The sequence below is a fragment of the Papio anubis genome, chromosome 12 (assembly GCF_008728515.1).
Source record: "Papio anubis isolate 15944 chromosome 12, Panubis1.0, whole genome shotgun sequence".
NCBI lineage: Eukaryota > Metazoa > Chordata > Mammalia > Primates > Cercopithecidae > Papio > Papio anubis.
This window is the reverse complement of record NC_044987.1, coordinates 104,136,523-104,280,701: the sequence shown is the minus strand read 5'-3', so window position 1 is coordinate 104,280,701 and position 144,179 is coordinate 104,136,523. Positions and strand designations below refer to the sequence as shown.

At 46.0% G+C, this 144,179-nt stretch overlaps 2 protein-coding genes and 2 long non-coding RNA genes across 7 annotated transcripts in view; 3 read left to right on the top strand and 1 right to left on the bottom strand.

The window, feature by feature from the left end:
• Positions 1–6,401, bottom strand: part of SYT13 (synaptotagmin 13) — a 45,974-nt gene extending 39,573 nt beyond the window's left edge. Inside the window, exon 1 of one of the 2 annotated variants that reach the window (XM_009186238.4) lies at positions 5,993–6,401. Coding sequence is in view for 1 of the 2 variants with exons in the window: in XM_003909988.4 (XP_003910037.1) it covers positions 4,870–5,052 (183 nt within the window). In the remaining variant the exon portion in view is untranslated. Of the gene's footprint in view, positions 1–4,869; positions 5,174–5,992 lie in introns of those variants that run through there. The other variant, XM_003909988.4, reaches the window with a different exon arrangement.
• Positions 6,402–64,826: 58,425 nt separating this feature from the next.
• Positions 64,827–77,541, top strand: LOC110741197. The gene is made up of 2 exons (XR_002517002.2): positions 64,827–65,213; positions 76,833–77,541. It is a non-coding gene; the product is annotated as an uncharacterized LOC110741197 (long non-coding RNA).
• Positions 77,542–80,380: 2,839 nt separating this feature from the next.
• LOC101014585 (putative uncharacterized protein FLJ41423) lies at positions 80,381–82,301 on the top strand. The gene is given in 2 exon segments (XM_009186237.4): positions 80,381–81,600; positions 81,603–82,301. Coding segments are annotated over 2 exon segments (498 nt in total). The 5' UTR covers positions 80,381–81,374; the 3' UTR covers positions 81,875–82,301.
• A 13,400-nt stretch (positions 82,302–95,701) lies between these two features.
• Positions 95,702–115,036, top strand: LOC103877507. 3 transcript variants are annotated; one of them, XR_004177540.1, is made up of 5 exons: positions 95,702–95,972; positions 98,445–98,589; positions 110,954–111,076; positions 111,267–111,404; positions 114,949–115,027. It is a non-coding gene; the product is annotated as an uncharacterized LOC103877507 (long non-coding RNA). The 3 variants fall into 3 exon arrangements; XR_004177541.1 differs by lacking the exon at positions 111,267–111,404 and having other exon boundaries at positions 95,707–95,972; positions 114,949–115,026; XR_004177539.1 differs by lacking the exons at positions 110,954–111,076; positions 111,267–111,404 and having other exon boundaries at positions 95,715–95,972; positions 114,949–115,036.
• Positions 115,037–144,179: the final 29,143 nt, after the last annotated feature.

The following is a 144,179-nucleotide window of genomic DNA, read 5'->3' as shown; positions in this document are numbered from 1 at the left end:
ACTCTGTCTCAAAAAGAAAAAAAGAAAAGAAAAGAAAAGAAAGAAAAAGGAAAGAAAGAAAGAAAGTCAACACTTATTTATATTATTTTGTAAAACCTTAGAACTAATCTACTAGGGTTCCACTGAAAGCCACTTCAGTGATCCTGACTCTGCTGGAAAGAGGATGGAATTGTAGAGTTTGGTCACATGTGACAGTGGGTGACTGGGGACATGGATAGAAGGGACCTGGGGACCAGACGCAGTGGCTTACACCTGTAACCCCAGCACTTTGGGAGGCCGAGGTGGGCAGATTACATGAGCTCAGGAATTCGAGACCAGCCTAACCAATATGGCAAAGCCTCGCCTCTGCTAAAAATACAAAAAATTTGCCAGGCATTGTGGCGCACACCTATAATCTCAGCTGCTCAGGAGGCTGAGGCAGGAGAATCGCTTGAGCCCAGGAGGTAAAGGTTGCAGTGAGCTGAGATCATGCCACTGTACTCCAGCCTGGGCGACAGAGTGAGACTCCATCTCAAAAAAAAAAAAAAAAAAGGTGTGGGAACTCCTGCTGAGGGCCAAGCAATTTCAATAAAGCCTTTGGCCACGTGTTAGCTTCAAAGGGACAGCACTGGGGTCACCCAGGGGACCTCTCTGGCATTTGAAAAGATTCACTTAAGTGCACAGCAAGGTAGGCATCATGTTGGGAGAAAACTAGGCCACAAAAAGGAAGGCTTCCCGAAAACAGGACGCGTGTGCCTGCCAAGTGGTAGGGGTACAGGACTGAGCCATGGGGCAAGGGGAAAAGAGCAGTTCTCCTTGCTTGCTCCCAAGTTCTTTAGGTTGGGTGAAAGGAGGACTTCCTATGAAAGGACCCAGAAGTGGGCTGAGTGGCAGCCTGTGTGGACAAGGGTGATGAGGAAATTCAGAGGCAGGAACCCATGGGTCTGGCCACTGCTCACTAATAGATTCAGAAGTAATGGTGAAGGAGAAACCAATATTCTCGCTTTGCCCCCTGGCTCTGTCTCCTTGCTCAAGCTGCCAGGTCACTGCCTAATGATCAAGCCTCTAGAGCTAGGCTGATGACAGAGAGGTCCCAGGTGACCTGCCAGGCCAGGAGTGGGTGGCATAGTAAAACTGAATTCCTTGCATGCCCGGAAGGGTAGCACATGAGTGAGAGTGAGGCACTGTCTAAGAAGGCAGGATAAAGGATCCAGAGTGTGTATTTCAGAAAAGCAAAGAACTGTGACTTGAAACCAGCTGGAAGCATGAGAGGATATGCATGGCCGAGGGCTGCCTAGGGACACTTCCTCTGAATTGCTGGAAAAAGCAGAAAATAAAAGACACAGGGCTGCAAAGGACTGCCTAATAAAACCAAATTGTGAAGTAGCTATATGTTTGCTTCTTTATTAATTCATTAAATAACAGAGTCTAGGAGGAGATTTAATAAATACCATAATTTAGAATGAGAGATGAGCGTAAATCTAATGTGAACCATCTGCAACAGCTGTAATGTACAACCAAGGTATCTGTGATTTCCCTTGGGGACAAAGTCACAGGTATGGATGATACACTATGGTTCTCACTGCTATTTCTACTTACAGAAAATACTGTTTCAGTTAGAGGTAAGTGAAAATAATGATGTCATTTTTTTTCCTATCCAAGACCATGAACCTTTTAACGCTATCTACAGACATAGGTTTGTGGACCCAGAATAAGAACCCCTGGGGGCCAAGCACAGTGCTTCATGCCTGTAATCCTAATAGTTTGAGAGGCTGAGGCAGGCAAATTGCTTGAACCCAGGAGTTTGAGACCAGCCTAGGCAACATGGTGAGACCTTGTCTCTACAAAACATACAAAGAAATTAGCCAGGCATGGTGGCACGTGCCTGTATTCCCAGCTACATGGGAGGCTGAGGTGGGAGGATCACCTGAGCCCAGAAAGTTGAGACTTCAGTGAGCCTTGATCACACCACTGCACTCCAGCCTGGGTGATGGAGTCAGACCCCATGTAAAAAATAAACAAAACCCCTGGGAAAACTCCAAATTTCTTTTCAAAATCACTACAAACTTTCAACTTCATCCAGCCATTCAGGGTCAGAAATCAGATTTCTAGGAATGGCCTCCAAATCCAAAGAATTTTTCCAGCAGCCACAACTTACAAGTTACAGAGACACTGGCTATTAGACCTTGGACACCTCTGTTGGGATTACAGTAATCTAGACCCCTATTTTCCAGCCCCCATATCTTCTTTCCTCAAGGAACATCCTCAGAGAGCTTCCCTGGCTCTTGCCCTCCTCGTCAACAGGTGCCAAGTACATCACCCTCCTGTAATCTGCCACCCCTAACGCCACCTTCTTTACTTGCTTTGAAATGTCAATTGGTTGTCTTTTCTCAATTTACTGCATCTGGGCCAGTGGCTGAATGAATCTGAGAAGAATGGCAACCAAGTCATTGTGAGATCTCAGGTTCAACACATTCACACCCATAAATTCAGCCCCAAGTTGCCCACATCTTTGTCACTGAGGGAACCAGATAAGGGGATGTGGATGGGCAGGTATCATGTATCAACAAATATTTACTGTGCCCCTACTAGCTCACACTTGGTTACAAAGACATGGTGACTGCATCCATATTTGAAGATGAGAATCCCCACTGGATGGTCTGTGAGGTGACTTTATTCATTCACAATTTCTTATTGGACACCTACTAGTTTCCAGGCACTGAGTGGGTGCTGGGAATAAATATTACATCAATAAGTGAATATGAAAGATTGCATCCTAGTGTAAAGAATGCCATAGAAGGATTTGGAAAGAACAGTATAGGAGAGGATAACAGGAAGGGGGTGTTTTGTTTCATGTGTCAGTGGGCAAAATCCTCCCTAAGACTTTAAATGGAAAAAGACCTGAAGAATGAGAAGGAGTCATTTATATGAAAGGGCAGAGAAAAATGAAGGGGCAGAAAAGGACTTGGTGTTTTAAAAGAATAATCATAAATCCAGGGAGGCCCAGACTGCTGATGAAGAAAGAAACTGGCCTGAGCTTGGCTGGAGAGGCGGGCACCTTCCATGTCAAAGCAGGTGAGTGGGTGGAGAGGAGTGGCTAATAGCGTGGCCTCCAGAATCAGACAAGCTCAGCTAGAGTCTGGCTCTAAAACTTCTCTAGTTGTGCAGTTCTAGGCAAGTCGGTTACCTTCTCTAAGCCTCAGTTTCCTCATCTTTAAGTTAGGATAATTCTATGGCTCCCTCACTGGGTCAAGAAACGCACTAATTAGTGTAAAGCACTCTGAACAGTGCGCCTGGCACAGAGTGTATGCTATGTCATGGTTTGCTATGACCTCTTCCAAGCTCAGTGAGAACTTGTGGAGGATTTGAAGCAGGGGAGAGACACAGCCTGGTTTGTCTTTAACAGATGATCAGCTGTTCTGTGGGCTACTGGTCATCAATAAGACAAAGCACTGGAAGAGACCCTAGAGGTCATTTACACCAACTACTTTCCCAGTGGTTCTCTCTGGGAAGGGGAGGGGACGGTGCCTGGAGAGACGTCACTGAAAGGCAGAAGAGTGGCAGTTCCTCAAGTGTGTTGGGCAGGAAAGAAGGTTGAGAGGCGGCCGGCCACGACTTCTGGAGAAGGGCTCCCAACCCCTGGCCAGTGGAAAGCCCAATATTCCCATTTCCAGATTGCCCCAAGTCCCACATTCTGCTGTGCAGCCGGCTCCTATTTAGCCACTGTCAATGTCACTATTCTTGGATTATAAGTGCCTCAAGGACAGCAGCCATTTCCTTTCCACTCTCACTGTACAGTGACTGACACAGGCCCCACACAACTGGGTCCTCTGAGCTTTTGAATTATTGATTGGAAAAAGGAAGATGGAGTCACAGCATTTTAATGCCACTCCCGGAACCTAGAGGGATCTAGAGGGTCTTTAGGAGGTCCTTCAAGTCATGCCCCTGCCCCAGGCCCATCCTTCAAATCACTCTAGCAAGACTCTTTGCCTCCTGGTTCTCCAGAGAACATTCTGCACTCTGCACTTTGGAAATGCATCCTGGAGGTCACAGCCTATGCAGGGAAATCCTTCCAAACCGCTTCCCCAGACCCCTTCTGTTGCTCTTTACAATGGGAGCACGGGCTATTTCCTGCACGAAGGAGCTCTGGCCATAAGCAAAAGCATGGGATAAAAGCCCTCCTGTCTCCAGGGACATCTGCAGAGACATCTGCAGAGACATTTTGGGGGAGGCCACAGCAACCCCCTCTGACTGACCGGAGCTCAGAGCTGCTAGGGGGTGGGGAAGAGTCCTTCAGGCTCCTCGGGGATTCAGCTCTCCAGACCGCTCTAGCTCCTCAGCTCCTGCGGGACCGCAGCCACCTCCCGTCTGGCTTTCCAGGCATTACCTCTTCTCAGCTCTGGCAGGGCTTGCCCTACCCTGGCTCCACGACCACCATCCCCCTCCCTCTCACAGACCCCAGTCTTCGTCCCCATTCTGCAAGTTCCTCATTCTCCGGTTCCATTCAGGGTCTTCCCTAACCCTGGCGATTCCCCTCCCAGCCTCCCTCTCTTCTTACCCTTCCCAGCCCTAATTCTTATCCAGGTCCCTTTTCCTGTCCCCTCCCTTTAGCGCTCGCTGCTGGCCCCCATTCTTCTCTCAGTCCCCACAAGCCCCCCTACCCCCCCTCCGCTTCCTAATTCTCCTTCACCTCTCCCCCATCCCCCAGCCTCCCCTATCTCCCTGCCTTTTTGACTCCTTTACCTGTCCTCCAGCGCGTTTGCTGTCCCCCCTCCCCGCCAAGCTTTGTCGCGCAAAGATCCATGACCGTCCCCCACCCCATTTCCCCCTCTGCAGCTGCCCGGCGACCCCACCTCTCCTCTGGAGGGCCCGCGCGCCGCCCCCGCTCACCTGTTGTGCAGACCCGAGCAAGCTGGGCTTCGCCTTCTCCGGGTCGGGGTCCTGGTCCCGCGGCAGCAGCCCCTTCTTGGGGTGCATGTGCCGACACAAGCAGGTGACCCCGCACAGCGCGAGGATGCTGGTGGCCGTGCCCAGCGTGGCGCCCAGCGCGATCACAGGCACCGACAGCACCATGGTGCCCGCTCCCCCAGCTGGGCTGGGTCCCGCCGCCGTGCACCTTCCCCGGGCCGGGCCCGCCTCCAGGCAGCTCCCGGGATCCGGGCGAGCCAGCAGCTCTCCCGCCGCCAGAGGGGCGGGGACGGAGGGAGGGAGGATGGCTGCGAGGACGTCAGAGGAGGCTGGACCCGGAGCCACGTCAACCGGCACCCCCCTTCTCGCCAACACGTGACCGGACCCCCACCCCAACAGGAGCCGGAGCCTTCCAGGTGGAAGGAGCCTTGGGGTTGTTTCAGGCCATTCTTAATGCTTTGTGTACAACGGGACAACTGGGCCCAAGATGTGTTGGAGCCTGTGGAGGTCACACTGTGTTAGTGGACAAACCTGGGCTCCAACCATATCTGCCACTCTAGGAGTCACTTTCCCAGACTACTAGCTCCTTGCTCACCCTTCTACCCGAGCGGCTGGCCAAGCTGGCTGTAAAATTGGGTCCTCCCAGAGTTTTTTCAAACACAAAGCTGGATATTTCCCAGCTCCCCAACCTGGGAGATGGTTCTTACAGGGAAAAGGAACAGGCCACAGATAGAGGGAACCAATGGGATGTCTGGGTTGAGGCTGTACCTGTGACCTGCTGAAGATGGATAATACAGCTGCATCCCCTTAGGGCTGCCCAAGAGTTCACCTTTATTACCTAATTTAATCAGCAGGTATTCTCATCTTTATATATAGATGAGGAAGCTGAGGCTCAGAAGAGAGGTGCACAGGTAGAAAAATCATCACCCTGAACCCAGGTTTATGCTTGCAGATTCCAAGTCTAAACTCAAAAGGACTTGTCTTAGGAGGATAAAGAAGATAAAATGCAGCAGCTTGGAGCACACACTTGATTCAGAGAGGGTGAGCATAAAAGTATGCTTAGAACAAGGGGAAATTAGAATTCCAGGCTTAAGGACTGTCTTACCTCAAGAAAACAGTGACTTTTTAGTGCTTTTCATTATATGCAGTGTTGAATTTAATTCAGCAGGTATCTGCTGTGGGTTGGCTGTGCTCTAGGCGTGCTGGGCATGTGTGAAAAGGGTTGTAGGTGATTTCATCCACAATAGAGCTTTCACATTCTATGAGCCAATGTCTCCTAAATCTATAGCCTCTCCAGCCAGACCTTTTCTTCTGAGCTGTAGCTGTGACCACCACCTGGAACCCACCCATCCTCCAGTTTTTCAGCTATCTACACTTGCGTAAAAACCCACTTATGACTTATTGGCTTAGACCAGTTATTTTGTTACTTGTCATGATTTCGTGGGTTGGCTGGGCTCAGTTGGGTGGTTTTCCTGCTCAACATGTTGTCTTCTGGGACTGCAGTCATCTAGGGGTTCAGTTGGACTGGAACATCAGCTCTCCAGACACCATTGCAGATAGTGCAATGGTGAACTCCCAGGGTGAGCAGTAGGTGCTGGCTGCCACTGGGATCACAATGGGGCTGTCAACTGGTGCATTTTGATTCTCCTCTATGTCACCTCTCCATGGTGCTGCAGCTGCTCACAGCATGCTAGCTGGGTTCTAAGAGGAATGAAACAGAAGCTGCCAGTTGTCTTAAGGCCTGGGTTCAGAAGTTCTAGAACACTCACTATTTGATCAAAACAATAGTCTCCCTCTAGTTCTTGCCTTCAGTGACATCAAAAGGGAGGTGTCCAAAATACAAAGCTGATCATGTCACTCACACGAGTAACAGCTCTCAAAGGTTCTCCAAGAATAAATCCAAGAGACTCAACCTTTATCCAAATCCCTTTGTGATGTGGTCCCTGCTAAGCCCTCCAGACTCCTCTCTACACGCTTCCCAATGTGCCCCTGAGCCTCAGCCACCCCACAGACTTGGGATTCCTTCAACAAGCTAACATCTTTAGAGTCTCCATGTCATCACCCATGGGTGCATACAGCAGGCACTTAGTAGCTGTGGAATAATTCATATGATCATCTTATGCAGAATTTCCAGTGATTTGAAGGAATCCCGTTTGTGATATGAGCTCCATTTTAGTAAATTGACTTTTCCACAAGTATTTATTGTGTGCCTGCTGTATGCCAGGCACATTGTCCTACTGATCCCTATTTGCTGCAAACTGTAGAGCTGAGGCACTGCAGTCCCTGGTGACAGCCTTAGCAATCTCTCACATAAGAGCTGCCCTGGGAGGTTTTCTTGGCTCTGGGGCCTGGCAATGCAAAATGTTTTGTGGAAATAGAGGTTTAATTAATGCTGTCAGCTCCAGGTCTCCCATGCTCAAACAGCTGCCACTACTCATAACAGGATCTGGGGTGGGGTTAAAGGGGAAGAATGAAGAATACTTAATATCAGAAAATGTCTGATGGGGATCAGACACCTGTCACGTGATGCATTGTTACTATGGTTACTGGGATGACAGCAGCTGCAGTGGCCTTCATTTATAACAGGAAGAGGGACCCCAGCCCAAGAAGAAGAGCTTGCCTTGTGCCTCTTTCACACACAATGAACCTATGGCAGAGCTAGGAATAGACCCTAGGGGATTTGAAGCCCAGTTGAGTCATCAGGACTCTGGGCTACCTTTGCTACCCAACCAGTCACCCTCATACATCTCATCAAAGATATGACGTTTGCTTCTTGGTTAATGATATGCAGACAGTGGCTTTTAATGACAACCCACTAAAACAGGCCTCACTAGGTTCCTTTGAAAAATGAGAGTATGCATATGCAGTTAACAGAGTCAGCTGAGTGGATCAGTCTGAGGCTGGGACTCGCAAATAATTGGAAGTGCTGAGGCCACATTTCTAACAGCAGACAGCAAGATGCTTAGGAGGTATCTACGAGGCTGAGGGATCGATCTCTGAAGGCTCCCCAGCCTCTGGATGAAATGTCCCCATTGTTATTTTGATCAATACCGTACATGTTAGATGTTTAAATATTCTGAGTAATTACTCTGAATTTCTAAGGTACTAAAATGCTTTTATCTGGAGAAAAGGATTTCAAACATAGGAGGTTCTCTTATTTAGCAAACATCTGTGGTGTCTATATATGGTGCTATGCAGGAGGGAGGAAAATATACCAGCGGAATAACTGAATTTTAACATTGCAAGTCTTTCAGATATAACCTGTGGAATCATTTTATTTTACCAATAAGGAAACTGAGATTCAGAGACATTGTGACTTGCCCAAAGGGTGGGAGTTAATGACAACCAGGATGGTGTTTTAGGTCAGGGTAAACTAGATTCTGCTGCAGTAACAAATAACTCAAAATCTCAGAGATTAACTCAATAAAAGTATACATCTCCCTCTTTTCTCGATTGAATGAGGGTCAGATGACTCATTTGGGTAGTTCTTCTCCAATTGGTGACTTGGGAATCCAGGCTGCTTCTATCTTGTGACTCCTTCACTTCCAGCCATGCAGGGAAGAGAAAGAGCCTTGAGGACTACTTGTGGCATTCTAGAGGACATGCCTGGAAATGGACGACACAGAGCACCCCATTCCACCAGCCAGAATTTGGTAACAGGACAAACGTAACAGCAAGAGAGGCTGGGAAATGCAGAGGAGAATGTGGAGATGTGTGATCAAAAGTACTCCTGCCACAGAAGCCAGAGCCTTGTCTAGTACTTATTTCTCTAATTTATTCACGCATTCAGCAGATGTTGTGAGTTTCTATGACCAGGTACTGTGCTGGGTGATACAGCAAAGAGAGTGAGTAAAACCAGGCCTGGTCTCTCTTGCCATGGAGAGTTTACATTCCCATGGGGAAGACGGATGCTCATCATTCATCACACTTGTCAAATTACAAATGTGATACAGGCTAAGAAGAAAAGGTGAAGGGTAGAGACTTGACTTGTTCAGAAATATCACAGAAGGCTTCCTGGAAGAAGTAAGAATTGAACTGAGGTGTCAAAGAATAGAGTTAACTCAACAAAGGAGGAGAGAGCATGTCAGGCAGAACAACAGCATGTTCAGCGGTCCTGTGATGGAACAGCACAGTGGGGACGGAGCAGCGGTAGCGGTGGACTGACCAATCGGCTCTCCAGAAAAAAAAAAAAAAAAAAAAGGATTTTTAGCATTTGTTGATTTTTCTGGTGTAAAGTAACCCCACCGTGGTCGATTTCCAGCTACCAACAAATTCCTGAATATTTCTCATTGGTTCTTGTGAGCTTGGAGGAGCCAGTTTCAGCACACAACTAGGAGAGTGTGACTGAGCCTGAGGGAAGAAATAGGGGCCAGACAACAGGGCTCAGAGGCCACAGTGGAAAGCCATAGCATGTTTTTAGGCAGAGGAGCATGACATAATCAGATTTGTGTTTTTAAAAGGTTCCTAGCCAGGTGTAGTGGCTCATGTCTATAATCCCAGCACTTTGGGAGGCTGAGGCGGGCAGATTGCTTGAGTCCAGGAGTTCAGTACCAACCTGGGTAACATGGGGAAACCCTGTCTCTAAAAAAAAAGAAAGAAAGAAAGAAAGAAAATTCCTCTGGCTAAAGTGTTGAAGGGAATGGGGAGGAACAAAGTGACAAAGTGGGTGCTGGTGGACTAAAGAGGAAGGCATAGTAGGCACCCAGGGAGAGAGGCCGTGCTTCCCTTCAGAAATGAAAAGTTCATGGCAGGCTGAAGTTGTTGACACCACAGGGAGAGGGCAGGTACATGTGGGCAAGTCACTTTTCCTCTCTGGCCCCCAGTTTTCAGCTCTGTGCTGCTAGCTCTCTCATTTGGTGACTTTGCAGGTTCTCCAAGCTGGACCATGACTGACTGGGTGTTCCCCAAGCCCAAGTCCCTTGCCAAAGGTGAGATGTGCAGGAGGAAGTTGCCTGGGATAAGGGTGGAAATTCTGAGCCCCACAGCAGGGTCTTGCAGAGCCCAGGAGAACTGAGACACTAATAGTGAGGACAGTAAGTAGCACAGCTCAGTCCAGACCCAGCTGCGAGGTCCACTCCCAGGACTCCTGTTGCTGACTCTGAGCAATTCTGGGCTGTATCTTAAGGCACAAAGGAGAAAGGGGAGAAAGAGACTGGGGGTTCTGATCCAGAAATCCAAGTCTTTGAATAGTAAGAAACTCTTCTGGTGTTGGAGCAAATTACAGTGTTACCGTATTAACCACTAGGTAAACAGCTGCCCTGACATGGCCTTTTCAACAATGTAGGATTCTTTCAAATCCTAATTCCATCTCAGCACAAGATAAAGCCACACATTCTAGTGGTCATGGGCATGGCTCCTTGATTCCCTTCCATTTATTCTGAAGCTAATCTAAAGGCTCCAGTTGGTTTTAGGGTTCTGGAGTGTACAACAATTACAAGACATCATCTGAAGGATTTTGCCTGCCATATCAGAAGCAAGGTTCCAGCCGGGCGTGGTGGCTCAAGCCTGTAATCCCAGCACTTTGGGAGGCCGAGACGGGCGGATCACAAGGTCAGGAGATCGAGACCATCCTGGCTAACACGGGGAAACCCCGTCTTTACTGAAAAATACAAAAAACTAGCCGGGCGAGGTGGTGGGCGCCTGTAGTCCCAGCTACTTGGGAGGCTGAGGCAGGAGAATGGCATAAACCCGGGAGGCAGAGCTTGCAGTGAGCTGAGATCCGGCCACTGCACTCCAGCCTGGGCGGCAGAGTGGGACTCCGTCTCAAAAAAAAAAAAAAAAAAAAAAAAGAAGCAAGGTTCCCATTTTTTTCAGAAACGAGGTGCTTAACCTTTTGGGGTTCATGTGAGTATAATAAAAGCAATTTTCTTTTCCAGAAAAATGTCTGAATGTAATATATATATATATATAAAATTTGGTTTGGTATGTAACTCTAAATTGTTCAAGGATCATATAATGCCTTGAACCCCGCAGATTAGGAGTCTCTAGTGTGGTTGAAAGAAGAGTGGACTTGAAATAAGAAGAAATGGGTTCAAATCCTTTGTCTTCATGTGCACTAAGCTGTGTGATTCATTGGCAAGTAATCTTGATATTTTGAAGCCTTAGTTTTCTTATTGGTAAAATAGGGGCAATCATCTCTACAGGGATGTTGTGAGGATGGCCTAAAGCATAGTGCTGTACAAATATCACAGGATTCTTGATTAATGTTAATTTTAAAATTCAAATGATCTCATTTGTTCTTGACCCTCTAATTTCTTAATAAAGCATCTTGGCTTAGTGAAAATAGTGGATACTGAAGTCCCACAGGTATGTGTTATTCTAGCTCTATTGCTTATTAGCTGGGAGTCCCGGGATGGACAAATTAGCTTAAACTGATTAAACTTTCATTTCTTTATTTGCAGAAAGTGGGTGATAAATGATTTGGAAATGTGGTTGCAATTATTCCCTTTCCTGTGTCCATACCCTTTTGCAATGTGACTTTGCAAAGAGGTTGAGTCTATTGATCCACTTCTTAATCTGGGCTGGCCTTGTGATTTGTTTTGGCTAATTGACTGTGGTGGAAGTTACACTGTGCCAAATTCTAAGCCTAGGTCTTGAGAGATCCTGGAAGATTCCATTCTCCATCATAGAATCCTGCCCAGCCACCATGTGAAGAAGCCCAGTCTATCTTGTAGAAGGGTGAGAGATTAAGTGAGCTTGTTATTCCCATGATCCCAACGCAAGCCAATTACCAGAATCAGAGCTCATGACTGAATCCAGATAAAACTAGAAAAGCCACTCCACTGAGCCCAGCCAAAGAGCTAACCCACAGAATAATGAGCTAAATTAAAATTATAAGTCATTTTAACCACTAAATTTGAGAGCGTTATGTGTCAAGAGTTGATACAAATGGGGAGATGATAGTCTCCTCAACAGGATTGCTGTGAAAATATGTAATGCTCATTTTTGTATGCATAGGACCTGGCACATGGAAGCTGCACAACAAATGGCTTGGATTATCATTCCTGGTTCCCAAAGGCAGTGTTACCAAGCACTTCCAGCAACACCTGATAGATACACCAGCTCATTAACAATTGTACAAGAATCAATCTTATAGACTCCAACACTTGAGAAGGGTACAATATTAGGTCTCTGAACCAACCTCCACTCAACCAACTTTCTAGATTGACCCAAGCTATTCGCCACTCCTTCTGGAGAATGCTGCCTGATGCCCACAGCCTGTTCTCTCATTGCTCTTTTTCCCCCTCCAATGGAGTCATCTACTCACTCACAGTTAGTTCTGTTTGTCTCAGAATCTTTTTATGCCAGTTGATCTCATTATTCATTTAAAACTGTAATTAACTGACATGTAAACTAATTACATAGAAGTATACAGGAAAGTTAGTTCTGTGAGAACTAAGGTGAGTGCTTTGCAAAGACCCATTAGGGTAAGTTGCTTTTAGAACTGCTGTTAAAATATATATGAGCAAGTTATCTGTAAAAGGTTGGGACAACTCACAAAATTCTCGAAGGACTCTGCCATCAGATCGCCGGGAAAGTGTCTCCAAGTTCTTCCTCCACTGCAGAGAATGCAGGACTGGAAATTATAAACGAGGCATGGTGGGTATGCACAGGAGGTAACAGTGCTAACATTTATTAAGTGCTTCCTCAGGCTTGGCGCTGAGCATTTTGTCTGTAGTAATGTATTTAGAAATTTAAAACGTTTTGGCACAGAGTTTAATCATCAAAATTTGGGAAAATTAATGCAAACTATGATTTAGATTAAAATACAATGTTTAAAATGTGTGTCATTTTGAACTTATAGAAGTATAAACTACAGATGAAAAGTACATAGGTCATAAGCACAGCATGGTGGATTTTCACAGTGCGAACTCATCTGTTTATCCAGCGCCTAGATAAAAAAATACAATACTCATATCCCCCAAACTCTCCATGTTTTGTTTCTAGGATTCCCCCATTTTAAACGGCATTTTTAGATGGACTGAACAAGAATACTCTATGGCTGGGAAGAGGAACCACCAGCACTGCCCTACGAATTGGAAGATGCTGCCACCTGGAGGATGTTGGGGGAAATGAACCCTCCCCTAGGTCTTGACTCCCAATCCTTTTTTTTTTTTTTTTTTTTGAGATGGAGTGTGGCTGTATTGCCTAGGCTGGAGTGGCACAATCTCGGCTCACTGCAACCTCCACCTCCCAGGTTCAAGCAAACCTCCTGCCTCAGCCTCCCAAGTAGCTAGGATTACAGGTGCCCGCCACCACCTCCAGCTACTTTTGTATTTTTAGTAGAGACAGGGTTTCACCATATTGGCCAGGTTGACCTTGAACTCCTGACCTCAGGTGATCCACCCACCTTGGCCTCCCAAACTGCTGGGATTACAGGCATGAGCCACCATGACTGGCCGACTCCCAGACCTTTACCTCTCCCTATGTGTCCTTTGCCTTTTATGTAAAATTACCAGCTCTCCACCCACTGTCCCATCACTCCCCATTCCCCATCGCCTTACTTTTTCAAAACCTTAGCACTTGTCATTATTTAATATTCCTTCTAATTCTCCTTACCTGTCTAATTTATCTTGCTGATGGTCTGAGTTCCTCTTCTGGAATAGAGGCCCTAGGAAGGCAGGTGTAGGGTCTGAGTTGTCCAGCGGTGTGTCTCCAGCCCTGGCACATCACAGCACTTCAATATGTATGTGAAGTGGACAGACAGGAGCCCTGTCCCTGACCCACAGCCCTGCCCTGTGGGCCTTAACCCAAGCCCTGAGGCTTCACTGCACCTTCACGCACAGCCCCTTTGCAAGCTAACACCACTGCTCCCTTTCTCCCCATACCTTGTGGGGAGAGCCAAAAGGAGAGTCCAGAAATGCCTGGCACTGTGTAAACTGCTCCAGGGCTGAAATAGGAGGATCCATGGCCAGAGCCCCTGACCACTCTAGCTTGTGTCATAGCCTGTGCTAGTGGCAGGCAAGCTGGAAAGTCTCCCTGTGTCATGGTTAAGCCAGACCAGTCTACTCTCCAGTGAACTCGAGTTCCACAAAGGAACCAGCTGGGTGGCCTCTCACAACGCACTTTATCTTGGTGAGGCTCAGTTTTGCTATCTATTAAATGGAGAGAATGAAGTGATACAATGGGCACCATGTGCTTCACCCAGTGCCTGGCATGTGGTTAGCACTCGACTGTTGGAAATGATTACCACTATTTTGAAGGGTTAGGACTGAAAGGAAGCCTCAAGGTCCTATGGTCCAGGAGAAGCACTTTTCATTGTTATTTGAAAATTCCGCCATAGTTTTATGTGGGAATTCAGAATAAAAGACAAGGTGCCGTGGTGGAAAGAAGGTGGGATAAAGAATCCTCTGGGATCACTACATCCCTCAGTCCTCCTCCCCACTGTACACACCGTCCACCTCTAGGGACAGTCAGAGCCACCCCGAAAGCACTCTGAGACCACCGACGGTGATCTCCAGCCTTGTTTTACAGATGGGAACACCAAGGTCAAGAGAGGAGATTGCTGGGCTGGCTCCCAGGCCTCCTGACTCTCTGTCTAGGCTTCATTTCAGGCTCTCTGCTACTTCCTAAGCCATTCACGGTTTTATTTCTTAGCTGGTTAGTGAAGGCCCCAAGGGGAAAGTGAGGTCTTTTTACCTTCCTCAGATCAGGGTGGGCTTCCAGATGGAGCAGGAGGAATTTGGGAGACTTTTGACAAAGACTTAATAGCATGTTGGAGAAGGAATCTCGCAGCCAAAATCAAATTGGTGAATTTGCCGAACTTTTAGGCAAAGCCAGGGCCAATGTGGTGTCATGGAGCAGACGCCAGAGGGAGTTGGGGAATTATTGTGAAAACAGAATCAAATAATCAGTGAAAAGTACTTTGAAGATTGCTGAAGTGCTAGATAAATGACAAGATGTTTATTGTAATCCATATAATCATTATGCTTTATGTTAATCAACAGGCCTGGAAGTAATTCTAATTAAGAGGAGATTCAACACTATGAATAAAAATTATCTGGTGTAGTCTGCAAAATGCTGATTTCTGGGCCCCACCTCAAGAGATGCTGGTTCAGGGATCACCCATGGGCCTAGTGTTGAAAAGTAATAAAATCTGAACCTTCATCCTTTGCTCCAGTTCTGTCATAAAACTGAATTATTTATTTATTGCTTATAACACTAACTACATTTCAAGTCTTGGCCTCAAACTTTCAAGTGTTCATAATTAACATAAGCGTCTCAGGAATGAACAAAGGCAACATTCCCTCTCTTTGACAGCTGCAGTGAGAGTAAGGTCTTTTCATTTTTTATTTTTGCAAACAATCTGATTAGATGCAGTATAAAACTGAGCTCATTTGTGAGAACATTCATCTCAGTTTCTGTGCGAGATACAGACATGTGGGATGTGGCTGATTGTCTTCAGGGATGACCGTGAATTCCTTCACTCCCTTTACATGGAGAGGTGGATTCCAATTTCCCTCACCTTCAGTGTCAACTGGCCTTGGTGATTTGCTTGGCCAACAGAGTGTGGTGGAAGTGACATTCTGAAACTTTCTAAACTAGTTCATAGGAAGCCTGTCAGCTTCTGCCTGCCTGACTCCACTGGCACCCTCACTCCGGGTGTTCATTCTCAGAATTCAGCTTCTTTTTCTAAATTTTTATTTTTATTTTTTGTGGGTAAATATTAGGTATATATATTTGTGGGGTAAATAAGATGTTTTGGTATAATGCAAGCATGCAGTATGAAATAAGAACATCATGGAGAATGGGGTATTCATCCCATCAAGCCTTATCCTTTGAGTTACAAACAATCCAATTATGTTCCATAAGTTATTATGTACTATTAAGTTGTTATTCACTGTACTCACCCTATTGTGCTATCAAATAGTAGGTCTTATTCATTCTTTCTACTGTTTATGTACCCATTAACCATCCCCATCTCCTCCTCAATCCCCTACTACCCTTCCCAGCCTCTGGTAACCATCCTTCTACTCTATCTCCATCAGTTCAATTGTTTACAAATAAGTGAAAACATGCCATGATTGTCTTTCTGTGCCTGGCTTATTTCCCTTAACCATAATGATCTCCAGTTCCATTCATGTTGTTGTCAACGACAGGATCTCATCTTTTTTATGGCTGAATAGTACTGCATTGTGTATATGTACCACATTTTCTTTATCCATTCACCTGTTGGTGGATCCTTAGGTTGCTTCCAAATCTTAGTGTTGTGAACAGTGCTGCAACAAACATAGGAGTGCAGATCTTTCTTCCATATACTCATTTTCTTTCTTTTGGACATATACCCAGCAGTGGGATTGCTGGATCATATGGTAGCTCAATTTTTAGTTTTTTGAGAAGCCTCCAAACTGTTCTCCATAGTGGTTGTGCTAATTTACATCCCCATCAACAGTGTAGAAGTGTTCCCTTTCTCTGTATCCTCACCAGCATTTGTTATTGCCTGTGTTTTGGATATAAGCCATTGTAACTGGGGTGAGATGATGTCCCATTGTAGTTTTGATTTGCATTTCTCTGATGATCAGTGATGTTGAGTGCCTTTTCATATACCTATATGCCATTTGTATGCCTTCTTTTGAAAAATGTCTAAAATGTCTATTCAAATTTTTGTCCATTATTTGATCAGAGTATTAGGCTTTTTTTTTTTTTTTTTTCCTACAGAGTTGTTTGAGCTCCTTATATATTCTGGTTATTAACCCATTGTCAGATGTGTAGTTTGCAAATATCTTCTCCCATTCTGTGTGTTGTCTCTTCATTTTGTTGATTGCAGGAACTCAGCTTCTATGTTCTGAGAAGGCCAAGCACACGGTTAGGTCATGTATAGAAGCTTCAGATGACAGCCTCAGCCGAACTTCTAGCCAACAGCCCCCACTAACTGCCTTATGAATGAGCCATCTGGTAGATACAGCCCACTCTAGCCTTCGGATGACACCAACCCCTGACACTATTTGAATACAACTGTCTGAGAGACTCCAAATGCAAACTGCCTGGATGAGCCCAGTCAGTCCTCAAAATCATGAGGTAATTATACATTATTGTTGTAAACCACTAAGTTTTGAGACAATCAACACATCAATCAATTACCAAAATGTGTCAATATTTATGTCCCTTTTGCCAGTTTAGTCTGTCTTCTGTTGATATAAATCTATCTGCAGGAAAATAATCTAAATGAAAGGGTCTTGTAAAATTCCTAAGACTTTAGAGATTATTGCCATGTCCTGTGAAAATACCCCTCAAAGAAAAACCTGCAATTCTGACCAGCCATTTCCCTGGCAATAATGCTACGAAGGACATCTTGGTATTCTTAAAAAGTATAAATATTGGATGGGCATGGTGGCTCACATCCGTAACCCCAGCACTTTGGGAGGCTGAGGTGGGTGGATCACCTGAGGTCAGGAGTTCAAGACCAGTCTGGCCAATGTGGTGAAACCCAGTCTCTACTAAAAATGCAAAAATTAGTCTGGCATGGTGGCAGGCACCTGTACTCCCAGCTACTCAGGAGGCTGAGTCAGGAGAATCACTTGAACCCGGGAGGCAGGAGGTTGCAGTGAGCTGAGATTGTGCCATTGCACTCCAGCCCAGACTACAAGAGCAAAACTCCATCTCATAAAAAAAATATATATATATATATATATCTACATATATATATCTCTCTACATATATATATATAAAGATGCTCTGTCAGATCAGGACAGGACTATTGGACTCTCTTCTTTCACATACATGATCAGGGAGAAAAGTCTTTGGCTCTGTTAGACTTCTTATTTTAATAAATAAATGAAAAGATTTGTTTGTTTTGTCTTTAAATTAAGATGGGAGATGGATGTTTTTCAGCAAACTCCCCACGTGCTGCTGGTGTGGATGGGCCGTGGAGCACTGTTTGAGAAGCATCAGTACTTTGGCTGTGCCTCAGGAGGAGAGTAGGGCCTTGAGTACTCTTTTTGTTTCCCCCTAAACCAACTTTCTAGCAACACATACCTGCCCTGCAAAAACTCCCCCCACTGAACTCTGTGGCTATGTGGTGTGCAGGTGAGTCTGAACCAGCCCTGGCTCTGCAAACAAACCTCCCACGGGACCTCAGCAAAGTTATTTCCCCTGTAGGGACCCCTAATTGCCTTAATTAACCCCACACGGCTTTTGTAAGGATTGAGTTAACACAGGCAAAGTGCTTAGAACAGCAGCCATTGCACGTGAAAGGGCCTATGAATACTCGTTGTTATTGTTGTTAATCAGAGTTTTTCCGCCTTTCCCACCATATCCAGTAAGGGCCTGAGGGCATGAAGTGATAGTGGTGAACATGCACTTTCTCGCAGGTCTCTATAGTTTTAGCATTTTAACAAAATGAGTCTGATTTTGTATTCTACTCCACCATAGATTTTTTTTCTTCTTTTTATGGAACAGAGTCTCCCTCTGTCGCCAGGCTGGAGTGTAGTGGCTCGATCTCGGCTCACTGCAACCTCTGCCTTCCAGGTTCAAGCAAACCTCCTGCTTCAGCCTCCTGAGTAGCTGGGATTACAGGTGCCCGCCACCACCCCCAGCTAATTTTGTATTTTTAGTAGAGACAGGTTTTCACCATATTGGCCAGGTTGCCCTTGAACTCCTGTCCTCAGGTGATCCACCCACCTTGGCCTCCCAAACTGCTGGGATTACAGGCATGAGCCACCATGGCTGGCTGACTCCCAGACCTCCCTATGAGGCCTTCTTTGCCCTTTATGTAAAATTGCCAGCTCTCCATCCATTGTCCCATCACTCCCTATTCCCCATCACCTTACTTTTTCAAACCCTTAGCACTTGTCATTATTTAATATTCCTTCTAATTCTAATTTTTGTATTTTTAATAGAGACGGGGTTTCACCATGTTGGCCAGGATGGTCTTGATCTCTTGACTTCGTGATCCACCCCCCTCAGCCTCCCAAAGTGCTGGGATTACAGGCGTGAGCCACTGCGTCCCGCCTCTACCATAGATTTTATCAGCCCTGAAATAAAGTGTTTTAAGTCACACAAGGAGGAAAAACAAAAATTGGTCCTAGGTTTGTTTCTAAGGTTCCTATTGCAGGCCCAGCACCCCTGTTTGAGATGCTCAGCTGTAAACTGCATATCTCTCTAGATAGCTCCCCGTGCTTCCAGATCAAGCATCTCATTTCAGCTTCTTGATTGGCAGTCTGGAGGCACAGGAGAAGCAAACACACCTACAGAGTTATAGCACACATTGCTGCTAATAGGGCTGACTCTGGCTTCAGACTGCCTGGGTTCTAATGCCAGCCACTCCACTTAATAGCCGTGGCACATTGCTGGATTTCTTTTAAGTCTCAGTTTCCTCATCTATACTATGGGAGGGGGGCAGAAGGGAATAGCTATGTTATAAGGAATAAGTTAGGTCATCTAACTTGCCTGGCAACCAAATAATATTAGCCCTAGTTAAGTGGGGTCCTGATGGCAAACACAGGAGCCCAGAGCTTGTCCAAGGCACTCCCTTTGGTGAGCTCCCTGTTAACTGCATGTTAAGGGGTGTGTGCATGCATGTGTGTGTCTCCCAGTTCAGAGGTTCTCACCTAAGGATAATGTTGCTTCCCAGGGGACATTTGGCAACATCTGGAAACAATTTTGATTGCCACAACTAAGAGAGGGAGAGTTATCACTGGCATCTAGTTGGCAAAGGACAGAGACGCTGCTAAACATTCTACAGTGCACAGGACAGCGTCTTCAAAGCAGCAAAGAATCATTCAGCCCCACATGTCAATAGTGCCAAGGTTAAGACAGTCTACCCTGGTTAGAAAAGAAGCTCCATGAGAGCAGTGTCCGCTTTTCTTCTGTTCATTGCTGTATCCCCAGACCACAGCAGAGTGCTTGGTCCTCAAGAAATACTTGCTGAGTGATTGACATGAATGAGTGATAATTAAGATTCTCCGAAGGTAGACACCTCTGTGGAGCTGGGTGAGCACAGGGTTTGGCTGCGGATCTGATTCCCTCCCTGAAGAATCACTGAAGCTTGGAGAGAGGGTCCCAAGGCTGGGTGAGATCCAGGATGCAGGGCCTCTCTGGGGGCTGGATGGTGGATTGCAGGATCATGCAGTACACACCAGTCGTACCATTCCAGGAAAGCAATCAGAAAACTCGGCCAGCAGCCGTCAAGAGTGGATACTCCCCTCAAAGTCACTTGGAGGCAGAGACCATGGGAGCCCTCTGGACCACAGGTGTCTGGGAGTCCTCAGCCAAGAGAGTTTGTCATCAGCAATTTTGAGTCGTTTTGGTGGGGGCTGCAAAGCACTTAGAGTAAATTCTTTGAGAGTCTGTTGACAACAAAATAATTGTTATTTCAGGGCCAATAATGCAATTCCCTAGCATCTCATTTTTTAAGATGATCATCCCCTGCCCTGGAAAATGCTATGTCCCAGTCCCAGCATTTCTGCAATTTTGAGAAAGGGAAGGTCCCCATCAGCAAATTCCAGCAACTCTCTGACTCTGGCCGCACATCCATTGGCGTCCCTGGTTCTGAGGCCTTTGGACTTGGACAGAACCACCCTACTCCCTTCCCTGGTTCTCCAGCTTGCAAGTGGCCTGTCGTGGGTCTTCTCAGTCTCCAGAATCATATGAGCCAATTCCCCTAATAAATCCCTTCCCATATACGTATAAAATTTAAGCAATGGATAATGTAATAATCCATTCTTTTATTTAACCCCTTTAGTGGGGCATAGCTTTCCTCGTCTTTTTTTCCTGAGCAAAAGAATCACTAAATCCTCGTTTCCTTGGAAAGCAAAAACTAACAAAACCAAATGAACCTAACTTAGGCCTTGCCACTCCCGCCATTAGGAAGGGACTTAGGTCAGAGCGTGTGATGGAGGCACATCTCTGGGAGGCAGGTGAAATGGATGACTTTCTTACCTAGTATTTGTTTAGTGCTTTGGGCCTATGGAGGGCAGTGGAGTCTCTAACTGAGCTTAATTGCTATTTATGTTTAGTCAGCCATAAAACCCCAATTTCCTGCCTGCACCCCCATCCATAAAATAACCATTTGCAACAGCCTATAAACACCCCCTGGTCACCAGGCTCCATTCATAGCACCTGTGGAGCTGGTTAATGAGCATGAAGCCAAGGCCTCCTGGACAGTTCTTGCCTCCCCTCCTTTCCACCTCACTAGCTCCTCTGGCTTGCTCCCCACCTGGGGCCTCCAAAGGCCTGGCTTTGCCACTGAGCAATGGCTGGAGCAGCAGCCCTGTACCCCAGGAAAGGCCAAGGGTCTGGGCTGGGAGCCAGTGGTCTCAAAGGCCTGATGTTCCTGGCCCCGAAAGTGGAGCATCAATCTTCTCCTCTGAGCACACGAAGCTCAAGGGGCCCATCTCAGGGCAAGGGGAGAGCAGGAACCCCGACCCCAGTAAACACCTCCTCCCAATGGACTAAGCCGTGCCGAGGCTGCAGCTGATGGCCTCAGTCTAGGAGGGCCCATTGCCATTACGGTGAAAGGGCTCAGAAGCTGGGCCTCCACTTTCGGGCTCAACATAGAGGCTCAAGAGCCCCATTACAAAATGTCCTGGGGTTTAAATACCCTTTAGAGCTTTACAATTGGCCACTTGGTGTACACCCTATGTAAATGAACTAGTGGCCCACAATCAGTCCAATTAGTTGGCCTGCAACCAGTCAGAGGCTGAAGTGTAGTTACAAAGGTTACACTCTATACCAGCGTCTGATTGGTTGTGGGAAGCAACCAATCAGAGGCTAAAGTGAAATTACAACGTTGCACTTTCATGAAAAGAAAGACTTGGCCCACAATCAGTGTGATTGGCTGAGGAAAGCAATGAATTAGAGGTTCTTTCAATTTTCTGCAACGCAGAAAAGGTTAGGGGGTGGTTTGCAAAGAGAGCAGCTTCCAGTCCTTTTGTTACTTGGGTGTGGAAAGTTGGGGTTTTCCCTTTGATTTAGTTCTAGGAAGGTGTGAATCAGCCTTAGGTTCCCTGCCTCCAGACCCTATCTTCTTGCCTCGCTAGAGGCCTGACTTAGGTTCCCGTGGTTTACCTGTCTCCTGCTGCTGGATGGAGGGCACCTTACAGTTTGTCATGTTCGTCCCTGCACCTCTGTGTACCTCGCACAGGGCCAGGCCTGGACCAGGGGCCCCATGCCTTTCTGGGGAAGAAACAGATGGAGAAAGGACAAAAGACAAAGGAGGAAGAGAAGCAGGGAAGAATCTGAGCTGGAACAGAACCCACCAGGTTTCTGAAATACTGTTTATTCCTGGAATATTAATTTTTTTTCAGGGAAACAATAAAAAGAAAGTGTGTACAGTGGAGGGCAATCTGGGCAAGGAGTCAGGAGTCTCAGACAGGCCATTCTCTCTTTAGAAACTCAGTTTCTCTACCTGCTAATGGTGTTGGAGAGTTTGTCTCTATAGTCTTCTATGTCTCAGATTCCGAGAATGAATGGAGGGTGGGCAATGAGGCTAGTCTTTATTTGTTAACACTTTGAGCCAATAATAGTTTATGAAGCATCTTTAATTCCAGCAACTCAGATCTGGCTATCTTAATTCCAGCGCCATCATCTGGCTAGGGTAGATATTCAGCATGCCTTTGCAATTCACTCCCTTTCACAGATGGGAGAACCCAGGGCCCTGGAAGGGGATGGAGGTGGCCCTCATTCCATCACTGCCCACAGTCCAGTGGAGCAGTTTGGAGCACTTTGGCTTTGGAGTCAGGCAGACCTGGATTAAGTCCAGCTCCACCCCTTACCAGCTATGGGACCCTAGCAAGAAGCTTCTCTTTGAGCATCAGTTTCCTTATCTGTAGAATGGAATAATATCTATTTCACAAAATTGTTGTCAGGATCAAAGGAGAAAATGTATGAAAAACTCTTAGCACACGAGGTATCCTGTGGTTAGCACTCAAACGGTAGTAGCCAGTAATACTAGTGGTAGAGATAACTAGACAATGTAGGGGAATGGGGCAGTAGATGTGTGATAGGCCTATAGAGTCTCCTACCTGGGCAGCTGGGATGAGCAAAATCATCTTTGAATTTGTGCAGACCCTCAGAGACCTGCCACCAATGTCTTTTTGCACATGTAGAACCAGCCAGTGTCTTGACAGTAATGAGAAGGCAGGCAGTGGAAGCCAGAGGACATGAGGAATATCGAGAATTAGGCTTGCAGAGCGGGAAGAAGAGGAAACTGGGGGCCTAGTGGTCCAGACAGTCGGAGCGACATGGACCTTCAGGGTCCCTGTGTCCACCGCAATGCTCCTGCAGCTGTCTGTGTCAGCCTTTCCCCAAGGTGAGAGATAGGTAAGATTTTCTCCATTTTCCTCCAGAGGGGTTGGGAGGAAGCCATGAGGGAGGCCGATTCTGCCTCATTCAGCCTGAGGAAATTTCCCACAATCTGAGCAGCCATCTAACAGGATACTGGCTACCTGTGGGCAGTGAGTTCCCTGTTGTTTTACGAGACAAGGGACAGAAACCCAACTTAACCTAGTTTAAGCAATCCAAGAAAATTGTTAGCACGCCTACCCAAACCAAAGAAAGGTGAGGGCCGGATGATCCCAAGGTCCGCTGGATGCAGGACTCAACCTTGGCCAAGTTCCTTTCTGTCTGTCTCTGTATGTTTCATCTTGACCTCCCGTTCCTTCAGTATCCTCCGGCAGCTCCTGGGGCCTATCCTTAAGCTTATGGTTTAACTAGAAAGAAAGTTCTTCTCTTTTCCAGCATTCATAAATATAAAATTCTGTGGGGGTGCCCGATTGGCCCAGCTTGGGTGGCACATCTGCCCCTTGGACTGATCACAGGGGCCTGAGGGAGGCAGTGGTGCAGCTGGCTTCATGAAAGACATGCGGGCTAGTGGCAGAACCAAACTCACGTTTTTTGCCTTCACTAGACAGAAGGGACAAGGGGTAGCGAGCAGACGGGAGCAGCAGATATGACCATAAGCACCTGTGAGGAAGCTGTGCCAGGGTTTCTTCCAGGAGAGAGGTTGGCCTTGACAGGCTTAAGCCCCTTTCATCACTTGCAGAGTCTAGAACTGCTTGCAGAGTCAGGTCTCCCGACTTTACATGTGGGACTCAGGTGCGGGCACAACTGCCGTGCATCTGCCCCATCACCCCAAGGACTAAGGGCACCTCGGTGTTCTGTGGATAAATGGATGGCCAGACAGCTGTGCTTGTGTCATAGCCAGAGGGGAGGCAGGAAGCCCAAGGGACTGGTGGGGCAGCTCCACCTGAAACCCTAGGGGTCTTCACAGCAGTGAGACATGAAGTCCGCAGAGGTCAGTGTGTGCCCGCCCCGGGTTGTATGCCCAGTCCAGAGGAGCCAGGAGCTCTGCAGAAGCACAGGTGCCCGCAGGTGCAGGGCCCCAACATTGCTCCAAGGGCACCACCCACATCACGGGGTATGAAAGGAGCTGTGCCTGAAGTTCAGAGCTTGCCCCCACCACACGCAATAGCCCTGCTCTGTAGAACCCCAGCTTTTGGTTTCATTCTCAAAGCCAGTCAAGGTGACTCCTGTGGGGCCCCAGGGGCCTCTCTTATGTTCTAGAGCCAACAACGGCAAAATCAGTGGACTCATTCTCTTTCACTCTCTTTCTTGGACCCTCATGCTGGCAAGTGGATGGGCTTTTTACAAGGCCGATGTGTTCGATGGATAATTTGCATCTACAGACAAGCAGGTGGCCATGCCAGGACACATTCTCTCATCTTTGTCATGCACCCAGCCTCTCAAGCTGCATTTGTGAGTCTTGTGAACTGGTATGCGACTCTTCACGCTACCTGGTTGTAATGCCTGTTGAGTGTATCTCATGGCATCTCACTGAGGTTCCCAGATAGCCTTTTCCCAACAAGAGAGCAAGTTGCTCAGGGCAGGCTTTCTTTGCACACATATTCTCTCACCAAGCATAGGTCCCAAGGTGGTTCTGGGAAGACCCTAAATTGAACCAGCAGCCCCTGCAGGTCTGGTAGCCAGCAGTGAGAAATGCTGGGGTGTCTTTAGGTATCCCCATGAGACCCACAGCCTCAGCTCTTGCTAACCTCCCCGATTTCCAACACTTCCTTTAACTCAGACACCTGAGACTATTCCTCTCTTGCTCTCAAGTTCAGTTCTGCACTCCTCAGAGATGGGAAGAGGACGTCTTTATCTAGCCCTCTAAGTGTTTGACGTGGGAGCAGAGTTCCAAATGGGAATTCAGGCTACCGTATTGACCAGAGCTGTCTCTAATCACTTCTCCATGCGCAGCCAAAGTAATTTTTAAAAATTTGTTTCTTTTTTTAAATTGAGACATGATTCATATCCAGTAAAATTCACACTTTGGGGCATGCAGTTCTGTAAGTTTCAATAAATGCATATTACCAGGTAGCTCCTACCAAGGTCAAGATAGAAAACAGCTCCAAAATATTCCCCAGCACCCCTTTGTAATCAGCTCTTTCCCACAGTCTCAGTCCCTGGCAACCACTGGTCTGTTTTCTGCCTTTTCTACAATGTCACACGAATGGAATCATACAGAAGGAAGCCCTGCACATCCCCTTTCTTTCATCTAGCAAAATGTATGAGATATATTCATGTTGTTGCCCATATCAGGAAACTGCTCTTTTTATTGTGTTTTATTTGCTCTATGTGTATGTACCCAGATTGCTTATCTATTGACCCATCCAAGGACATCTGGATTGCTTCCAGTGCTTAGTGATTATGAACAAAACAATAACGTGCAGGATTTTGTGTGAACATAAACTTTCACTTCTGCTGGGTCATATGCATGTTTAACTTTATAAGAAACTGTCAAGCTATTTTCCAGAGTGGCTATACCGTTTTGCATTCCCACCATCAATGGAGGAGTGTTCTAGGTGCTCTGCAGCCTGGTCAGTGCTTGGTGTTGTCAACAGAATGAACTTCTAAAGATGCAATCTGCTTATGTCAGAATGATTAAATGCCCTTTTATTGCTCCTGGACTGAGGCTCTTTGGGTGTGCCAGGAGCCCGGCACAGTCTTGCTATGCTCCTTTGTGACTATGCCCTAGCCCCATCAACCCAATCTCAGGACCCCCAGGATCCTGGGTGAAAGTGCAAGCTTTCTCCTCCCCTCTGACTCTGCTCTTTGCTGGGTAGCCCCCTTCTCAACCTTCAAACTTCAATGCTTCTCCCTCCACCAACTTTCCTGATTCCAAACTCCACCTGAGTGACTTGCATGTTCCCTCAGCACCCCGTGGTTTTCCTTCACAGCACTTGTCACAACCTGGAGACATACTTCTCTCTGTGATCATGAGATTAAGGCCCATCTCCCCCTCCAGCTTGTCATCTTCATGATGGCAGGAACCAAGTCCATTTCATTCACTGTTTTTTCTCTAGTTTCTTTAGCACTTAGTGAGTAGTCAATAAATACTTGTCATAATCTTGAATAAATGACTGATGGAGATTCTCTGTAGCTGGGATGGTCCAGGGAAGACTTCAGGCTTTCCGTGATCTCTGGCAGGTGTCTGAACTATAGTGTAGGACAAGTTTTCCACAGTCCCCAAGACTCTTGCCAGCCATTGTCACACCCATCAAACACCCACATCAGATAAAGGGTGTGTGCTCAACTCCCCTTCCTGGAGCCCCCATGCTGCTTGAGGTGGGGCAGCCATCCAGGAGCACCCTCTCCATTTCCTTCCTGGTGGGCCCCGTCTCTGGTATTTACAAGTAACTTTGATTGTTTTCTATCTTGCTTTGTATTTTATTTTATGTTCCTCCTTTTTAAATTATGAAATATTTTGACATAGTAAAAAAACAGTAGAGAGGATAATATTTAATACAATGGGCATCTGGGCTCCCACCACCCAGGATAAGAGAGAAACCATTATAGATATAGCTTAAAGCCCCTCCTCTCTGCCATATTTTCTTCTCTCTAGAGGTAACCTGCTTATCTGCAGGTTATTTACTTTCATGAGTGTTTTGTGTTTTAAACACATATGTGTGTTTTTATATACTGTGTTTTTCATATTTTTTAATTCTATAGAAATATTTTATTGTATGCATTCTTTATTGTATGCAGTCTTTCCAATTTTATGTTGGTGGGATTTATCCATGTCATACCTATAGCTCTAGTTCACTCACTCCCAGTGGTGTATATTATGTTATCAATATTATTCAGATATACCATAAGTAGTTATTTGTTCTCCTAGTGATGGGTAATAAAGTTGTTTCCAATTTTTACTATCATAAACAATGTTGAATTGAGTATTCTTATATGTCCTCTTTCTGCGCCAGAGTTTGCTCTAGAATGTACCCAGGAGTGGATGGCAGGGTTGTAAGAGATGCACACCTTAAGTTATTATAAACCAAGCTGCACCCTCTACCATTGAAGGAAAGAGTTTTCACTGTTCCTTATCTTTACTATTACTTGATGTTATCTGACTTTTAACTTTTGCCAATAATGGGGGTAAAATCTCATAATGAGATTAATTTGTATTTCCCTAATTATGAAGGATACTGATCATTTTTTCATAGATACCTTTCATACTGCTGCTTCTGAGAAGTGTCTTTTTATGGTTTTTGCCAAATTTTACTGTTGTCTTTTTCTTATTGCTTCGTAGAAATTCTTTATATAACACTGATCCTAGTTCTTTGTCATTTATATGGAAGATTTCCTCTCCCAATTAGTGACTCATCTCCTCGCATTCTTTACGATGACTTTTGCTACACCAACACTTTTAATGTGAAGACAATCAAATGTATCCATTTTTTATTTCATAGCTGTGCTTTTTGTGTTTTAAACAATTCTTCCCTACTTTGAAATAATAAAAATATTCTATATTTTATTCTGAAAGTTCTAAACTTTTGTTTTTCACATTAAGTCATTAATCTGCGTGGGAATTTTTTCTGTGTTCAGTTGAAGGTAAGGAATTTTACGTTTTCCATAAAGATAATCAATCATCTGTACATGGTTGATTGACTAGTCCATCCTTTTCACATTGACTTGCAATGCCATCTTTGGTGAGTGTAAAGTTTCCTTATTCATGCGGGAATATAATGTTTTCATCTGTGTTTCTGGACTCCCTATTCTGTTCTGTTAATCCATATGTCCTTCCTTGTTCTCGATCACGCTGGATTTCTATTAAAATCCTAATACCCGCCAAGACAAGCTTCACTAACTGCAAAATTGTCTTGGCTATTCTTGCTTTTTCTTATCTATATATATTTAGAATCCATTTGTCAGGTTCAATAAAAAGCCTCTTGGGGATTTGGATTGGAATTGAATTTAGAAATTGATCTGGGGGGAATTGACATATTTATGTGGTCAAATCTTCCCAACTATGAGCATAGCTTATCTCTTCATTACTGTGGCCTTCTTGAATGTCTTTCAATTAAGTTTTATTGTTTGCTACATAAAGATCTTGTATGTCTTTTGTTAGATGTAGTCTTTAATTATTTTATTGTTATATTTAAATGAAATATTTAAAAAAATATCTTTACTAGCTCTGTGATGCTAGAATGTAAAAAGTGAATTTTATCTTTATTTATCTTTTTTTTTTTTTTTTTTTTTTGAGATGGAATCTCACTCTGTCACCTAGGCTGGAGTGCAGTGGCACAATCTCGGCTCACTGCAGCCTCTGCCTCCCAGGTTCAAGCAATTCTCCCTGCCTCAGCCTCACCACGTACAGCTAATTTTTGTATTTTTAGTAGAGACGGCTGGTCTTGAACTCCTGACCTCAAGTGTTCCACCCACATCGGCCTTCCAAAGTATTGGGATTACAAGCATGAGCCACCTCGCCAGCCTAATCTTTGCTTATTTATTTTATATGCAGCAACCTTGCAAACTCTCTTAGTTAAAATTTGTCTGTAGATACTCTTGGGTCTTCCATGTGGATAATTTTTTCTTTCTGTTCCATCCTTATTCATTTCTTTTTCTTTTATTACTGTGTGACTAGGAGCTCCAAATCAATATTGAATAAAAGCAGAGATAGCAGATATTCTCCATGGAGTCAATGTTTTTTAAAGGAGAAGTCTATTCAGATTTTGTATTTCTTTTTCTCTTCTTTCTTTATATTTTATTTTACAAATTTTCTCTAATTGGTGTGCATTACTTTTATTTTCCCTTTTATTTTCTTTAGAAAAAAATTTAAGCTCCTAGAAAAAGTAGAAAGTGTACCTCCTCACCTATATTCACCAACCTTTAATATTTTGCCACATTGGTTCTGTCTCTCTCTTTTTAAATACACACACTTTCCTCTCATCAAATCATTCAAAATAATCTACAATTATCATGATATTCACTCCTAAACACTTCAGTGTGCATCTCCTATGAATGGAGACATTTCCCCACACAAACTCATTATGATTACTATATCTAGGCCAATAATTCAATTACTTTATCCAACATATGGTCCATTTACAAATTTCCTCAGTTATCTTCCAAACATATGCTCTTATGTGTCTTTGATCTCCTCCAATCTAGAACAGTTTTCCCCGTCTTCCTCTGTGTTTGATTTAGCTTCTTTCAAATGAACATTATATTAAGAATTTCATCCTTACTATTGTATGTAACAAGAGTTCATTTATTCTCATTGCAGTATAATATTTTATGGTGTGTGAACCCATACAATTTATTTGCTTGTTCTACTGTTGGTGAGCAGTTGGGTAATCTCTAGTATTTTGTTGTTATTAATAGCGCTGAATATAATATTCAAGAATAATATTCTTGTATACATCTCTTGGTGAACACATGTATTTACCCAAATGGGGCATCATCACTGGGTTATTGGATGGGGACATGTTCAGCTTTATTAGAGACAGAGCTTTTCAAAGTAGTTCTACTGATGTATGCTCCCACTAGCAATATATAAATGTTCTGGTTGCTCCAATGGGTATTGAATCTTTAAAATTCCGTTCATTCTGGTAGGTTATTTATAGTTTCTTATTGTGCTTTTATTTTGCATTCCCTAATAATGAATGAAAGTCAAATATCTGGCCTGGCACAATGGCTCACGCCTATAATCCCAGTACTTTGGGAGGCCAAAGTGGGTGGATTGCTTGAGCCCAGGAGTTCAAGACCAGCCTGAGCAACACAGCAAAATCCCGACTCTACAAAATATACCAAAAAATAGCTGGGCGTGGTGGCGCATGCCTGTAGTTCCAGCTACTTGGGAGGCTGAGGTGGGACAATCGCTTGAGCCGGGGAGGCAGATGTTGTAATGAGCCAAGATCACACACCACTGCACTCCAGCCAGGATTACAGAGCAAGAAACTGTCTCAAAAAACAAAACAAAACAAAACAAAAAAACAGTTAAACACCATTTCACATGTCTATGGATCAAGTTGGGAAAAGTTTACATCTTTGCAATATTTAGGTCTTCTTTAATCTATTCCAATAATTTTTTATATTTTTCAGTGATGAGGTCTTGCCCAACTTTCATTAAGTTTATCCTTAGATGTTTGATGGTCTGTGGTACAGTAAAAGGTTTCACTTTAAAATTTTTGTTTTCTATGTATTGTTGCTGGAACATAGAAATACAATTAAGTTTTTATGTTAGCTTTGAATCTAGTGGCCTTGCTAAACTTGCTTAGAAATTCCAATAGTTTCTCTGTAGATTCTTTGGAATTCTCTACATATACAGTCACATCTTTTACAAATAATGGCAGTTTTATTTCTTTCCTCGTACTAACACTATTTCATTTACTTGCCTTATGCCATTGGCTAGAACCTTCAATATGATGTTAATAAGTGTCATTATCGTAGCCATCCTTGTCTTATTCCCAATCTCAGAGGGAAAAGCTTTTAACAATTCAGCATTAAGTATAATGTTTGCTGTAGGGTTTTTTGGTAGCTATTGTCAAATTTAGGCAGTTCTCTTCCATTCCTAGCTTGCTAAGAGTTTTCTTTTTTATTATAATTGGGTATCAATTTTTATCAAATGAATTTTAACGTGTCAAAGTAATCATATGATTTGTTCTTTCATCTATCAATGTGGTGATCTACATTGATTAACTTTTTGTGTTGTGATGTGATATTCCTTTATATATTGCTGTACTTGATCTTCTACTACTTGAAGATTTTTGTATAAATATTTACAAAAAGAATTATCTATAATTTTTTCCCTATAATGTTCTTTTCAAGTTCTGATATCCAAGCTATACTGGTCTCATCAAATGGGTTGGGAAGTATCCTCTCTTTTTCCAGTCTATGGAAGAATTTATGCAAAATTGGTATTATTTCTTCCTCAAATGTATGGAAGAATTATCCAGTGAAGCCATTTGAGCCCAAAGTTTTCTTTGTGGAAATATTTTTATAAACAGATTCAATTTACTTAACAGGTATAAGAAAATTTAGATTTTCTATACTTTCCTTCATCATTTGCCAAGTCTATTTCTTTTTTTAAAAAAGTTGTCCATTTTATCAAAATTTTTTAATTTTTTAAAAATAAAATTGTTTATAATGTCTTCTTCTTGTATATTTCTAAGATCTGTAGTGACATCCTTCTTGTATTAATAATTTGAGTTTTCTCCTGACAAAAACAAGAAATGGGGAAAGGATTCCCTATTTAATAAATGGTGCTGGGAAAACTGGCTAGCCATAAGTAGAAAGCTGAAACTGGATCCCTTCCTTACTCCTTATACAAGAATTAATTCAAGATGGATTAGAGACTTAAATGTTAGACCTAAAACCATAAAAACCCTAGAATAAAACCTAGGCAATACCATTCAGGACATAGGCATGGGCAAGGACTTCATGTCTAAAACACCAAAAGCAATGGCAACAAAAGTCAAAATTGACAAATGGGATCTAATTAAACTAAAGAGCTTCTGCACGGCAAAAAGAAACTACCATCAGAGTGAACAGGCAACCTACAGAATGGGAGAAAATTTTTGCAATATACTCATCTGACAAAGGGCTAATGTCCAGGGCCTACAAAGAACTCAAATGTACAAGAAACAAACAAACAACCCCATCAAAAAGTGGGCAAAGGATATGAACAGACACTTCTAAAAGAAGACATCTATGCAGCCAACAGATACATGAAAAAATGCTCATCATCACTGGTCATCAGAGAAATGCAAATCAAAACCACAATGAGATACCATCTCACACCAGTTAGAATGACGATCATTAAAAAGTCAGGAAACAACAGGTGCTGGAGAGGATGTGGAGAAATAGGAACACTTTTACACTGTTGGTGGGACTGTAAACTAGTTCAACCATTGTGGAAGACAGTGTGGAATCAGTTCTAGATTCCTCAAGGATCTAGAACTAGAAATACCATTTGACCCAGCCATCCCATTACTGGGTGTACACCCAAAGGATTATAAATCATGCTGCTATAAAGACACATGCACATGTATGTTTATTGCAATAAACATACAATAAACATGTATGTTTATTGTGGCACTATTCACAATAGCAAAGACTTGGAACCAACCCTAATGTCCATCAATGACAGACTGGATTAAGAAAATGTGGCACATATACATCATGGAATACCATGCAGCCGTAAAAAAGGATAAGTTCGTGTCTTTTGTAGGGACATGGATGAAGCTGGAAACTATAATTCTCAGCAAACTATCGCAAGAACAGAAAACCAAACACCACATGTTCTCACTCATAGGTGGGAAATGAACAATGAGATCACTTGGACACAGGAAGGAGAACATCACACACCAGGGCCTGTTGTGGGGTGGGGGGAAGGGGGAGGGATAGCATTAGGAGATATACCTAATGTAAATGATGAGTTAATGGGTGCAGCACACCAACATGGCACATGTATACATATGTAATAAACCTGCACGTTGTGCTCATATACCCTAGAACATAAATTATAATTTAAAAAATAAATAAATAATTTGAGTCTTCTCTCTTTGTTCTTGGTCAGTTTTGATAGAGGTTTATTTTACTAATCTTTTCAAACAACCAACTTTAGGCTTCATTGATTTGTCTCTACTGCATGCTTTCTATTGCATTGATTTCTGATTTTATCTTTATTATTTTCCTCTTTCTACTTTAATTGGATTTAATTAGCTTGGGTTTTTTTGGTCTTATTGAGATAGGAGTTTAAATTATTGACTTCTTTTTTTTATTTCTGGTATATGTACCGAACGCTGTAAGTTTTTCTCTAAGCACTACTTTGGCTTTATCCCACGTATTTTATATGTCTTATCTTTATTGTCATTCATTTCAAATTGTTTTCTACTTTCTGTTGTAATTTTTTTTTGACATATGGATTTTTAAATATACATTGTTTAACTTCCAGGCAGTTGGTAATCTTCTAGTTGTTTTTTTGATATTAATTGCTAGCTTAATTCTAGTTATCAGAGAATATACTCTGAATGCTTCTAATCTGCTGATTTCTTTTTTGAGACTTTTAAAAATAGACTAGCATGTGGTAAATTTGGTAAACATGCCATGTGCACTTGAAAAATGTGTGGATTTTGTCACTGTGATACTGTGATTTACAATAAGGAATATCTATTTCAGTCTTTGTCCCTGGTTCTTGGCACAGAACTCCTAAAACCCTTGTAATTTCCTGATCAATAGGGGTGCCAGGAGCCTCTTTTGCTCTACTATTTGGTCTTTTACCCTGGTTCCTGACACACAGCTTTTAATTCCCTGGAATTTGGTGGGTCTTTTGCATCTTTTGCTCTAATGAGGTGTCTCTTGCTGGTTCCTGAATGGGAGCTGGTCACCAGAGATAGAAGCCATGATTAGAAGCTTGGAGCTTCCAGCCCCACATCACATCCTCTGGGAAGGGGAGAGGGGCTGGAGATTGAGTTAATAACCCATCATGCCCAAGTGATGAAGCCTCCATCACAATCTCTGCACTCTGGGGTTTGGAGAGCTTCTAAATAAGCTCATCCATGTGGTGGCAAGAGAGTGGTGCACGCCAGCTCCCTGGGGACAGAGGCTCCTGCACTTGAGATCCTTCCAGATTTCATCCTTTGTATCCCTTCAACCGTTTGTTCATTAGAAATCTTTATCATATCCATTAATAGTATAATAAACCTGCAAATGTGTTTCTATGACTTCTGTGAGTTGGTTTTGAAAATTAATTGAACCTGAGGAGGGGGTCTGGGAAACCTCCAATTTGTAGCCAAGTTGGACAGAAGTTGTGGATAACCTACCACTTGGAGGTGATATCTGAAGTGAGGGGCAGTCTTGTGAAATTGAGCCCTTCACATGTGGGATCTGCCTGTAACTCCAGGTAGATAGTGTCAGAATCTAGTTACATTGTAGGACACCCTGTTGGTGTCCACTGGACTACGGTTAGTGTGTGGGGAAAACCCCAAGCACATTTTGGTGACCAGAAGTGCTCTGTGCTGTGTTAAAAGTAGAAACAAAAGTTTAGTTTTTTTCTATCTCATACACAGCTGTCAGTTCCAGTGGTGCTTTTTTGTTTTGTTTTGTTTTTGAGCCAGGACCTCCAGTGCCACGGCTGGAGTGCAGTGGCATGATCTCAGCTCACGACAATTTCCACCTCCCAGGCTCAAGCAATCCTTCCTCCTCAGTCTCCCGAGTAACTGGGACTATAGGTGAGTGCCACCATGCCTGGCTAATTTTTTTTTTTTTTTTTTTTTTTTTTTTTTGTAGAGATGGGTTATCTCACTGTGTTGTCCAGGCTGGTCTACAGCTCCTGAGCTCAAGTGATCCTCCCACTTCGGCTTCCTGAAGTGCTGGGATTATAGGCATGAACCACCACACCTGGCCATTTGCAGTGTTTGTGTGTGTGTGTGTGTGTGTGTGTGTGAATATACATTAATTGGATCAAGTTTAAGGGTTTTTTTGCATATCTATATTCTTCATGTTTTTTGTCTGATTGGTCAGCAATTAAATAAGTCACATTAAAGTCTCCTGCTATGATTGAGGATTTGTGTCTTTCTTTTATTTTTTATGTCTCACCAGTTTGTGCTTTAAATATTTTCACATTGTGACACTGGGGGCATGCAGATTTAGAACTGTGGTATCTTTCTGGTGCATTTACACCCCTGCTTCCTTATTTATTTCCCCTCTCTCTAGTAATGCTTCTTTCTGCAAAGTACACTTTGTCTGACATGTAGTCTTAGATGTATGGTAACCTCAGTGTTTACTTGGTTTGTGTTTGTATTTGCATAATGTATATTTTCAATTCATTTAAAGTTTCTTCTTATGTTTAAAGTATATCCTAGATCACAAACTCCCTTTTGAAATTCTGGCTTCACATGAGCATCTCTAGGGTGACCTCCCTACTGCCCGGGTCCCAGGCTCTATGTCCTGTCCTTGACACTTCCTGCGCTGTTAAAACCCGACTGGCCACCAGGGAGGAAAACATGTCTTTAGAGCAAACATCAACTCCAGCAATTTCTTGCCCTTCTAGTCAGCATCTCTTGTCATTTCTGCCCTGTGATTGTTTCCCTGACTTTCGTGCCAGCTCAATCGGGCTTTTGAAAAATATTTTACTTCTACTCTCTCAAGCATTTTTAGATCTTTCTGTATGGAGAAGAGTTTCATGGAAAACTCATTCCAAAATATTTCTGAAAATGGTAGTCTCTTCTTTGTCTGTTCCCAAACTGGGCTGTTTGTCATAGTCTCATCAATGTATATTGATAAGATCTCTTTCTATTAGGGATATTACCCATTTACTCATTGTTTGTTTTATACTATGTCCTCCTCGAATAGAGTTTGTGTTTTGACTTTGTGTGTGGCGTCATTTTTAGAGAGAAAATGTTAAAACTTATGAAATTAAATCTGTCCATTTTTTTCTTTATGGCTTGTGTGTATCATACCTTACCTAATCAGGTATTTCCCACCTCTACATTTTATCTTTTAGAGTTTTAGTTGTTATATGAAGTCTTCAATCCATCTGAAAATTGTTAATGTACACACTATATAGAAAAGACCTAACTTTATTCAGTCAGGATGCAGAGTCGATTTAATAAACAGCTCAACCCACTGAGCTGAAACGTCACCTTTGTTATGATTACATTCTCGCATATTTTAGGTCTATTTTTGGACTCTCTTTCTTGGGCCAAAGATATATTTGTGTATTTTGGTGCCAAAATTAGACTTATTTTTCTTCTAATACTTTTAGACCAAAGTTTTAATTATTTTCTGGGGCAAGTTTTTCCTCACTGCTACTTTTCAAAATTTTTCTTGGCAATTCTTGAATATTTATTCTTCCATCTGAATTTTAAAATTATTTTTCCTATTCCAAGGAGAATTATATCATTACATTTTTGCATTATACTTTATGTTAATTTAAGAAGGATTTTTCTTTTCATCTTCTCTTTTAAAAATATTTTTTCTTTTTGAGACAGAGTCTCACTCTTGTCGCCCAGGCTGGAGAGCAGTGGCAAGATCTCGGCTCACTGCAACCTACACCTCCTGGGTTCAAGTGATTTGCCTGCCTCAGCCTCTTGAGTAGCTGGGGTTACAGGTACTCTGACCAGCTATTTTTTTTTTTTTTCATATTTTTAGTAGAGACAGGGTTTCACCATGTTGGCCAGACTGGTCTCAAACTCCTGACCTCAGGTGTTCCACCTGCCTTGGCCTGCCAAAATGCTGGAATTACAGATATGAGCCACTGCGCCTGGCCTAAAACTATTTTTTCTATGCACATGTAGTTGAAATTGAAAAATGAATATGCTTCTGTGCAAGCAATATGCTAAGTCCTCCGTACATGATTTTATTTAATTCTCACAACAAGATCTAGGAAGGGATTATTGATATCTTCATTGTCGGTTAAGAAAGAGAAGTACGGCAAAATGAAATAATGTGCCCAAGATCACAAATTCAGAGCAGCCAGCCGTTTTATCCCTGGTCTTCCCTGTGCCATGCCTGTAAGGTCATGTGGGCCTCTGGGAACCCATTTCCTATTATTTTGGATCCCTTCTCAGCCCCACTTTTTTTTTTTTTTTTTTTTGAGTCTTTGAGACAACTGTTAAATAAGTAATAGTCAAATCTTCACTCTGCTTAAAATAGAAAGATTTGCTTTGACACCTCTTGGAACATGGATTTCATCTCAAAGCCCAGCCCACCTGTCTGCTAGGGCCTGGTCATTCATTCATTCTTTCACTCAGCCAGCAGGTATGTGTGGGGTGTCCAGTGTTGGCCTTCATATGTCATTGTGGAGCCACTGTCAGAGATCAAAGAAGAACCAGGCTTTGCTCCAATGAGCTTACAATATATTTGTGGAGCTATAAATGCACATAGAGAGGGAAGGACTAAAGAACAGCCTATAACATCCAACTCTAGGCTAGTCTCTCTGGTTCCTGTTCAGGCCTCAGTCCCAATGCCTGGCAGATATAGCATCTGCTTGTAGAAGGAAGAAATAAATAGAATCAACAACACCGGAGGCTATGGGACAAATGGGATGACAGAAGTTTATTTTACACATCCATGTAGAATAGCTATCTCCATTGGAAAAAGAAATGCAAATAAGTACACACCCAACTGAGGTGCTTTCTGTAAAATCACCCTTGAAATAAAGGAGGGGTCTTTTATAACAATGGTCTTGTGATGATGAAAGGAGGTCACATTCTGGGGCACTGGGCAGAAATGAAAGCAGCTCTTTCTCTCGTTCTCATTTGCCTTGTCCAGATCATGCTTGAGATGAGGACACTCTTTATATTTAGAGTCCAGAGTGAGCTTCAGTCTCTCACCTTGGCTAACATTCAATACCTGCAATGGCACTGGCTGGAGAAGCAGCTGGAAAGTTTGTGAGGTTCACCCTCTGTGGTCTCAAGAGTTCAGCAAACCTGTAGCCCTCCAGCTAAGATGGATTGTTACAACATCCATCTTTCAGACGGAAACATTAACACGAGGTGATTGTTACAATGTCCATCTTTCAGATGGGAACATTAAAACAGTAGCTCTTTGAAGGAGGGAGTGTTCACCATTGCTGCCCTGAGCCAGCCCTGAGCCTGGCTGAGGTAGCTCAGGGAGGTGTGGTCATGCATCCAAGATCATGCAGCCTGCCAGCATGAGGCCAGGGACTCAAGGGTTTTCTAATGCCAAAGCCTGTGTTTTCCCTCTGCTGAACAAACGCTGACCTCTGTTATCTCTGGACTATATGAGAAAATGGGTGGAGGGCAGAGAGACACTGTGAGGCCTAGAGAGAATGTTGGTGGCAGCTTTGAGACTGGGGTGGGGGGTGGTATGCCTTGATGGCTGGAAGGGTTTGGACAGGTGAAGGAAACAGGACAGAAGAGGAAACTGAGACCCAGCATGGTGCTGCCAGGGTCTAGAGGCAGGAGGGAGGCTGGGAACCAGGGCTAAGGAAGGAAACCCAGATCTGTTCTTCATTCTCCTCCTCCTGAAGCTCTCCATGTACCCTAAGCCCCAGCCCCCAGTGATAACACCACAGGCCTGTGCGCTAATGGCAGGCCATGCATCAAAAGTCAGAAGACAGTGGGGTGGCCATGCTACTGCATGCAATTTGATACATTTCTCAGGAGCCCTGGAATGTCGGCTCAGTTTCGGGAGTCACCATCTGACTTCTCTAATCTTCAAGGCAGTATTCAGGAGTGGGAAGTGGCCTTCCTCTCCTTCTCATGAGTCTGTGTGGATGGTCAGAGAGCCGTATGTTCTCGCACACACTGTTTTCGAAAGGAGACAATCCTTGACTTGAGTTTTAGGAATTCTCTTCCCAGCCTTTAGTCATTGATTTCTAGAAAAAAACTTTTCCTCTTTGTTGTTTAACTTCTGCCCTCACTCCTGCCACCCATGCTCAAGAGTTGACAGTGAAGGATGCTTTCCTCAAAGGCAAGAGGAGGAGAGGGTTATGGAAAGTGTCCTGGCCACGAGACGAGATCTCAGGGGTTTAGTATTAGCTTTGCCTTTAATTGGAATAGTGAGGATGAGTTTGGGTGCTGGAGTCAGACAGGTGCATGTTCAAGTCCCAGCTAGACCACTTCCAGGCTGCATAGCCTTGGCCAAGTGGCTCAACCCTTCTGAGGCTGTAAAATGGGAGTAATTGTGTTTGCAAAGCAGAGATTTGTGGGGAGGATGCATGAGCGAATGCACCAACTCCATAGAGCTCAGTACACAGTGAAGCTTCAGTACTGATGATTATCATGACATTAAGTCTCTCACACCCCCTTCCTTCCCTGACTCAACCAAGCCACGCTGCTGGTCTGCCAGGCTCTAGCACAAGCCTAGAAGTCTCCCTCTTGTGGTTCCTTATTCCTGGAATTCTTGGCTCCCAGCTCCTTGAAAACCTGGCTGCTCTTCATCTTCAGGCTGGGGGGAAATGCCACCTCCACACAGATCTTCCTCCTGTCTGTCCTTCTCTTAACCCCCTCCCCACAATTGCTGATAAGTGTGTTGATCTGATGACTTCTCATTGTCCCTGTGCTCTACTCGCCTGCATGCTTGGTGTGGGAAGGGGCCACGTCTCTCCTGCCACTCTTGTGTCTCCATCACCCATGAGTGATTGTGCAGTAATGTGGGTTGACTCAATGAACATTCAATTAACATTTGTTGATTTAATGAGTCGCGATGTCTGACCCTGGGTAAACAACACGACGCTTGTGGGATTCCGTTTTTCCCATCAGAAAAATGAGGAGGTTGGACAAAAGGGCTGAAACATGTTCTTTCCCCTAAGTTTCCCATGGACCTGTGAATGAATTCAATGGAGCCGGGGAGTTAAGGTGCAGAACTGCTACAGAAACATGGCCAATTGCTGCCCTCTAGTGGACGAGATGGTGAATGGCACTTTATCATCCCCGCCGCCCCGCCTCCGCCCCCACACTGTTTCTAATATATTAGCTCTGCCAAGAACCACTTCAGAAAGGAAAATACGCAGTGGCCAGAGAAAAGGGGCCATGTCTTCTTCATTACGGTACACCCAGAGTCGAGCAGTGAAGCGTGGGAGACAGCTAGATTCAGCAGGAAGGCCACTGGTGGGACTGGGGCCACCACCTTCTCCCTGGGTGAAGTTGGGTTCTGTCCTCTTGGAGTCTCTATTTCCCCATCTGTGCAGTGAGCATAATAACATCTACCTCACAACTGTTGTAGGATTAAGTAATGTAAAGTGTCTGGCATGTGGTAGGTAAGTCCTTAATCAAGGTTGGTAGCCTCTTATCTCTCAATACATTTTGTATGAATGAAACGCAGTCACAGACATAAAGGAAAATGTTACAACCTAGAAGAAAAAAGAAATGTGTGTAAATGAGTAGGAAACAGGTTTGTATACCGGGGAAACATCCTCGACTTGATGTTAGGAGTTTTGGGAATCAGATTTATGAGCTCCGACACTAACAAGCCGTGTGACCCTGGGAACGTTCTGTCGCCTCTCTGGACCTCAGCGTTATCATCTGGGAAACAGAAGGTTAAATGACAGCATCATCCAGAAGGCACTCAGCTTCAGGAAACAGAAACACAACTGACAGTGGCTAGATCCAGGGTCGCAAACGACAACCCACTTGCCAAACCTGTTTTTGTGCTGCCTGTGGGCTAAGAATGACTTTTACAGTTTAAATTGTTGAAAACAATCAAAAGAACAAATAATATTTTGTGACACATGAACATTGTATGAAATTCAAATTTCAGTGTCTATAAATAAAGTTCTGTTGGAATCCAGCCACACTCATTTGTTTATGTACTTATCTAGGGCTGTTTTCCTGTGACAATGTCAGAGTTGAGTGGTTGCGGCTTGGAAAGCTGAAAATGTTTACTATGTGGCCATTTATAGAACAAGTTTGCTGACCTCTGACTTCACTAATAAAGATATTTAGTTGTCTCATGTAACCATAACATCCCCGCTGTTCTCTTGGTCTTCTTTCCTGATCACAAGATGGCAGCCTCAATTCCATGAGTCACATCTACACACAGCCTACATTTAAGACAGGAAGTTAGGAGCAGGTAGACAGAAAAGACTTTCTCCCGCCGTGACTCCTGTGCCCAGAAAGATGTTTCCCTGAAGCCCTGCAGGAGGCTTCTCCTATCTCATTGGCCGGAATGAGGTCACATGGTGGACCCTGGACCAATCATTGGGAGGGGGTGGCCCTCACTGCCTTTGTCCAGTGTATCTGCAAAGGACCTACCCTTCCTAAGATGAAGGGATCTGGCCTTTTACAGAAACAAAAACCAGGGCTCTGTTAGCATGAAAGAAAGGGGACAGGGGGCATATGCCAGCCAAAATCATTAAGACCCCTTGCATAATAGCATCTCCAGGTTCCAGTTGCATGAGCTATTTCAGAACTTAAATTTGAAAGCTTTTTGTTGACATATTTTCTCCACTTCAATCCTCTCTCTGGAACTCAGGATGTATTTCTGAGTGATTTTCTTCATTTAGAATTTTTTTTGATTTGCGCTTCCTTATTTATATTTATTTATTTGTTCATTTTTTTGAGACAGAGTCTTGCTCTTTTGCCCAGGCTGGAGTGTAGTGGTACGATCTCGGCCCACTGCAACCCCCACCCCCGGGTTCAAATGATTCTCCTGCCTCAGCCTCCCGAGTAGCTGGGATTACAGGCATCCACCACCGCGCCTGGCTAATTTTTGTATTTTTACTAGAGATGGGGTTTCACCATGTTGGCCAGGCTGGTCTTGAACTCCTGACCTCAGGTGATCCGCCCACCTTGGCCTCCCAAAGTGCTGGGATTTCAGGCGTGAGCCACTGCGCCTGGCCCCTTCCTTCTTTAAGTTGCTTGATTTGAGATGTTGCTGTTTATGGTGTTTCTCTATGCCAGTCCTTAATTTTGACCTCACTTCTGCCTCCATGTGTGAGAAGTTTGAGTAGGAGGCAGGAGATGGTATAACTTTGCAGGGCTTCATCACAGCTGGGCCTGCTCCTGGCAGCAGCAAAACAGATGAGGCGTTCACCAGGACGGTTGTTAGACTGAAGTCCTGTTTGGTCACTGAGAGCTGAAGAGGCAACCTCGTGGACTGTTTTTCAGTTTTGTACCACTCTGAAAGGCATGGGAGGAAACGTAGAAATGCATCCAGCAATGTAGCTACTTTTCACTTGACTTAATAGAAGAGGGAGCAGAGCTTCAAGTGCCAATGGAAATATTTGCCAATGGAAATATTTTGTAGATGACTTGAAAAGAAATTTAATAAGGACTTAAATCCAAAATCGTAGCCTCCTTGTTCTTAGAAAGAGAGGGAGTTGCAGTTACAGACACAAAGGAAAACAGCACAAAGATAGAAGGAAAGTCAAAAGGGGCCACGCAGAAAATTTAACACGGGATCAGAGGGGCCAAGACAGAAGCAAGATCCTAATACACATCCTCTATCCGGGAAGCAGATGGCAGCTTACAAGGAAAATGCAGAAAGAGATGGCAGGCCACAGTGTTTCTGGAAAGGAGGACTGTCCTTGAATTATGACCTCTTCTTAATTTGGGGGTGGATTTCCTGATGGAGGGTGCTTTTTGAACATTCTGTACCTGAGGTTTTTTTGTGTGCTAAGGAAAAATAGGGAAATGAATTCGAGTTCCCCTAAACCAGAGTGGGGTGGCTCATTCCTAACAATCAAGATTCAAAGAGAATGGAAAGACGCAATCCCTCTGCACCTTAGTTTCTGCATCTGTAAAAGAGGAATCAGTGCCTGTGTGACTCAGTTGGGCACCCAATCCAGTTCCCTTCTAGACTGCCTTCCTGCACTCTAGAAACTGCAAAACTGAAAACCAAATTTCAGACTCCTTTGCAGCTAGAGTGCAGGCACATGGCCTGGTTTCCACCAACCAGTTACACTCATTCAGGACTTGAATGTGGAAGTGGGCAGTGCAAGAAGCCTGGGAGCCTGAATCTGCTGGAAGGCACAGAGGCAGGGGTGCTAGGTGTTCTGGGATATTGGGAGGAGTTTTGACTTCAGTCGCAAACGTCATGGGTGTCAGTTAACACGTGGAAGCAGCAGAGGGCTCTCTGGGAACAGCCCTGCAGAGAGTGGGGGCATTTTAAGGACTTGGCTGCCTACGTTGTCCAGGTCTGTCCTGGTCTGAGTACCACTTAAGCTTGATTCTTTGGCCCCCCAAGAAAGTCCATTAAGTATTTAATAAATACACTTTAATAGATCTCTGTCAGCATGAACTTGCTAATGTGGACTCTGTTGCCTGCAACCAAGGACCTTGGCCTCAACCACACATAAAGTGTTCGATCAGTTCCTGGCATGTGGCAAATCCTCACTATACATTAGCTACCATTCTGTATTATTTGAATGCTCTACAAAGAGATGGTACATCTGTTCTTGTTTAGCAAGCATAGGTATTAGAGTTCATCAATTTCACTTTTTTTTTTTTTTTTTTTTTTTTTTTTTGAGATGGAGCCTTGCTCTGTCGCCCAGGCTGGAGTGCAGTGGCCAGATCTCAGCTCACTGCAAGCTCCACTTCCCAGGTTTACGCCATTCTCCTGCCTCAGCCTCCCGAGTAGTTGGGACTACAGGCGCCCACCACCACACCCGGCTAGTTTTTTGTATTTTTTTTTTTAGTAGAGACGGGGTTTCACCACGTTAGCCAGGATGGTCTTGAACTCCTGACCTAGTGATCCGCCCGTCTCGGCCATCGATTTCTTTAGAAAGGAAGTGAATGCTCACATTACTCTCCCCTGGGAGTGTAAAACTCAATCCTGCCAACTCAAGGTAAACTGTCACTGTCAGGTGCTCTCAAGCTCTGTCAATTAAGGCTACTTCCCCTCTGTCCTCTCCAGGTATCGGTGGTGTGAGGGACACTCCCTTCCCCTCATCTAGTTCCCTCCTATGGGGTGTTCGAGGCTGATGTAATTTACCTGGCCTGTGTGTTGATGTCTGACATCATCTGCATTCACTGCTGTCACAGCCACTGCCACTCTGTCTTCCCTCATCAGGTCCCCAAGCCTCTACACCCCCACCCCCCGTTGCTAGGCCTCTCCAGGTTCACCTGCCAGCTCTCTGCCATTGCTATCCCTCCTTGAGGGTTTGGGGATGCGAGTGTTTGAGGCCCTGTCAGGGGCAGGTCCATCACAGGGGTGCTCACCTGGCACAGTGTCCACCACAGCTTTGCCTGGGCAGACAGGCACCGATCTCCTCTGTTTCAGTGTCTCCCACCCACCCTCATCCCAGGCTTTGTCACAGGTCCCTGGCACCTGTGGGTTCTAGATCCAACCCTTCGATCCTGCTTCTTCCACTTCCCAAAACTGAACTTTCATCTCCTTTCGAGTAGGAACTTTATTTGTTGACTATTGAATATTCTTTCCTACTCTATGGTGTGGTTTAAAATCTGTGCTCTCAGTCCCCCAGACTAACTTTTTGTACCTTAAAAAAATGTTTTCTTCTCAAGAATAAAGGCCTGGCTTTTTCTAAATGTATTCAAGAATTTCTTCACCAAATATTGTTGGAACACTTGCTGGGGGCAGGCATTTTCTAAGTTGTATGGACAGACAGACAGTAGATGGACGACAATCACATGCAAAAGTCAATTGCCTAATTTTTTTTTTTTTTTTTTTTTTTTTTTGGTAGAGATAGGGTTTCACCGTGTTAGCCAGGATGGCCTTTGTCTCCTGATCTCCTGATTCACCTGCCTCGGCCTCCCAAAGTGCTGGGATTACAGCCGGCCTTCAATTGCCTAATTCTTTTCTTTCTTTCTCTCTTTCTCTCTTTCTCTCTCTCTCTCTCCCTCTCTCTCCTTTCTTTCTTTCTTTTTTTGAAACAGGGTCTTACTCCTTCACCCAGTCTGGAGTACAGGGAGTGGCATCATCATATAGTTCACTCGTAGCCTTGAACTCCTGGGCTCAAGCCATCCTCCCCCCTCAGCCTCCCAATCAGCTAGGACTACAGGTATGTGCCACTACACTTGGATAACTTATTTTATTTTATTTTGTGTAGAGATGGAGTCTTGCTCTTTTGCCCAGGCTGGTCTCAAACTCCTAGCCTCAAGTGATTCTTTTGCCTTGACCTCCCAAAGTGCTGGAATTAAACGTGTGAGCCATGGTGCCCATCCACCTATTTATTTTCAATAGGGCTAATGCTTTGCTGGAGTATTAAGTATATAAAGTATACTTTATATTCAATATTCCAACAAACTATTTTATATTGAGTATAAAATGCTGAGTATCAACTTTATACTGAGTATAAAAAGGGGTAAAGAGACAGAGTGCTGGGCAGCGGGGAGGAGTAGTCATGAAACAGACTCACTGTGCGCTAGTTACCACTTCACTCCCACTCTATCTTGAGTTGCACTTTCACTACTTGCCCAAGTTCTGTGAGACAGAACACTGAAATACACAAGTTACATGAAGACAGTCAGCAAGGGACAACAGCAGCCTAGAATTCATGAGTATTGGTCCCCAAGCCTCAGGAAAGCTGCCCAGGGCAGTCGGAGTCTTGTCTGCACATGCTGCACCCGCACCACAGCTGCAGAGCCCTGAAGGCAGCCAGCCCTGGGTTTTAGACCCTGGGGTACAGGACTTGCTGGGTGAAAGCATTGAAGGACATCTTGTTTCTAATAGTGACGAAACAGAGCCTGGGCTGCTCGGACCAGTCCTGCCCTACTCCAGATGTTGCATTTCCAGCACATTCCACAGCAATCCTTGGGAACTGTGAGAGAAAAGAGGGAGAACTGGGTCGGTCCACAGCCATGCAGAGAATGGTCCTGCAGTAGTGCTACATGGAGTCAGATATCCAGGAAGGCCTGGCAGGCATTGGAACCCCGATCTAAGTGTCAAGAAGAATCCCCCAGAGAAGGATCGGGTCAATGCTTCCAAAGGGAACAGCAAGAGCAAAAGCCCCAAGGCAGAAATGAGCTTGGCCTTGGTCACAGATAAGAAAGAAGGCCAGCAGGTTTATTGAATGGTGAAAAGAGAGAGAGCAAAGATGACCTCAACAGGTCACTGGGCCAGATTTCGCAGGACACTTTTAGCATGCATGGAAGCTGTGGATTGTTTTGTTAAACCCTAGAAGATTGAAGCACAGAAGTTATTTGCATTTTAAGAAAATCATCTTAATTATAGAAAAATGGTTGATTATAAGAGGGCAAAAAAGCATGGGTGAGCAGGGAAAAGGTAACTCTAGGAGTCCACATGGGTGATGAGGGTAGCCTGAACTTGGAGGGTACAGATGGCAAGATGTGGACCATTCTGGTTACATTCTAGGGAAAGGATTGAAGGGATTGCTGCTGGGCTGATTAGGTGGTGGTGAGATGTAGAGGCAGGAGAGGCTGAGGAAGTTTAAACCCTTGCATACCCCCTGGAATGACTGAGCCAGTTCTACAGAGGTGGCAACACTTAGATATTAGTCCAAATGCACTTCCTATATAAAATCCCTGTGTGTGCTTCCTGTGTGCTGTGTGTGTGCTCTTCGAGTGTGTGTGTGTTTCAGCTAGCAGATTCATCTACTCTCATCCTCTCTCACTAGAATGTTCTAGTGCCCAGCAGGTTGAGCAGAGAGCAGAGGGGTGGGGTAGTACTCATCTCTGGCCAAATTGGCACAGGCTCACCCATTACACTGTTTACTAACATCTACACTTACAGGGTCCTTGCCGTGTGCCACATGCTGTTCAAAGTGGCCTACACGTAATCCTCAGAACAGTCCTAGGAAATAAATGCTATTATGAGTCCTCATTTTACAAGTAGTGAAACTGAGATTCCAAAAGATGAGGTGTCAGGCCAGAGGTCACACAGCTCATAGGCAGCAGAGACAGGATTTGAACCCAGGCTATATGATGTCAGAGGCCAGGCTTATCAACTACCTATTCCAGGGATGGTAAGGGAATACAGACAGGAAAGAAAACCATCTAGCATGTCTTCATTTCAATGCCTCTAAATGTGAAAGCACTTAGCAAAGTGCTGGAACATAGTAAGTGCTCAATGCATAACAATAATACATTGTATTAATATCCAGGGACCAGGCAGGTTATGTCCCTCCTATGCTCCCATGCCCTGCGGGAGGCAGAAGATGCAATTTGGAAAAAAAATTGATCCACATCAGATGCCAAGCCGTCAAAAATAATTGGCAGGAGAGGAGAGACCAGGCAAAGCATGTATCTGATTCCCTTCGCTTGTTGTCACACTGTTAGAGTTAAAGAGTGAACACTTCACAAGAAAAACAGCATACGTCTGCCCACGGGTTTCTAGATTTACATTCTTTTCACTTATTGGAAAGAGAAAAAAAATAGGACCAAATGTTAAAAGCATGAAAAAAAAATTAAAAAGCAAGAAATTTGAGGGGGAGGGGAACCAGACGGGCAGCTCCGTGGGAACCGAAACGTGCAAACGACGTGTAGCTTGTTTTAACGATCTGACACCCCCGAACTGGAATTGATTACTGCTGTTGGGAAGAGAAAATGGGATGTGAGGAATCGGCAAAGTGTGATCATGAAAACTTCAAAGGGAAATTCAATCCCAAACACCGAAGTGAGGGAAGGGCTGGGAGATGCCCTCGTGGGAGAGAAAGCCGGCCACGCCCTCTAGTTTCAGCCTCTCGTTGATGGCCCTGTAATGACAACACTCGCCTCCAGGGGGCGACCAACGCCTTGCACCAGGAAGACGTGGCTGCAGGGAGGGGCGTGGGAAAAGGAGAGGCACAGGGCTGGTCCCACTCAGAGGACGCAGAAGAGAAATCCAGCCACATCGCAGGGGCAGCTCCGGACCCGCTCAGGCTGCCCGAAGCGGCGCTCCCTTCACTCTGCAGAACTTGAGCAAGGCCAGCTGGAGTGGACTTGGAAGACGAACCGTAAAAAAAGAATCTTGCTGGGCCAGAATTAGACACTTCAACTCAGCGACCCCAGAAGGGAGTTTTTGATCAGTAATTGTTGCCCATGAGAATTGGTTTTCTGGGAATGACAGGCTTATTAAGGAGGGAATAGAGACGATGTCCTAAATCAAGGGTCGGCAAACTTATCTGTAAAGGGACAGCTAGCACATATTTTATGCTTTGCAGGTTCTCAGGCCCTGTTGAAACTCTGCTGATATAGCGTGCAATTAGCCACAGACGAGCTGTAAATGAATAAGCATGTCTGTGTTCCAATAAAAGTTTATTTATGGACAATAAAATTTGAATTTCACTGTTAAAAGAATGAAAAGACAAGCCACAGACTGGGGCAAAAAAATAGTGGCAAAGCACACATGATAAAGAATTGGTATCTAAAATATACAAAGAAGCCTTAAAACTCAACGATAAGAAAACAAACAACCCAATTAAAACTGAGCAAAAGATCTGGACAGACACCTCACCAAAGAAGATATATAGATGGGAATTAACTGTGTGAAAAGATGCTCAACATTGTATGTCATTGCAAATCAATTGCAAATTAAAAGCAACAATAAGAAACATTTGCTACTACCCCTGTAGCAGAATGGCTGAAATCCCAAACACTGACAAAACCAAATGCTAGTGAGGATGTGGAGCAACAGGAACTTTCATGTATTGCTGATGGGAATGCAAAGTGGTACCACTACTTTAGAAGACAGTTTGGTGGTTTCTTAAACATATCCCTACCATATGATTCAGCAATCTCCCTCCTTGTATTTATCCAAAGGAGTTAAAAACTTGTCCACACAAAGCCTGCGTGCAATTATTTATAGCAGCTTTATTCATAATGATCAAAACATGGAAACAATTGATGTCCTTCAATGAGTAAATGGGTAAATAAACTGTGATACATTCAGACAACGGAATATTATTCAGTGCTAAAAAGACATGGAGGAACTTTAAATGCATATTACTGAGTGAAAGAAGCCAGTCTGAAATGGCTACATACTGTATGATTCCAACTATATGACATTCTGGAAAAGGCAACACTATAGAAACAGCAAAAAGATTCATGGCTGCCAGGGGTTAGAGGGAGAACTGAATAGATGCAAGCAACTGGGCAGGGCTGTCGCTTTTGGGGCAGGACACCTGGCAGTTATGGTGAGGGCCTTGGCATGTCACAGTCTGGGTTTACATTCTGGCTCTGCCATTTCCTAGCTAGTGTGACCTTGGGCAAGTTAGATAACCTTGCTGTGCCTCCATTTTCTCACCTGAAAATGGAATCATAAGGAACCAACTTCAAAGAGTAGGGAGGATTACATGAGGAAAGACCTGTTAAGTGCTTGTAATAGTGATTCATACACAGAAAGAAGTTGATACGTGCTAGCAATTTTTATTACCAGGATGGGAAAGAGGGTGCCACTGGAGGGAAGGCCTGCCAGGACAATGGTGAACACGACCCCGTGCATAGTTTTTTTGTTGTTGTTGAGACAGAGTTTTGCTCTTGTTGTCTAGGCTGGAGTGCAGCGGCACAAGCTTGGCTCACTGCAACCTCCGCCTCCCAGGTTCAGGTGATTCTCCTGCCTCAGCCTCCTGAGTAGCTGGGATTATAGGCATCTGCCACCACACCTGGCTAATTTTTTGTATTATTATTATTTTTTTTAGTAGAGACAGGGTTTCGCCATGGTGGGCAGGCTTGTCTCATATTCCTGACCTCAGGTGATCCACCCACCTCAGCCTCCCAAAGTGCTGGGATTACAGGCGTGAGCCACTGCGCCCTGCCCTCCTGCACATTAAGGAGCTGGAAGAGGAGTTGCGCTGCAGGTGAGAGAACCGTGACTTTATATTCCAGAGTTGTTGATGCTGTCTGTGTCCCCGTGTCCTCTGAGTTTCTAGGACTCAGGGGCTGCCTTTCATCTTGGATCCTGCTTAGCTGAGGTTTCACCCTAAGACCAAGTCCAGGAAGCTAGAATCAGATACGAGGTTCTGGAATTCTTGTTGCAAGGGGAAAAACAAACCCAGATTTGTTTGAGCCCATGTTGAGCTGGTTCTTCTGTTATTTGCACTGAGCAGGAGGGAAGGATGGCTTTCTGAAGCCAGGAAATAAAGCCACAGCCAAGGCAGGAAGGGTCCAGATGAGGGAGGTCAGAGGGTCACAGCAAGGTAAGCACAGGCAGGGCTCCTGGAGCTGACCCCATGAACACTGACTGTGCACTGGGCTCTGTTCTTCTTGCACAGCCTGCTGCCCTATAGTGGTCCAGGGACAGCCTCTCTAGTTTATTTTTCATTAAAAATGACTTTTATATAATGTTTTTCTTTCAAAAGCAGTATCTGGTCTCTGGAGAAAAATTAGAAAATGTAGACAAGCAAAGCAAAGAGAAGAAAATAAAAATGCATCCACTATCCTAATCCCAAGCAATAACTACTCTTTTTTATTTTTATTTTTTATTTTTGGAGATGGAGTGTCTCTTTCTGTCTCTCAGCCTGGAGTGCAGTGGCATGATCTAGGCTCACTGCAACCTCTGCCTCCCGGGTTCAAGCGATTCTCCTGCCTCAGCCTCCCGAGTAGCTAGGACTACAGGTGCACGCCACCATAGCCGGCTAATTTTTTGTATTTTAGTAGAGATGGGGTTTCACCATGTTTTCCAGGCTGGTCTCAAACTCCTGACCTCAGGCAATCCACTTTCCTTGACATCCCGAAGTGCTAGGATTATAGGCATGAGCCACCACACCCAGCCAGTAACTTCTCTTTATACTTGTTCAATATCCAGCTGGCTTTTTCCTAGGAGCGCAATATATTTATACCTTCATTTAATAAAATTAAATCTCATACCACATACCCACTATAACCTTTTAAAAATTCACTTGGCATTATACCATTAATATGTTTTCATGTCAATACTCTACAGTCTGGGTTTTAATGATTATGTAATATTCCATTGCATGGGCATGCAAGTACTTTAATTTACCAATCCCTTACTATTGGACATTTAAGCTGTTTTCCAATTTTCACTACTCTAAACAACTGTGACGAACGTCCTTTTGCATAAATATTTATCTACATTCTCATTTACTTACCTGCGTTACATTTCCAAAGGCAGAATTACCTCATCAAAGGATATGCACGTTTTTAAGGCTTTGATGCACATTGCTTCACTAACCTCAGGAAAAGTAGTCATAAATTATACCCCAGGGAAGGTTATTGTCCCCAGGGACAATGCTGATCTTTATACACAGGGTCTAGAACAAAGCATTGCATATAATAGGAGCTGATTAAATATGCATAGATTGTAATTTGAGCATAATAAATCCAGACTCTTTCATGCACACTATCTGCAGTTCTTCTGTTTTCTGTTAGCCCTCCAAGAGACAGAGCAAAGAATTGTTCATAAAAATGAGAGAAAGGTAAGGAATGATGAAAAGAAAGCGGGAACAATATCTCAGGGGAGTGTGCCATTTAATAATACCCTAGGTCATTACACAGCACTTTCATTGAAAGATAGGTGTTAATGGCCCACTTATGAACATTTCTACTCCAACATAAATTAGAGTCTAAATTATTTAAACCATCCCAATGTAACCATACTAGGCAAAAGTCGTGTACATAGAAGTACCGTGGCATAGAGGTAAAAGACCATGGAAAAAATAACTACCATAATATCCAACCTTCCAATAAACATGATGGAATTGCCACTCGGGAATCCACACCCTCCCTTCAACATCCAGCGTAACCAGCTTAGGGAAAGCACTTCACAGAAGTGTGGGTGAAGATAAAGGAACACTTAGATACAATCTGAGCTCACCCTGTAGGCTTTGATTTCTGACTATTCCTAGGACTTATTTCTTTCAAATCCTCAGAGTAGAGGGCTTGGTTCATTTTGACAGAGAAAGATAATCATTGAAAAACAGAAGGAGGTTTGGTTTAGCCTTACAATGGTTTCTATGTTAAGCCTCACAAATGAAAGTCATATTAAACTGGATTTATTCATCCCTGACATCAAAGAAAGGAGAATGAAAGGGAAAAAAAGGAATTAAAACTTGCAAAAAATAATCTTTCTATAAAACCTGACATTTATGAACATAACTCAGAGAAACAACTAAAAATCTGTGGATTACACCAATTTAAAATGTATGGGAAGAATACAAGTGGGAAGAGGGGAAAAACAAACAAAGTGAAATATACTGACTTTCTGAAGTCTCTTTTCATTTAACAACAAATATTTTCAAAGAACACAAGGCTCTCTCAGTTATTAACAATTCATTTTATAAGCTACATTCAATTTTAATCATCCACAATATATGAAAAATCCCCTCAGGATTACCTGCACAAAATTGCAAAAGAAAAAAAACCACATTATAAGATTATATGACAGTTTCAAAGCTGAATTACAAATGTGTGCACCCAGCAGCAGATAAAAATGAAGGAGAATACGGGGAATGATTAAGTTTTCAATTTCCCTACAATGACTTGATGTTAATTTCAATTCACTTACAAGTCTCTTTATAAAGGATTAATAAAGAAAACAAATAACCTGATGGTTTGATAACATGAAGGGAGTGGGAAATTATTTCCCTGAGATATTGCCATTTAGAAGCTGGATAAGTTTCTGATTCACTTACGGCCTCAGTTTCTCATCTGTAAACTGGGAAATGGGAAATCATGATGATTCCTCAGTAGGATTCATGTGAGGATTTCATGAGATGATGGAATTCAAATGTTGGACTCACTTAAAAATAGCCATTTTTATTGACATGGGCATGGCAAAAATTTAAAGTGCCTGTGATAAAGATCATCAGTGAGTCTCACACAATAGACTTTTCTAAACTTTGCCCTTCCTTCTCTTTAATTCTTTGATATCTACAGTATAACCAGTAATACATTCTGCTTTGAGTACCTTAAGATGGAAAACATCCACAACAATACTTTGCATTGAGCACTTACTGCATGCCAGGTGCTTTGTGTTATCTCAAACAGCCCTCACAACAAACCTATTGGGTAGGCACTATTCATCTTAGTTTGCCAATAACAAAATTGAGACCTAAAGAAGTTAAGGAGTTTTCCAAATGGCTGGAGGCAGCAGAGAGGTTAAAAGCATGAGCTCTGGAGTCAAGCTGCCTCAGTTTCCCTATTGAGGGAAATTGGGATGGGTAGTGTATTTGGCAGGGTTCTCTAGAGAAATAGAACTGATAGGATGTGGGTGTGGGGAGTGCCAAGGGGAGGCAGAGTGGGAGAGAGAGAGCCTTTGTGTTAGGGAATTGGTTCATGCAATTGTGGGGGCTGGAAAATGCAAACTTTGCAGTGGTGACAAGCAGTCTGGAAATTCCAGCAGAAGTCGATTGTTGCAGTTTTGAGCCCAAAGGCAGTCTAGAGAAAGAGTTCCGTCCTCCTTGCAGGACCTCAGTCTTTTTTCTTAAGGCCTTCAACTGATTGGAGGAGACCTACTCACATTAAAGAGGGTCATGTACTTTACTCAAAGTCTACTGATTCAAATGTTAATCACCTAAAATCACCTAAAAAATACCTTCCCAGCAACATCTGGACTGGTGCTTGACCTAGCAACTGGGTGTTGCAACCTACCAAGTTGACACATAGAATTAACCACCACTGGGGGTAAGAATATCACCTACCTCACATGGTTTGGAAGGATTAAATAATATAAATCATGCACAGTACTTGGTATGCCTGAGGCCCTCAGTATCTTTATTTTCTTATGGACAGAGCCTGCTAAGGAGGAAGCAGTCCATAGGTGTTAGCTATTGTTATAAAGGGACACAGCCATATTAGAACCCAGGTCATTTGCCCCCAGAGCTAATTGTCAACCTTTAAAGCTGTACTGTCCAATATAGTAACAATCAGAGAGATGTGACTAGTAACCACTTGTACGTGGCTAGTGTGACTAACATTTAAATCTCATTTCAAAACCAAAGCAGGGTAATTTGTTTATTTTGAAACTAGGCCTCACAAAACCTAAAAAGTTAGCACCAGGTGGCCCTAGATAGGGTCCCACCCTGCCTAGATAGGGTCCCACCCTGATAGGGTCCCACCCTGCCAATTCTGGGAAACAACCTCATGAGGTCCCACCCTGCCAATTCCAGGGGTCTCACCCTGCCTCGAAGTTCCCGGAATCAACAACTCCAGGAAAGAACCTCATAAGGTCCTGCTCTAACCAATTAAACCAAGACCCCTTGCTCAGGCTATAGCTAGACCCAATCATTTTACGCCTTAAGCTTTGTTTGAATTTGGCAGCCATAAGTTGTGTTTTATTGGCTTGTGTTTGCCCTTCTATAAACAGCCTGCCAACAACAGTCTGGAGTCCCCGGTGGCACCCAACGGGACCCTGGCCAGCATGTGTAATAATAGCTCTCTGCTCAATGAACCTCGTGTCGGTGATCGCCATGACCTGCCCAGGAGAGATAGAGTTCAGTTCAACAATTTGTGAGCGATCTCCCTCATATCCTACCAGGCTGGAAACAGTGAGTAGATCTTGGCTCACTGCCTTCTTATCTCATGCTCCAGGTTCAAGCCCCCCTCCCCTGCCTCAGCCTTCTGAGTATCGGTGACTACAGGCTCGCACCACCATGCCCGGTTAATTTTTTGTATTTTCAGTAGAGATAGGGTTTCACCGTGTTGGCCAGGATGGTCTTGATCTCCTGACCTCGTGATCCTCCTGCCTCAGCCTCCCAAAGAGCAGGGTAAATTTTTAAGCACTGAAACGGCCCGAGTATTAGATACATTTAGTTAAATAAAATATACTATCAAAATTAATTTCATCTGTTACTTTTTGCTTTTCATAAATGTGGCTACTAGAAAAATCTAAATAACACACACGGCTTGCATCATATATTTCTTGTACAGTGTTACTCTACCCCGTGGTGCCTTCCCAGGGGTACACAGGCCTGGTGTGTGAACACAAGCCCTCCACAGGACAGGCTAAGCAAAGAAAACACTGCATCAATGCGTCTTAATGTCAGTGAGGCTGCCCAACTTCTTAAAAAAAAAAAAAAAAATCTTAACAGTAGCACCACCCACAAAGGAAATAAGTAAATTGTACTTTATTAAAATTAGCTCTTTTGTCTATCAAAAGACACTACTAATAGGATAAAACAGCACACTACAGATTTGGAAAAGGTATTTGCAATTTATATAGCCAAACAGTGGACTTATATTTAGGATATATAAGAAATTCTTGTGAATCAATTTTTTTAAAAAAGGAATAAAACTCAATAGAAAAATACATGAAAGATTTGAACAGGTATTTTAGAAAACAAGGTGTCCAAATGGCCAGTAAACACATTACATGCAAATTAAAATATAATGGCTGAAATGAAAATGATGGAAAAATAACAAATGCTGACAAAGATGAAACAACTGAAATTCTTACATCCCGCTAGTATGTTATCAATTGGTATGACCATGTTGGAGGATTTTTTTTTCCTGCCAAGTACAAGCATGCTTCGTCCCACCAACACCCCCCTCGATGCAGGAAAATTAATCTCTAACTTAAAAAGCCAGCGTTTCAAAATGTATAAAATAATGAGGCAGAGAGAAGGCCTTGGGCCTTGCCACACTGGAAGGTATCATCAGCAGTTAATTGAGCCGCAGGGAGGCTGAGAGCAGGATTGCAAACATGGTAAGCTTCACAAATGACAAAATATAGTGCCTGACCTTTTTAAAGCAGATCCCGTGGGCTCCTCACAAACTGCAGGGCATTCTTTGAGGTCAGGAACCAGAGGGGCCCTGCAAGGGGCTTTGGTGAGGCAGGCGAGAGTCCGCTGGGGGAGTTGCTTTCACATTAAGCCATAAAACAATTTTTTTGGAAAAAAATGTGTCTGTAACAAATGCCCCGCAGAATTATACCACATCACTGAAAACTGAACATTTGCAAAGCTTTGCTCAGGACTTTGATATCATGCTCTGCCCTAAATCTAAGAGTGAAGAGTTATTCTTGTCAGGTGTCTGCTTTTGAAGTTCCTGGCTAAGTCAAATAGTGCATGAGGCTCCACAGCAGCTCTTAATCAGGAAAATGGAGAGATGATTGTCGTTAACATAAAACACGGAGCCCTGGGACCAGCTTTCTGTCTGCACCCAAAACCAGCTGCTTCCAAGCCCCTCTAATTCTTGGTTCTCTGGGAAGGTGCTAGTCCAGTGACTTTTATCCAGGGGTCCACGGACCCCTAACATGTTTGTGAAGGGAATTCAGGGGGTCTGTGAACTTGAATGAGGAAAAATATATCTATGTTTGCTAACTTCTAACCGAAATGTAGCACTTTGGTTTGGAAAGCAGGCAACAAACCAATTAATGTTATCAGTCCTCATTGTCATCAGTAGAAATCACCGACATTTTCATATATTATAGTTGTTACAGATATATTGAAATCAAGGTCAGGTTCATCTGTACAGCAAAATTGGTTATTAGATCCACTCTTAGACCTTATAACATAAAAGCATAAATAAAGAAGCATATATCAGCCGGATGTGGTGGTTCACACTTGTAATCCCAGCATTTTGGGATGCTGAAGTGGGCGGATCACTTGAGGTCAGGAGTTCGAGACCAGTCTAGTCAACATGGTGAAACCCTGTCTCTACTAAAAATACAAAAATTAGCCAGGCATGGTGATGGGAACCTGTAATCACAGCTACTCAGGAGGCTAAAGCAGGAGAATCGCTTGAACCCAGGAGGCAGAGGTTGCAGTGAGCCGAGATCGCACCACTGCACTCCAGCTTGGGTGACAGAGGGAGACTCCATCTCAAAAGAAAAAAAAAGGAGCATATATATTATTCAATCATAATTTTAAAATATTTTGTATTTCAGTATAGCTGTAATCATATGTGTCTTCAACATTTAAAAAGTTTTATTCCAAGGTGCCCCTAGGCTTCCCTGCCAAAGGTATCCCTGACATGAAAGAGGTTAAGAAGCTCTATCTAGACACAAAAAGGCAGGCCTTAGTTAGGCCAGGGAGAAGTATTAATAGAAGGAGCAAGGCAGGGCAAAGGTACTATGCTTTGATCCTGGCAAAGGATAGCTGGATATGGCAAGGCAATGCCTGACCCAACCTGAATGCCAGGTAGCCAGACAAACCAGGGCAGTCTAGAAGAGCAAATTGCCTGGAAGGGTGCTGCTCACGACAATCCCAGGAAGCACAAACAAGGGAGCCCTTGAGGCAAATCTCCCCCAAAGTACCTGTGGTCACTGTTTAAAGCTCTGGCTTTGACCCACTCAGACCTGGCTCAACCCTGGCTTCATCACTCACCTTTGGCAAGAAATGGTTCACCTAATCAGGGTGAACCTCAGTTTCTCCATCTGTAAAATGGTAATAATACCTGCCTCAATTTTTGTTAAAATTATATAATTTATTCATAAATATGTTGAACAAAGAAAGCAAATTACAGAATGATAGATACTTCATTTATGCAAAATATTAAGTAATACAAAACTATGTTATATAATGTTTATAAAGACTTCTATAGTAATATAGAAAATTATGCATGGGAATCATGAGCACCAAATTCAATTTCCTAGTGCTTATAGATAGGAAATGGGGGGAAATAGATTTGGGATAAATGATGTGTGTTTGCAAGGGGGGAATCTGAAATAAATACACATGGCAAAGGTTAAGATTTGATAAAGATTTCTTTTAACCTTTATTTAAGTGACCTACAATAAGCTGAACATTTTAAAACATACAATCTAATAAGTTTTGACATGTGTATACACTCGTGAAACCATTACCATAATCCAGATAACGAACGTATCCATCATTCCCAAATGTTACCTCATTACAACATGTCATGTTGTAATTTCTCCATCCTGCCCTTCCCTATTTCCCATTCCTAGGTGATCACTGATCTGATTTCTGTCACTGTGGATTAGTCTGAGTTTTGCAGAATTGTAGATGACTGGAATCATACAGGGTACACTCTTGTTTTCATGTGGTTTCTTGCACTCAGCATAATTATTTGGAGATCCATTCATGTTGGTGGGCACATCAACAGTTCATTCCTTTTTACCACTGAGTAGTATTCCAGGGTATGGATATGCCACAGTTGGCTTATCCATTCCCCTCTATAATACACTCAACAGGGCCAAGGTTGATCTTACGTCACACTTATTTTGGGAGCAGAGATTTTTTTTCACATGTCCTCAGTTCCAGCTTCCTGAAAAATTAATGGTAAAATGATAATGACAACAGCTAACACTTATAGTCAGGAGCTCTTTTAAGTGCTTTAAATGTATTCACCAATTTATTTCTCAAAATTACCCCAAAGATATTATTTTAAAAGTTATTATTAAAATCCCCATTTTATTTATGTATTTGTTTTTAATTCTTTTTAAATTTTTTATGTTCCAAGGTACCTGTGCAGGATGTGCAGGTGTGTTACACAGGTAAATGTGTGCCATGGTGGGTTGCTGCACATATCAACCCATCACCTAGGTATTAAGCCCAGAACGCATTAGCTATTTTTCCTAATGCTTTCCCTGCAGCTCCACCCTCCCCCAACAGGCCCCAGTGTGTGGTGTTCCCCTCCCTGTGTCCATGTGTTATCATTGCTCAGCTCCCACTTATAAGTGAGAACATGGAGTATTTGGTTTTCTGTTCCTGTGTTAGTTTGCTGAGGATGATGGCTTCCAGCTTCATCCATGTCACAGTAAAGGACATGATCTAACTCCTTTTTATGGCTGCATAGTATTCCATGGTGCATTATGTGGCACATTTTCTTTATCCAGTCTACCATCAGTGGGCATTTGGGTTGATTCCATGTCTTTGCTATTGTGACGAGATAGATGAGATAACTAAAGCTCACTCTGGTGAGCACAAGAGCCAGGATTTTAAGCAGGCAGCCTGACTTGAGAGTGTGTGCCTTCATTCTCCTTAAGAGGGTCAACTGTATTCCTTTATTATCTTGCTTATTCTGGAGAACCTGTAGTAATATCCTTGTTTCATTCCTAATACTGGTGATATTAGAATATTACCTAATAGTCTTCTTTTTTGTCTGTCTTGCTAGAGTTTCATCCTTTAAAAAATATTTTCAAAATACCAGCTCTTATTTTTAGTTGCTTTAATAGTTTTATTGCTTTCTATTTCATTGACTTTGTTCTTTATTATTTCTTTCTTTCAGCTTGTTATGGGTTTACTTTGCTCTTTTTCTAGGTTCTTTAGTTGGGAACTAAGATTGTTGATGAGAGTTTTCCTTTTTTCTAATGTATGCTATGCATTTAGTGCTATAAATTTCCTTCAGCATTGCTTAGCTCTCTTCTACAAATTTTGATACATTTATTTTCATTTTCATCTAGTACAGCATATTCTTTTGTTTCCCTTGAGACTTCCACTTTGACCCATGCAATATTTAGAAATGTGTTGCTTAGTTTCCACATGTTTGGGGGAATTTACTGTCATCTTTCTGTTGCCGTTCTCCAATTTGATTCCATTGTGGTCAGAGAACACACTTGGTATGATTTTAACTCTTTCAAATGTGTTAAGGTCTGTTTCATAGCTCAGAATGTGGTCTATTTTTGGAGTATGTTCCTAAATAAGGGCACTTAAAAAGAATGTACCTTCTGTTGTCAGGTGGAGCATTCTATGAATGCTGATTAGATCATTTTGATTGATAGTGTTGCTGAATTTTTCTATATCTTTGCTGATTTTCTGTCTAGTTGTCCCGTTAATTATTGAGAGAGGGGTGTGTATTTGTCCAGTCTCATTTTAACGTATCCATTTTTTGCTTCACATGTTTTACAGCTGTTATTTGGTGTGTACACATTTAGGATTGCTATTTCTTCTTGATGGATTGACACTTTTATCATTTTGTCACATTGCTCTCTATCTCTGGTAATTTTCTGTGCCCTGAAATTTACTTTATCTGATGCTAATATAACTACTCCCACTTTGATTGTTTGCATGAAATATTTTTTCCATCCTTTCACTTTCAATCTGCCTATATAGTTAAATTTGAAGTGAAAATTTCTTACAGGTGGCATGTAACTAGGTCATCTTTTTCATCTACTCTGCCAATCTATGTGTTTTAATTGGTGTATTTAAACCATTTACATTTAGTGTAATTATTGATACGTTGAGATTTAAGTCTACCATTTTGTATTTTCTATTCTCGTTTCTGTTTTCTTTTTCTTACCTTCCTGTGAGTTATTTTAACTTTTTTTTGAATCTCATTTTTATTTATCTACAGTGGTTTTTAGTGTCTCTCTGTATATTCTTTTTAGTGGTTGCTCTAGGTATTTCACTTAATATATACATAATATCACATTCTACTGGGGTCATCATTTTACCAATTTGAATGCAGTGGAGAAATTTTTACCATTCTGTATATCCCTTTACCTTCTCCCACTTATAACTGTCTTAAATATTTCCTCTACAAACATTTAGATAGATATCAGCAGATATAGGGGGAGCACATTTTTGTTTGTTTTGTTGGTGGTCTTTGGCTGGAGTCAAGCAGTTATTGTCCAAAAGCCTTCTGTCTTGCTAAGTTGCCCCATTTTTGTCCTTTATCTTAAGAAAAGTGGCTTTGTTGGGACTTTTTTTTTTTGTCTGATGCCCTTAGCATTTCTGGGTCACAGGCTTCCTCAGCTCTAGGTTTGGAATATGTGCGGCGAAAGGAAAACCCAGAAAATTTGCCAGCATGATGCTCCTTAGATCATAAGGTTCCTAGTCATTCCACCTTTCAAAGTCTTCTTATGTTTGTTTTATATATAATGCCCAGGGGTTTTAGTTGCACTTTGTGGGAGGAAGAAGGGAAAGTACATTTACTCCATTTTCCTGGAAGCAGAGGCTCTGATGCATTTTTAAAGCTGGCCTCTGGTTCCACTTTCACAAAAGACATTTCCCTATGAAATAGGGTTAACATCCCACTGCTCTTCAAAATGGAAAGCAAGTTTGCAGTAAGAGACAAGATGATCAGCAAGGTTTAAATCATCTCAATCTGCCTGCCAAGACACTAAAAATAGAGGGGCAAAAAGCTAGCTCCGTTTTCTAGAAATGCCTCAAGAAAATGAGATAATGTGAACATTGATGATTTCGTTGATTCCCTATACAGACTTCAGGGGTATCATTTCTCAGTGATTTGAGCTAGTGAGGACTTTACCTCTGGGGATGCATCTGTCTCAATCCATTATATATCACTGCCAGTCTACACCAATCATTTCCAAATTTTATAGTGCAACCAAAGTACCTGGAGAATGCTTATTAAAATACAGCTTCTGCAGTGGCATCTCTGGGGAAGGCAGAGCGGTGCTGGGCCTGTATATAGCCATTTGGGAACCCCAGTGTATGCCTAGACCAAGGCAAGTCCTGCTGAAACTGCCTCTTTAAACATACAACATTGTTTTGGTTATTGAGATTGTCATAAGTACTTGGTTCATAGAAAAGTCACTTCTTATAAAATAATAATGGCAGCATTTTGCACCGCCACAAAATGCAGATTCTAGGCCTCAATCTGTAGGTCTTAGGTGGGCCAAGAAACCACTTAGCCTCTTGGTCTTGAGTAAGCTCAGCTGTGTACTGTTCAACACTAGAATTCACTGAGAGATCTGTAAAACTACAAGGAATGAAAATGTATATTAAGATAGAACTTACCAGATTCTCAATGACAAAAAGACATTTTAAAGTAGGATAAGTAGGGTAATAACAGGACATGGAAAACTGAGAGCTGAGTGTGGGTACCAAAACCAATACACGGCACTGGCTGCAGTCTCTGGTCATCTGCTGTCTCCTGACTCCTACTGTAAAGGAGGCTGGGCTGGGCGCGGTGGCTCACGCCTGTAATCCCAACACTTTGGGAGGCCGAGGTGGGTGGATCACTTGAGGTCAGGAGTTTGAGACCAGCCTGGCCAACACGGCAAAACCCCGTTTCTCTACTAAAAATAAAAAAATTAGCTGGGTGTGGTGGCACATGCCTGTAATCCCAGACACTTTGGAGGATGAGGCATGAGAATCGCTTGAACCCTGGAGGCAGAGGTTGCAGTGAGCTGAGATGGTGCCACTGCACTCCACCCTGGGCAACAGAGCAAGACTCTGTCAAAAAAAAAAAAAAAAAGAAGGCTATTTTCCTATTTCAGACATTTTAAGGTTACTGTAGAGTCACTGTCTAGGGATCTACATGGCTAAAATCTGCTTGCTCTGCCATCCCTGCAATCCCTACAACTACGCACACCTCCTCCACAGATCTCAAACCTCTCAGGCACTTCATCCCCTTCCTTCAATGATCTCACCTCCCTTTCCCAGGCAGAATATACACTGCAAGACAGGACATACTTCACCTTCCAGCACCAAACTTTCATCCATGGCTGCTCTGGCCATGTTGTGTGAATTAGAAAGAGGCACTCTTTCCTCAACGGTCTTTACTATCATTTGCCAGTGTGGGGAAAAGAAAGAGAGGTCAGCCTGTTACTGTGTCTATATAGAAAGAAGTAGACATAAGAGACTCCATTTTGTCCTGTATTTGAGATGCTGTTCATCTGTGACCCTACCCCCAACCTTGTCCTTGCAAGAGACATGTGCTGCGGTGACTCAAGGTTTAATGGATTTTGGGCTGTGCAGGATGTGTCTTTGTTAAACAAGTGCCTGAAGGCAGCATGCTGGTTAAAAGTCATCACCATTCTCTTAATTTCAACTACCCAGGGACACGAACACGGCCAAAGGTCGCAGGGACCTCTGCCTAGGAAAGCTAGGTTATTGTCCAAGGTTTCTCCCCATGTGATAGGCTGAAATAATGCTAAAAGGTTTATGGAGATGTTTGCATATGCATCTCAAGGGACAGCCTTTTCCTTTAAACTTATTCATGTCACAGAGGTTTTTGTTCATATGTCTTACTGCCGATTTCCTCCCTACAATGATCCTATTGTCCTGCCACTCCCTTATCTTTAAGATGGTAAAGATAATTATCAATAAATACTAAGGGAACTCAGAGACCGGTGCCGGCGTGGGTCCTCTGTAAGCTGAGCGCCGGTCCCCTGGGCCCCCGCTTTTCTTTCTCTGTACTTTGTCTCTGTGTCTTATTTCTTTTCTCAAGTCTCTCGTTCCACCTAACGAGAAACACCCTCAGGTGTGGAGGGGCAGGCCACCCCTTCATGCCAGGAAACAGTCAAGGCCACTATTCAATTTGTCCATGGACTGATCAATGTAAAAGATCCCTGGCTCCTTCCCATCAATATTTAAACAAGCTTTGGCTGGGTGTGGTGGTTCACGCCTGTAATCCCAGCACTTTGGGAGGCCGAGGTGGGAGCAACTGAGGTCAGGAGTTCGAGACCAGCCTGGCGAACATGGTGAAACCCCATCTCTACTAAAAATACAAAAATTAGCCGAGCATGGTGGTGTGTGCCTGTAATCCCAGCTACTCAGGAGGCTGAAGCAGGAGAACCATTTGAACCCCAGCAGCGGAGGTTGCAGTGAGCCAGGATTACACCAGTGCACTCCAGCCTGGGCAACAGAGTGAGACTCCATCTCAATAAAACAAAGCAAAAACCCAAAAACACAAGCTTATGTTTCTCCAATCTTAAAAAATAATAATTAAAAATCATCATTTTCCTTTCAGAATCATTCTCATTTCTTCACAGACAACTTCTTGGAAGATTTGCCTATGTTCATTTCTCTCCATTTTCTCACCATCACCCTCACTTATTCCTCAACTCACCATAAGCTGACCTTCTCCAGCCATTCCAAGCAGTCAGCTCCAGGTAACAACAAAGTCTGTTCAGTCATCTCACTAATTTCTCATCAAAACTGACCTAATTAACTACTCTTCCTGAAGTGCTCTTCCCTTGCTCCCTGCAATGCCATATTTCCCTGGTTCCTCTTCTAGGGCTGCCTACTCGTCTTCTCTTTCTTTAGTGGAAGAGCTCTTGACACTCTGTCCTAGGCCTCTTTCCCAAAGGGTATTCTCTCCACCAGGCAATCTCTTCTAAGCTCCTGCTCTAGCCCCATTGACATACAAGAATCTAAGGTACAGATTTCTAGCTCAGGCCTGTCATCTAAAAAACCAAAACAGGCACATCCATTGGCCTGTTGAGTTTCTCCACTAGAAGACGCCCAAGCCTTAATATATCTAAAACCAAACTTCCCACACATCAGCTGCTTCTCCTGTGGTTCCCTTTTAGTATGTGGTGCCCCAACATTCACCCAGCTATCAGTCCAGAAGCCTGGCAGTCACCCCAACTCTGCAAATTTCACACACTCAATCTACCACCACCACTGCCACCTACTTCCCAATGATTTCTCTCTCTCCCTCCCTCCTTCCCTCCCGTATTCTTCAGCTGTGGCCTGAGTCCAAGTAACCAAAGACAAGAAAAGCGGGCCCATGTACTCTGTGCTCACCAGCCTGGTGCTTGAAACCCTCAACTATCGTTAAGTGGTTACGTTACTGAAAAGGGGTCCCCATCCAGACCCCAAGAGAGGATTCTTGGACCTCAAGCAAGAAAGAATTTGGGGCAAGTCTACAGAGTAAAGTGAAAGCAAGTTTATTAAGACAGTTAAGGAATAAAAGAATGGCTACACAATAGGCAGGACAGCGGCATGGGCTGCTCAACTGAGTACTGCCTGGTTGTTATTGACTATGCCAACATATAAATGAGGGGTGGATTAGTCAAGAGTGTTCTGGGGAAAGGAGTGGCAATTCCCAGTACTGAGAGTTCCACCCTCGCCTTTAGATCATATAGGGTAACTATATACTAACATGTAAAATGCAGCATTTGTAAACTTCCTCTCGTTACTGGTGGGAGAGTCTTTCAGCAAGCTAATGTATTATAATTAACATATGATGAGCAGTGGGGATGACCAGAGTTCACTTTCATTGCCAATCTTGTTGGATTCTTTTTAAGGACGTGATCTTGCTCTGGCCGCCCAAACTGAGTGGTGGCTGTAATCCTGGCTCACTACAGCTCCGCCTCCCGGGTTTAGCCATTCTCTGCCCCAGCCTCCCGATAGCTGGGACTACAGGCGCTCCGCCACCTGCTTGACTCATTTTTGTATTTTTAGTGAGACGAGAAAAGAGTTTCACCGTGGTCTCATCTCTCCTGATTGTGATTAAATACTGCCTCGGCCTCCCAAAGTGCTACTGATTTGAAGCGTGAGCCACCAGCCTTGAGAAGCGGTTTTGGTCAGATTCAGCTGTGAGCTTCTTTAAGTATCCTGTTTTACCAGCAGGGTCTTTGTGACCTGTATCTTGTGCTGACCTCCCTGTCTCATCCTGTGACTTAGAATGCCTAACCTCCTGGGAATGCAGCCCAGCAGGTCTCAGCCTTCTTTTATGCAGCCCCTATTCAAGATAGAGTCCCTCTGGTTCAAAGGCCTCTTGACAGTTCATCCTTCAGTGTTTCCGGCTAGGAAATTTAAATGTTTGTCCATCCTATTCACTGGATTCTGAAGCACAGAACACAGCAAGGTCCCAATAAATACTCATTTAGTAAATGGCAGAAAGGAGAAGGAGAGGGTGATGGGAGGAGGGATGGAGCGGATGAGGGAGAGGAGGGGGAGATGGTTAATCTATTCTCTCTACGGGGCCTCTCTGCTGGGACTCAGATACTGAGCGCTGAAATTCTCATCCGCCACACACAACATGGCGGCTTCCTGGACCCGTGCCCAATTTTCGCTTCCGGGATGGAAGCTTACGTCATTTCCCCCTCTGTTACCCCAGCGCCCCTTGGAAGCCAAGAATGTGAGGGAGTCTTCTTCCTTCGCGCCTTCCTCTTCCTTCTTCTTGTTTCCGCTCCAGGGCAGCCTGACAGAGCCGCTCCAAGGTTCTGCTGGCCGTGGCTAGTCGGTGAGGAGGGCGGGGGGAGGGGCCGTCCCGCGTGTTGGGGGGTCTTCAGGCGACCAACGAGAGGGAGGGCCGGAGCGGCGAGATGGCTCGGAGGCATGTCCAGTAAACTGGGGATGAAAATCCTCCCAGGAACCCGGTTACTAATGTTTTGAGGGAAGTGGCAGGTGCAGTGGTTACACAGAGACAATGATGCTTAGTAGCCAGGACTTCATGGCCACAAAATGTGTGTGTAGAGAGGGCCACCGAAGCCTGAAAACCTTTTCGTCCCCTTTTAGGTTTACCCATTCCACTGGGGCCAGCCACCACCTACTCCTGCCGTCTGGTAAACTTTCCTCCTGTTTCTGAGGCCATGTCTGGCATGAAGAGTCTTTACTGAATAGTTTTCATTGATCACAGTCCCCGTTCTTCCCCTCTTCTCACCCCCTTATTGAAATGGCAGTGAAAATCTAAGTGAGAAAGCACTGCTACAGGGACTGAAAAGGCTACAGGAGAGCAGAGCCATTGACTTTTATTTTTAAAATGAAGATCTCTTTTACTTGAAGGAACTTAAGAATTTTGGCATTCAAATAGGGGCTGGAAGACTTGAAAGCAGTAGAAATTTCACCCCAGAAGATAGGAAAGGATGGTCATGAAATGAATATCTCCTGACCTGCACACCTAGTGAGCAGAGCCAGGGCCTCCTTCACCTTAGCATTTGGAACAGGCTGCAAAGTTCATTCTTCCTCTTAGCAGCCCCTGCATTCAGTTTGGTTTAGTTGTTTTATGTAGTTTCTAGCCTGATTTTTTTTTTCAGGGTGCAGCAGAAGTCCCAGGTAGCTGAGAAGTTCATGGAATCTTCTTATTTGGTACAGCTTTCTCTATTGCTTGTGATACAGTGCAGGGTTGGGATGTGCAGACGTTTCTCAAATGCACTGTGTACCTACACAGCGTGCTGCAATTTGGCTACTGAAGTCAAGAGAAACTGGTTTGAACAACTACTGTTGTGTAACATAGGAAGTGCATTTCATTTGATAACAGGAGCATAGCTTTTGTGCTAATAAAATAAAAATTAGTGTGTGGTCTTTAGTAATTAGCGTATACATTTTATTTATTTATTTATTTATTTTTATTTTTTATTTTTTGAGAGGGAGTCTCGCTCTGTTGCCCAGGCTGGAGTGCTGTGGCCGGATCTCAGCTCACTGCAAGCTCCGCCTCCCGGGTTCCCGCCATTCTCCTGTCTCAGCCTCCCGAGTAGCTGGGACTACAGGCGCCCGCCACCTCGCCCGGCTAGTTTTTTGTATTTTTTAGTAGAGACGGGGTTTCACCGTGTTAGCCAGGGTGGTCTCGATCTCCTGACCTCGTGATCCGCCCATCTCGGCCTCCCAAAGTGCTGGGATTACAGGCTTGAGCCACCGCGCCCGGCCTTAGCGTATACATTTTAGTTATCCATTGGTTCATAACAAACGGACTCAATAGGTACCCCACTCAGTCATTTATCTAAATGAAAAGTTTGGTTAAATTGTGTTGTGGGCATTGATCAAAGCTAATGGGAAAAAGAGATTAAGATGAAAATCGTGGGATTAAATTTTTAATTAGTTTGCCCCTTGGACCGTTGCTTGGTATGACACCGTGATTGATTGGCTACTTATGCCTGCCTGGGAAGATATGGCTCTACTACCAAACCTCTGAACGTAAAAGTGTTTTGCAAAAAAACTGAATATTTTATTCAGTTATCTTTCACTTTATTCCTGCTTAACAAGGAATTGAAAAGGAAGGCAAGGTCTTGGATCTCATAGTTCTTGGTATAGTAATAGATATAAAGTATGAGATGGGGGCTACAGGTTCATTAATAAATATCTCAAATTAACATGTTTGTCAAACTCTTCCTTTCCTGCTCCCAATCTCCTCCTCTCCCAGGGCTCCTTATGTCAACTAATGGTGCCATCATCAGTGCGCTCAAGGCAAAAACCTGGGAACGATCTTGATTCCCTCTTTCATTCCCCACAGGTCACCCATCAACAAATTATATCTGCTTTTCTTCTAAAATATATCCTAAATCCATTCACTGTTCTTATCTCTACCACCCTAACCCAGGCGTCATCATCCTTTACCTGGTTAACTGCAATATCCTTTTCATTTAACCTCCTTGCTTCTAATCTTCTGACCCATTTTCACCATCCCAGTCCATTCATTCATATATCGAGTTCTTCTTATCCATGAGTTCATTATTTCTTAATAAAAGATAACATTTTTTTTTAGTGTCTACCATGTTCCACCACACAGTAGCAGCCAAAATATTTGTTTAAAATATAAGTTAGATTCTATCACTTTTGTGTCTAGAATTATTGTCTTCCCCCACTAATTACTGTGCCCTACATGATCTGGATTCAATCTGGTACCACTCTCTATCCCTTCACTTACTATAATCCGGACATACTATCTTTCTCTCTTCAACCTGCCGAGTTTTATCCTGCCTTAGGGTCCTTGCACTAACTGTTCCCTTTGCTGGAACTCTCTTCACCCAGGTATTGCAGAGCTGGCCCTCTCTTGTTTAGGGCTGAACTTAAATGTGACCTCTTCAAATAAGCCCTCCCTTGACCACCCAAACTCATGCACCCTCCTGTTACTCCCTGTCACATCATCCTGAATTCAGTTTCACCACAACACTCATCATTACTGCTATTTTCTTGTATCTTCCTTTGTTTATTGACTGTCTCCTCCCATTAATATGTAAGCTCCATGAAAATAAACATCTTGTCTATATTGTATGACTGTATCTCCAGAACCTCAAATAGTCTCTGACATATGAATGAATGAATGAATGAATGAATGAATGAATGAATGGATTCTGCTTCCCCAAAGCTGCTGCCTGTCATCTCAGGTACATTGAAACAGGAAAGCTGGTAAAGGCCAGGAGGTCAAATGCTACATAGAGTGGAGCCTGAAGCACAAGATGTGGGCAAAGACACAGTGGACAGGGGCAAGAAAAGCATTTGGGGTGGAGGGCAGAGAACCCAGGGAGGAACATGGAAATGACATAGAACAACTCTACAGACACGTCCTAGACATCTTAAGATTTGTACAGGCACGTGTGTGCCCGCACATACACACATACCAGCTTGAAGAATCTTGTCTCAGCACATGCTCTGTACTTGAGTCTTAGAGAACACTGTTCCTGGTAGAGATGTTTAGGCTTCAGCGTTAAGGAGTCTGATTCAGAGGTCTAGGTGGGGCCCATGTGGCTGTTGCTGCGTAATAGTTGTAAACTGGTCTCATTCTTGGTCAGGACAATAAGGCTGCAGTAAATCATAGCAGCTGGGAGAAAGCAGTGTGGTATTCTGCAGTGGTTCTGTTCACCACCACATGGACTGAGCCTAAGCAACTTTCCCTTCCTGGGCCCTCATTCTGCTCAGATACAAAGTGAAGGCTTACTTGGGCTCCTGTGCAACTTTAAAAGTGAAACTTAACTGAAATTGGGCAGGTGGGCTGCGCTCCTTCTAAAGAGCACGAGGCCCACTTTTTAGAAAATATTAAACCTTGGGTTACACCTCAATTTGGCAGTTACACTTACGTGACACATTATTTCTAAAGAGCCATCTAATTTTATGCCATCTGATGTTTATATTGATAACTGGTGAAAATACGGGAACTTATTATGCCACTGTGAAATTACGATGAAGTGGCTCAAATTTATTCTCTCACTCTAGGTTGGATTTTAAGGGATAAGGATAAGAGAGAGAGAATACTATCAGTACTCAGGTTAAAAAAGGAAAAAGAAAAAAAAATGGAGCTTAGACTTTAATCTTTTCATAAATCTTCCTCATCCCCAATTGTTCAGCCGAATTCAGAAGGATTAGCTTTCTGTCTTCCATGAACCTTTTGGTTGGAACTTTTGTCAGTCTTTTTCCCCATTGAGGCTACCCTCGATGTTTAACCAAAAAAAAAAAAAAAAAAAAAAGAACTACAAATTTTATTCAGATCCAGTTCAGGGTTCCACATAGCATTTAGTTTTTATGTCTTCTCCAATCTGTGATGGTTCCTCATTATTTCCTTGTCTTTCGTGACCTTAACACTTTTTAAGAGTACTGCTCAGTTATTTTTTAGACTGTTACTCAGTTTGGATTTGTCCAGTGTTTTCTCATGATTAGACTGGGGTTTTGAAGTTTCTCCATGCATCATATTGGAGTACATAATGTCAATATGTCTTATTACTGGTGCTGTTAATAAGACAATTGCTGTCGATGACATCTGATCACTGATTAAGGTGGCATCTGTCTGGTTTTTCCACTGCAAAGAGGATAATTCCATTTGTGTTAATATACATTTGGAGAGAGATGCTGTGAGATTACCTTGGCCTTATTTGTAGCCAGATTTTCTTTACATGTGTGTTGGGATGGAGGGGTGATGGGAGGTGGGATGGGGTGGACCGTGTGATCTGTTCAGTCTGTACATCCCAAGTACAAATCAGAGCTTGCTATGATTATGCCACACAAAGAGGGGAAGAAACCTTTGCACTATAACAAATAGCTGGGGCTACATCTTGATATGCATAAAGGAAAATGTGATATGGCATGTTTTTATTGTGTGTGTGGAGATGTGTGTTGTTCGTTGAATTGAGTTCTTCTTATCCATGAGTTGATTATTTCTTAATAAAGGGTAACATTTTTTGAGTGTCTACAATGTTCCAGGCACTATATTAGGCTCTGCATCTCTTATCTCAGTTCATACAACACTGCAAAGTAGACATCATTAGCTGTTTTACAGATAAGGATACCAAGGCTTATGGAAGTAAGTTACTCAAAGGCAAGTGGCAGAACTGAACCTTGAACTAAGGCTTGTCTGACTCAGAAGTGTGTGCCATTTCCGAAGCACCAAGCTTGCTTTCCTACTGTGTGCCAGGCCCTGCAATTAGTGCTAGAGATGCAGAAGTATGAGACAGATGTTCAAGAAGCTCACATCTACCGCACAGGGACATTAGGAAGAGGCACCAAGGGCCTGGGAAGGAACCTTTATTATGGGCATCATCCTTGTTTTCTTGGTGACGATCCCTTGTCTTGAAAATCACTGAAATAGTTTTTCTCAGGCCTTTAATGAGTCAGGGTGGATTTGCCAGGTTGCCCTCAGCTACAAATGGCTGAACAGAGGAGGGAATTAATAGTGATGCAATGCCTGCTCTGCTTGTCACTGACTGTTATTCATCTCAGCCCTGCCATGGGTGAGTATATTATTTTCTCCACTAAGTACATGAGGCATCCAAGACCCAAAGAAGCTAAATAATATCATCCCCAAAGTCACCAGCTAGTAAATGGCTAGCCAGGAGTTTGATCCCAGATCTAACTGATTCCACAGCCAGTGTCCGATCTCAGTGCCCCTTGATATGCCAGGAGTACAGATTCCAGCATCCTTGCTGCAACGTGGCTATGCATCCGCTACCTTCTCATATGTAGAAGAGGTGGTCATGTTTACATAGTGCCTGATGGACATTGACAACGGTTCATTTGTACCAAGCTTTTTTTTTGCTTAAGCCAAAGGATCTTTGGGCAGCTTTTGCTTTTTTTTTTTTTTTTTTTTCATCTCCTCCCCACAACAGTCAGTCCATATCAACAGGGCAAATGGAAAGTGATGATTCTGAGTCATTTGTGACATATAAAATGCTACTGTGTAAACAAATGTGCTTCCCTAAGAGAGATGGCATATGGCAAGTCAGGTCTCTTTGCCCCTGGCTTTTGATGAGAGGGTTTAGTTCCTCATAGAGGCAGTGCTTAATAAATAGCATTTCATGTGGCTGCTAATAGTTTGTGGTCTTCCTGTCTCCAGGCATTTGCTGAACTGTGTAGTGAAGAAGGGGACAGAAAAAAATCCTTCATTCCCCTGCCTGTCCCATTTGGCAGCTCCCTAGATTCTCTCAGATCAGTGTCCTTTCTATTTGCTATTTTTGAAAATGTGAAAGCAAAGTGAGGTCACTGCATTGGAGTAGTTGGAAAAGAAAAGGAGACTGATGATTAGCAATCCCAGGGATTAGGATGGGGAGAGCAGGTGGCAATCTGGTTTATTAAAATTACTCCGTTTGGTTCCTACCATATAGAACCGAGGTTCACTGATTATCTTGATTCTGCTGCTATTGTCCTGCTAGAGGCAGTGAGAATGAATGACCAAAAGGTGAGATTAGCAGTAGATGGAAAGAAAAAAAAGGAATTGGAAGTTGTTTTTGATTTCCCTATCTTAGTTTGGATTCTCCCAGACCATATCCAGAGGCAAGGATTCAAGCATAAGCAATTTATTTGGGAGGTTCAGGAACCATTGGCAGAGAATTGAGAACAAGCTGGGAAGGGAGAAAGGCCAATCAAGGATTGCTACTCCTGTGGAAGACTGGAGCTCAATTCCACTGGTGAACCCTGGGAATGGTGGTGTAGAGCACATATGTCAGAATGATCTGTCTTCCCACTCCCACTCAGGGAAGGGAGCTGAGGTATTTATACACCAACTTCTGAGTGTCGGTGATTAACAGCTGCTCCCTTGTGGTGTGCTGGGCACACAGGCAGAGTGGTTCTCTGCAGTTTAGGAGAAAACCCTCAGGCAAAGAGATGCAAATGCTGCAGTTGAAAGTCAACCAGTGTGCACTGATGTGGTAAAGCCAGAGGGATATGGGCTGGGTATCAACAGCATCTGCTATGTTCCCTTAAAACAAAACAAAACACCCATTCCTCCCCCAGTATTTCTGTACCACTAAATAGCACCAACATTTACTCAGGTTCTTATGCCAGAAGACCTTGGAATCTTCCCTGATGCTTTTTGCTCTTACCTTATGTTCAGTCATGAACTCCATCTTAAAAATACACCTTGAATTGTCCCCACCATCATCTTTGATTGGGTTTCTGCGACAGTATCTTAGCTCAAATTCATATTTACACTCATTCCCCTGACGTGGTAGCCAGAGTGATTTTTTAAAACCTGAATGAGATCATTTTACCCTACCCCACCAGCTCAAAACTATGCAGTGGCCCCTCATCACTCTTAGAATAAAATCAGAAGTCTTTACTGTGCCCCAAAAGACCCTCCATGATCTAGTCTGACTTCATCCCTGACTTCAGTTTCCATATGTTCTCCTCTTTGCTCACAGTGCTCCTGCTAGATGGCTTTTCTTGCTGCACTCCTGCCTCAGGGCCTTTGCATTTGCTCTTTCAACATAGAACTACTCCAGATACTCATATCACTCAATCCTCTCAATCACTCAGCATCTGCTCAAATGTCACCTCTTTAGGAAAGACTTTTCTTAATACTCTGTCTAGAAAAGAGCCTTTTGTCACTCTGTTCTTTAATCTTTTATTAATTTTTCCATAGATCATGACCTGAATAATATTAGTTTCTATTTTATTTGTCTGTTGCCTGTCTCTTGCATTAGAATGTAAGTACCATGAGCACAAGGACCTTGATTCTCTGCATTGCTCCCAGCTCCTAAAAGAGTGTGACACATAGTAGGTATTGACTGAATGAATGGATTAATAACCATTTACTGGTCCTGCTGAGAGGACCCATCTGTTAAAATTTTTCAGAACAGACAGGAGAAACTTGAAACCTTGGTTTGATAACTGTCTGGCTGCCTCTTTTCCCAGAGCTGGCTCTAATGAAGAATAAACACTCTTAACAGAGACGGTTGAAGGTCCTGGGATTACTTCCAATATGTTCTTTCCTGACGTCCACTGCAAATCTTAACTTGTTCATTTTTCTTTTTGTTTGCCTTTCTGAAAACAATGGAAGGAAAATTGAAGGAATCAATGTGCTACATTTCATATATGATGATGGGGACAAAGTGTAGTCTTAATTTTTTAAAAAATGATCTAGAATACAAAGTTGGTTATTTCCCCCTAGTGCCTGGCACATAGTATGTGCATACTAAATGTCGAGTGAATTGGCAATGTCATCTATTTGATGTTCTTAAGTTTTCATTGTCTATTAATTGTTCTGTAGAAGGTATTGGATTAGAGGGTCCACAGCCTTAAACATACCAAAGAGTGGGAGGATTTTCTCCATCACTGCCCCTAACCCAGAAAACCCTTAGCCTGATGATCCATGCCCATTCCTTCTCATACGTACCAGCCCATGATCCTAAAAATAGTCAGTAGAATCAGTTCTATTTTTTTGTGTGGTTTAATTTAATCCATTATAAAAGTAATGCAGGTTAATTTTAGAAAGTTTTTTAATTACAGAAAAGTAAAAGAGATGAAGAAAAAAATATGTGGTTCTACCACCCAGAGATAACCACTGTTAATATGCTGGTGTATTCCCTTCCAGTGTTTTCTATGTGTATTTTTTACACAAATTGAATATACAATTGTATTTCTCTCTTAATATCATAACATAAGCATTTATTCTTGGTATTAATACTATTAATATCTCCTTTAATAGTTGCGTACTATTACATTTTTCCTGTTTTAGACCATTTAGTTTGTTTTATATTTTTTTAAAATTATAAGTAATGCTGGATAAATATCCTCATCTTTGCTGGCATTCCTGATTTTTTTTTTAGGATAGTGTCCCAGAAATGGTGTAACTTATTCTAAAGGAGACAAACTCTTAATACATTTTGTGAGATTTCATTTTGATTTCTAAAACTGTTTGAATGTGACTTCCATAAAAGAGCTCTAGAAAAGCAGATTGCCTCAAAGAATTTACTTCCAGTTTTGCAACATTTCAGACATAGAGTGTTTTAGCATTCAGTTTAAATGAGCACAGAAATCTTCTGTAGGCTGTCTCCTCTTCAGGCCTCTTCTCTCTCTAATAAAACGCAGCATCGGCATTATAAAAATCTTTCTTTGGTAAACAACGTCTTTTTGTGTTCTCAAGGATTGTTTTCCTAAGTCTTTCTGGCGGGTATTGGGTTTATGCCTCGAATTATGTGTCGTATTTTTGCTTGCCTGTTTATGATGTCTTAAGGGTTTAGTTATGCTTTGTGTTTTGTTTTTTTTTTCATTGCCAAAGGAAGTCCAGATTTCATGGCAGTGAAACCGGCTTTTACAAGTCTGTCTGGGTCTTTCCTGAAAGGCCGGGAGATTACCTTGGCAGGGACTGTTCTCGAGAACATTGCATGGATAAGGAGTCTCCTCTCCACGGCTAAGCCATCCTGGAAAGGGCCTTGCCAAAGATAAGCGGTTTATCAATGGAGGGAAACCATGTCATTCATAGATATGAGAGGCCAGGCATGCCATCTAGGAGGGTTAGGATATAGGATGGCTTAGTAAATATGTCTCAGTCATACTACATAATATTATGCATGCAACATTATTGAAAAGAATAAATCAGACATCTTTCTCTTACCTGAAAAGACCTCCATATTTTGTTAATTCTGAATAACAAGATTTAGAGAAATATGTATGGTGTGATCTCATATTTGGAAAAAAAAAAAAAAGGCAAAAATCATGTTTAAGGGTTTGGGAGGCCAAGGCGGGCAGATCACCTGAGGTTAGGAGTTCGAGACCAGCCTGGCCAACATGATGAAACCCCGTCTTTACTAAAAATACAAAAATTAGCCAGATGTGGTGGTGGGCACCTGTAATCCCAGCTACTCAGGAGGCTGAAGCAGGAGGATCACTTGAACCCAGGAGGCAGAGGTTGCAGTGAGCCAGGATCACACCATTGCACATATCAGACTATTGGTAACTCACTTGTAGGTGAAATTGGGCTAGATGAGAATAAGGAACTTTGCTTTATACAACTCTGTTGAATAACCTGTTACAATGAACATGTATTACTTTTATAACTTAAAGGAGGAAAATTTAAAAAAAAATACTGGAGAGGGACAGAATAGGAAGTGGGATTTAGGAGCTAGTTATGTGAGACCTGTGCAGGGTGGGTCATCAGCCTCTCTGACAAGGCTGATGCATGTGCCACAGAAGGCTCCGCCACCAAGAAAAGTGGGGCTGAGCCGGCGTGTCCTTACCCTGGCAGCTGCTAGAAAAATTGAATATGTTGGCATTCACTGGAGATATCACATCTGTAAAGTCTTCTGGGGGAAAAAAATGGGAGTGATCCAGAGAGTCAAGAGTTGCCATGTGAGGGCTTGAGAGAGGGTGGCCAGGAGAGATCAGAAGAATATGCATTAAAAGCCCCAGAATGGAAAAGATTAATTCCGCCTCTGAATCACAGAGCTCTTCGTAGCCATCTGTGAGACAGGCCCCAGGCCTTGAACTAGAAACAGTGCCCAAGGCTTTTATTAACCTTCTTCCCTTGGGAGTGAATGCTGAGGTGTGTGTCTTCAAGGAGTGATGGCTCAGAGGCTACACAGCTCTCAAACTTGATTTGCTTTATATTCTATTTGTGAGTTAGGGTGTGTTCACGGCGAATGGATGATTTAGATGATGATGGGTCTGCTGCAAATATAAAAGGATAATTGAATCTCGAAGTCTATTAAAGACTGTTGTCTTACATCTTGTGGGATGACATTTTATTACAAGGGCCAACTTGGCTCTTGTATTCTGTTTCTTCCCTTCCCTTCCTCCCTTTCTTCATTATCCTTAAAAAATTAGATTTTCCCATCTGCCAATCAGCAGTTGCAAAAAGTCCTCCAAGAAAAGTCAGGATGCCAGAAAGGCGTACCTGGGGGAGGCGGAATTGCATGGCAGTGGGGTACAGGGGCTCCAGAGTTGGCCACTGTGTGGCCTCCAACAAGTATCTTACCTCCTCTACACCTCAGTTTCCTTCTCTGTAAAGTGTGGGTGATGATGTTTACTTTTTAGTTGTCTTGAAGATGAGGGATGATGATGCTTAGCACAGTGTCTGGCACTTTTCAGCAAGCTTCACGATCCACTGTTGTCATCAGGACTTTTGTCATTCTCAGTTCTGCCACACGTTTTCCCTGTGTCCTTGAGCAAATCGGCTCCTTTCTGTGGCCCCCTTGTTCCTCATCTGCCAATTGAACTCTCCGCAGTTAATAACTCCAGCGATGTTTGAAAAAACAGCAAAAGCAGTTGAACAGAAACAACAATAATCCAAAAACCCACCCCGATTCCTGGGTAGGATAATGTCATTTCGCTCAGGACTGCTCTCAGTAAGTGGGCCTCTCCTCTCAGAAGAGCCTGGAACCTCTCTGTTCCTCAGAGCTGCCAACACTGGCCTTGTTCTGTGGTCTGATCTGCTGGCGACCTCTGTCCGCACACTTCTGAGACTGGCCAGGGGCCCTGGCACAGTCACACTGCACAGCCCGCCAAATTGAAAGGCCCTTTCTTTTGAGCAAATAGCATCATACACGTTGCCATCAAGAAAATGAAAGCATTTGCAGTGGCGCGGCATCCAGCTTCTCTCTGTGGCCTTTGGAAACAATTTTATGACCAGAGAATGGTTGGAGACAAAGGTCTTTCTATCTGATCTGCTCACCAGGCTGGCATGGGATCGTGGGGGGCCTGTGTCCCTCTTTTCTGGCACCACACGGATTGATATCACTGCATTTGTCTCCTCTCTTTGATTAGGACAAGGCAGGCAGGCAGCAGAGGGTTATATTTCAACTGCCCTTGACTCTGTTTATAATCACAAACATGAAAGGAAGGGAAAGAGATTGAGTTTATAGGACTGGTTCTTTGTGTAGCCTAATTTATCTCTCTCAGGCAGCAGTGGGCTGAGCAAGTTTCCTTTTTGTTTCCAATGCAGGAAACTGAAATATGAATCTATGTTGATGAGAGAATAAAGGAATTGAAAGAGGCATAAATCTTATCTTCTTGCAACCCTAGAAGATCAGCTTCTTGTGAAGAAGGGGATTATACTTCTGTAATTAACTGCTTTGCAGCTCCTGGTGATGGCTCAGAGCTGAATAATAGCACCCAGCCAAGTTGGATAAAAGACTGTCGGGTGGGCGGGTGCGGCCGCTCATCGTGAACAATGGTCTCAGGGCTTGACATCCTTTCCCAGTGCCCCGTGCTCAGAGAGTCCAACCAGGAGATATTTGTTCCCTGTCTATCAACATTCACAGCAGAGAATAAAATTCCAGAACAAATAGCTCAAAGAGACCTGTTTCACTGGAGGCTGGTAGCTGCAATGAACTGCCTCAAAGGACCAAGCGAGGTTCTACACCTCTTTGTGTTCCAGCCAGTGCCCGGGACCTGTTAGGTGCTTATTGAATGCTGGTTGGAGGTGACTGCTTCTCAGCCGCTGTGCTGTCTCAGGAAAGTTGCCTCAGTTCTCTGATCTTCAGAGTTAATCATCCACACAATGCAGGGGGTTCTTATGGAATTCTTGTGAGGAAGAAATCAGATCATGAGTATAAACAAATTGCTTAGTACAGCCTGGCACATGGCAGGTGATCAATAAATGGTAGCTATTATTATTATATTGTGAAATAAAAATGGATTGTGGACGCATAGCCATTATAATAGTCAATGTTTATGAGGCTTCCCCTATGTAGACACTGCATACCTATTAGTACATGAAAGGCCCACAGCATCCCTCTCAGGTCAGCAGGATTCTTTCCCCCCATTTCACTGGTGACAAAATGGGCTCAGAGTGGAACGATGATCTGCTATGGTTAGGAGCAGGAATGGAGACTGACACCCAGGTCTTTCCCTTGTCCCTTTTTCCTTAGCCCCTGCCCCTCAGTACTGGAGTCACAGGTACTCAGCCCCTCAACCCACTGTACTCTGAAACTCACAGGATCAAGCTTCTGAGCCATCTGTGTTTCCTTTTCTCCTCCATGCTGCATGCTGAAATCTCTAGGAATCCTAGAGATTCTTCTTTTGAGATGTTTCCAAAACATCTCCCTTCTTCAATCCCACTGCTACTCATGCTGGTACAGACCCTCGGTTCATGACAACCAGGCTTCCTACATCAAGCAGGCACCCGAGTAGTGTCTCAGGCCCAGGTCCTCTTTCTGTCACCCCTCACATCAGTGTCAGATGAGTGATCCTCACCCCACTCTCCTGTCCTTCCCCCCTGAGGGAGCAACAACCCCTCCCCTGCCATATTAAGTCAGTTCCATGTTCCTTTCCTGGTATTCAAAGCCCTTTAGCTGACCCACCCAAACTTGTCTTCCTACTCACAGTCAGAACCTTGGGTCCAGCTGAGCCTGTCTCAGTTGCCCTCAGGCAGGCACCCGCAGCCACTCTGTGGGCTCAAAGGATTAGACCCTTGATAAAGACTCAAATGTCCGCATTCAGTGCACAGTTAAGTGTTTAACAGAGTTATGGAACATCGAGATCATGTCTTCCATTCACCCACCCATTTTACAGATGGAACCCAAGGTCCAGAGAAGCTCAATATCATGCAGTGAATTAGTTTCAGAACCAAGTCTCAAAGCTAGGCCTTTAAGCTTAGAATTCAGCGTTCTTCCATTGGGTCAATAGGCCATACCACCTTCAGTAATGACTGGCTGCCCGTGGCTGGCAGGGGCAATTTATTTAGTCCTCAGTCTACATATGGGCCCTGAACCTGTGTGGTGCCCCAGAGGGTCAGCCTGAAGCCTGCTGAGGCTCTGAGGTAGGTGCTGGGGACAGGGATGTGATGGGCAGAGGCTGGGTGGTGGCAGCAGCAGAGGTGGGGGTGGGAGATTGAGATTTAGGGGGACTGTTGTGTATCTCAGCAGCTGTAAGACAGATGAAAATGGGGCTGAGTGCCAGGCCAAGCAGTGTGCTGTGGGAACATGGCAATTAACTTCTCTATTTGGATGGGAGATGGGATCCAGGAGGGCTTTAGGGAAAAAGTGGCCTGTGACTCTGAAGAACAAGAAGGACTATGTTCATGGCACCAGAGGTCAGGTATTCTGGATGGAGGAGCAGCATGGACAGGGCAAGACTACCTGGCATGTGCCTGGTGAACAGCGCAGCTACAGCAAGGGAGGCTGGAAAAGCAGAGGAACCTGGACTCCAGCTCTGACTCTGCATCTGGCCTGACCCCCTCAGGGTTTGGGCAAGTCACTTCAGCTTCCTGAACCTCAGTGTCCTTGTATGTGAAATGGGCATCACGATGTTATCTGTCTCCTAAGGCTATTGTGGGGATTAACCTAAATAGTAAGGCACCAAATACAGGGCCTGGCACGTAGTAGGTATTCAACAGAAGACCTAGTGTGGCTGGAGCTGAGGTTATTGGGCCACAGAGACAAACAGATGTTTGGATGGCACTGTTTTCTTTTGCCTTCCAATGGGCCCTTTCTGCTCCTTCCCGGAGCTTACCAGCTGGCCTGGGAGGGCTGCTTGCCCACTCATAGTTGCCAAGATGTTTGGCTGTGCCCCCGTCCAGAACCATCTTCTGGTCCTGTCTTCATCCTTGAGCTCTTTCCAGCCTGCACCCAATAGGGTACTCGTGTTCCAGGTCTGCTAACGTTTGCTGGCAGAGCCCATGTTTGGGAGTGTGAGATGTGTTTAGGTAGAAACAGACACTGAAAACAGCTGCTGGCTTCTCTGCCATGGTAAACAGGGAATAAAGCCCCCCAACTGTGGGCTTCGCTGGGGAGTGGGGAGCACAAGGCAGGCCCTGCTTACTGTTGCTTTTGGGGAGGGGAAGACCATTTTTATTTAGGGAGTGGGCCAGCCCCCTCAGGATTGGGTTGGGACAGGGGTGGGGTGAGATGCAGGGAGGGAGTTGGAAGCCCTCCCTCTCCCTGGACTTCTAGATGTTTGAAGACTCCATAGGCACTTTCTACCATTTGGTGTCTGTGAGACAGTGTCATTTCTTTAAGCCTCTGTGGATGGACCATCAGCAAAAGCAGTTTTTGGCATGTCCTTGTACTGTGTTGATGAGTGATGTCAAACTTACCTTCACATCAGCATCACTTGGTTGGTGCTGATTTAAACATACATATTCCCAGGCCCTTCCTGAGGCTCGTGGAATCAGAATCTCTGAGGGAAGGGCCCAGGAGCCTGCATTTTAACAAACTCTTCAGGCGATTCTGGTTCAGGCATTCAGGGAACTACACCTTGAGGACCACTGGCAGGTTTCTAACAGGTTATCTGGGAAACCAGGGGGAAGGGGCAGTCAGGAGGAGGAGAGGGCCAGCCCCACTGCCCTTAACATGCACGTCCTGTTATGCTTTTTGACTTGGACTTGGAAGCAGATGCTTTTAGATGCAGGTCTCCTTAGAAACAGATGCTATCCCTGTTCTAGAATATAGAATAGAGTAGTTCCCCTTCCTCTAGGTGTGCCTCATTTGCTGTCCACCCACTCATCCATCTATCCACCCACCCACCCACCCATCCATCCACCCACCCTTTCATCCACTCACCCACACACCCACACGCCCACCCATCCATCCATCTACCCATCCTTTCTGGAGTGCCCACCTGCTTTGTGTCTGGCTCTGGGCTGAGCTTTGGAGACACCAGAACTCTCCATTTAGACAAACAGACACATAAATCATCATAATACAGGGGGATCTGTTCAATGATCAATGTCTCAAATAAGTACTGTGGTGGTACAGGCAGAGATGACACAATCCACTGGCAGGGAGAAGGGATCAGAGAAGGCTTTGGAAGACAGCAACCTGTGAGTGGGCCATAAATGGTGAACAGTTTGCTAGATGCAGAGGATGAGCATGAGGGTGTGTAGGAGGGAAGGTCAGTTCTGCGAACTAAATCCTTTCACATCCACATTCAGAGCAGGGGCCTATCCCCAGGCCCTATGGAGCCCGTATTCAGAGGCTCATCTGTAGCTGCAACCTCTAAACTTGGCCCCATCTCCTGACATTTCTGAGTGAAAAGGAATCACTCTCTAGTGTGTGTGCTGCAGGCCCGTGGTGGCTGTCACAGTACAGTTATTGCGGAATTAACAGGTGAACAGCCATCCAAGTGGAGAGGCACAGAATACTTCCGGTCCTAGCTCTGTCTCCAACTCACTGTGTAACTGTAAACTTTGGCCTCAGTTTCCCCATCACTAAGATGGGAGATTGGCTGTCAACTCTGCCAGCTTCCTGCCCGGAGTGCAGCCCTGACACCCTGCCTGCAAGACACATGTTAGCAACGACCGTTCTCTCTACGCCAAACTCATTTGTCTGAGCATATCAGCAACACGACACCTCGCAGTTCAGTGGATTTGATGTGAGCTCCGACCCCTGGCATACCTAGCATGTAATACCTGCAAGCTGAAAAGGAGCATTTGAAGGCAAACTGCATGGCAGGAGGAAGCCTGTAGGTGGCGCTGTGGCTCCGGTTGCCGAGCTGCTCTCGGGAGATCCATTTTCAGAGGATCCGGGAAAACCGGGCAGGGTTGATGGCAGCTCTTTCTTCTCGGTGCCCTCGCAGTGCAGCAGGCCCCGCTTATTTGCAAGAAGTAGCCAGGTCAGCCCACTGGGCCTCCCCACCCCTTGTGCCCCTTCGCATGTTTCAGAGCGCTGTCTTTTCCTCTGGGTCCTTCCATTCAGGAGAGGAGGAGGAGGAGGTGAGCCTGTTGAGAATGGCGTTGGTGGGGCAGGGGCCGGTTCCCCTGTTTCTGGGGAGCCTTTCTGTGCTGGTTGCAGGCAGGGGCCCTCAGTGTGGAGCTGCAGTGAGCCTGTACCCCGTCGTATTTGGATCACAGCCCCCGTGACCCCCAGCGCCCTCCAGGCACTCCACACCTGCAGTGATTCGCTTGGTATTTTAAAAGCACTCCATCTTCTGCCTGCTGCCTTCTCTCCATTTATCTGGGTCCGGGTTTTCGCCGAGCCATCTAATAAAGAATCCAGAGGGGAGAATGATGGGGGCGAGGAGAGGGAAAGTGCTAACATTTATTAAGTGCCCGCTGGGTGCCCAGCATTTCCTCAACAACCAGAGTAGCGGTCTTTCTGCTTTCTTTCAGCTGCATGACGCTTTCCTCCGTCCAAAATCGCAGGCCTAACCTGGCCGTGTAAAACAAATAGCAGGGAAGCACCTCTGATGGAAGGGGATGGGGCACCTAAGGTCCTGTCCCTCACCATTTCTCATCCTCCCCACTCCTAACAGACACTTTGGTACTTCCGTGAAACCTGGATCTAAAAGCTCTGAGCTCATTAAATCTATATATAACTATCCAAGGAAATAGTACCCCCACTTTTCTAATATAAAGCTAAAGGCCAAAGAGGGAGAGTGTAGGACCATACAATTTTTGTTTGTTTATGTGTTTTTGTTTTTGTTTTTGAGATGGAGTCTCGCTGTCACCCAGGCTATAGTGCAATGGTGTGATCTTGGCTCACTGCAACCTCCACCTCCCTGATTCAAGTGATTCTTCTGCCTCAGCCTCCTGAGTAGCTGGGATTATAGGCACACGCTACCACGCCCAGCTAATTTTTGTATTTTAATAGAGACGGGGTTTCGCCATGTTGGCCAGGCTGGTCTCAAGCTCCTGACCCCAGGTGATCCGCCTGCTTTGGCCTCCCAAAGTGCTGGGATTATAGGCATAAGCCACTGCATCTGGCCCAGGGACATGATTTTTAAAGGGGAGACAGCCAGATTGGGGAGGCAGGTGTGCTCCATTCCCAAGCCCATGCTTGCGCTGGCTCTGCTGGGAAGACAGTAGGTGCTTTGCTTCCTAAGGAAGGGCAGGAAGGGGCGTGGCTCCTCCAGCTGTACAGAGGACCAGGCCAGATACACATGGCCCTGTTTGGTGCTTGGCTCTCTGGTAAACTGCCTGCCACGGAGGAACTCAGGTAGGACAAGAGAACCGTGGGTGGTGGGAAACACATGGGGAATGGGTTCTGCGCCGCCAGTGAAATGGTCTTGCAGCCCGCCAGGCTCCGACGTGGCTGACTTTAGAAGAAATCAGCCAGCCATGGATTGCTGGAGATTCAGACACAAGCTTTCCAGGCCCTGATGAGTCCTTTTTTTCTTCCAGGACAACTGGGGTTTGAGACTGTAAGCTGTGACCCAGATCTTGGTTCCCATTTTGCACATGAAGAGAAGATTGGCCCTTAAAAAGCAAAATGCTTTAAAAAAAAAAAAAAGGAATTCACTATTTTTGCTTGCAATCTGTTGTTTGCTTATAATCTTATAATGAGCATCTATTTGGATTCAGAAATACCTGGGTCAAAAAGTGATGTCGGTGCTAAGACCTGACTTCCTGCATCTCAGTTGCCTCCTCTGTAAGATGGCATCACAAACACTCCCGGTGCCATCGGGCTGCTGTCACTGGTTCTTGGGTGTGGAAATGTCAATCCCAGGGCCTGAGGTGTGCAAAGTCAATAGTGGTTCTCTCCCTACTTCCACCCCCTGGTTTTTCTCAAAACCCGTTGAATGTAGAATGTGTCCTAAATGGAAGTACTTCCACGGGGCACTGAGAGGATGGGTGATCTCTTCTCACTGCAGTCAACTGGCTGAAATGCTCACCTTTTCATTTTAGCATGTGAGAGGTGACATTCTGATCCCCGGAATTGTAAACTCAGACTCTCAGAGAGCTCAGGATGGCAAAATCCAACCTTTTCATTTTTAAGATGGGGAAATTGGTTTGCACAATGTCATGCAGCAGGTTTGCGGCAGAGCTGGAACCCACACCTGCTGATTCCCAACCTAGTGCTCTGTCTGTCATCCTGGGTGACAAGGAGCCATGGAGGCCACAGGGAGAAAGGACCATGGGATGCTGTCTTGATCCCTCTGTCCTGTGACTGTGAGGGAGGCTCACTCTGCTCTGTGAGCCCCATCACATGGTGTCATGTGTGGGGGTGAATGGAGCCTCCCTCATAGAAACAAAACTCCAAGAACTAGAAAGAGCCAGGTCATTATCCAGATTCATAGGGAGAGCAAGCTCCTACCAGAGGCATCGAGGGGTGAGGAGGCCCACCACACTTGGAGTTGAGTCCCATTCCTGCCTCTTGCCAACCATGTGTCCTGGGCAGGGGATTTCTCGAGCTGAGCCTGCTTCCTTACAAACTGAGGAGAGTAAAATTACAAACCTATAGGTTATTGTGAAGATTCAACAAGTTAATATAATACTAAAACTTAATGAGCGTACACTATGTGTCAGGTTGGGTTCTAAACTCTTTATATGTATTTGCTCATTTAATCTTCATCACAACTCATAGTTTGCTGCTAAGGGAATGGAGGCTCAGGATGGTTAAACAAACCCCAGGGACAAAATTGGAGAGGACAGTGTAGATTTTGAGCCCAGGTAGCCTGGCTCTGGCACCCCACTCTTAACCACTGTGCTCTTTGACCTCAATTTTGGCAGAATCCAGTGCTTAGCACATAGAAGCTCCAAAAATGTCCACCCCTCCCTTGCTGTCTGTAACCTTCCTTCCTCATCCACCCTATCTGGCCCTCAAGAGTGGGTTCTAGAAGCAGGGTTCTGTTATTTCTCAGATACCAAAAGTTGACCCAACTCAATTGCTCTATCTTGAGTTGTTTTACTTCTCTGTTTTGTTGTTGGTTTTGGTTTTTATTGCTTATTCTTTGATCAAAAGCAAGACTGAATTGCCTACCAAGGCAAATCTGATTCTGTGCTCCTGAGCACCAAGCTAGCCTCAGTGCTCAGCTCAGCTCCTAATCCCAACCAGTGAAGGAGCATGGTTTCTTGGCTTCTAATCACTCACATGCATGGCTAAAGCCCCAGCCCCACACCGGCTTCCTGGATACAGCTGACCAATTTTGGGGAAAAATACACCTTCTTGTTTGTGGGTTTCTGGCCACACTTGTTCAATTTCCTGGTTACTATAGAGACCTTGTCAACACATCCAAATACTCTTCTTAGCAAAGAAATTTGTCTTCTCCCGTCTCTGTATAGCCCCAAAAAACACAGGGTCTCAGGAAGAAGCAGGAAAGGCTTAGCCTCTGGGCCTTCTGAGCCCACCCCAGGCTCTGGTTCCCTTTTAGCTGCTTTCACACTTTGAGCCTACAGAGGATAAAATGAGGGAATGAACAAGGAGCACTGTTTGAGTGGGACTAAGCTTCAGGGCAAATAAAGGGAAGTGAATCAGAATAACGGAGAATCTGGGCAGAGTATTTAAACATTCAAATTTCTCTCTTTTTCCAGTGACCTAAGGACAGGCAATCTGCCCTGGGAATCTGGATCCCTTACTCTTAATATTATGACTGGAAGGGCAAGGTCAGCGCTCCCAGTGGACTGGTTACTAAGGTTGGGTCTCAGGTCTGCTCCTGACTGCCGAGGCCAGCAGCTACAGTGCATTTATACAAATGGTTAGCGGAGCTCCCAAGCTGCCTCCCGTCTTTCCATCTCTGCTTATTGAAAGCTTACCCGTGCTTTATGACCCCGCTCCGATGCCACCACCTCCAGAAAGACTTAGAATCGATCTCCTCTTTCGCCCTTGTACCTCTCGTTATAATCTCATCTCTCATCACCTCCTGCCCGACGTCATGGTTGCTTGTATGTCTGCCTTTATTCCAGAGATTCTCATCAAGCTGTAATTATGGGGCAGGCCCAGAGCTAGTCACTGGCAATGAGAAAGATCCAATCCCCATCCTTATTTCAGAGGCTCCCATATGCTCAACAGCCTGGCAGAGACGGACAAGTCCACACGTAATTAAAGCAGATGGAGAGGGATGTGCTGAGAACCTGGGGCATCTCTGCCTGCAGATGGGGAAGGGGTGATCCAGGAAGCCTTCCCAGAAGCGATGATGCCTGGCTTACATCTTAAAAGATGAGTTTCACAGAACAGCATAGGGGACAGGGGAGAAGGGACAATTCACAAAGGCGGAACAGCATGTGCAAAGCCAGGAAAGTGTGAGGTCTTCAGGGAAGGAGCCCCAAGGAGCCCAGATGGCCAGTGTCAGGGGCATCCTGAGGTGGAGGGGCAGGAGGTGGGATTGGGCAGGCAGGGACTGTCAGACAGCAGAGGACCTACTATGCACTGCTTAGCAGCTTGGGCTTTCTCCTGCCAGCCGTGGGGAGCCATGGAAAAGTTTTCAGGAGGCAAGAGACCTGACAGGGTTTGTCTTTTAAAAAGACAACTGGGGCTGCTGAGTGAAGAATGGATGGTTGAGAGGCAAAAGGTGAAGCAGGGAGGCCAGCTAGTAGATGGTGGCCTTCATCCAGGTGAGGAACCATGGTGTGGACCGAGTGATAGAAGTGGAGGTAGAAGTAGGAGGATTTGAGATCTGTTTAGGAGGCAGAATTGGCAGGACCTTGTTGTTGATGGGATGGGAGAGAGAAAGGGTGAGTCGGAGATGACTCTCAGAATTGCAGCATCATTGGCCAGGGTGGATGATCAGATCTGAGGAGGAAAGTGGCACTTTTGGCTTAGGAAATGCTGATCTAAGGAGCCTGAGGGATACCTCAAGGTGCATCTAGATGCCCTTCCCTCCTCTTTCCCCTGCTCCCTAGGCCAGCCCTTGCTGTGGCTTTTCCTCCAACCTGTTGTCTAGGCCCACACTAAGGTGGTAGCTTGGAGTTAGATCACCAGATTTGGAAAAAGTCACCAGACGAATGTACTCCTACTGCAGATATTTGAGTTGGACTCCGTGTGCCCTGCCTCCCTGGGGTTTTCAAACTTCCAGGAGAAATCCAGGAGAAAGAGGACACAAACAGTGGAATTCCAGGTTTGTTAGGAGAGAGATTTAGCAAGTCCTTCTCTAGGGCCTGAAAACACACTTGCTCAGGCTGCTGGGCCTGCTTCTCTCGGATCATGGTCCTGTGTGCCCCGGTCCAGCCCTGCAGGCTTCAGTCACGCACCCAGCCTGCACCACCAGCCACAAGGCCCCAAGTACGTCCTTTGTTTTTCCTGGGCCTACTTCTTTATCAAATAACAGAATTGTGCTCCTTCTCTTCCCACCCCAACTCCCTTATCTTCTCTTCTTCCTCAGTGATAAGGAACAAGGACTTCAGAATCAGGTAGATCTGGGTGTAAATTTCAGTCCTACCACTTTCTACCTGTGTAAGTTACTTCACTAGTACCTTAGTCTCCTCATCTGTAAAGTGGGGACAGTAATGGTACCTACTTCATATTCATTCATATTCAATGAGACAATGTATGGAAAGCTGTCAGCTCAGTGCCTGGCACCCAGGAAATGCTCAAAAACCTCCAAGGTCATGGCCATCACGGGCATCAAGGTTCCCTCCCTTCCTCTCCCCTCCCATCCCTCTCTGATATGCTTTTTTTTTTATTTATTTTTCTTTTTTTGAGACGGAGTCTCGCTCTGTGGCCCAGGCTGGACTGCAGTGGCCGGATCTCGGCTCACTGCAAGCTCTGCCTCCCGGGTTCCCGCCATTCTCCTGCCTCAGCCTCCCGAGTAGCTGGGACTACAGGCGCCGCCACCACGCCCGGCTAATTTTTTTGTATTTTTAGTAGAGACGGGGTTTCATTATGTTAGCCAGGATGGTCTCGATCTCCTGACCTCGTGATCCGCCCATCTCGGCCTCCCAAAGTGCTGGGATTACAGGCTTGAGCCACCGCGCCCGGCCTCCCTCTCTGATATTCTTTGCAAATACTCCCATCACAAGGCTTTCTCTGCCCTGGGCTGCCAGCTGTCCAGTCTGGAGGCAGAGGACTGAACTGAATGACCCCTCAAGGTCTTTTTGGTTTGAGGGTCTTGAGTTTTGGGAGCATTCTCCCTGAACTTTCTTCATCTGGGATCTCATGGTGATGTGGGCCCTGGCCTCTGTGGGTCTCTGTCTCTATTTAATTTTTCCAAGTCACCTGGAGGCTTCTTCCCTCCACTCCCTACTCTCAGCATCCCCTCCTGGGTCCAGACAGGTTCAGGCATGCACACTGTCCGTCAGTCGTCATGGCCCACCTGCCGGCTCCCCAGTGACTGGGTCTCTGATTGGCTTCCTTCTGCATTTCCCAAGGATGTTCTAAGGAGCTTCACGTGCTTCCCCCTGCCTGCCCGTGCGCCGCATTTCTGAAGCCGGCTTCAGAGCAGAGGGAGATTGCTTTGGCAGAATGAGTTTTTTTTGTTTTTTTTGTTTTTTTTTTTTTGAGATGGAGTCTCACTCTGTCACCCAGGCTGGAGTGCAGTGGCATGATCTCAGCTCACTGCAACCTCTACCTCCCAGGCTCAAGTGATCCTCCTGCCTCAGCCTCCCAAGTAGCTGGAATTACAGGCACATGCCACCAGGCCAAGCTAATTTTTTGTATTTTCAGTAGAGACAGCGTTTCGCCATGTTAGCCAGGCTGGTCTCGAACTCCTGACCTCAAGTGATCCAGCCGCCTCGTCTTCCCAAAGTGCTGGGATTACGGGCATGAGCCACTGTGCCTGGCCAGAATGAATTTTCACATTCTCTGTGCCTCCTTTGTGCCTGGCAGTTCCTGGTGCCCAGAGAGCTTGCCTTTGTGTGATTTCTCTGCTGATCGCCTTGGTCCATGTCCCTGGGTATTAGGGTTCTCCAGAGAAACAGAACCAATGGAGTGTGTATAGAGAGAGATTCATTTTAAGGAATTGGCTCACACAATGATGGAGGCTGGTGTGTTCAGAATCTGCGGGATGGGCTGGCAGAACCAATGGGGCAGCTCAAGCTCAAAGGCTGTCTGTGGCTGAATTCCCTCCTGCTCAGGGCAGGTCAGTCTTTTGTTCTATCGAGGTCGTCAGCTGATGAGATGAAGTCCACCCATGCTACAGAGGGCAGTCGTTTTACTCAAAGCTCACTGATTTCAGTGTTAATCTCAACCCCAAATCACCCTCACAGAAACAGCTAGAATGATGTTTAACTCTGGATCTGGGAACCGTGGCTCAGCCAAGCTGACACATAAAGTGAACCATCCCACCCTGTTATTGGCAAATGTACCAGACACATATCCCAGGCCTCGGAGAGGCTGCCACTCATCTTGGATTCCAGACCACACAGTAGTAAGATTTTGTTCCCACTTCCCCAGAAGATCATGATGGGAAGCCACCAGCCACTAGGTGTAACCTCCGCCTCAGCCAGTCAAAGCCTCTTAGCCTGCCGCAGTGCAGGACCTGGCTCAGGCCTGGGGCTGAAGGCTGCATGTTGGTTACTGAGTGTATAATGGAGGTTGCAGGGAGGGGATGAGGGATGTTGCTGCCCCCATGGCCTCACAGACAGTAATTTTCTTTCTTTCTTTTTTTTAAATTTATTTTGAGTTTCATTCTTGTTGCCCAGGCTGGAGTGCAATGGCACGATCTCAGCTCACTGCAACCTCCCCCTCCTGGGTTCAAGCAATTCTCCTGCCTCAGCATCCTGAGTAGCTGGGATTACAAACATGCACCACCAAGGCTGGCTAAATTTTGCATTTTTAGTAGAGACAGGGTTTCTCCATATTGGTCAGGCTGGTCTCGAACTCCCAACCTCAGGTGATCCATTGGCCTCGGCCTCCCAAAGTGCTGAGATTATAGGCGTGAGTCACCATGCCTGGCCAGACAGTAATTTTCAAACCTGGCTGCATACCAGAATCACTTTAAGGTGTAGATTCCCAGACCTCACTATCAGGGGAAATTCAGAGGCACTAGTCAAATCTAGAAAGATCAGGGCATCTAAATTATTAGGAAGTAATTAATGTATCACCATAGAAAACTCAGAATGAGAGTGGAGCTGTGAGCGTCTCCTGGGGCCAGGCATTCCTGTCTCTTTCAGAGGTGAGGCACCTGGTCCCACCCATCATTTCACGCTGAGTCACCTGTTGACCCATCTCGCTTGAATGACTCCCGGGATGGAGGCCTGGCTCCCTCCAAAGCAGCGCCTTGTGTTGGAAGAAGGGCGATAGTGTGAAGCCTGTCTAGCTGTACCCTCCAGCTGTGGGTCCTCACTCCAGCTCTCAGAACCAGAAGGAATTTGTCTAATTGCTCATCCACTGGAGAGCCCTCGAGGTATTGATGACAGTTTTCATTTCCTGCTGTGTCTTCTCTAGGATAAAAAATCCCCAGCCCTCTTACCAAGCCGTGTCTCTCAGCATGAGGCCCCAGCAGTGGACTCTGCTCAGGCTTTTGTTCGGCCCCAACAAGGCCTACCCAAGCAATCACCTCCTTCCTTCCAAACACTCCACCCCCATTAATGTGGCCAAAGCCACGTGGCTGCTTGTGTTAGCTCCATCACACTGTGGATAGAACCCTCCAAGCCTGAGCCCCCAGCCTGCATCCTTATCCTCCTCCTCTCTTTTGCCTTAACTGTACCACCTGGAAGAGGTGCTTCTTCAAGGTCCTGGGCACTCCAGAGTGTTCTCCTCCACTTAAAAAGCACAAGGATGGAGGTCAGGAGATCGAGACCATCCTGGCTAACACAGTGAAACCCCATCTCTACTAAAAATACAAAAAATTAGCCAGGCGTGGTGGCGGGCGCCAGTAGTCCCAGCTACTCCGGAGGCTGAGGCAGGAGAATGGCGTGAACCCAGGAGAAGGAACTTGCAGTGAGCTAAGATTGCACCACTGCACTCCAGCCTGGGCAACAGAGTGAGACTCCGTCTCAAAACAAACAAACAAACAAACACAACAAAAATAACAACACCACCACCACAAGGATGGTCTCCAGGCACCTGAGAAAACAGAGTCTGCTGCCCTTTAGGATCTGCCACCTCTGAGGCTGAGCTGACCCAGATTCCGGTACCCTTCACAGGAGGAGCCACTACAGTGGAGAAGGAAGCTCATGGCCTTTGGAGAAGGGTAGGCTTAGGTTCAAATCCCAGCTCTCCCTGTAGGACTTGGGGCAACTGATCCTCTCTTTCTTAACCTGTAAATGCTACCTACCTACTACGGCTGTGCTGAGACTTCCGAATAAAGTGTCAAAGCACCTAGCCCAGGGCCAGCACATAGTAAGCACACCTGAGTCCAAGCTCTCATCTCCTCTTGAAGGACTTAGATCTTTTATCCCTTTTTCTTTCCCATCGAATCCTCCAATTCTAGCCCCTCATGTGGAAGAGCTGTATTGACTCAACACACTAATACACCAGTACACCAAGGCACTAGTCAAATCTTGTGACTTTGAGCTGAGAATGCCCCCGTGTGGGTTGTGTGACCTGGGGCAAGCCTCTTCCTTTCCTCTGATTGTGGTTCTTTCATCTCTGATTTGAGATGTGCAGGCTAGGAAGTCACATACATTTATTTATTTATTTATTTATTTATTTATTTATTTATTTATTTATTTATGGATATGGGATCTCACTCTGTCACCCAGGCTGGACTGCAGTGGCACAATCATGGTTCACTGCAGCCTTGACCTCCTGGGCTCAGGCGATCTTCTCACCCGAGCCTCCGGAGTAGCTGGGTCCAAAGGCATGCACCACCACACCTAGCTAATTTTTTCATTTTTGTAGAGATAGGGTCTCACTATGTTGCCCAGGCTGGTCTCAAACTCCTGGGAGCAAGCAGTTCTCCCACCCAGGCCTCCCAGTGTTGAGATTACAGGCATGAGTCACCACACCCAGCCCAGGAAATCACTTTAAAGCCCCTTCTAGCTCTGCCTGTCAGGTCTCCCCAGAAGCCTACTCGTCTTTTGGGACACTTGGCCCTGGGAGGGAGCTGGCGCAGATGTGAAAATCACCTAACGAGCCCCCACAGAGGAGGCTGGACCATTCCTCCTCCCCACTCTGCCGGATTTTCATGTGTGCGTGTGTGTGTGTGTGTGTGTGTGTGTGTGTGGTTTTTTTTTTTGAGATAGAGTCTCACTCTGTCGCCCAGGCTGGCGTGCAGTGGCGCGATCTCGGCTCACTGCAAGCTCCACCTTCTGGGTTCACACCATTCTCCTGCCTCAGGCTTCCCAAGTGGCTGGGACTACAGGCACGTGCCAACACGCCCGGCTAATTTTTTTGTATTTTTAGTAGAGACAGGGTCTCACTGTTTTAGCCAGGATGGTCTTGATCTCCTGACCTCGTGATCCACTGGCCTCAGCCTCCCAAAGTGCTGGGATTACAGGCGTGAGCCACTGCACCCAGCCCACTCAGCCTGATTTTCAAGCACCCAATCATCTCATTCATTCCTCAGACACCCACATGTCCCCACTTGTTGGCAGGCACGATGAGGGCACAGATGAGAAATGAAGGGTCTTTCACCTCAAGATACTGACAAGCCAGCAGGGCAGACAGAGAAGCAAACAAATAGCTAAGCCAGGGTGACAGGAGCTATCCTAGATGCAGCAGACATGGAAAGCCAGGGAGTACAGAGGAGGCAACACGTGATTCTGCCAGGGACGAGGGATGGCGGTGGTTCAGGGAAGCTAGTGAGAAGCGAATGTTGGCATTCAGGCTTGAAGGATGGGTGGGGGTCTACCTGGTGGGAAAGGGAGAAGGGGCACTGCAGACCAAGGACACAGTGTGGGCATTGGCCCAGGGATTGGAAAGTCCTATTCCACTCTTGGAATGACCCAAGAGTTCAGCAAAGTTTGAGGAAGTTGGCTGGGAGATGAGAGTGGAGGCACGGAGGCCAGCTGACTGTCTACTGTGGAGATCTGGACTGGAGGCCACTGTGGAGATCCGGACTGGAGGCCACGGGAACATGAACTAGGACAGGGCATTTGTCCTTAGTAGGCAATCTGGGGACACAAAGACCAGCCAGATCTGGATCCTCCTCTCCAGGGACTGACCATCCATCCAACCATTCACTCATCAATAGATGTCGATTCAGCACCTATGCTGTGCCATACGCTGTGATGGCAGTGAGCCTTCTCCAGGAGGAAGAAATGACCTGTCCTCCTGTGCATTCACTTCCCAGGGTGGCTACAAGAAAGCGCTATGATCTGAGTGGCTTAAAACTGCAAAAATGCATCTGCGCATAGGTCTGGAGGCTGGAAGTCTGAAATTGAGGTGTCAGTAGGGCTATGCTCCCTCTGAGACTCCAAGTAGAATCCGTCCTTGCCCCTGCCTGCCTTCTGCTGGTGGCCATTCATCTTGGTGTTCCTTGGCTTGCAGACACAGTAATCCAGCCTTGGCCTCTGTCATCACGTGACCTTCTTCCTGTGTGTCTGTCTCTGTATCGCTTCTCCTCCTTGTCATAAGTGTACCAGTCATATAGGATTAGGGCCCAACCTAATTGAATAGGACCTCATTTTAACTAATTATGTCTGAAAAGACCAAATTTCCAAATAAGGTCACATTCACAGGTGCTGGGCGGTTGGGTCTTCAACATCTCTTTCTTCGGGGGTTGGGGAGGTGGAGACAGTTCAACGTACAATGCCAAGTAACCACAATGCACTGTGGCAACTACCTTAGAGGAACTGGGGACAGGCTGTGAGCATTCAGAATAAAGAGTTCTTGCCAAGCAGAGGAATCCTCAGCGGCTTCCTGGAGGAGGTGGCCTTTCAACCATACATTGACAGGATTTAGCTATGGAAAAGGAAGGGCATCCCAGGCAGAGGGTAGTGCAGGAGTACCAGCATGTAGGAGGGAATTGCAGGGCAGTAATTATGTCACTCTTTATAAGCAATACTCAGAAAGCCCTCTCCTCTCGCCCTTCTCCCTGCCTGCCCCCAAAATCTTATACATGCCGAGCTCACTCCAGCCCATCCAATCTTGCACTTGCATTTGGTGGGGTTTGGAAGAAAACTGCTGCCCGGAGTCATCATGACATTCCTATTCATGTCCAAACCTGGATTTGTTTTTCTTGAGCTGCAGTGAAGAAAAAAAATAATAAACTCTGTATTTATCAAGCAGCAAACCAGTAGGAAATTATAACCTTTTAAAATAAATATGTATCTAATTATAGGAAAGCACCGTTTACTTTTGCAGTACTGTCAGGATTTCCCCGGCCAGCCGAGTCTACAGATAATGTTCCAACTGCCCCCAACCCCCAAATCTCACTGGGCATTAACCTCAAAAATACCACCTCTGCCGGTCTCTCAGCAGACAGTGATTTAGGCTGTGCTGAGATGCCCTGAGCAGGCTGGAGAGGAACCTGATTCCCTGGACTTTCCTTTTAGAGCCAGAGGCCCAGCCCCTTCATTTTCTCCTAACCACAAAGCCACAACCCACACCCACAAGAATGTCTGTTCTGTCCAGCACACATCTCTGTGGTTGGCAGCTTTCTCCCTTGCAGAAGAGTCAGAAGTCCCAGGGGGAGCAGAACTGAGCCATCTTGGGGAACGAGCTAACACTGAGGGCTCGTCTCATGCCAGGCATGGTGTGAGACCCATCCTTCACTTCTGTATTCCTGTCATCTGTAAGTCCACAGACAGCGATCGAGCCCTGAATGTCGCATCCACACACACCATGAAGAACAAGTAAGGAACAGGAGTAAAGTGTGTAAAGTGCCAATGGGAGCCCAGGCACCTATTAGGTGCTTATAGGAGGCAGCTGTTGTTATTCATGGCCGGCACCGCATTACTCTCCACCAGGCACTTCCTATGATGAGTTCATTCTTTCAGCATCTATTCATTAAGCACCTGTGATGCAGCAGGTACTGCTATTCACCTGGTTCCCTCCCTCCCTTCTTCCCTCCCTCCTTTGCACTGGGGCCTGCCCTGTCTGCCCTCTTTAATGCCTAGCCCCCTCCTACTGCACTCCTGGCTCACCCAGCCCTGTTTACCCAGCTCTGCTTTCCCCCTCGTACTTATCACTTCTGATACTCTAGATGATTTATGTTTGTCTGTTATTCTTGTCTGTTCCCCACAACTACGAGGGAAGCTCTAGGAAGGTGGGTCTTGGTAAGCTCACTGCTCTGGTGGCAGCACCTAGGTCAAGGCTGGACACGTAGCAAGTGTTCAATTAGTATTTGTTGAATTGAGTTGAACTTTGATCACTGTCTTTGGAGATGGACAAATCCAGGTGAAATGCCCACTCCTTGCTAGTGGTGTGACCTTGGACCTGTGACATGGCCTCATTGAGTCTCAGTGTCCACTTCTATAAAGTAGAGAATCCGTGGGGATCTGAGCAGGTAGGATGCTTGCACAGCGCAGAGCAGTGCCCGGTGCAGAGATGCTTCTTGGGAGCTGGTAGGCAGCTTCTGAGGGTCAGGCGTGCAGTGGGAATTCCATGGTTCATGGAGGTCTCAAGTGTTAGCAGGTCTGGGTTTGAATTCTGGTTCCCATCACTTCCCAGCTTTGTCACCGTAAGCAAATCGTGTAACCTTTCTAAGCCTCAGTTTCCTGTTTGTAAAATGGGAATCAAACAGCACCCCTACCTCAGAGAGTCATTATGACATAGTATGAGGTTGTGTCCATAAAGCAAACTTGCAAGTAGTAGGCATCCAGGGAATACAGTCTCCCCCTTCACTTGTCCCAGCTGGGGGCTGTAAGAAGCTTGGCAGCAGAAACCTGCAAATACCCAGGGCTGCTGGGGGCATTGGCCCCTATTCTTCATGGCCATCCATCCCTCCTCCCATAATTACCCAACCTGGGCCTGCCAGATGTGCTCCTGAGAGGGTTCCACCTCCCCAACGCCAGCCCACAGCTCCCTCCCCAAGCCCCAGCTCCCCCAGCCAGCATCTCTCACTGTCTTTGGCACTAATGGGCCCTGCATGCCTCTAAAAGATGATGGTGGCTCCCCTCAGAGCCCACAGCAAGTGCCAGAGGAAGAGGGATCTCCTGGGCAATGGAGGGGCTCCCCCAGGATTTGGGGGTATGAGCAGCTGCCTTCCAGAGGGGTCACCTCTGAGCAGAGAAGGATGAGGAGGGGCTGCTGCTTGGCTCTGGCTGATTCTGAAGCTGACAGTCAATGACAGGGTGGGCTTGGGCTGAGTGGGAGCCTGAAGGGGGAGGTAGCCATGGCAACCTTCCCTGACACTCCATAATAGATGCCCCAGTACCTCGTGTGTCTACATGAGGCCTGGAGAGGGCCAGTGGGTCCAAGATCAGTCACTGCCCAGCCTTGCATACTGAATGGGGCTGTCACTTTTGAGGACTGTCCTGCGCCTACCACCACAGAACTGGTGTGAAGTGGCAGGGGTGGGGGAACTCCGAGCCCTCCAGAGCCTGTAGACACCTGATGCCTGCACACCAGGCCCCTTAGCAGACACAGGAGAGGGGGGAGGTGACGCCTCTGTGCACCAGCACCCAGTTTGAAGAGTTAGAAACGTATTTATCATCCTAAAGGTGGGGCTTTCACCTAATGCCGAGATACACCAGTTACCACATGGGTCTGTGTCTGGCTTCCCTATCCCAGCCACTTGAGGGGCACTGATTTGAAAGGGCCTTGAATAGCTCTAGTCTGGAGACAGATGCGTCCCTGAGTTCTGGGGCCCTCGGGCTGGACAGGGGCGGGAAGCCACAGAGTCCAGCACAGGGGATGCACACGGGACAGAAGATGTGCATGTATCCAGCACTCGAGGTTGGCTGGGGCGACACTGAGCAGCCCGGGCTGGATGCTGGGCACCAGGTCGCTCCTTGAGGCTGCAGTGGGTTGATGTGTTTTGAGCCTTTTGCCCACAGTATCTCATCCAAGTCCCAGAACCGCACGTGAGGAAGTTGCTGTCAGGAACCGCATCCTCCAACCAGTGAACTGAGGCTTAGTGAGCTCAGGTCACTTTCCAAGGGCACCCCCAAGTGGCAGAGCAGTTTTTAAAGCTGGCTCAGTCTGCCTCCAAAGCCCATTTTGTAGAGGAAGAACTAAAAGCCAAAGGAAGTCAAGGCTACCCAGCTGTAAATACCAGAGCTGGCAAGCTCTGAGGCTGAGTCCTTAACTGGGGGTTGGTGGGTAGGGGGAGGGGTGTCTGTGAACTTGGGTGGGAACAAAATACAACTTTATGTTCACTCACTTGTAACTAAAATGTAGCATTTCCTTCAAGTGCAAATGTAAGCAACATATCACAGTTCTGTTAACAGCACCTGTGACTTCATTGCCACTGGAAACCACAGGTATTTTCACATCACACTGTAATTGTGACAAAGATCTTGAACTATCATTTGTGCTCATCACTACTCTGAAATTACAGTAGTTAGTAGACCTGATGTTAGATCTTATAATGTAATGCATTAATAAATAATTTAATGCACATATATTGCTATATCCCACTTTTATGTATTTATTTTTTTTTGAGACGGAGTTTTGTTCTTATCACCCAGGTTGGAATGCAATGGCACGATCTTGGCTCACTGCAACCTCCACCTTTTGGGTTCAAGCAATTCTCCTGCCTCAGCTATCTGGGTAGCTAGGACTACAGGTGTGCACCACCACGCCAGGCTAATTTTTGTATTTTTAGTGGAGGGGGTTTCACCATGTTGGCCAGGCTGGTCTTGAACTCCTGACCTCAGGTGATCTGCCTGCCTCAGCCTCCTAAAGCGCTGGGATTACAGGCATGAGCCACCATGCCCAGTCTCCAATTTTACATTTTTAAATTATTTTTGGAAATATATATAATTGACTTGCTTTGTAATCATGCATACTTTATGCATTTAAAAACATTGTTTTGAGAAAGGATCCACAGTCTCTAGCAGCCAGTCGCAGGGGTCATGGCATAGAAAATGTTAGGAGACCCAGCTCTCAAGCCAGTGCTTCTAACCACTAGGCTCACCTCCCTCGCAGATACTGAGCCTCTATGCCATCACTTTGCTTCCAGAGCCATGCAGAACAATAAGCTTGGACTAGCGGCCTCTGGAGGCTTGGTACATTTGAGTGGGGTGTACCCCTCTTCCTCTTTTCCCTATCTGACCCTCACCCACCCTTACCAGTCCCTTGGCCACATCAGAGTTAAAATGCCAAATTCTCTGTAGAGCCCAATCTTCCGATTTACAACCAAGTCAGGTTTGTGCCGATTTTCAGGCACCAATTATGGGCCAGCTCTCTTGGACCAATTAAAATGTGCAGGTGCAATAATGTCGACATCAACAGTCTGGGGTTATCTCAGCAGATATTTTTCATGAAATATTTATGAGAGACTGGGAATTTTAACCATTTGATGGCATGCTTCCCCATTCTGCCAGGGCTTCTTGCAAATGGAGGAAGAGCTCGCAAAGGGTAAGGGCAGAGAGGTGCCCAGAATCTTGCAGGAGGAGGGAGAATGCAGCTGAGGGCTGAGAAAGCCCAGGAGTGGGTGTAGGGGGGTGGGGACAGGACTTCTTTGAAGGTATTGGGGGGAAGAAGAATCTGTAGAATTAGATTAATCAGGGGGCTGGTGTTCTGGAAAGAGCCCATGTGGGTTTTGGGAGACTCAGGTTTTTGTTGGGACTCTGCTATGCACTTGCTGGGTGATCTCAGTGTCCTCATGTGCAAAAGAGCAGAAATGTCCATCTGCTTTGTGCCACCTCCCAGGGTTGTGGTGGGAATTAAATGGCAGTGTGAAGAGGAGAGGGCTTTGGAAGGGGTTTGGCATTGCCCACAGGGAAGGTTCTCTGCAAAGGGACTGTGCCTCCAGAAGGGTGGATATTAATGATGCCCCCAGTTTCTCATGCCTCTGTGTGTTCTTGCCCTTCAGTAGTTCCTCCCAGATCATTGACTCTGGCTTGGCCCTATGATTTGCTGTGGCCAATGGAATAGTCACCAACTGGGTTCAAGCAGAGCTTGCAAAAACACCGGTGTATTTTCATGTTCCTTTTGCTCTTCTGCCTTTGTCATATGAATGTGTTCAGGCTAACTTGCTGGAAGACTTCAGAAGACCTGTGAGTAAGAGCCAAGATTTCCCAGACCAGACTACAGCCAAGATCAGCACAGCTGTCTACCCAACCTGCACCTCACCACAGAGAATGGAAGAATCACTCAGCCATCCTATAGACTGTGAGTAACAATGAATGGTTATTGTTTCTAGGCACTGAGTTTTGTGATGGTTTGTTACGCAGCAACAGCTGACTGCTACAGAGATGTTGCCCACCCTCACAGCCCCATGGATCTGTGTGCTTTCATTGAAAAGCAAAAGCAACCTCTGTTTTCCTCTTCTCTGTGGCCACCAGGGCTGCTGCCCAAATAGAGAGGCAATTTGCTTAGTGGCGGAGGTTGTGACCTCCAGAGTCAGACAGTCCTGGAATCCTATCCCAGCTGTGTGACCTGCAGTTAGCTACTTAACCACTCTGTGCCTCAGTGTTCCCATCTACAAAAGGCACAGTTTCTACCCCATCGGATTGTGGTAAGGACTAGAAAAGACATTGGATGTAAAGTGCATGACACCAAAGTGCTCCAAATGACTTTTTTTTTGTTGTTTATTTGTAGTGGTGGTTGTTCAAATTTTCCCCCAAAAAGCGTCTGCTTATCTTCCTCAGCCCAGATTGCCTGAATTTTTTGCCAGGATATCTTCCCAGTGGAGGGAGACAAGGAGAATGGGTAGCCACATGCCTTTGGTGCAGATTTCACAAACACTGTGATTTTTGGCAAGCAGAGTCTGCCAGTTGCATAGGAACAAACCTTCCTGATAACATCCCAGTTTAACCATCTCCAAAGCACTTTCATATCCATGCTCAGATTTGAAAGCCTCACAAGAATCCTGGGAGGTGGGCAAGGCAGGAACTGGCAGCCCCATTTTATAGACGAAGACACTGAGGCTTAGAGAGTTCCCCTGACTTGCAGAAGGTAAAATGTGGCCCAGGTTATCTGGTCACAGAGGAGAGCTGTCCCTGTCCTGGGTCACTCAGCCTGTCCCACAGGGACAGGTCTCAGCTGTGGAGATGCTGGAAAGAGCTCTGGAATCCCTGATGGGGGGCTACACCCTAGAGTCCTAAATGTCCCTTTGTAGAATATGATTTTATTCCCTGAGCAGGAGGTGTCTTCCTCTCCCTGAGCCAGTAGAGTAGTTTGGGAGTTATACTGGGATATCTCTTTAGTATTTGGCAAAATCAGGATTTTAAATTTAATCGTGATTAGGCAGGGTCCCTTCACACTGTCTGTCACCCCCGACAGAGTTAAAACATCAATAACAATGCTGGTCCCAGTGGAGATCCTTGTCCCCAGCATCGTGACGCCCAGGGAGCCTGGTTATCAGCTGTCTCCCCGACTCTCTCCTTCAGGCTTAGCCTCACCCGCCAGCTCACTGGGTGCAAACAGGAGGTGGAGGGGTTCTTGCTGTGTGTTACGTGTTTATTCATGGGTTTACTCAGTTGCTTCTCTACAAAACCAGACAGTGCCCCCTTTTCACCTCTCCTTCCCAAAAGTTACTTTCAGAGTTTGCTAAGAAGGCTGGAAAGTTGTTATGGCTTCCGGAAGGCCCAAAACACAACCGGAAAACAATAACCAAAAACAGTGCAGCAGCAATATTAAACAGCATTGTGGGAAAGAACTGCCCTGTAAAACGGCTTTTGTGTCGGCCAGCTCCCTTCCATGGCGGGTAGACTATTAAATGGGTGTAGCCAGAAGGAAAGGGCCATTTTGCCGTCTGCTCTATTCCCTTACTATTCTATCATAAGCATTTTCCTTGTTGCAGCACATTAAATTATGGTGTACGCACCAGTAGAATTTTAGACAGTCATGAAAAAAATGATTATTACAAAGACCAGATTGTTTCTTGGAATGCACCTTCCTGATGAGGCAGCACCCTTTCTCATTCTGTGCTTTGTAAAAATTGCGAACTGGCTCCCAGGCCTCAGATGTCCCCCAGAGCTCCCTGTCTGAGGGCAGAGCAAGATACAAACCATCTCAAACCAAGCTGAGCCCCGTGGTCTGCAGTGTGCCAGCCACAGGCATAGTGTGCACCCTGCCCAGACCCCTGGCAAGCCTGTATGCCCAGTCCCCACCCCACACTCATTTTTGGGTTGGTGCTGCTTCTAGTTTTTCTCTCTGATCTGTTACTCTCCTAGAACATAAGGGCCTGGGAGGCAGGAATCTCAGTTTCTCAGACTCTCCCATTATCCTTCTATAATATTTGCATTAATGGGGACAGTGATGGTGGTGATGATGGTAGGAGGAAGCTCAGTGCCTGCTAAAGCACTCTGGGACTCACAGACTGGAGTTAGGGTCCCAGGACCCTCCCTGACCATCTTGCTTTGGCGCTTTTGACCTTGACTTACACGAGCATCGTCTCTGATCCTCATCACTGCTTTGAGATGGTGAAATGATCATCATCCCCATCCATTTTTGAAGTTGAAGAAACTGAGGCACAGTTTAAGTAGCTGCTTCCACTGTGATAGAGTGAATGAGGGTTCGAGAAACCTGGCTTCAAAGCCTGCCTCCACCCCCTACTGTCTGATGCTGGCAAGTTTTGCAACCTCTCTGTGCCTCCCTGTCCTCACAGAACCCAGCCCCTGCACAGGCTTAATAAATTCTAACCACTCATCCCTTCCCACACGCTGTGAGCAAATAAGTGCTTGGGAGCTGTTGGGCTCTGGGTGGAGAGTAGCTCTGCCTGAGTCACACAGGAGCAACTGGTATTGCGTGGGCACACCACCAGTGGCTGGCAGGGTGGGCCTCTAACCTCCGCCACCCCCACCTCGGCCTCTGGCTCCTCTCTCTCCAATCTCGTCCCACTTCGCTGTGAAGAACAACCTTCCTACCTCATGCCCTCCTCTGGGTTCTCCCAGCCACAGCAGCCCCCAACCCACATTCTCACCCCCCTCCAAACAGGCTGTCCACGGAGGGTCTGCCCTCAGCCCTGCATTGCTGAGAGAGCCACACTGGTGGTGGGGGACCACTGAGGGCTCCTGGACGGGACGCTCTGCAGATGATGGGGGCCAGGAGAGGGGCGGGGGTAGCGTGATGATGAGGAAGGAATGGGTTGAGGGGGCTGAGGAGACAGAGCCCACAGGGCAGGAATGAAGGGGGAAGCAGGGGCCTAGGACGACCCCACAGCTCGGTCTTGAGCCCACGGAGGAGCAGGTTTGGGTGGAGAGGTTGAGTTTTATTTCTGATACATCGCAGGGAGGCGCGGGGAGAGCGGGAGCAGGGATCTAATCAGCAGGTGCCCAGGAGAGAGGCCTGCGCTAAAGACTGCCTGAGCCTCTCCTGCCCAGCAATAGCCTTGGGGCTGGGGAGTGGGGGGATTGGAGGGGGTTGGAGGAGGAGAGGGGAGTGTGCTCTTGGCTGTATTCTGTCCTCCCTTTTAGCCTCTCAGGGCACTTCTGTCCCCTTGGGTAGGTCCAGGTGGGGCAGCAGGATGCTAAATCACCGTCCAGTCCAGAAGTCAGCCCCTCAGCTTGTGACCTCCTTTGGTAGGAGAACTCTTCAGTCTGTTTATCCATCCTGACCTTCAACCCATCAAAAGCAAAATATTTGGTTTTTAGAAACTGCCTGTTTGCTTTTCTGCTTCCGGAGGCAGCCAGAGCTTTGAGAGACCCATCCAGATGTGGGCTTGGAGCAGTCAACCGCCTACCCTTGAGGACTGAGCCTCTCAGAGGGGAGGCAGCCGTCCCTGGGGCCTGAGTCCCAGAGTGGGCCAGGCCTGCTTCTCCTGAGAGTACGCAGGAGGCAGGAATCCTGGGGATGCTTAGCCCTGCTGGCCCATCTGAGGATGGGAACAGTGGGCTCCAGGAACATGTCTTTCCTGCCAGCAAGAGTTGGGAGGAGCTTACCGTGTGGGCGGAGTGGGGAAGCTGAGGTGCCCTGGACAAGCTCAGCTGAGCTGGGGTCTCAGAGTCATTCTTAGTCTCCCCTTCAGGCCACCAATTACTGCTCTGCAGAATTCACATGTGAAATACACACAGCTAAGGGGAAACAGAATCCAGCACTCTTAGAGCTTGTATTTCCACAAGGAAGAGAAAACTGGCATAATCCTGCCTGCCCTGCTTAGCCAGAAGTCCCTAAGATGATCATCTCGTCCACCTCCCTCATCTTCTGGAGAAGGAAATCTGGAGGGTGAAGGCACTTGCCCAGGGTCACACAGCAAGTACCTGAACCCAGGCATCCTGGGTCCTACACAGCAGGGCTCCCATTACCCCAGGGTGCTCAGAGGAGTTAAAGGAGATGCCTTTGTGTTCGGGTTGTTGATCCTGTATTTCAGGAGAAGAAGCAGGTCTGAAAGCTCCAGCAGCAGCTGCTGGGTGCCCCCAACAGCCAAGAAGCCTGTCAAGAGGCTGCTGGCCCCAGAGTCCAGGCTCCCTCCCTCCCTTTCATCGCTGACTGTGTGGCCAGGTGAGGCCCGGAGGTGAGGAAAAGCAGGAAGAGATGGGATCTGCCTTTCTGTTTTAAGGGTCCTCTTAAATGGAAGGTGAGGAGGCAGAGACAAGTCTTAAAGGAGGCCCAACTTTCTGAGGTTACCTCTGGGCTGCAGCTGAGCCCCGGTCTGTTTCTCAGGCCAGCTCTTGAGAAGCCTCGGTTACAACCCTGAGACTTGATCTCTGAGGGTCTGTTACTAGAAGAGGCCATTAGCAGCATTTTTTTTTCCTTGCTATTGCATTTTTACAGCCCACAGCTCCTCTGGATAGCATTTTCCCCATTAAATCAGATGTTTTGAAAAAAAAGAAACAGAGGAAAAAGGCCTGGTAATGATAACCATAAATCATAAGTCACGTTATTGTAAGTGGATGGCTTCCTGGCTTCCTGGGATCTGTGAATCAGAGGCAGTGTATGGGAAAGCTGGCTGTAATGAGGCGATGGGGGAGGCCACGTTTTCCCAGGGGGGTGTCGTCCACCAGCCAGATACCTCACAGAGCCTTGCTTCTGGATGACTTCTACCTCGGCGAGGGGCAGCACATTGGTGGGGAGGCTGGGGGCGGTGGGAGGCCACCAGGGAAAAGCGAATCACAGGAGGAGAATGATGTCGGCTGCTCTGAACCCTGCTTGATGTTTCTATGAAGAGGCAGAGCCCCATCCAGGATGCCCCCAGCTGGGTTTCCGGAGGGTGTGGAGACCTTGGCCAGGATGCCTCCACAGGCCTGGGGTTCCCGTGGCCTATCACGCTTGCTTAAGAGCTGGAGCCCTTGACGGACAAGAGAACTCACGTGGGTATGCACTGGGGGCTCCCAGGCTCCATCAGCAGTCCCTCTGTGATCCAACCAGCTCTCCTCTGAGTGTGAATAAAGCCGTTGCAGAAGGGTTTAGCAAACCCAAAGAGGAGAATTTTCTAAAGGCGCCGGATACACATAAAATACAAAGTGTCTGAGCCCTTCCGAGAAGGCCTGGGCTCTGAGGAAAGGGAGGAAAAGGATAGCTAAATGTTTACGAGCAAGCAGAGGATCTTACTCCCCAGACTTAAGGAAAGGGAAATGGGCACAGAGAGGCTCAGGGGCTTGCCCAAGGCTGCACAGCAGCCGCGGGCCCGAAGAGTCCTCACTCGTGCAGTCGAGGATCACCCGTCCTCAGTGGCTCAGCCAGGGAAAATGTATTTAGCACTGTTGGGGACCAGGCCCTGCCCTCAGGCCTGGAGGTCTGGAGGATGAAGACACATTCCTGTCCTTCAGAAGCTTGTGCTACGGCAAGAGAGAAAGACACAACGCGATTGTGATGCCAGGCCTGGAGAGCCATGGATTATTTTGGATGTATAGCCATGGTTCATTCTCTGAGGGAGTTGAGACAGCGGTGAGGGGGGAGAAAACACAAAAAACAAAAAACGCTGCACCAGAAGCAAGAACACAGATTCTAGGAGGGGACAACAGTGGGAGGGGTGGTCTCTGTGTGCGTCAGGGGCAGGGGAGGCGGGGTGGAGGTGGAACTAAGGAGACCCTGCCCTGCACCACGCTTTGGCTGGATCTTGAGGGACATGTGGACGTTGATGGGGAACAGAGGTCTCCGAGGGGGGTTGCTGGGGGTGGAGAAAGTCTGCTCAAAGGCACGGAGGTGCAGAATGGCAGGGCACAGCTGAGCTGCAAGGTGCAGAAGGCCAGCTGGGAAGGGTTCTGATACCAAAGGATTTTGGAGTTTGTTTCACAGGCACTGGGGATGCAGAGACAGATCCTAGGAAGGAGGAGCATCAGAGTGAGCCAGAAAGATCCCTCTAGAAAGGCCCCTCCCACTGTAGTGAGGCTGATGGAGACGGGAGGCCAGCCAGGAGGCTTTGGCCATGCCCACGAGGGAGGGACTGAGAGAGTCTGACCCCAGGCACTGGTTGTGGGGACAGAAGGTAGAGGGTAGTGGATGTGGGGAGTGAGGAAGGCGGGTTTCCTGGCTGCCTCTGAGGTTCCAGCATAAGGAGAACCCGGATAGGCAGTGGCGGTGTTAACTTTAGTCCTTCCTGACCTCTGACTTGGTCCACCTTTGCTGAACCACCCTGTCTCTCTGAAGCCCTAGTAATGTAAACACCCAGCTGGGGCAGGTTCCAGTCCCCGCTCCCCCATCCCTAGCTGTGCAACCTCAGACAAGTCACTCCCCATCTCTGACCTTCTGGGCTTCAGTTTCCTTAGCTGGAAATGGGATGGCCTGGAAGCAAGGCTGACGTGAAGAGTATAAACTCTTTGCTCGTTTCAGATCGCTCCTGGCAGGAGACAGGCTCACTCAAATTGGGGAATTGGGAGGCAGTTTTAAAAAGGACTCTTTCCAAAGATCTGGGTGGGTGTAGAAAATCTCAAGGGATCGTTCGGTGCCCAGGGCTGGTGACAGTCATCCCAGTGACTACCTGGAAGCCTATATGGGGAGGGCCAGCTGGCAGGGACTGGGGCTGGGGCTGCAGCAGCCTCCCTCTGACCATTCAGATGGGGAGCCCTGGTCCCCGGTCATCAGTGGTCTACACCCCAGGAGACTGAGTGTGGGTTTCTCTTTGAGTGTGAGAAAAGCAGTGGGCAGCCCCAGCCAACAATCAGTCTCATATGGAGGTCAGCAGAGATTCACTTTCTTGATCAGCCTCCTAGACCCAGGCCAAATCAGAGGAACAGGCCAAGGCAAGCTGCTAATTTAAAATTCAATTGTGTCCAAAGCCCTCACCCCAGGACCTGAAGTTCCCTTTTCCACTTTCTATGCCCCATCTCTCTCTCTGCTTCTTTTCTTCCCTCCATCTCTGTCTTTCCTCCTCCCCTCTTTACCTTCCTGCCACCTTTCTCCTCTTCCTCTTCCTTCCTCCTCTCTTCTCTGTCTGGCCTTCTCTCCCTATCCCCCACCTCTGACCTTACTTAACAGGCAACACCGTCCAAGAGACACTCCTCAGTCAGAATCACCCTCACTTTTTGACTTAACGTTTGTGGACCTTGACCTGAGGGAGATGTGGTGTTGTGTAGGTGTTGGGGGCCCTCAATTACCCTGGTGGCTGTGTCTAACACATAGAGGCTCTTGGGGGATCCAGAGAGGTGTAGAACCTTAGCTTTCCATTTCCACCAGCAGTTCTTGGCCATCCGCAGTAACTGGCCGAGTCAGTGCCTGGCTGCCCAGCACTGTCTGGACATCCAGTGGGATGATGGTCAGTCCTGGGGAGGAAGCAGCTGCTCCATGAGAAAGAGCATGTGTCTGCATGTGTGTGTGTGTGTATGTGTCTGTGTGCACGCGCGTGTGCTTGTGTCTGTGTATGCAGGGAGTGGACCAGGATTAGCCAGAACAGACGAACTTTTTCAGGTGAATGATGAACAAGGACAAAAAAGATGGAGACCATTTAAATTGTACCTAGTGTGTGCTAGGCACTGGGCAAGGGGCTTGCACATACTTTATCTAATTCTCACATTGGCCCTACATGGTTCCTCCCATTTTAGAGATGAGGAATGCAGTATTGAGGACCAGCTAAAGGCTCATGTCTGTGATAGGCTGTGTGAGGACTAGGGAACAAGAGTAAGCACAGTACAAGTCAACCACGCTATTAGTTGGGCACCTACCATGTGTCAGGCACTGGGTTATGAGGAAGCCTCCATCATTGTCTGGCACAGTTCCAGAGCAGAGAGAAATGAAGCTGGTGACCAGAGAACCCCGCGACGTCAGGGGTGCAGATGACTTAGGCATCTTCTAGAAGTGCAACTCCTCCGTTGAACAGATGGGCAACTGAAGCCCAGAGGGAGGAAGTGTCTTCCCTGATGCCACATGGCAAGTCGTCCCATTCTAGCTCGCAACACTGCTTCTAAGGACGTTTCTTCTTCTTCTAGGCTCCCCCTGTTTTGAAGCTGATTTTTATTCCCCCTCTTAAACAATTAAGCTTTAATACACCAAAAACAGATCATTATCTTCCTAAGGTTTAAAAAGCAAGATGACTATTTATAACACAAGTAATTAGCTGCCTTCTGGTGTTTCCTTACTCTCCTCTTCCCCAAAGGATTCTGCTTTTTTATGTTGCAGAGGGCCCAGCAGCTAGACGTGTTGGCCAAAGGTGTGGCCCTGAAGGAGGAGGCAGAGGGAGGATCGTGGGATCTAGGGAGCTGGAAATGCTCCAGGTAGGGAGGAAAGGGGGCTAGGTTTGACTGTGGGGGATCTGCCTACTTGCAGAGTTCCTCTTTCGGGGTGTGGGCTTGGTTCTGACGTCACTGGACCATCCCAGCCCAGGTTGTTTCCTGGGCCACATTGCTGCTCTGGATAAAGATGGCCACTGCCTCAAGGATTTATGGGGGTGTGAATCAACTGTAACACCAGATGTGGAACCTTCCCATAGGGGATCTTTAAGGGGTCGATGAACCCTCTGTATTCAAATGAAATGTCTGGATCTTTTTTTAATTGTTTGGGAAATAGGGTCCGTGGATTTCATCAGAATTTTAATGGTAAAAGGAAGATTCATTGACTTTTTTCTTGCATTTGCTTTGTTGTGAAATATAAAGAAGCATATATAAAGTGTATGTGTCTAATATAAAGAATAATGAAACAACCAGATGGAACAGATGCATAGAGTGAGGTAAGGGAGAAGGGGCGCGGAACTTCCATGCCCTCTTGGGCGCACTGCCCTCCAGGGACCTCCGTACGTTCAGCAATCCAGAAACTCTCCAAACCCTGTCGTTCAGCGATTTTTATGGAGGCTTCACCACATAGTTGTAGTCACTTGCGTACCAACCATACAGATGGAGAAATAGGAACCTGTCAATGTCTTGGAAACCTCCTCCCGTAGGTCCTCCAGGATTGTACCTCCCCTCCCCCCCCAGAGATAACTATTATCCCAATTTTTGTAAAATTATCGTTCCCCTGGCTTTCTTTATAGTTTTCCCACCTATGAATCTATTCCAAAACAACATATTGTTTAGTCGTGCCCGGTTTTGAACTTCTAGTGAATTTATGCTATAAATATATAGGGGATCTTTTGAGATTTATTCCTGCCCACGTGTGGACCTACGGTTTTCTCTGTTTCTCTGCACCCTGGTCTTCTGTCATGTAACTCAATGCAGCTCACAGGTTTCTGGACATTTGGGCTGTTTCTAGGTTTTGACTATTAAGAACAATGTTCCGTGGACACGCAAGAGATTGTTTAAAGAAAATAATTGGGAGTGAGATTGTCAGGTCATGGGGCATGTGTATACTCAGTTTTACCAGACAAGCATAAATAATTAAGCTTTAATACACCAAAGCCAGATCATTATCCTCCTAAGGTTTAAAAAGCAAGATGACTATTGGTAATCCAACCATTTTTCACAGTGTTTCTACCTGTTTACACTCCCACCAGCATGAGAGTGCCAGTTCTTCCACATCTTCGCCAGTGTTGGTATTGTTAGGTAGATTCACTTTTGCCAGTCCTGTAGGTGTGTGTATGGGCAATGTTTTTGCTAAATTTGCATTTATTTGATGATTAATAAGATCTGACACTTTTAATACATTTATTGGCCATTAGGGTGTCCTTTCTGTAAAGTACAGTTCAAGTCTATTACCCATTTTTCCATTGGGTTGTATTGTTTTTAATTTATTGATTCATAAAGGGTTTTTTGTTGGGTTTCATTTTAATATATTCTAGAAATCAATCCTTGGCAGTTACATGAATTGCAGATATCTTCTCACACCGGGGCTTTTCTTTTGACTTGTATTCATTGCATTTCCAAAGGGTCCGTGAGAGGAAAGGTTGAAAACCATTCTTGATACAGGTCCTGTAAACAGGAAGCCATGAGCCAGAAACCTCAAATTTTTGTTAAGCTCATTGGTGTTACAACACATTGAACCAGTAATCAAGAATGTCGTGTTACAAGTCAAGATCATTAGCTTCTTCTGAAGTATCAGATGATCTGTGCCTGCAGTTCCTACATAGCAGTAGCAGGCCCCATCCAAGTGGGGGCTCCAGCTGGAGACAAAGCAGGTCCTCTGATGTATCCCAGTTCCTATTGCTTCCCAGGCACCAGTGGTCCAATACCACTTGCCATCCTTGGGCTTCCCTGGTGGTTTCCTTCCACACTCCTGGTTTCATTGTGCATGTCACCTGCAGGCATTTGCATTTGCATTTTGTTAAGGCCCTGCATCCCTGCATCTCATTGTACCATGCAGGGCTCTCATCAACCCTGCATCTTTTCATACCATGCATCTCAGTGTACCATGCATCTCATCATGGTATCACTCATCTCAGCATACCGTGCATCTCAGCGTACCTTGCAGAGCTCTCATCTTCCCTGCATCTCATCATGCCATGCATCTCAGCCTATCATGTAGGGCTCTCATCGTACCATGCATCTCATCGTACCATGCATCTCATCGTGCCATGCCTCTCATCGTGCCATGCATCTCATCATACCATGCATCTCAGCATACCATGCATCTCATTGTACCATGCATCTCAGCGTGCCATGTATCTCAGTGTACCGTGCATCTCAGCGCCCCATGCAGAGCTCTCATCGTCCCTGCATTTCATCATACCATGCATCTCAGCATACCATGTAGGGCTCTCATCGTACCGTGCATCTCATTGTACCATGCATCTGAGCATACCATGCATCTCAGCATACCATGCAGGGCTCTCAGCGTACCATTCATCTCAGCATACCATGCATCTCAGAATACCATGCAGAGCTCTCATCGTCCCTGCATCTCATCATACCATGCAGGTCTCTATTGATGCCTATGGTTGTTATCATAAGAGATAGGAAAACACACATAGCTTTTCCTACTCACACACCACTCACTACAGAACACTTCACTTCTGCTCACCAAAATGTGTGTGAATTTCTCCTCACTAACAACCAGTTCTCCAGGGGAAAATAGATGGGTGTCCTCTAATTCATTTCTGACACTATCTGCCTGGAGATGGCATTTTATCCCACAAGTTAAGGGCTGAGTTCCACAAGACTGCCCCCGACTCCAGATGTGAATCATGAGCTTCAGACTGTGGCCTGTGCTTCTGGCCAACCAGCCATAAAGTGGGGGTTCCTATGATTCTCTCTTCAGGTTTAATGACTTTGCTAGAGTAGCTCACAGAACTCAGGGGAATTATTTGTGTTTACACATTTATTACAAAGCATATTACAAAATATACAGAAGAGCAGCCAGATGGAAGAGATGCCTAGAGCAAAGTAAGAGAGAAGGGGTGTGGAGCTTCCATGCTTTCTCTGGGGGTACCACCCTCCACAGACCTCCTTGTGTTCAGCAATCCAGAAACTCTCTGAACCCTACAGTTCTGGGATTTTTATGAAGGCATCATCACATACGTATGGTCACTTATTAATTCAATCCCCAGGCCCTTTCCTTCCTGGAGGATGAGGAGGAAGCTGAAAGTTCCAAGCTTCCAATTATGACCCAGTCTCTCTGGGGACCAGCCCCCATCCTGAAGTTACCCAGCATCCCAACAAGAGTCACCTAATTAGAACAAAAAATGCCCCTATCACCCAGGAAATTCCAAGGGATTAGGAACTCGGTCAGGAACTAGGGTCATAGACCAAACATTATTAGAACAAAAGATGTACCTTGCACCTCTGTGGCTCGGAACATTACAAAGGTTTTAGGAGCTCTGTGCCTGGAACCAGGGGCAGAGACCAAGTATATATTTCTTGTTACATCACATTACTGCAGTTATAATTTCTGTTGCCATGCAGATGCCTCTTACAGGGCCTCTACTTAGAGCTGATCTCACTCGCCAAGTCCTGAGCAAGAAGAAATTTCACCTTCTCTTCTGATCCAAAGATCAAAGCCTGTGAGGCCCTCACTCCTCAAAGAGGATGAGGGGAAATAAGGCCCTGGAATCGGGGCCCCTGAAAGCACTGCCATGGCAGTGCTTGGCGATGGCATTGTCTGTCTGGGAGAGCTGGTGGTAATCATGAAGTCAGACAGATGTGAACTTTGGATTGCCTTCAGAGACAGCCCATGCTCTTGATCTCCATAAGGAGAGGAAAGAGCTATCACTAGAGATATTTGGTTTCCTGTTTATCTGGGGACAGCTTGATTTGCATCTCATTTACATCCATTTGTGTGCTGCATCTTGAAGGTCCAAACTCTGGGTGTCTGAGATAAACTGAAATTGTGCAACCTGCTACTACTGGATTCTCATCCACGCTGGAAGGTTTGACCGGCCTGAAGCCAAGTGAAGTTCTCAGCAGCCGCCTGTCGGGTGGGTTCTTTCATACTACTCATTTCTTGAGTACTTACTGTGTACCAGCTGCTGTGCCAGTGTCTTATTTTAGGGGTAACACAATTTTATGTGGTCTAGCAACTTACTCATTTTGAGATGCAGACATGGAAATGTGCCCTTCCGGTCTGGGTGTTCTTGGACAAGTGACTTACTGTTTCTGGAGTTTCAGCTTCCTGATGGGTAAAATGAGAAGAATAACGGACTTCTCTCCGAAGGTTTGTGTGAGGATGTGACTCAGTGAGCCACATGGCAGAGCACTCAGCCTGGACACCCGCAGAACTGAGATGAGAAGAAGCCAGGATTTAAAGTCAGTTTAATTGTCACTTCTCTGGGGTCCACCATGCCTCCCACTAAAGCACTGTCTTTTGCTATTAGCCACAAGCACAACATGCAGTTTCCCAGCGCTGCTGAGTGTGCATCTCTCCTCCTGACCCCTCTCCCCGCTTCCCTAGCAAGGACACACAGGCGGCTATGGGCTGCGGGGGCTCATGTATTCATCAATTTCATGGGGATGCCACTGGGGGGCTGCACTGGGCTGGGTTATTTTTCTACTGCTGGTATTAGTCACTGCCTGTCATGAGAAAAAAAGCCAGGGCAAGGTGTAAACATTCTAGCTTCTCTCGGTACTTTCTATTATTTTTCCCTCCTCTCTTTGTGAGCTGCTGTTCCATCAGGGGAGGGTTGCCCGTAAAGATGTGGCTGCTGCCATTCCTGTAAACAGCTGGGATGTGTGGAACCTGCACAACAGGTCCACAGAGTGGGGGTGTCCCCGGGGCAACCTGTGGCGGCGATGTAGGACTTCGTGAGTTGTCCTGTCAAATCTAGAGATTGGTCACATCTAGCCTTTTCTGGCCCTTACCTCTCTGCTCCCAGATTTGACCTGCCCACTCTAGTCAACTGAGTTAATCTTGGCCCTCAGAACCCACCTCACAGGCTGCACCTTCTGTGTGGAACCCTCCCAACCCTCCCAGGAGAATGCACGGGGAGAGTGGGCTTTGGGGGTCAGATCGCCTGGGTTTGAGCCCTAGTTCTGCCACTCACTAGCTGCGTGACCTTGGGAACATTCTGGACTTCTCTGTGCTTATTTCCTTATCTGTAAAATAGGGATAATAATGGTACTTTGCAGGTGGTTGTGTGCATTAAATGAATACATGAATAATGCTTAGAACACTGCCTGGCTTAGAGTGAGCACTCAAGGTTGGCTATTCTTATTATGAGAGTGCAGTGGGCAGATTGCTTGAGGTCAGAAGTTCAAGACCAGCTTGGCCAACATGGTGAAATCTCATCTCTACTAAAAATACAAAAATTAGCCAGGCATGGTGGCGGGCGCCTATAATCGCAGCTACTCAGGAGGCAGAGGCATGAGAATTGCTTGAACCCAGGAGGTGGAGGTTGCAGTGAGCCAAGATCATGCCACTGTAGTCTAGCCTGGGTGACAGAGCAAGACTGCCTCAAAAAAGAAAAAAAAATAGAGTGCAGTGGTGGGCCAGAAGCATGGGCTTTACTAGGGTTCAAATCCCAACCCCTCCACTATGTTGCCCTGCAACCTTAGGCATCTCCTTTAACCTCATGGCACCTCAGAGGCCTCATTTGGGTTGCCTACACTGAAGGGTGGTTGCAGGGCTGGCTTCATGGGTATGCAACTTGTGTAGTCACACAGGGCTCCATGCTCAGAGGGACCCTGTACCTGGCTTAATGCTCTGCTGTTGCCATCTTGAAATCCCTAATAATTTATTAGCAAAGGCCACTCATTTTCTTTTAGCACTAGGTCCTGCAAATCATGTCGCTGGTCCTGGGTGGGTGGGAGGGTGAGAGGAGGCGGTGTGTATAACTCACCCCACTGTGTGGTTCCCTTCCCCTCCCGGAGGCTCCTCTGAACCCTCAGCATCTGCTGTCTCATGGGGAGCCCCGTCTGGTGTATATTCTGCCTCATGCCATCTCCTAGGCTTCCGCTTTCATAATTGAGCTCTTGTGGTTTTGCTGACTTCTCTGGGGCATTCACTCTCTCCTGGTTAGATTGCAGGCTCCATGACGGAGATGCAGCCTCTGCCTCTGCACGTCTCTCTCTCTCATCTCTTGCCTTACCTGGGCTGGGCACGGGGACTCAATAACAGCTCACCTTCCCCGAGGGGTAGGGGTGACTGGTGACTCATGGAGCTATTTTTGGTGGAAACATTATGGGCTTGGGATTCTGACCTTGATTTAGGCTACTCACTGCTGTAGAACTGACCATATATTTTCTGTATATTAGGTGATTTCAAGGAAAAAAAAATCAGTTTTAATAGCAACAATCAAAACTGTAGAAGCCCGCGTATGGTAGTATAGCCTAGTTGACGCCTGGGTTTATGGGACAGGAGGGCAAAAAGCCAGCTCTCTGCTGCCTCCCAATACCCGGAGCTGGGAGTACAGAGTGGGAGGAGGACGGGGAGGAGAGGGAGTGTTGGGGGCGCTCATCGGAGCAGGAAGAAGTCGGCCTTGACAACAGCTCTTCAGATCTAACACCCTCTGTAATAGCTGATTAATCTTTGGGCTGGAATATATTCTTGATTTTAAATTCATATTTAATGATAATTATTAGTTGTTTAATAGTTAATGCCTCCTCGTGGTTGAAACTCTTAAAGGTGCAAAAGGATATGGAATCAAAATTCTCCCTCTACTCCTGTTCTCCTTCCTGGAGGCAACTGTTATTATTGGTGTCTTGTGTGTCCTTCCAGAGAGAGCTTATTTAAAGCAAAAAAAAAAAAAAAAAAAAAAAAAATTGTATTGTAGATTTGTATATTTATGTTCATGTATTTCCTCAATTTTAAGGCAAATGGTTGCATACAATGCCTGCCGTTCTATACCTTCACCTTAATTTTTCACTTAATAATATGTCTTGGAGACAATTCCTTAATAATCTAGCGTTTCTTTGTTCTTTTATAGAGCTGCAGAATGGTCTGTTATAGAGAGGCCTTCTAATTTCCAGTCCCCTATTGCTGGATGTATAGGTTGTTTCCACTCTTTATTAGCATAAATCTTTAAGTTTAAATAAATCTTCTTCCTCATTCACTCTTGTCAGCACTTGTTTAAAGGGGCACATGGTCTTGTTCAGTTGCAAATTCTGCTCCATCACTGTGGCTCCGTGCTTCTTGAAGACACAGACCCTCTTCCCTTCCTCCACCTCTTCTAATACCCTCCCATCCCCACTTCCGGAAGCCTCTAGGAGTCAGCCTTGACTCTTCCATCTCCCTCCACTCCCACACCCAGTACATTCGCTTTACTTCCACAGCATGACCCTATATGGCTCGCTCCTTCCCCATCACCATCCTCCTGAGCCCAAGGCTGCATCAAGTTGGGCTGGGACCATTGCAGTAAACTCCTCTCCTGTTATGGAAATCAGACTGGGTCATGACTCTACTTGAAGCCATGGATGGCTGCCTGGTGCTCAGGAGATAAAACCCCCAAATCCTCACCACCACCCTGTCTCATCTCCCATCACTGTCCCCCTGCTCATTTCCCTGTGACCACCTATCAAGCTCTCTTCTGTCTCCAAGCAGTTGCACAAACTGTGCCTTCTGCCTGAGCACCGTCCCCACCACAGACACCCTCCTGTTCCCCATTACTCTCACACCCCTGAAGTCTCAGCTTACACAGCACTTCCTCACTCAGGCCAGCCCTGCCTCCTGTCTGAAAGTGACTGCCCATCCAAAGCTCTCATCCCCATGCCTTGTCCATTTCCTTACATCATACATCATCATGTGTAATTACATAGTTGTTTATTTGTCTGTGTAATGTCCATCTCCTCTGCTAGAACATAAACTGAGGGCAAAGATGCGTGTCTTATTCACTGTTCTGTCTCTTGTCCTTCTTAGGGGACCTGACTGGTGTTTGTCAAATGAATGAGTGTTTGTGGGCCCCTGTTCTTTGCCAGCCCTTGTGCTCAGTACTGGGCATCCAAAGTTTAATAGGACCCACTGGGTGCCCACCTAAAAAATAAAGATGTGCACCTTCCTGGCAATACGACCCAATAAAGAAGAGTTAACTCTACCACAGAGAAAGTCTGGAAGAATAAGGGACATTTCATCAGTGAGAAAGAAGAGAATGGGCATTCCAGGCAGAGGGTACAGCAACAGCAAAGATCTAGAGACATCCAAGCCCATGGTATGTTTGGGAGCTGGTGTAGACCCAGGGAGCTGGAACACAGGGTATGCAGTAAGATGGGATGAAGTGAGCTGGGAAATTTCGCCGAAGTCCTACTGTGATGCTACAGTGATGGGCCAAAGAGTTCCAACATTTTTGTTGTTTTCTATTGCTCTGTATCCTCAGACTTTCCCTCAGTACTGGACATACAGTAGAAGCTCAACAAAAAATACTAGATGTAACCCAATAAGACTAGATGTTCCTTCTGCTGTTAATGAAGAGGAAACCAACAATTCTAGATTCCAAAGGGACTTTCCTTGCTTCCTCTTTTGTCAAATATTTTGGAAATTCCTTGTATTAGTCAGGGGAAGCTAAGCTGTAGTAACAGAGACCCCCTTTGCAAAATCCAGTATCTTAAAGAAAAATAATTATTTCTTTTTTACAATAGTTTTGGGCAGGTAGCTCATTTAGAGTCTTGGGTTCCTTCCATCTGTTTCTCCACAATTCCCCAGAGTATTATGAACCTCTCCGTGGGTGAAGCTGGGTCTCACCCATGTCCTGGTTATAGGCAGGAGGAAGGAGAAAGAGATTGAGATGGAGATGGGCCCATTGTCTTAAAGGCTCTGGCTTGAGTGGGGCATGCATCACTTGTGCTCACATCCCATTGGCGAGAACTTGACCTAACTGCAAAGGAGACTGTGAAGTGTAGTCTAGCTGGCCAGCCAGGTGCCATAATTTTACTGCTCTAGAGGCAGGAAAGCATGGAAGTTGGTGGACGATGAGCCAGAGGAAGTCACTGTGGCAGCCTCCAGTTCACCATCATGGAGGAGCAGGTGGTCAGGTGCATGGCCTGTGCATGACTCCAGGTGCCCCATGCGTCCATCCCCCAGGGATTGAGCACTGAGCTCTGTTCACTGCCCCCAGCTATGAGGTAGAAGATCTTGGGGTTCCCCTGACCTCGGTCTGCCTGGTTCTTCTAACGGGGCTGTCTGTGGTAGGGCCTCTCCTCAGCCTCTCTCCTGTCTTTCATTCCAGACTGGTGATGACTCTGGTCCAGACCTGGACTTGGCCCTCCTGCTCTGAGAAGAGCGTTGGTCAGCAAATAAACACCGGGGGCCACATTCTAGTGGCCCATAGGGACTATGGAACTGCAGAAACTCTTTTTAAGTGCTTGAGACGTACCTTTTGTGATATAGAAACAAGCCATTAATTGCAAATCATTATTTTCCAGTGATTCTTACAATCCCCCAAAGACTATCTGGCAATATTGCAGTAGCCCAATAGGGGTCACTCTATGTACCTAAAAGTAATAAAACTGCATTTTAAAATCCTGTAATCTAAATTCAACTTTTATTGGACTTTTATTACAAATAGTATAAAATCTCATTAATATTAAAATTAATGATAGCTAATATTTATTGAGCGCTTACTGTGTCAAACACTATATAACACCTCACAAGCAATCTCTCACTTAATTCTTACTACTCCGAGTGTGGAATACTGGGGGTTCCCATTTCAAATGCGGAAACTGAGGCTTAGTGAGGTTAGATGACTTGACCAAGGTCACACAGTTAATATAGAACAAAGCTATACCCCGGTGCAATGGCTCAGGCCTGTAATCCTAGTACTTTAGGAGGCTGAAGCAGGTGGATCGCTTGAGCCCAGGAGTTCACGACCAGCCTGGGCCACATGGTAAAACCCCATCTCTCTACAAAAAACAAACAAACAAACAAACAAACAAAAAAAACATAAAATTAGCCGGGGCATGGTGGCACACACCTGTAGTCCCAGCTACTCGGGAGGCTGAGATGGGAGAATCACCTGAGCCCCAGAGGTCGAGACTGCAGTGAGCTATGATCGTGCCACTGCACTCCAGCCTGGGCATCTGTCTCCTATAAAAGAAAAATAAAAAGAGCAAAGCCAGGGTTTGACTCCTTTTCTGCCTAACTCCAGAATCTTAGTTCACCGTGTAGCCTAAGCAACACGGAAGTGACTTCTACTGAAACCTGCATGGCACACCGCAGCTTCTCGATCCTTGCAACACCCCTGGTTTACCTCTATCTGCATTTCAGCTGAGGAAACGAGGTGCAGGAGGTCAAATGCACACAGTAGAGAGCCATTCTTGTTGGCCCTCTGCCCCTGCAGAAAGCAGGGGCCACCCCTGCCCTGGAGGGACAGTTCTCCTACGTGGGTGGGCAGCCTCCTTAGACCCTTGGAAATTTCCACACTGCTTGGAAGGGAACCGATGGCCACTTTCCTTCCTGAGAGAAGCCAGCAGGACCTTGCTGCCCCATGGAGACGCTATCAGACCCTCCTCCCTCTGACTCCTCCCCAGGCCTTGCCACCCTCCCCTCCCCTTGCCACGCTCCCCTCCCCTTGCTGGTCCAGGGCTGAGCCTTTATCCTCATCCCGGTCCCTGTCTTGCTCTTTCCTCCAGCCTCTTCAAACAGCACCTTGATCTTTGTAAACTGCTACTGAACCTGATAATGTCACCTTCTGCCTAGAAACCTTTCATGTTCCCATTACCTGCATAATAAAGCTGCTGCCTGGCACCTGGGTCACCTAGCACGATCTGGCTTTGCCTCTTCCAGTTTTTGTCTATTACCTCATCTGCCCTGTTCCCACCAGCCCAATGCGTGCTCCCTGGCTACAGATAAAAAGAAAGAAGGTGGTGGTGGGGCCTGGAGACAAATTCGGAAAATTCTGTATTCTCTATGCCTCCTTGAAAAGTGACCATATATACGTATTAGTAAAGGCTCTGAAACCCTGCAGAGCAACATGTTAAACTTTTATTCAACCTAATCGTCTCCATGTTTATTTGACCACGGAAGACACAGGAATCCACGTTAACATCCAGCACAGCAGCCACTTTGAAAATTCCCCTGTTTCCATATGGGACCGCATTCCCTGCCCTCCATTTTGCCTCCCCACCCCCCAACTCTCTGACCATCTCTCCCTATTGAAGTGTTTTAAGGCCCAACACAAAAGCAACATTCCCCATGAAACCCTCCTGATTTCACCCCAACTAGAGTGTTCTCCTCAACCTCAGCATTAGATTGGGCCTCTCCCTGAACTTGAACTGTAAAGCCAGCCAGGATGTGGGGTCACACGTGGTCTTTTGTCTTCTCCCTGAACATTGGATGTCTTAAGGCAAGGGATTAAATTTCAGTTCCCTCTTCATATCTCAAACAGGGCCTGCCTCATTACAGGTGCCCTGGAACAGTCATTGAACAAGAACTGGAGAAGGAGATGCAACCTATGAAAGGCAAAGGCTCCACCTTCTTCCACCCAGCCCAGCTCTGGTTCCCACAGCCACCACTGTGGAGGGTCAGCCTGGCTCCCCAGCCCCAGAGTAGCCTGGCCTGACTGGCTGATCATGGCGACAGGATGTCAGGATTCCCTGGATGCTCAAGGGCAGGGCATGAGGACTCCATTTGCCACCCCGACCGACTCGATGTGTCCAGTCTGAGTGGCCCCTGGAGAAATACATCATCTGCCATCTGCAGGCAGGCAGCCAGGCACTGACTCAGGATCAGACCTTCTCGCGTGCAGCTGGCTGCCTCCATGCTTTTGAGCTGGGAGGTTGCTAAGAATTTGTTAAGAACCAGAAAGAACGTGTTATGGGGACCACAGGCATGTGTCAGACCCAGGTCCCAAAGCCCTGGGCTTGCAGAGCCAGGTGGGCTGTGGGAATGAGACATGACAGGGGCAGGGTGCCTGCTGAACTAGGAGAGCACTGCCCAGCACCAGCCAGTGAAGCCCGGTGCGTTAGCGCCCAGGAAAGCCAGACCTTCTGATTTGTGTGTCAATCTCCTGCTATTGAAAAATTGGCTGAAGACATTTTTGACACTAAAAGGTAAAGAAAACCAGGCAGCTGACCGACCTGTCCTGTGGCTGTCGGCTTGACCTTGGTGTTAGGTTAGCATCATCGCAAGCTGAGTGCACAGGTCAAGGTGTTGTGTGAGATGCAGCTCATCCGGCACATGGGGGCAGGCATTTCAAAGTCACGGTTGAATGGATGAGTATGTGAAAGCCGTGTATCCATCATGGATTAAGTAAACAGTGTTGAATGTCAGGAGCCATATCCGAGTTTCATTTTTACAGTCGTGTCAGCATTGGGTGCAGGTTGCTCATGTTGGAGGCAGGCACGAGGTATGCACATCAGCCATATGTGCTGCTGTGTGTTACATGTATATGTCGGTATCAGGTGTGGGGCCTCGGTTCACATGCTCATGCAAAGCATGACTGGCAACCTGCCTGGTACCCAGCCGCTCCTCCCAGCACCCTACTCCCCTCTCACAGGAATGGCTTCCTCTCCTTGTTAGGGCCTGTCCAGGTGACATAGCAAAAGCCCTTGCCTTTCATCTCCAGCCCCATAAGGTTGGGAGCCCAAAGCGCATCCTAGCACAGGGGATAAAGAGGCCCCTTTGTCGGGCACTACAGCAGACTCCTTGGTCCCCTCCTCCAGCCCTACCTCGCCTATCCATGTGCCCTACTGACCACAACCACACTTGGCCTGAGTCAGGCTCCCTAGGGAAGGGGCCTGATGTCATCGACAGCTGGCAGAGGAGAGGCTGAGACAGGCTGCTGCTGTTACAAATGACACCTCTGCAGGCTGTGTGCGACACTGTGTGTGGGCCAGCTCGTCCTCCGTCTCCTCCTGTCCCTGTGGCACTGCCCTAGCAGGGCCTGCCTGCATTGCTCATTGCTCCAGGCTTTATGTTTGGAGAAGAGAGAGAGAGAGAAACTGGGGTCCAGGAAAATATGCAAGTGGGGGCTGTGCATGAGGACCACGGCTCTGCCACTTACTGGCTCTGGGAGCTTGAGCAAAGTGCTTAAGCTCTCCTTGCCTCAATTTACTGCTCTGTAAAATAGGGATGGGATTGTTGCGATGGCGAGAAGTGACCATGCCTAGCACAGGCACACAGTAGGTTCAATAGATTGATCAAATATTCTCTTTTCTTCCTGGTGACTGGCAGGTCTGCATTCCAGGAAGAGGGCAGAAAGAAGTGGGAAGACTGTGCTTCTCTCTCTCTCTCCCTGTCTTTCTCTCCCTCTCTCGTTTCCTCCTCCCCTTCCCTTTCCTCAGGACAACAGAATGCCCCATCTCTCAAAATGAGCCTGGGCCCAGGGAACTACGTTCCCAACCTGCCTCTGAAAGGCGACCCTGGAGGGCAGGTCTTCTCAGCAGGCTTGGACACCCTCTGTCCTTCCATCTTCTCCCTTTAGGTTCAGACCAAGGCTGCGCCCTCACCCGTTGCCTTTATTATGAACCTGGCACAAGACAAGCTTCCATCTTCTGCAGGAATAAGTATGGCTGGAAAAAGCGCAGGCCAAGGAGTCAGCCCTGCACCTCCCCGGCCAGGAGCACTGCATACATTCCCGGCCTAGTGACTTCACGCATCTTTAGGGCAGGAAGAGTACCCTGGCAAGGCTCTTAGGAGGACTTGCTGAAATGACATTCTTAACGCTGCTAGTTCGGAGGCCCTTAGTCCATGCCCTTCACTCCTATAAATGCTTCTTTTCACTCGTGCAAAGTGCAGAGGTTGTCAGGCAGCAGCTTCAGAGCCCCGGGACTCCCCTGGGGCATGGTGGCCCTCACCAGATCTGCTTCTTCCCGCAAGGTGGGGGCCTTCCCTATCTGTCTGCGAGTTCCCTGGTCAGCGTGTGCGTCTTGTTCTTGTCCAATTTCCCTTCCCTTGTCCTCATCACCCCTCCCAACCCAAACCCCACCTGGGACAGTGCCAAGGTTTGCAGGGATTCTCACCCACACCCCCCCTCCACCTCCTGCCCTTCCTCTCCGTGGGGAGCCCGCTGTGTCGCAGAGAAAGAGAGCAGCAGATGTTAAAGCCGTATTCCCTTCTCCGGCACTCAGCCTGCTGGGGTGTTTGATCTCCGGCTTAACAAGTTCAGCCATTTTTCTGAAACGAGTAAAAGATTCAGACAGAAAGAGGGATGGAGACAAAGAATGAGAGAGACAATGAGATAAAATGATCCAGAGACTGGGAGGAAGATAGAAGAGAAAGACAAAGCAAGGCACACAGAGAGAGAAAGAGAAAGAGAAAGAGAGAAACTAGAGCAGGGACCACCTTCTCTTACAATCCCAACCTGCCCCCTTCCCCCTCCCACCTCTCACCCCACCTCCCGCCCTGCCTCCCAGGCCCTGATGACTGGTGACCATCAGCCTTGTAGCCACCATATCAACTCTGAGTGACCGTACCCTCCCTGGGGGAGGTGACAGCCTCTCTCCTGTGTGACAGGGCATCTGCTTAAGATTCAGAGGCCTCTGATACAGAGGAGGCTTCTCTCGCAAGCTGGGATGAGCAGCCCTGTGGTCCGGAGGGCTGACTGGCAGGGGACAAATGGGCTGCCAGGGTGGAGCTGAGAACCCCTGCCTTGCTCACTCCTGGGGCTGAGCAGCCTTTCAGGAGGACCCGGGGAGCCAGCAGTGAAGCCCTCCCTCACTCAGCATTAACTCCAAATTTATTTCTTGCTCTGCCTCTCCCTCCCTTCTTCCCTCTCCCCTCCTTTGTCTTCCCAGTGTTCGATTTCCTATTTGAGAACAGTTCCAGCCTGTGCCACTGCTGAAATCCCGGCCTCGGTAACCAGTGAAGGCTGTTTTAAGCCTGTGAGTCAGAGACCGGTGCTGGTTTTTATTAAAGGCAAAAGGAAAATAATCTGATTTTAAAAAAGCAAAACACCTTCTTAACGTTTCATGGGACATCTAACTGTCTGAGATAACATCTTAAAACACTCATATACACAGGATAGCCCCTGACCCCTGCCCAGCCTCGGGTGGGAGTGTCAAACCTGCGTGGGTGATTTTTTTTCCCCGGGCTAAATGTTTCTAGGTCACTTCCATCCTCCCCCACTGAGAGCTCCCATGCAGGAAACGCTAAGGATTCCACTCCAGTCCCCAAGCCTCCATAATTAATGGGATCACTGGAAACCAGCCAGAGGGATGCTGGGGGTGAGGGGTCTTATCTCTTGGGGTCTTATCTCTCTGGTCTCCAGGCAGAGAAGCTTCTGGCCAGATGAGGAGCTGATCTGTGCAGGCCTTCGGGCCACATCTGCTGACACCAATCCAGCTCCTTACTAGCCCGCCTGGGGCTGGCAGTCCCGGGGCCTCTTTCTCTTCCTGCGCCACCACCCGCTGGAGCTGTCTCTTTCTATAATTCTATCCTCGTCGAATCTATTAGCGTTCTCCGGCAGGCTCTGCCAAGCTCAGCTGCATCTCCTTGTCTAGTTTATATTAGAAGAGAAAGCTCTGGCGTGTTTTCCTCTCACCTGAGGAAAGAGATGCTTCTCTTTTTCAAGGCACTCATAGCCTTTGATGAAGCCCAAGAAAGACTTAAATTATGATGAAATGCAGTCATATCCAGACGAGATTGCCTGGGAGTGGTTCCGGCTGCCTTGTGAAAACGGTCTTCCAGCAGAAAGGCAGCTGGGTGCAGGGGCTGCCCTGGATGCCCGTATGGGCCTGTGTGCAGCTTGTCACCTGCCTGCACCTCCTTCCTGCCTGGACTATTGCAGTAGCCTCCCACCTGGGCTTACCACATCCTGTTCACCTCCCCTCCGCTGCCAATTCTTTCCTGCTCTGGTCTGATCACTTTCCTTCTCAGAGGCCTTCAGTGACTTAAATTCCCAATTTAAATGCCTCCTCCACTTCTTCACCCAGCCCTCCCAACACCTTCCAGGTGGGCTGGACTGCACCACCTCACTGACATCCCTACATACCACTGGGTCTGTAGCCCAGATTAAAAATAAAAACAAAAAAAAAACCACTTCACCCATCCTGCTTGGGATTATCATTATTTGTATATTTGAGAAAAGAAAGAAAACAGCCCATGTGGACAAAGGCCCAATGTGTGCCAGGTGCAAACGTCAACCTGCCTTAGAGTCATAAGGACCTGGGTTCAAACCCCGCTCTGCCCACTTATAGCTAAACGCCCCAGGACAAGTTTACTCCTATCTCTGAGCTTGCTTCCCTATCTGTTAAATGTGACTAATGATACCTACCTCATAGGACTGCTATGGCGATTAAGGAAGATTAAGTACTGAGCACATAGTAATTGCTCAATAAATACTAGCTGCTCTGCTTTTAAAAAAAAATTCCTCATAATCACAAGGGAATGATTGGCCTGGTTTTATGGAGGATGAGGTGGTTCCCAACCTTGGCTATGTTTTAAAAACAGCTGGTGTAATAGTCCGTTCTCATGCTGCTATGAAGAAATACCTGAGACTGGGTAATTTATAAAGAAAAAGAGGTATAATGGACTTACAGTTCCACACGGCTGGGGAGGCCTCACAATCATGGAGGAAGGAGGAGCAAAGGCTTATCTTACATAGTCGCAGGCAAGAGAGCTTGTACAGGGGAACTGCCCTTTATGAAACCATCAGACCTTGTGAAACTTACTCACTGTCACAAGAATAGCACAGGAAAACCTGCCCCCATCATTCAGTTACCTCCCACCGGGTCCCTCCCATGAGATGTGGGGATTATGGGAGCTACAATTCAAGATGAGATTTGGGTAGGGACACAACCAAACCATATCACCTGTGGAGATTTAGAAACTACACGTGCTGGGTCCCCATGGCCAGATCTCTCCTGGGGTCACAGCATCTGTCTGCACAGGACAGGAATCACTGTACAAGGCACTGAAGAAGAAGAGGCCCAGGTGGGGCCTGGCTGCCTTGAACAAAAAGCCCAGGGGAGGGCATTTTTCAGGGGCCAAGAGATGGGAGTGGCAGGGCGGGGTGCCTGGGCTTTGGAGTGAGTCCAGGGCAGCCTCACTGTTCAGCAGGGGTGAGTTGGGAGGGCTCATGGCACCATCTTGCCCTGTCCCTGGGCACACCCAGTGCAGCAAGTGCCTGTGGGGTCTGAGAAGGCAGGGAGGCTACAGGGGAAGCCAGGCTACCTTGCTTGCCCAGAAACAGGCCAGTGACCACAGCACCTGCCTTCTGGTGGGGATAGGGGAGCTCAGGAGAAGCAGGAGCTAATTGAGGTTGTCAGGAGCAAAGGCGAGCTTTCCACAGTTGAGAACAGAAGGGAAAAACACCCAGAGTTAATTAACTTCCTGCAATATGGCTGGTGCCTCAGGTCTTACAGCTGCCTGGGGTCTCACTCTGCCTTCCAAGAGAAGGAGATCCTGGTGACCAAAAGAAAAACACCCTCAGACAGGCAGGACAGCCCTTCTTTTTGCTACTCATGTGCTCATTAATTCATTCAGTTATCAATCAACAAATCCATAGCAAATGCCAGGCTCTGTGCTGAGGACTAGAAACAGCACAACATAGAGGCATCCTCGTGGAGCTCAAAATCATTCATTCACTTCCTCTTTCAACCAGCACACAGCAAACAGCTCTCAAGTGGGTCCGTTGCGCTGCCTTCAATTGCTTTATTTATTAATATTTTCTCCAGTGCTTTCATCCTGCCCTTCTCCTAGATCTGCCTTCTCTTGCCTCCAGTTCTTCCTCCTCCATTCCTACCCTCAGCTGAAGGCCTTACTCGAGTTTACTTGGAAAATAGAAGCAATTGGAAGAGATCTTCCACCAGCTCCCCAGGTACCCACTTCCAGTGCCTGTGCCTGCAACATCCTCTGTCTTCTCTCCCATTGATGAAATGGACTGCTCATGCGCCTAAGGCAGCCCTTCCTTTGACCTGAGCTCCAGGTCCCGTCCACTTTAGCTCCCTGGAGCACAGTGTCCAGAGATTTCCTCTGCTTTATCCTGTGTTGCAAATTTTCCCTCTTTATTTGGTCATTCCCCTCAGCATACAAACGTGCTGTTGTTTCTCCCTTTCTAGAAAGTTATAAAACATCTCTTGGCGCTCTATCTCTGCCAGCACTACTCCATTTCCTTTTACTTCTTTATAGCAAAACACCTGTAAGCAGTTGTCTCTGCGGGCTGTCTCCAGTTCCTCTTCTGCTCTGTTTTAATTCCACTCCAGCCAGCTTTCATCTCTACAATTCCATTAGACCTGCTCTTACCAAGGACACCAAAGACCTCTAAGGCACCGAGAGCCACTCCTCAGTGCTAGTCTTACTTGACCCAGCTGTAGCATTTCACAGATTGATCACCACCGCCTTTTTAAATCACTCTTCCCTTGGTTCCCAGACACCACCCTCCCCTAGTTTTCTTCCCGCCTCACTGGTCACAGGTTTCAGCCTCCTTTGTTGGGTCCCCTTCTTCAATCTCTCACCTTTTTTTTTCCTTTGTGAGACAGAGTCTTACATTGTCACCTAGGCTGGAGTGCAGTGGTGCAATCTAGGCACACTGCAACCTCTACCTTCTGGGTTCAAGCAATTCTTCTGCCTCAGCCTCCTGAGTAGCTGGGATTACAGGTGCCTGCCACTGCATCCAGCTAATTTTTTGTATTTTTAGTAGAGACAGAGTTTCACTATGTTGGCCAGGCTGGTCTCGAACTCCTGACCTCATGATCCACCCACCTCGGCCTCCCAAAGTGCTGGGATTACAGGCATGAGCCACCACACCCCGCCTCAATCTCTTAATGTTGACGTGTCCTTTGCAAAGGTTGATCCTTGAGCCTGTTTATCCATTCTCACAGTTTTAAATATTGTCTCTATGCTGACAACCAAATTCATATCTGCAGCTCAGACCTTGCCACAAACTCCAGACTCAAATATCCAACTATCTCACCATCACCTCTTCTTAGTTGACATCTGATATGGTCTGGCTCTGTGTCTCCACTAAAATCTCATCTTGAATTGTAATCCAAATTGTAATTCCCATGTGTTGGGGGAGTGACCTCATGGGAAGTGACTGGATCATGGGGGTGGTTCCTCCATGCTGTTCTTATGAGAGTGAGTGAATTCTCACGATGGTTCTCCCCTTCGCTCTGTACTTCTCTCTCCTGCCGCCTTGTGAAGAAGCATGAGTTTGCTTCCCCTTCTGCCATTTATTGTAAGTTTCCTGAGGCTTCCCCAGCCATGTGGAACTGTGAGTCAATTAAACCTCTTTCCTTTATAGTTACACAGTCCCAGGTAGTATCTTTATAGCAGTGTGAAAATGGACTAATACAATATCTCAAACTCAACATGTCCAAAACTCAGTTCCTGTCTTTTCCCTGTAATTCTGCTCCACCTGTATCCTTCTCCAACTCAGTTAATGGCAACTCCATCTTTACAATTGCTTAGACTAAAACACCTCACTGTTATCTGGGACTCCTCCCTTTTTATCACATTCCACATATATTAGGAAATTCTAATGACCCAATCTTCAAAATGTGCCCAGGATTCCACTAATCCTCCCCACCTCCACCTCTGCTACCTGATCCAAGCCAGTGTTTCCCATCTGGATTCCTGCAGTTGCCTCCTCACTGGTCTCCATAAGGCAGCTAACATTCTTCTGTTACATCAGCCTCTCTGCTCAAAACCATCCCTCCAATGGCTTTCATGTTGGTCAGAGGAACAGTGCCCATGAGGTCATCTGTGATCCAAGTCCCACCACTGCTTGCACTTCCTTCCGCCTTCTCTTCCCCATGCTCAATTCTTTCCAGGCATGCTCCTTCCTGTGGGCTTTTATACTTGCTGTTTTCCTCTCCCTGGGACACTTCATGCTGATACCTACATGGCTTTTTCTGTGGACACCTTCATGTCTTTGCTCAAATGTTTACTTTCACAGTGAGGCCTTCCCTGAATGCCCCATTTAGAACTGCAGTGCTTGCCCCCATAGATTCTGTCTTTCTTCCCTCCTTTCCCCTTCTTTGGAAGAGCATTGATTACCATTTCACGTGCTGTATATTTATTTGTTGTCCATTTTCCTCCATTACAAAGTCGGCTGGTGTCCATTTTCCTCCATTAGAATGTAATGGGTTGAATTGGACTCTGGCTCAAAGTTATGTCCAAGTACTAGCTTCTAGTACCTATGATTTTATCTTATTTGGAAGTAAGCTCTGTACAGATTAAGTTAAGGATCTTGAGATGGGTTCATCGTGGATTTAGGGTGGGCCCTAAATCCAATGACTGGAGCCTTATAAGAGAAAGGAGAGAGAGAGATTTGGGACAGAGGCTCAGGGAGGAAGGCCACAGGAAGAGGCAGAGACTGGAATTATGCTGCCAAAAAATGCAAGGAGCTGCCAGAAGCTGGAAGAGGTGAGGAAGAACTTTTAGAGGGAGCTTGTTGTATCACTCCCAGGAAACTCAGTCAGGATCTTGATTTTGTTCACTGCTGCCTCTCAAGTTGTCCCACAATGCCAAGTAGAGTGGGCACACAGCACGTGTTGGATGACTGAATAAATGTCCTTTCACATAGCACTATGCTGAGCATTCTGAGAGAGACAAAAAGGCAGGTGTGAGTCCCAGCCCTGTGATTCAGCAGCTGGAATCTGCATTGCCCCATTCCCTCATTTGTGAAATGGAGGGAAAATATTCTGTATCCTAGGGTGGCTGGCAAAACTGGATGATATGTAATAGGGGTTGGGTGAATCTTCCTCCCTCCCCAGCACCCTGGTGCCCTCATCTCTGAAACAGGGGGAATGCTTAGGCTTGTCTGACTTGGAGAACTGTTCTTAATATATTTTTAAAAATCAAACACCATTTAATGATCTGGGAAGTATTTATGCTATATTGTTAAGTGGCAAAAAGCTACTGACAAAATAGCATGTGCATGATCTATGCTTTAATCAACGAGCATGGAAGTGCAGCCCCTTACCAGAAAGAGAAGTTTACTCAAGTGCCCAGAGTCCAGGATCCTTATCATGCTTTGCTTTTTCCATTAACTTTTATCTCAACCTGTACAAAGTCCACATGACATGGGCCTTGGAGAAGTCTTCTCACCTGCCCTCTCTCCCTCATTCTCATTTCCCATAACCCCCTCAGGCTTTCTAGTTTGTCTTTTTATTTCCTTCTGTAATGCTATATAAATTTCTCCATAAAATCAGGCACATCTTTTGCTTGGTTTATTCCTAGGTACCTTTCAGGATGTCTTGCTGTTTTGATAGTATTCTTTATTGCAGTTTTGAATTGGTTATTGCTAGTGAATAGGAACACAATCTATGTCTATATACTGACCTTGAGTTCACCTCACAACTGTGGTGAGCTCTTACTCATTCTTGGAGATTTTTTGGGATTTTCTATATAGAAATGCAAGAGAAGACAGATTTGTTTCTGATATGGTTTGGCTGTGTCCCCACCGAAACCTCATCTTGAATTCACATGTGTTGTGGGAGGGCCCTGGTGGGAAGTAATTGAATCACAGGGGCAGGTCTTGCCCATGCTATTCTGTGATAGTGAATAACTCTCACAAGATCTGATGGTTTTTAAAAGAGGAGTTCCCCTGCACAACCTCTCTTTGCCTGATGCCATCCATGTAAGACGTGAATTACTCCTCCTTGCCTTCTGCCATGATTGTGAGGCTTCCCCAGCCATGTGGAACTGTAAGTCCAATTAAGCCTCTTTCTTTTGTAAATTGTCCCGTCTTGGGTATGTCTTTGTCAGCAGTGTGAAAATGGACTAACAGTTTATTTCTAATTCTTATGCAATTTATGTATTTTTCTCTTCTTACTGCATTGATTAGGATACTCAGTTCAATGTTGAACAAAATCAATGATAGAAAGCATGTTTATCTTGTTCCTGGCTAGCAGAACTATGTCTGCTATTCAACATCATTGAATGTGATGTTTGCTTTAATTTTTTTTGATAGATAAAATTTAACAGATTAGGAAAGTTTGTTTATTTTCCTACTTTGCCAAAAGTGTGTTTGTTTTTATTATGAATACATGTTGAAGTTTATTAAATGAGTTTTCTGTATCTTTTGAAGTGATCCTCTGATTTTTCTATTTAATTTGCCAGTATGCTGTATTATATAATAATTTTTCTCATATTGAACTAACCCTGCATTCCTGGGTTAAACATTACTTAATCATAGTATATTTTCAAAATGTATTACTGAATTATTAGCTAATATCTTATCTGGAATTTGTTCAAGTTCATAAGTGAGATTTTTGAATAATATCTTATATTGGGTCTGTTTTGAAGATCCAGAGAAATAGTGCTTTGAACATCATATAATACGAAGTTTTTAAATATTTATTAATTATCTCAAAGAGCCTGGCCCAGGGAGGGGGCTGTGCCTGACAAGAGGCATGTCCAACTGCCCACGTGGGGTGATGTGGAGACACCTGGCTGATGCAGTGCCTGGAATTGCACAATTCAGGATCCATCCATGATTCTGGTAGGTTTTTGGTCCTCAAAAATCCCATTTAAGATCCAAGATACACTGAGACTGAGTCTCTACTGAAGCTATTTCAGATAGCTACCACCCCAAGAGATGGGGCAGAGAAGACACAGTTCACCCACTTGGCCAGTCCCAGGACCACTCCCATGGAGAGATGACACATCAGGTAGCAGTATCCTTACATCCAAAGGAGAAAATGTGTCCATGTTCTTCACCATTACAGGAGTAGCGCTGGGGACCAGAAGTGGCCGAACTCTTTAAACTGATAAATAGAACTTGTTTCTAGCCAAGTTGCTCTACTACAAAATCAATAAATGTATCCCTAGAAGACATTTTTCTGTCCAGAATCGTGGCACCGTTCCAACTTTTGTTCCCAAGCAGCATTTTGTACGCACCCTGGAAATGGGACAGGACTTTCTGAGGATCCCAAGAAGGCTAGGATTGTGGGAGGAGCTTTGGCGTTGGAGTAGGAGAATGGGGTTCAAATCCTCACTCCTCTCCTTGCTCTCTGTGACTCCAAGCCCTTGACTTCTTAATGTGTAAAACAGGAATTGTTATACCCTACCTTCTACAGTTGTAATGAGGATGAAATAAAATAACTGGTGCCAGGTAACTGGTATGTAGGAGGTGCTCAGTCAATTCCCTCAGTGTCCTGGGAGGAATAAGGGCAATTCCATGACCTCAACAGTAATAAGGAGCGATAGAGGGAAGCTGTGTCCTGCTCCTTCCCGTGGAGCACTGAAAGTCCAAGCTCTTAGCAGATTCACAGGAGGCCCGGGGCTGTCAGCCTCTAGGAGGAGACTCAGTCTGGGCTAAGGGCGCAGCTCTATGAGAAGAAGACAGGGACTGAGTTACCAGCTGCTTGGTTCCAGGAGGAAGAACAAAAGAACTGTGCCAGGAGCAGGAATTTAAGAGGGAGGGGTTCAGTAGGATTTCTGGTTTGGAACCGGAAAACCTCTACATGGGCTGACAGGGATGGCAGGCAGCAGTCTTGGATGCCTTAGGGGTGGCTTTCGGGGAGGGCTTGTATGTGATAGATGCAACTGCTACCTAGGCATAGAGCAGCCATTTCTCTGTCCATCCTACTCCCATGCTCGTCCTCCCCACCATCCACCCATTCACTCACCTACATAAGCATTAACTCTCCCATCTATCTATTTTCCCATCATCCATCTATCTACCCATCTACCTAACTGTCTACACATTCATCCATCCATTCACGTCTCCATTTATTAATAGTAAGTATGGTAATAATAAAAATCACAGTGGCTAATGTTTATTCAGTCCTCTTTGTGCCAGCCACTGTTGGAAGTGTTTCCTAGGTATAATTTAGTCCTCACAATAAGCTTAAGAGAAAAGTTCTATTATAATTATTATTCCCATTCAGATAAAAAGAAAACTGAGGTCCAGAGAAAAGGATTGATTTGCCCATGATTACACAGCCAGGAAATACCAGAGCTGAGATTCAACCGAAGACATCTGGCTCTGGAGCACACACTCCTAACCAATGCACTGAATGGCCTTCCACGGACTTACCTACCTACTAACCATTTAGACTCCGTGTCTCTTACCCTTCCTCTATTCAAACCCATGTACCCTCCTGCTCTTTTCACCCAGCACCCATTCTCCCCTCTTATCCTCTAACCACTCAACCATCTTTATTCCCTGCTAGTTATCCATTCCTCTTCCTCTTCCTGATCCTCTGTGCACCCACAAGTCCATCAATCCATGTACCCACCCTTTTTGGCACAACCTACCCATACTTGCGTCTAACAACCATTTACTTGGCACCTTCTAACCTAATGATGTTTAAAGAGAAATAAACTTAGTCCCTGACATCAAAAGCTCACTTTTTAGTAAGGAAAACAGGGAAGTGATCCAATGGGTGTAATTAGATGGCATACATGCTAAGGAAGAAGTGGCACCAGGATGGTATGGGTGCACTGTAGAAGGGCCCTTGGCCTCCAGAAGAATCCTTGAGGATTTGGAGGCTTACCTAGATGACCCAGGTAGAGGAGGTGAGAAATGATGTTCTAGACAGCAGGAGCCTCCTCTGCAAAAGCCCAGACCCAGCTGTTTCCTAGCTCTGGTAGAGCTGGTGGGAGGGCGCTGGTCCCTTCCCCTTTCATAGGCTGTGGAAGGAGAGTGCTGGCCAGGCCATGAGCAGACTTCTCTGAGTCCCCCATAAGGATGCAGACAGGTGCAGTCAGGGGCTGGCCAGAACGGGGATGTGGAGCCAGCATCTCGGCTGAGACTCGGGGCAGATTTCTGAAATAGAAGTCAAATCCAAGGTTCCTTTAAGACCCATTCACTACTTGGCTTCCCCCAGAGACATCCAGCATTTGCTATTCTGTGCACTTTCCACGTATTTGCAAGTTTTGATTGAACAAACACTGTCTGGGGCACAGTGAACCCAAATAATTGTGTGCCTGTCAACGGTACATGTTAATTGGAGAGTTGTAGAGTCCGCGGGACGGGTCACAAGGGAAAAGCCAATTACTCCATGTACCTGTTTGAAAGGCTCCCGCTCCTGGAATCCTGACTGGCATTAGAAAGCTCTGTGTTGGTCCGTGTTATTGATTTTCCTCCTGCCTCAGTTGATGGGCTCATTAATTGACAATTACCTTTTTCCCTGTGTTGGGAGAATTGACAACAACGACCCGAAGTGTTCAAGTTTCATTTGAGCCGAGCTAAGCCTGTACCTGTTTAACCTATAACAAGTCCCAGTAGGCAACTCTGGGGAGCGGAAGCCTCCAAGGAGGCACCAGGGATGTTTGGGGTGAGCTTGGGTGCTATCGGGTGCTGACTAGGGCATGGAGCCTGCCAGGGCCAAAAGCCTGAGGGTGGAGTTGGGCCCAGGCAGACTGAGGCCTATACACAAAAGCTCCCATTGAGACCAATTCATGTGTGGCTCTAGCAGGCAGTGAAGCAGGGGATGGCTGTCTACTGAACACCTGCTATGCACCAGACACTTGCTCCTGATTGCACTCCCCATAAACTTTTAATATTACAGGTATGCTCTATATCTGTTGTATACTGTATGTATGCTTTATATGTAAAACAAGTAATATTTTTTGTTCTGTTCCCCAACACACAGAATCAATTGTTGCTGCATTAGTGGGCAATATTGTCCCCACTGAGAATGTATGGTGTAGAGAAACTAAGGCAAGGGCCCTGGAATATAGACTTGGTTGGGTTGGGGTCCCACTTACTCCAGACACACAGGGTCTAGGCAGTAGAGCTTGGTCAAGAATAAAGGCTTAGGCATCCAGCTTGGGTTCAAGTCTCTCCTCTGGCACTTAAATGTTTGGCATAACCTCTCTGAACCTCAGTCTACCCATCTGTTGAATGGATCTGGAAACAGGATTCTCTTTTCAGTGGGTCATAGTGGTAATACAATGAAGTAACGTATGTAGAGTGCTTGGCACACAGTAAGCTGTCAATAAATTATTGTGGCTACTGTGGTCATTACTTCCGGAACCCACTCGGTGATGAGGCAAGGATTCTTGGCATGCTCCCTGATCCTCAAGGGCACAGCTATATCTTATTAGTCTTGGTAGCCCTGGCCCTTGGTGGGGGCTGGGCAGCATCTGTTGCTGTGTGAACCGTCAGTTCTTGGGCAGGTTTGTTCTGGCTCTGATCAGGCCAAGCAGCAGAAGAAAGGATCAGGGACAACAGGGACTGCCCACGAGCACCTGGGGGCCACGTGTTCCTCTGGGAACACCGTGTCCAGCCACCAAAAGGAAATTGCTGTTTTAGCCTCTGCAGATGTGTGAGCGACTTCAGAGACTTCCTTAAACTTCCGCCTCCCTCTGAAGTTGCCCAGACAGACCATCTGCCCAAGGCTGACCCAATGTGCCCAAGGAGTCTGACGTTTTCTGCTTAGATGAGGGAAAACCCCGTTATCTAATGCCTGAGGGTCGGGGCTTGAAGGCTCAGTGATAGCTGGCGCCAGTCTCCTCCTCTTAGCCCAGCCTGGAGGTCAGACACTTTGGCATGGGATCAACAGCTACCCAGCCTGAAGAGTCATGCCTCTCAGACCAAGGGGCAAACTTTACAAGGACCAAAACCTTCCCCAGAGCTCTGTCGTGGGAGGTGGCCACTTGAGTGTTGCCAATACCAATGGGACTGTTGCCGATTTATAACAGCTAAAGTTTCTAATTCAAATTCAGCAGAGGCATTCCCTCTTCCCACCCCCTGCCCTCCCCCAATTATGCCTGGCATTTGCCACAGTGCAGCCTCTTGGAGACTTGAGAGTTGTCACTGTACACCACGGCAGAGAAAACCCACCTCATCACAAACCCACCCAGTAGGCACAAGCCACAGACTTGGCTGGGTGCACTGGTTTTCAATTATTTTTAAGCTGTTTATCCCCTCTTCAAATGAAATCTTATGTGGAGGCCCAATTTATAGCCAACAGTAACAAATAGCCCCAATGTGTGACAGGAACAGAAATTAACCCATGTGTGAATATCTCCAGCTTCCTCCCAGCCCATGCTTCTTGCTTTCCAGACAGGCCTCAAGGGTTCTTCTTTGTGTTTGCGATCACTATAGCCAGCGAGAGAAAGAGAAGTGAAAGAAGCCTGACACCTGGTTGCTCTTCTTCCCTGTAACTCCTTCTCTCCCTCCCCCGAGACCCCCAAAACTCCAAGGATGCAATTTGAAAGTTACTAGTTGGTGGTGATGGTTTCAAATCCCAGCCCAGCACTCACTAGCCGGATCACCAGGAACAAGTCATTTTGCCTCCCTGAGCCTCTATTGGCCATCTGTTCAAAATGAGAAAAAGAATCACGTTACCCTTTCTCACTGCACTGCCACCAGGACAGAATGGATCTGCCAGTGTGAGAACAAAGTCTGAGGGGCTGTCCTGGGAACTGGGAAATCACCCTGTTGAGTTTTGCGTCTCTCGGACCCTTTAAGGTGGCAGGTGGCAGAGGCAGACACTCCACTAACTGTTCAGGATGCCAAGCATGGGAAATCCAAACTGCTTATGTTTTGCTTGGAGGAAATTTTTAAAAAAGGAATAGCACTTTCCTTTCCCACTGCATGGAGCAGGACCTGCTCTGCACTCTGTTCTGAACATTTCGTTCTCTGAGTTTTGAAACTATTCCTGTTCTGGTTTTGTTTGTGATTCCTATTTCTGCAGAGGAGAAATTTCAGCTACTGGGGCGGTAGCTTGGAGGCCCCCGAGGGACTTTTCTGGGGTTCAGAGCAGGATGGTTTTAGGTGCTGCCCAAACATCGCTCTACCCTGGATATTCTTCCATGATCCCAGTCTTCCGCGGGAGGCAGCAGGGATGAGACTGAGGTCCCTCACTGTGCAAAGAGGTAGGAATTGATGAGTTTCTCTGCGCAGGTCCTAGGGACATTTGTGTGGGGATCTGGCTCAGTTCTCATCCCACTTACAGTGAAGAGACCTATGTGTGGGGTGGAGGGGGCTTCAGGATTGGTCTGCCTAGAAACCGGAAGTTGGAGGGACACCAGCAGGGCCAAATGGAAGCCACTCACTTTTGGCAATTTGGAACGGAAGCCCCTACAGGGAACCAGTGACTGCCAAGAGTCTCCTGGTGCCATGCTCTGTTCTGGGAGCCTTCTAAATGGCAGCTCGTTACATCCTCAAGTGACTCTGTAAGGCAAGCAGAATTGTCCCCTTCTGAGGATGGGGAAACAGAGGCTTAGAGAAGTTAATGACTTACCTAAGACTCCACAGCTAATAAATGTGGTGTAGCCAGGATGGACAGAAGCCGAGAAGAGACTATCGCTCAGTGAGATGGGGGAGACATTGGGAAGGGGGGCTTCCCAGGAGCCAGACCAGTTCTTGGAATTCATGTGCCCACAGGTCAAGGTGATCTGAAGCAGTTGGCTGCATTGATTAGTACATTAGTAGGGGGCATCATCCATGCTGACAATGATGGGTTTTTGAGGATTACTGAGTACATGTTGGTGGGTAAGAGGAACTCTGCTGAGGAATCTGAAGAGGCTGTTTGAGCCCAGCTGGGAGAAATGAGGGGAGGAGGTGGGCCCAGGATATTTTAGCAACGCTGCAGCCTTTGGAATCACTGACCACACAATGTTATTGCTTGTGTCGCATGGCTGCTCTACTGAATGGGAGGGTTCACGTTGGTTCTTGCAAGTCTGACCTTGGTCAGGGATACGGTCCTCTCTTCCATGCTACTACCACCATCACTCTAGATGTCCAGAGCCCCTCCTTCTGGTTGGGTGAAGAGTTTAAAAGCATCCTGGACTGTTGGACTCTGAATTGCCCGTTCAGGGGTGGGTTAGAGGAGGGCTGAGCAGTTTCCAGGCACCAATGGGCGACACCTCAGACTGGATGTTTGGCCAGGGACCTGAGGACCCCATCCCCAGGTGGTCCATGTGGACAATAATGGGAAGGGAACCTCAGTACTCATGTAGCTTCCTTGATGCTGTGACAGGCTTCCCAGTTCCAGCTGGGTTTCATGGTGCTGCCTAATCTCCCTGACCCTCCCCTTTTTCCTCCTGTTTATTCTCATCTGCAGTAAGAACCTCACTCTGCAAGTCTGCACCCCAAAGCAGTTAAGAGCCTGAACACTGGAGCTAGCTGCTGGTTCGAGTCCCACCTCTGATACAGGCTGTTTGACTTTAGGCAAGTGACTTCATCTCTCTGCCTCAGTTTCTTCCTCTGTAAAGTGGAGATCATAATAGGATCTACCACGTAGACTTAGCTATGAGGATTAAGCGCCAAAACATGTGCTTTTCTGGGACTTCATGCTCTCCTCCAGGTGATGAAAAGTCACAGATGTTACCCTCAGTGAATTCTCAGGGTGGGAGTGATAAGGTGAACTGGGCAGAGGGGAGTCAGTGCAAAGCGAAGGCTCAGAATGGAAGTGAGTAAATGGTCAGGGAAGACAGCAGTACCATGGGAGAGTTTTAAATCTAAATTCCAGGTTGAAAAAATGCCAAATGGAGCAAAAACATGGTAGGTCTAGAGCATTGTGTCCAATCTTTTGGCTTCCCTGGGCTACATTGGAAGAAGAATTGTCTTGGGCCACACATAAAATATACTAACACTAACGACAGCTGATGCACTAAAAGAGAAAGAAATCACACACACAAAAAAATTGTGATAATGTTTTAAGAAAGTTTACACATTCGTGTTGGGCGGCATTCAAAGTTGTCCTGGGCCGCAGGACCACAGGCCGTGGGTTGGACAAGCTTGGTCTAGAGCCTAACCCAGCATCAGGTTAGATGGTGGAAGATTGGACAGGAAGGAATGATGAGGAAGGCACTCCAGGAGGTGGGACCTGCTGAGGCAGAAGCATGGAGGCTGGAAAGCCTGGGGGAAGTCCAAGGAGGAGCACCTCTGTGGTTGATGTTGACAGCGGGTCCACCGAGGGGTGTTAGGTAGTGCCCAGCACAGATGCGGTTTTGTGGGCCAGGTACCACCTCAGCAGCTTACCGGGATCATTTCACGGACTCTTCATGCTAACTCCATGAGGCCTACCATGATCTGCATTTTGTAGATGCAAAATGGCCTCCAAGAGGCTAATTCCTTACCCAAGATCCCTCAGTAAGTGGTGGCTACAGGCATCAAGTCGGTCTGTCAGTCTGTCTGTCCACAGGGCTACTCACCTTCCCAGTGCTCCACACTATCACCCAGGTAATGCAAGAAAAGTCATGGAGAATGAAGGGGAAGTTAATTTGGCCCAAGCCCCACGGACTTGGAGAACTCAAGAGGGGCATTTCAGCTTTAGCCTTCTTAGGGCTGGCCAGCCACAGAAAGGGGCCACACACATTTGAAGTGTCCACAGATATTAATCGGCGACCTGGAAATCCAGACTCTCAGCCGCAGGTTTTTATATCCATGGTTTTATGCTGGAGACTTTGTCAGGGGCTGCCTTCTATGTGGTTGTTCTGCTCAGCTCCCTATTCTCCTGCCTGCTAGGAGAAAAATTGTCCCTGGACCCACTTTCTCATCTGTACACTCACTGTCAGAACATCAGGTACCACACTGTTGATTCTGGTATCATCAAGGCTTGCCATGCTCCAAATGTCCATCTTCTCTTCCTTGTTGGGCCCATAATCTTTTAGAGCAGCAGTTCCCAATCCTGGACACCAGTGAAAATTAACCTAGGAGCCTTAACAAATACTGAGGCCCAGGGCTTCTAGTCTGCATGAAGGCCCAGGCATGAAGCATTTTATTTATTTTTTTGTTTGTTCTTTTAAGACAGTGTCTCTCTCTGTCACCCAGACTGGAGTGCAGTAGCACAATCATGGCTCACTGCAGCTTCTGTCTCCCGGGCTCAGGGAATCCTCCCAATTCAGCCTCCTGAGTAACTGGGACCCCAGTCACACACCATCATGCCTGGCTAATTTTTTTTTTGTATTTCGTAGAGGCAGTCTTGCCATGTTGCTCAGGCTGGTCTTGAACTCCTGAACTCAGGTGATCAGCCCACCTTGGCCTTCCAAAGTGCTGGGATTACAGGCATAAGCCACCTTGCCCCTCCAGGCATAAAAATTCCCCAATAAGAAGCACTGCTTTAAAGAAATCCCTTGGAATAGGCTCTGGACCCTCTAAGCACTGCTGGGGGTTTCCTTTCCACTCACATCAGCGTGATCCATCCTATTAAAGCCCACAAAACACAAATCAAATGATTCCTGCTGGCCAGAGAATGGGTCTTCGGAAAACGGAGCTGAGGCTTGGCGGCTCGCGTCCTGGGGGGAGATCTAACTGTGTCCCTGCCAGTTCAGCTTCTGTGGCTTCAGAGTCATCAGTACCAGCATTATTCCTGTGCCATCTCACCCACGATATCCAAAGCCCCACTGAGACTTTTATTGTCCACTTTATATTGTTGAACAGGAGCCTTTGATGCTTGTGGTCGTAATTTTAAAATATTAAATTACATTGAGCATTAAGGACTATGTTTTCTGTTAGAAGACAGGTTAATTGCCACTCTTCATCTTTAATTTTGAGATTTAAGCTGGTTTCCCATTTAGCTCTAATTGGTAGTGTTCCGGCAGCCCTCCCTGACCTCTGAAGCCTTTGATATGGTTTAGAAATCCTTTTATGGAAGCCCCTTTTTCTTTTGTCCTCCACATTTAATAGATTTGTATTTTCGCAGTCATTTTTCCTTCTGCGGAGATATTTCAAAATCACACCATGGGTCTGCAGGGAATAAATGCCTCCTTTCCAGCAAATATATATATATATATTTTAACAACGATTGGCAAAAGAGAATTAATTGCCCCCATTCACATGCACATCTTCCTTGCTGTGTTCCATTTTCATACGGAGATTTTTAATCCTTTCTTCTGTAGCCAGTGCGAATTTGTCTGTGAATACTCATGCTCTTAAAGTGACATTCTGAAATAGACCTTAAGAGAGTATCCACTCCAATCACTCCATTTTACTGATAATAATATCACCATAATCATGCTTTATGTGTCAGGGGAGAGCACTCATTGTGGGGAGAGAGACAGGGGGTGGTAATGAGCTCCTTGTCCCTGGAGGTGTTCAAGCATAATTTGGAAGCAGCTTGTCAGAAGTATTGTAGAAGCAAATATAACATAAGAACTAAGAGGTTTTCTGTCAGGAAGACCGGAATTTAAATCCCTGCCACTCCGTGGGCCTTAAGCAACTTAGGTGTCATCTTGAGCCTCCGTTTCTTAGTCTATAAAATGGAGGTAATAATAATACTTACCACATAAAGCTATGGTGGAACTGGGTAAAATGATACCTGGCTCTTCGTAAGTGCTCAATAAATACAGGTTACTGTTATTAAATGTTATAGACGGCATCCAGGCTTCAGTGGTCCAGGAGGGTGGGAAGAGGGAAGACATCAACAAAGCGCTTTTAGAATTATCTTCAATCCTCAGAACTCAACAGCCTGTTAGAGTTTACACAGCGCTTTTTGTTTTTGTTTGTTTGTTTGTTTGTTTGTTTTTGAGACGGAGTCTCGCTCTGTCGCCCAGGTTGGAGTGCAGTGGCACGATCTCAGCTCACTGCAAGCTGCACCTCCTGGGTTCAAGCCATTCTCCTGCCTCAGCCTCTCAAGTAGCTGGGACTACAGGTGCCTGCCACCACGCCCGGCTAATTTTTTGTGTTTTTAGTAGAGACAGGCTTTTACCATGTTAGCCAGGATGGTCTCAATCTCCTGACCTCATGATCTGCCTGCCTTGGCCTCCCAAAGTGCAGGGATTACAGGTGTGAGCCACCATGCCCGGACTGTTTGTTTGTTTTTTAGACGAAGTCTCGCTCTGTCGCCCAGGCTGGAGTGCAGTGACGCAATATCTGGAGTGCAACCTCCGCCTCCTGGGTTCAAGCTATTCTCCAGCCTCAGCCTCACAAGTACAGGTGCTTGCCACCATACCTGGCTAATTTTTGTATTTTTAGTAGAGATGGGTTTTCGCCATGTTGGCCAGGATGGTCTTGAACTCCTGACCTCAAGTGATCCACCTGTCTCAGCCTCCCAAAGTGCTAGGATTACAGGCGTGAGCCACTGCACCTGGCCAGAGTTTACAAAGTGCTCTCATGCCTGTAATTTCAACTTATCTTCACAATTGTCCTTTACCCAGACTAAGTGTGGAGACATGGAGGCTCAGAGAGGTGAAGTGCCTTGCCCAAAGTCACACAGCATACAGATTCAGACATACCCTTCCTTTCTGCTACTTTCACAAAACACTACCACCTATCTGTTCTGTGTCCTTCTGCTTTATCATGAGGATATTTCTCAAGATCCCAGAATCTGCCTTTGCAGAGTGGGTCCTCCCAGACTCTCATTCCAAGGGAGATGTGTGCCAATTGAAATGCAGGACTTGGAGCTGTTTCTTTTATTCCCAAGTATGTAGGGCAATCAAGCAGTCCAATAATAATAATACATAATGTTGGATACTCATAATGTACTTGCTTCGTGTGGCAACGTTAGAATTTTAATTTGATACAAGGACCATTATTACTCTATATTCATTAAATCCCATGTTAACCTCTTTTAAAAACCCTTTTTCTGACAATCATAGAAGACAATTTTACATGAGGAAAGTCATTTAGGGAAGAAGATCTGCTCAATAGGTTTTTCCGAGCCTGATGATGGGCTGGGCTGACCACCTCACCCGTACCCCTCACTTCCCACATTTTCTCTCCTGCAGTTCTAGTCTCCCCTGGCAGGGTTTAACAATATCAAGTACAAGTGGGCATTCTCATGGGGGGCTTCTGGACACATTTGTAGGAGGGGCTTCCCACCAGCTCTGATCGTAGCTCAGCCAGCTCCCAAGTGAGCCCCTTGGCAGAAAGAGGCCCTGTGTGCCTCACATGCACCAATGTAATGATACCAGGAAATTTTAAAGGCTCATAATTATAAAAGATTCAACAATTAGAGGAAAGACAGAATAGTTCAGAGTGGAAGGAGAGGGAGGGGAGGTGAGGGCTGAGGTGGGAGAGGGGTGGGAGAAGTGGGGTAGATCCTGCCTGACCTTATAGAATTATACACTCTGGATGGAGCTGGAGGCCATTATTCTTAGCAACTAATGCAGGAACAGAAAACCAAACACTGCATGTTCTCACTCATAAGTGGGAGCTAAATGATGAGGACATATAGACACACAGAGGGGAACAACAGATATCGGAGATGACTGGAGGGTCGGGGGGCTGGGAGGAGGGAGGCGATCAGGGAAAATGACTAATGGGTACTAGGCCTAATACCTGGGTGATGAAATAGTCTGTAGAACAAACCCCTGAGACACAAGTTTAACTATGTAACAATCCCGCACATGTACCCCTGAACTTAAGATAAAAGTTAAAAAAAAAAAAAAAAAAGAATTCTACATCTAAGAGTTGATCAGAGGCCAGGGAAAGAGCTTGAACATGAATCCAACTCAGTTCCCTGCAGGGGCCAGACCCTGTCTAAAGACACTGAAATCCACGAGTCCCCCTCCCCTCCCTGCTTACACACCTTTTAACTCTTCACCCCAAAGGAGACAAATCTACAGGTCTAATCTGGTGCTAAACTCTGGTTCAACCAAGCGTTCCAACTGTCTTCCTGTGATGCCTCAGAGCTCCTTAGGGTGAGGAGTGAGGGGTGAGGGGTCCCCGCCGTATCCATAAACTGGGCAGTCCTACTTTTGTTTTTCAGATTGACTCCACACACATGTTGATGTGAAGAAGGAATGCCAAGCCCCACGCACACTGACCCTGTTCAGTCCCCTTGTTTTGCAGATCAGGAAACCAAAGTCCAGAGAAGAACAGGGTCTTGTCCCAGGCATGTGGCTGAGTTGGAACCAGAATCCAATCCTAACTCGGCTGCAGCACACTGTGTCAATTGCATTAGCTCACGGAGCTAAGGGTGGTAACACCACCACCATCACATCCTTCACTGCTCTCAGAGGATAACCCCAGTTTATTGTGGCCTTACAGAGTACCAGAAACTTGTTAAAACAGCGTGCTTTAATCTCGTTTAATCCAAACAGCAATTCTACAAGGCAGCTGTTACTGTCCCCATTTCATAGATGAGGTCACTGTGCTCAGACAGATCATCAGCCAGGGAGTGACAGAGCGGGGCTTGAACCCAGGCCACCGCCAGGCTCAGCGGCCTCTACCCTTCACCACTGTGCTTTGAGGTTTCAGTCAAAGGGATATAAAAAGTCTTAGAAACATCTTAAGTGCTAAAAAAAATGCAAGACCCTGTGCTAATGCCATTATAAAATGTAGATGAATTATTTGGTTTGGGGCCTTTGTTTTTTCTCTTTCATGCAGTAAAATGCCATCAGAAAAGAGAAGCTCTTTGGACTAGCAATATATGTATGAGGCACTCATGGGTTAGAAACACATTCACTCAGAAACATTTATTTGGAACTGTTTCTGGGCTCAGCACTGAGTTAGGTTCTAGGGATTCAGAGATAAACAAAACCAGTCCCAGCCCTCAAGGCACTCAGGGAGGCAAAGACATACAGCAGCAATCACATTCCAGTGAAGAAAGCATCAGGTGAAAGAATGGTCTGGCAGCCAATAAGGGCGCTAAGGGGACCTGACCCCATGTGCTGGCCCAGAGCACAGGCCCTGCTGTAGACTGCTTTGGGTTCAAACTCTTACTCTTCACTTACTAGCTGTGTGTCCTTGGGCAGTTTTCTTGACCTCTCTGTGCCTGAGTTTCCACTTCTGTAAAATGAAAATTCATAACAGATGAGCAGAGATTCCTACCTCAAAGGGTTGCTGTAAATATTTCATGAGCCATGGACCCTTTGAAAGTCTGTTGTTGATGCTTATAGACTGTATTCCCAGTATTCCCTTCTGGGAATACTATTTTTCAGTGCAAACCATAAAAACACATAGGACTTCAAAACACATATAACTAATTATATTAAAAATAGTATCAAAATATTAAAAACATAAATTTACAATTTAGCAATGCATGTGCTTCTTTATTAAGACCTTAAATAATAAGATCCCGCCGCAGGTCTAATCGACTCCATAATTTAGAAGTGGCAATGGACATAAATGATATTTCCAGGCATCTGCAACTGCATAATGTTGGGAATTTATCTGTCATTTCTACAGGTGACATGCAACTAAAAGAAATGCTCAATTTCAGTTAAGATTGGTGAGCACAGAGATGTCATTTTTCCCTTCCAAGTTCTTCACCCCCCTGAATTCTACCAGAGGACCTGCTGGAGGCCTGGGGACCCAGATGATTAAGTCCCAGGGCAAATGGGAGGAGGAACATGATGCTGACAGGCCAAGCAGGAGGTGCGGTCTGGGGCTGGAGGAAAAGCCCTCCCCTCAAGGGGCTTCGGGGAGAGGTTGTGAGGTCTGAGTTAGCACACTACACAGGTGTCCTGGAATGAATTATACTGGTCGAGAATAACTAACATTCAGGACCAACCATGGGCAGTTTCTGATATTCATGCACTGCACCTGTCCTTGACTTGTAACAACCAGCATGATGGTTAAGGGTGGGCTCTGCCTAGATTTCAATCTCAACTCTACCACCCACTCTGTATCACCTTGAAAGGGTCTCTACCTTCACTGTATCTCAGTTTCCTCATCTACGAGATAGAAAGTGTGGTCCTGATCTCACAAATGTGCGAAACAATTCCAGGAAATGCCTCAGCAAGATATGATCCACGTGGTAAATGCTCTATGGCATTAGATATCTTTGTTTGTGAAAACATAGGTTAGCCTTATAAATACCACTAGATTAGTAAACAAGAATAAGCCACTTCTCACTTTGGGAGGCCGGGGCAGGCAGATCACTTGAGCCCAGGAGTTCAAGACCAGCCTGGGCAATATGGTAAGACCCTCATCTCTAAAATAAATAAATAAATAAAAATAAAAAAATAAATAAAAAAGCCAGGTGTGCTGTCTTGCACCTATAGCCACAGTTACTTGGGAGGCTGCGGTAGGAGGATGGCTTGAGCAGAGGAGGTTGAGGCTGCAGTGAGCCATGATCACTCCAGCCTGGGTGACACAGCAAGACCCTGTCTCAAAAAGAGGAATACGCCCCTTTAGATAGTGTAGGCTCCTGGTTCAGAGCACAGGCTGTGGAGTGAGAAAATATGAGTTTAAATCCCAGCTCTGCCACCAAGCAGATGAGTAACTTCATGTATGTTCCTCCCCTCTCTGGGCCTCACTTTCATCCTCTGTAAAAAGAGAAAATAATACTGTCAATTGCATAGTGTGGTTGTGAAGATTAAATGAATTAATGTAATGCTTAGGACAATTTCTAGCACATGTTAAATGCTCGCCTGCTAGCTCCTATATTATTAGGACTGATACTCATTGCCTAGTGAGTGAACCT